A 142,842-nucleotide genomic window follows, 5' to 3' on the forward strand; every position below is an offset into this window, starting at 1 on the left:
ATTAGCTGCAAGAAAATTGAGAGCACAACAATGAAGCAATGGGTTCAGAATGGGGGGAAGCAAAGGTTAGATAATTTAATAATTCCAGGCATTGTCTCTTCAACAGCTTGTTTTTTTGTGATTAGAATCCCATTTGAAAGATGCCATGTCTGAAAAATGACCAACGTGGATTTCAAAGGAACAGGAATCCTGTTTCACTGTGTCCGCATCCCATGTGAAAAGAAACCGTGCCGCAGGAGTCTGTTTCCTTGGATGGAAGTAAACAGCAACTGTCCTCTGGTGATATCAGTTGCTGTGGGGGTTGCCCTTGGACTGTGGGAGGTAAGGTTTATTGTTTCCCAGCAACTATCCACACATTCATAATACTGAGGGTGAATCACAAAGGAGAGATCCAGCAGAGGAGGTGAGAGAACAGCCCCAGTCTGCAGGGTAAACTAGACCAAACAGCTCACATGTAGAACTAAATCACAACTTGATATGAGGCAAATCCAGAATTTTACACTATACACACAATGCTGACCAAGAAGGAAGAAAATCAATTTGTATAGATTGAAACAAGCTTGTCATCTTAAACACATCAAACCTGCACAACCATTCCATGTTTTGGTCATTTGTGAACTGGAATATTTCAGAGCCAAACGTCTGTTCAACGTGCAGATATGTGCCTGTGTGTTTAGTTTTATTTTGAATCTTCTATAACTTGATTAATACTCTGTTTACAAAGGTGCTATTTATTAAAGGACTTTTAAACTGGATTGTGTTTTATAATATTCTTGTTATGATTAAAGTCAAAATGTCTTATACAGGCTAAATGAACTTCTAGATAAGTACAGTTTCATTTCAGGGGAAAACTAGGGTTTTACTTTCATTTTCTGTTTTCCTTTTCCATGTAATTATTTATGTTTAGCTTTTTGTTGCATGTACTATGGCTTGGTTGTGTAACACTGAAATGTCACTGCAATATTAACAGAATACTCAGACTATTCCTTAAAATACACTCAGGTGTCCATGTGTTGTGCAGAAAACAGACACATGCATGATGCTGAGTGATGGAGAGAGTGAGCACCATCATGATTTGGCCTCCCTGCCTTTTGAGTCTTGAGGAGGGGGACATATGGGCTGAGTGTGACCAAAGCCTGCTTTTTTCATCTGGACCAATCAGAAGCAGCGTAAGAGCATTTGTCCTATGGCTAGTGCTGCTTTCACTTGCTCTTGGACATAGTGAAGTCACAATAGGAAGCATTTCTGGTTTCATGAGTTTTAGACATGGAAGATGCATCAGTGCTCGTTTTTTTATTAGTATTCTCTAGAACTGTTTCTTTTAGATGTTATTTTAAAAGTAAATCAAACTTAAACATAGATTGTCATTGTCATGGCCACACATAACACACACACATGACGTTAGGTGAAGTTTATTCATGTTGCGTTTGATGACAGTGCCGATTGTATTTGCTAATGTCTATTTATTCTTTTAATAATCAACTGAATTGTTAAGTCAAACAACTACCTAATCACAGCCAATCTTTATGGTGAATAAAGATAGGATTGTATTTAAACGAGGCACGTTTAACACGGGAGTGTTCGTTTTACGAGCAGCACTTAAAGGCAGCACAGTTCCCAAGGAGAAACCCGCAAAGGAAAGGGGTCGTGGATCCGGGATCCTCCGGTAAAATCCCTCAGTCAGAGACCAGCAGGAGGAGAAAGACAGAGAATAAACGAGCAGTGTGTGATTTTCTGTCGCTGTCTGCTCGGATCCCGGTCTGTAAGTCACAGCAGATCCATCTGAGGATCCATCCGAGTTCAACCTGCTGGATCTGAATCTGGATCCACGATGTGATGGAGCTGAAGGCGCATTGAGTAAGTCTGAGTAAGTAGCCCTCCCATGAACAAATCACATAGATTTAGTTGTAAAATCAACAGATTTGACTACACTCACCCTCACACAGCAGTCATCTAGTCACAGACCACAGAGGCTGATTCTCATACATCCTCACACCTTCACATTTCCACTGACATACAGTGGTTGTATGTTCTCTCATTCCAGCCTGTCACAGTTTATTTATTTATTTTTATAAATGTCTTTGCTGCTGCTGTTTGAAAAGAATCTGGGTGTTTGTGTGGACTTAATCAGAGCTACAAAGATAATTGATCCATAAAGCAATTCATTAATTAGGTATAAAATCTATGGGGAACGTAGGTGGTGTGTTCAGAACTCTCATCAGTACAAACAACAATCCACAGCCACATATATACGTATATATATATAGAGAGAGATATTAGTCACATATTAATATTTTTAGTATCCTTGAGGCTTTCTAATTAAATAACAAACCTATTTTACCTCAAGAATGACCTTTCAAACTCAACTCAGACGACATGAAAATAATTCCTTAAAGTGGTATTTGAACTTACAATTCCATAGTTAGATAAAAAATTTCATGTGAAACCATTAAAACCGCACAAGTGCCACTAAATTGAGTATTTTGCCAACCTCAAAGATCAGATTACAGAGATGTGAAACAGGAAAAAGGAGCAAATGATCTAATTAGAGAAACTTGGATTTGCAAATTGACTGATTAAAAACCACAGTTCTGGTTGGTTGGTTGTTTCTGAAGTGCAGATGACAGACTGACTCTCATGCTAAATAACTTAACTACATTACTTGGATCAAAGGAGGGAAACAGCTGCCAGGTTAAACTCTCCTCACCTTTGGGAAATGTCACTGTCCTTGTCGCCGAACAGTCCTAAAGACTGACATGCAGGATTCTGTGTGTAGGTTTACCCAAGATGGAAGTGTACAATCACACAGCAATAGAATTGGTCTTTATTTTTCCATTTTCTCTGTATGATGCCATTTAGTAAATTAAATAGTAAGGCAGCGTAGCCATCCCTCACTTCCCTGGTGGAGTCCCTGGAGCTGCTCAAACACTCCCGGGGCTCCTTAAGTGCAGCATTTTGGGGATGTTTGGGCTTCAGTAAGCAGGTGCATCCGAGCCTTGACTGGAAATGTCTCTAGGGCTGATGGGAAAGCTGGCTGCCTTCCAGGCTGCGATCAGTTAATGTTAATGAATACAGTAGAATTGTGTTATTTGCACTAGAAGCAATTTCTTTGTCTCCAAGTGGTGGAAAATACTGTATTATGGATCTTGGCTATGCTACACATTAATAGTTGATGAAAACCGACTTAGTCGGAGTGTTTTTTTTCCTAGATGAGAGTCACATGACTGGAAAACTATCTGAATTGTCAGGGGTGCTCTCACAAAGGCATTCCCCACCGGACGTCACTGCTTAGCTGGCATGATGATTGGCATGCATGGGTTAAAGCTGAGATTATTAGCTGCATTAAAGAAGAATTAAATTCATGACTTGTGGATTAGTCGGGCTAGCAAACACGTTCCATTTCCTCTCCATAATATGTGAAGAGGCATTTTCTTCTTGCCCACGTATTGTAAATCAATATATTGGGGAGCTCTATTCCTAGATCTCACCTATTTCTATCTATAAGATAGAAAAGATATAAGATGTATGTAAGATATATAAGATTTCCCTCCACAGAGTTGCTTTGTTGCTCCCTACCTGAGCTCTACAGTGAGATGACAAAAGGTCCAACAGTGGACCCGCAAACTCTTAAAGCTCTCTGCAACCTACCTACACACACACACACACACCCACACAGCTAAACAGTAGTCAATAAGACTAGATTTAACAAGACAGGTCGATCTGTCGGGCTAAGCCAGCAGAAAAGTGTGGCAGGGATAGTGGGACCCTGGGGCCCTCTAATGCTAACGTGTACACTTGTGACAGGCATCGTATTTTACTTGTGTTGTTTTGGAACAAGCTCAGCTCGGCCGGACAGAGTATAATTACCCTCCATTAACTTATTGGCTGAGTTCAGGTGTTTTTCATTTTAATTTTTTTATAGTCCATTGACTTTACAATTACTTTGATCCTAAGTAACAGTAATTACTGGGGTCATTAAAGGATTAATGTTGTATGAGTAATGTAACTGTGAATGATTATGGTGTAGACTTTAATATGATTACTGTTGCATGGGTTTCCTTGAGTACTTTTAATACTCTTCAGCTGTCATTGCTTGACAGACAAACAAACATATCATCAGACACGCAGACAGTAATAAACAAAATCTGTTTCTGATCAAATGAGTGATTTGAAATTTCATGTAACATGTAATTAATACAATTAGTCTTTCACATACATTATTTTTATCAAGCTCTGTTAAATATTATGACTGGACTTTCACACTCTCATTAATATTTTGAATTCAACCAGGCATGATGGTGAATCAGTGTTTGCTGGTTTAGTGGAGTGTGAACAGTTTCTGTGTCCGCCCCGTGAAAGACTGTCCTCCCACCCCGTGCAAGGCTGGATAGGCTCCAGTCCTATGACCTTCCAAAGGATAAGCGGGTACAGATGATAGGTGGATTCGGTCAATCACAGCTCTGTCATGTACAGAACAACCAGTTCCTGCAGATTTTAAATATCTGACAAGCTTTTGTCTTCAGAGGGCGAAAGCTCATGTTGAATTAGTCTCCCAGTGCAATGCTTTTCAAGCATTAAAATAGTTTTTTTTAAATATTAAAAGCTAGAATAAAATCTGGATGAATGTAGGTTAAAGCCTCTTCTTTGCTGCTCATGTCAGTCAGGAGACACTCAACCTTGATTAGAGGAATGCTACCTTGATTCAAGAGCACAGTGATTACGCCTTCATAAAAAATGGGGGAAATTTCAAGCGTCTGGCTCCAGTGTTGCACTAGGAAAGATGTCTCTTATGACGAGGTGGTTGGAATTCAAGGCAAAAAAACAAATGATGATGGGTGTGTGTTTAAAGTAGTCGAAACAGCACTGAACCTCATGCTCTGGACGCTCTTTTCCCCTGAGAACCTCTTTTGTTCTTGCGTCGTGCCTGCAGGATAAACTGTAACACAGCCCCTTGTGTCCTGTTAGAACATCAGTCACAGCTGTATGCACAGCCACATTCAAAGCAGAACCCATGGTGTGTATGAGTATCTGTGTGTGTATCATCCATTCTCCCACTTCTACACAACAAAGGGCATTGTGGGTGGAGGCCATCCTGGAGTCCCTATCCCAATTATGGACAACCACTAATTACCACTGGAGTAATTAAGAATCAGGCAGCTGGGGCAACAATAGACTGTTTCTGGGAGACCATTGAGAACTGTTCCTTTAGGCTGCATATCCACACCTTTAAAATATGACTCCATACACTTCAGAGCGAGAGTGATCCATCGCAGTTGAACAGTTCTGAGTGATTCAGTGCACAGAGTCGCACAGAGCTCCTTATTTTGTCTTCGCTGAGGGGAAAAGCAAAAGGCTTGAGTGAAAAAGAAAACAGTTTTAATAGGCAGACTGGAGAGCAGGAAGGTCACTTGATAAAATGCTAATACAAGCGCTTAGCGTCCATGCTCTGTCAGTTTGACAAGGCTGACTGTGCTGGTTGGCTGAGAGATCTCTTCAGAAACATGCACAGACACAAATACTTGACTACTGCACACACACACACACACACACACACACAGACACTCTGTAGCAGCTTAAAAACCGAGTGCTATGAAGGACACTGATAGTGTATCAGACGTCTTCTGCACAAACAAATACTGAATCTACCCATGACTGTCTCAGCCTTGGGTTTGATTCGCCTCATAGGGCTGTAGACAGATTTATGTGACTGATATAATTGGAATGTGTCCCAACCTGTTCCTGAAACTATATCAACTCTCCAGATTGTTCATTTAATACCGTCGTAATGCTGTGAAGCCAATTTGATTAGGTTTTGGTTCAGTTTATTGGTAGGCTGCTTTATGCTCAGTTGTGGAAAGGAAATAAATATATTTACTGAAGTTCTGCTTTGGCTCATATTAGGCAGCAAATCAATTCGTTTTTCAGTTGATGTTTTAAAGCAGGAAAAATGTTCAAGCATAATAATCAGTGCAACTTTGACAAGGCTCAAATTGTAATGTGTATAAATTGTAATCTCAAATCTAGTGGGCAATGCCTCCCACTGAATAATTACTGCACGGATGAGTAATTAATTCCAGGGCTTCATATACTTTTTCCACCAGCACTTTGAGGTTTTCATGGTTGTTTTTTGTGTTATTATATTTGTTAATGAAGGTTCCTGTATCCTTCGTAACTCTCGTATCACCTGGAGATGTGCTGTTGCCGTCGGGCATGTTAAGTGACTGTAAGACTTCTACTGCGTCAGGTGAAAGACTTGAGAGTTGAGTTGATGCTCGCCTCAGCGAGCAGCAGGAGGTTTCTGTCCGTAAAGTCATTTCTTAAAAAGCACCAGCTCACTGACAGCCTGTGGCAGGGTAAGAGCTCCCTCAATGCGTGACCCCTCCACCCATCATCTAGTGTAACCACGAGTAAAGCTGCAGCCAGAGCTCCAGCTGTGCTCACTCTCCGTTCACGTCAAACCTTTCTCCTCTTCTTCACTAACAGCCATTTGTAACCCTGCTCGCTTTCTGCACTACATGCTCTAATGTTCCTATCTGCTCTCCCTCTCTCCCATAGTTCTTTTCTTTTTTCACTATCTCTTTTGTCTGTTATTTCTCTGGCTAAAACCAAATATGACGTTAGCAGAATCACCATTTACACCAATTTGAAACATAACATATTTTTTCCAAGTCCAGCTTTAATGTACACTGCAGTTTACACATGATGCGACGCCAGAGATGGAGCCCATTATAGTTGTTGCAGTAGCAAATTACTGCATCCACATAGAGGAGTGGGAAGCCTTGTCACAGTAGTACTGGGGGAAATCATGGATAATGTAAAAAATAGATATTTGTTAACTAGTAGACACTTTATTATACAGTATATACAATAAACTTACTGTATCTTGCTTTAACATTTTTATTTGCATTAGAAAATTTTGCACAGTGTTGCAAATCAATAAGCAGGACTGCTCTCTGTTCCTTTATTTATCGCCTAACTGGTTCTATCCCTCTGTATATATAACTTTATATAACCTGTATCACCTTACAGTTACATCCCTCCATCAGTGAGTCAGTTTGCCGTCCACATGCTAATCACTTCACCTATGAGTCTGGGGGATTTGAAGAACGTCCCTCCAGGTGTTCCTGGTGTGAACCGTTCAAAAGAACTGGAAGAGCAACCTGAAAACATAATGCCTCTGGCTACGTTTGTTGCTGTCGCAGAGGGATAAAAGTAAAACAGACCATATTTAATCTTTCCCTGTTGAAGTCATAATGAGTTGGGTCTTGTTTCTATCGGGATGAATTTTAATTTTTTTTTAAATCACATAACCAGACTGAGACATTACAACAGTGCAAAATGACAACAGTAAATGAAATAAGTGTTTTTCTTTCCTTAGATCAACATTCAGGGCATCACCATGTTGCCATAGGACAGTGGAATCAGACTGATGGGTTGCAAACACCTTTAAGGTATGATTTTAATTTTAAATTGAACACATGTTCAAAGACACGGTCTTGTCTGAAACGAACAGGCTCTACTCCTGATGAGATATCTTGCTAATTTGATTATTAAATATAGTAAATATATTACATGTTGTTCTTTTAAACCATATATTTTAACTACTAGAGTAGTTAATGTTTCATGCTCTGACAGGCTTAGTGAAGGTTTTTCACAGCCTTAGTTGTGACATGATTAAATGTTATTACCAGATCTGTTCTTATCCTTATTCCACTGCTCTCAACCACAAATGACCAAATAATAAAAAAAATAAAAACAAGAAACACTGTGACAGAGTAGACAGAGTATTTCTCTTAAAGAACAGGAAATGAACACGCCCAGCAGTGAGGTATTGTTCAATCCGATTTTCCATCTTATACTGAAGGCAGTGGCATTTTAGCTGCAAAATCTATTTCTCTCAGAGGAGGTTGCTCCCTGTTCGCATTCCTGTGTGTGTGTGTGTTTGTGTGTTTGTGTGATGTGAAGCCAGATGCAGAATGTTAATGAGACTGAAAGCGTCCTTGCTGCTCTACCTGACAGCTTGAAGACGGCTCCTGCTTGTGTGTCCAGAACCTTCTTCTGGACTATAAGGATTCAGGTCACACCACATTTTACCAGTAGGAAGGATTATCCAGAAAGCAGCTGAATCGACAAGCCCATGTGTTCAGTAGAGAGGTTGGTTAGCGAACCAGCAGCGTCTCAAAAGAAAATGTCTGATTCAAGAAGCTGGCTGACGCCCTGTAATGACAAACACGAGCTTTATCTGCACATTCTTCTGTTTATATTTATTATCACCTTTATAAGCTTCATCTTAATGGCAGCTGCTTTCGCTGGTGCATTTTAATCCAAATATATTCCAATGCCTCCTCTAATGGCTTTTTTACTTACCGTTATTCAAAGAGGAGTGACCGTGTGTGCCCTCCTGGTCTTTCCTTGGACCTAAGGTTATGTCACTGTCATTGCATAATGTTTTACTCTTCATCACAGTTGCTTTTGATGCAGACATCGACCACACCCCTGCAGAATAATTGCCTCCAATAGTTGCACTGCTTGTTGCATTCACGGTGTCATTAAGATTCAAAAAGCCTCACCCACTGTCTGAATATTCTGCATTATAATACATCTCAGCCAGCCCCCTCCATTGATGTGTAAATGCTGATGTTTCTGAAGTGCACCCTAGCTTCCTGCCATTACTGTGAAGATTGCCGTGTTTGAATTTAGAGGGGCTGATGTGTTTTTATTTCTACCTCCCATGCAGCAGGTCTTCATGAGCTCATGGGAGACGAGGAATAACGTTGATCTCCGTGTATCAGAGGCTAATCTTCCCTTCATTGAAGATGGTCCGGCTAATGTTGCTTGTGGTTTCCTTTCAGTTCTGGTGATTCAGTACAGCACGGTTCATTTCAGTAAAACCAGTCAGCGGCACCATCTGCAGATATGATGCTATGATGCACAGAGGCACCAATACTGTTCCTACTGAGGCGATTAATTTAGGCTGACTATTAAGAGAGGTTCCCATTTAATAATGAAACTCAGCCATGTTTCTATGGTACTGCAGTTTTACTTGGCAGTTTCCCTTCTTGGCTGATGTTAGCATGCTGATGCCTCTTGGCACGCTGTTCTGTTATGTAGTACTATCAAATTAAGTGTTAAAGTGCATGGTTTATATTTCCCTGTGGAGATATTTCAGCCATGGAGCCAGTTTCATGTGTTTGTGGTGGAAATGATGATGAAAATGATATTAGCCACCAGCAGTACAATCCTGCAGTACATCAGTTACACTAACTAGATCTGTGGTCTGATCAGGAGACGAGCAATTGGAGCAGACTGATGAGGGAGGAAGGCTTGTAGATGGTGGTCCAGAGATCCAGCTTTAAGAGGAACTGTAGAGATGGATAATTTGCCAGGAAAAATTGGATTTCGAGGCTCCACATCAGGAGGTTTGGGTTCATTTAGTGTAATGTGCGGCTGTAAGCATGCTGATTATGATAGCAGGCTCCCCTCTGCACATGGGGATTCAGATCAGCCAAAACAGACCTCAGGAGGGAGCATGTGTACACACACACACTTTAGACTGGCATTCATTCACAAACACATCTGAAAATATAGGTCATAGAGATGTCTTTATATAACATCTGGCATGTAATGGCCACTTTAATGGAGTTGCTAAGTAGCCTCTCTTTCCTATGAGATCTACTAAAGAGTGGATGGAAAATAAGGTTAATAGGTTGTGATGGATACATGTGTCCCGTTTCCATCAGGTCACCTGTTCTAGTGGAAATCAATCAAAAGTCCACTGCCAGCATTTCTGACGCAACACAGCACCAAAGTACAAACCAGTGATGCTTTGGTATTAGCACGTTGACACATCCCCAGTCATGTTTATCAGCAGATTGGTAATTGAATGTCTTGAAGTCATTCATAAAAATGTTTTGGTTCCATCTTCTTAACATTTGGATGAATTAAAATTTAAAATTAAAATTAAAACAACCATCAGCTGCCACCCTGGCTGTTACCGTCTAGCCTACTCCAGGCCCAGTGATGTGGGTTGTGCACACTCAAATGTGAATGAATGAAGCAGCGGGTTTTGCTGAGGAATGTGGGCCACTTCCCCAGCCAGCTCACAATCTCTTCAGAGATGTGTGTGCACAAAATAATGGTGCTAAATACAGCGTTGTATTAACATAGTATTGGAAAAATTCTGGCTCAACCAAGAAGAAGCAGCTGACCCTGCCCTCCCAAAGCCATTCCATGCAACTCCACTCATAATTTGCAAGTTTGCAAACATCTGAACACCCAATTAATGGTTTAAATATAATTGAGGGTGTCAAGCCTGTGGCTACTTTACTATATGTGTGTCACTGTGTTCATTTGTGCATTGTGCCCTTCACCAACCTCCACCCAGTCGCCCATGGCTCTATTGATTGTCAGGCGTCCACGAACCACACCGTGGCCCATAATGCCCATGTCGTTGCCAAGCAATTAAGTGGCAGACAAACATGACATGACGTCTTTTATTACCGCACTCCTCCCCCTTCTAAATGTAAACATTTCTATCCCGTCAGGGGGGTCTGAAATGAAGCATTGTTCAGGAAAGCTAACAGTAACAACCATTGTGCAGCACTGAGCTGTGTATCATGTGCACACACTGTCTGCTCACACTCTATTAGGCTTCTCCTTTGTGTGTGTGATAACATGGACGGATGACATGACTGAAGCCCGGCTTGTTTTACCTTGTGTTGTTGGTCATTGGTTGCTCCGTGCCTTCGGGCTCCCAGGGTTACTTACTTGACAGTAAAAGCTGGTTCTCCCTCCCTCATCTCCTCGAGCGGCTCCTCCCCTGTGCCGTGGAAGCTGTGCTAAATTTAGCAGTCCTCGAAAAGTAATGGTGTGTGAAGTTCTTTTTGAGTTTGTACCCCACAGATGTATCTCTCTCTCTCTCTCGCTCTGTCTCGTTGTGTCTTGCCCCCTCTCTTCTTTTGTCAGTAAAAGGCTTGTCCGTGACTCACCCACAGTCGAACGAGGGATCTATGAATTATTGAACCAGTGGTGGAACCCTCATAAATTATCTAACCCTGTGTCGCTGGATGAAGCCGGGCAGCTCAGCGGATACATCACATCTTGACCCTCAGTGTCAGTACCACACAGACCTCTGTATGGGTCTGACAACAGGAAAGGGTCCAATGTGGACATACATTATACACTGTGTAGTAAAGACTTCCTATTAGCTTTCATGGAAACGTGACTGACTGGGTTTCAAACATGCAGAGGCTGAAGCATATTAAATGACTCTGAAGAGCATTTTAAATAAGTCCACACACATTAGATTTACTAACTATTAACAAGAATAATGTGCAAAGGTTCAGTCAATCCAGTGGCTGCTTGTGTGTCACTCATAAAACTCACATCTAGACACAGTTTCCACCATTTCTGCAGATCTCCATGGAGCCTTTTAACCTCTTCTAGCTCATTGTTTACACCCTGTAAGTTCTGCTTTCAGACGTGTTTCCTGTAGCATCCCGCAGCTGGTTTCAGCAAAGAGACTGAACATGAGAGCATATTGTAGTGACAGAGATACTTCCATCTTCTGATTAACACACGTCGTCGGCAGTTGTTGACTTGGAGAAATACTTAAGCAGCCTTTAATATTTTCATGCATTTTCTGCTGATGGCAGGAAGCCTCGAGAGGCAGGACAGCCGGTGCTTAGCGATCAGACCCCTTTGGTGAGTGGGCTGCATTGACTGCTGTTAATGGCTCCACTAACACTATCCACTCACTCACTTGATCTTGATTTCACGGTGGACAGTGGAGTTATGAGGAAAATGAGGAAAACAGTGTTTCACATTTCACAAAAACACATTTCTCTTTGTCTGTGCACACACACATCAAGAGCTGCCTGGCTGATGCCGACATGTTGCGTTTCGTGGCTGTTATTCCCACAGGAAGTTGTGGTTGTGAGCTGGCCCCTCGAGTCTTTACAACACACTGTAGCAACTGACAAATAACCACATAGCAAAGCCTCAGCACACACTTAATGCAGAGTTCACGTATTCGATGCTCTGCTCGTTACCATTGTTCACTCTTATGACACATGCTTCTCCAGCAGAGCAGAAGATTTGATTAGATTCTGAGCATCCTGCTGTGTAAATAAATGTGCATACTAATGAAGGTAATTGGATTTTGTCGAGAGAGTAATATGAGGGAGTCGTATTAGTCCTGTATGGTGATACATGAGCTAATCCATTTGTTTTTTTTATTATTTGTGATACGTGTAGAAATAAAATTGATTCCTGTCAATTATTTTCACCTTTTTATGAGATTCTTCCATGAGTCAAGGTGCGAGTGAGTCCCCCGTCACAGCAAATAACAGTCAAATCCTACATGTACATAAAGGGCTATGTTGCAATGTGGCATTTTTGATATTATATAAACGCTACTGATATGTCACTATATTATTTTGATATTTACAAGGAGATAAACAACAATTCATGTGTCCTAGCTCTCCAGCGCTGTGGTTTAGGGTGTGGGGAGGTACAGTAAGCACAAAATGCATAGGTCCTAGCCTGGGGTATACATAAATTGAATCAGCACATACAGTGACATTTAGATATCCAGGATCAAAGTCAGGTGTTTGACTCTGGACTGTGGTGGATTACTTTTATCCAGGACGCTGTGTGAACTTCTGTAACGGATCCAGGTCATTGGCCGAGAGAGTAACCGTCACTTTATTCTGACTAAAGAGAATGAGGATTAATCAAGTGCTGCAACGTGGCCAGGATGATGACACAGCAGCAGCACCTGCCTGCACTCTGCTCTGTGTCTGTGTTTGCGTCTGGAACAGAAAGCACCTCACAACTCGAGCACGACAGCCGCTTCCCGGTCTCCATGCCAACCACAAGGGCTGTTCATGTTGGAGCATGCTCGGTTTGGCTCCCTTCCCTCTAACAATAGCCAGTGAGAGGGCTCTCTCTCGCTCTCTCTCTCTCTCTCTCTCTCTCTCTCTCTCTGACACACACACTCTACTCCAGCTCGCAGTGGGAGCTAGACAGAGAAGAGAGGCTGCCTGCTGTGCTGTGGAGCTCATAACACACACACACAGACTAACAAACACACTCTTCGTCATTACAAAGGTGAGTACACAAAGCTGGAAATATTTCTCTCAATTTCCCTGCTTCTCTTTTCTTGTGCAACATCATCAGCATTGCCTCTCTGAAGGAAAGAGCTGCAGAGTGGACACAGTTGTTGCCGGTGCAAAAACTAGAGATACGCAGGGAGCATGTGCTCTGCTTTGTAAGTGACAGGGCTGCATGTATTGTGACTATTTTCAAATGTGTCTTTGTAAAACATCTTCATTATAGTGGAATTAATCCTGGATCCTGCCAGCATGCGTGCATCTTGTCATTTGATAAATGGTGAATTGAAGTTGGACATTTCTTCTGCTCAATTGGAGGTGCAGTAGTTGACAATGCGGGGATCGCTCAATAATTCATGTAGCCGTGTATGGAGTGAAGTCAGAAGATGACAGCAGGTGTAATGTGATGCTTTGCATGGACACCGATAGCTTTTCAGGCTCTTTTGACAGTGCGGTTCCGTTTTACGACCTCTCTTTTGCTTATTCAGATCCTCCAACTGGATATTAAGCAGTTTAAAGCTCATTCTTTGTAGGCTGACTCAAAATGTGGAAGTCTTGCCTGAAAGGAGAGGAAATAGTTCCAGCTTGGTCTGGATGCTCAGAGATATCTGAAGATGTTATATGATCTGCAGGTAGAGGGAATCTGATGAACCTCTCCTCATGCCTGGCTGACTCTTGTGTGTCTGCGTGCATGCACAAGTGTGCGTCAGGGGCGGTCAGCGCGAAAGAGATCTTCAATACAAACCTGTAGTCTCACCCCATTTCTCTCTTAGGGCTTCACACACACAGTCACTAACTGCCTCTTGCAGGATTAATTGTTGTGGCTGATAAATTCCTGGTTGGTCGATAGTGTATTCGTCTGCAGCCGGCAGCCCCCTGTGTTTGTGCTTGTGTGCATTGTTGGCTGTTCACAGAGTAGCAGGAATATCAGCTGGCCAGGTGTGTGACCTCATATCTAAACTATGAGTGTGTATAAGTGACAGCATCCAACTGAACCATTAATTTAAACATGTTACTTTAACTCTAATGTCGGATGGAAGCAGGACATGAACATAAGTGAGTGTTGGAACAACATATCATGATTTGTAAGCAGCTACTGGGACTCGACTTTGTTTACAGTATCTGTCAATAATTATAACTTGTACAGTGACAACATTTTATGTTATTATGACTGTGTCATTCATGATCTGTTTAGCCAACAGCGTTTAGGCACCACAGAAGGAGTTATAGTACTACATTATAGTGTGTGAGGAGCCATTTAAATATTTATACTTCTTACAATGGCTAAGCAGGGGGTTGTTAAAGTGAAGTGTTTCCCAATGACATAATGCATATTGTGGTGATAATACTGATGCACTACATGTCCATTAAAAGGCAATAAACAATCATTTTACCACAACTACTGCTCAAAGTATTTAGTATTGATTATTTTGTCTCTCCACAAATAAAAAAAAAATCCATAATTGATTGTTTGGTCCATTAGAGTTGAAGACATTTATGTTTTGTTTAAAGCTGTTTTGGCCGCTTTTAAGTTTAGTCATTTGATTTATTAATATAAAACTTTCCTGTCCATTGTGCAGGTATTTGAATAATTGTTTCAGCACTTAGATCAGCTGTCAATACGTCTGTGTGCTTCTTTAGGGTCAGCATGTGGTGCAGACGCTTCGTTAGCAGACAGACAAATAAGATACAAGAGGCGGGCGACACGTGAAAGGACGGAGAGAAAAGAGACGCAGAACAGAAAATAGAGAGTTGTCGAGAGATGGATGGGAGACTGGGAGAGAGAGTGAGAGGCACTCTTTCACCCTGCGGGAAATTGGAAAGTAAATTGAGTTGACACAGACAGGTTTGCATAGCGATATTAATGCTGGGGATTGAGAAGGGGAGAGGTTCAGACTTGCAGTTTAGGAGGTTCATGTGAGGCTAATCATGTCTGTAGCCACCGGTTAGGATGACCAAAAGGCTTCCTGGGGTTAGTAATTAGGAATTTCCATCTGCCATTGATAAAAAGATGCATTCCAGTGGCTGTTCAGTCGCGTCTGTTGGCCATGTTAATTAAATGGCTCTTTATTTTGTTCTTGTGAAGATTTTAGTCAAACTAAGGAGGAGGAAACCCAGGAAACCTGCCAGGAAACCCGGCAGAGGAAGGAGAAAGAGGAGGGGGCACCAAATTGTGTTTTTAGTGCAATTTACTCATATATGTAATTTAGATTTGACTGTTAAAAGAGAGAATACACAACAAGCCATCCATTTATTTTCTGCCAAATGCTTGCATCAAGTAAATAAAAGATTTAAACACTGAAGATTTACACCATCTCAAACCATAGTATATTATGTGTTCATGCACTCTTCACGGCTTGATGCTTGTTAGTCAGGTCCCTGTAAACTGTGGCGACAGCTGATCAATGGCTCTTCATCCTTCCTCACTCACCTATCCCTTCACCACTTTCCCTCCTCCTCATGCTGTTAATCACCACATCCCTCCGGGTCTACCCATTCATCACTCTCATCTCATCATCTGAAATCTCGTCTCCTCCTCTCCTCCTCTCCTCCTCTCCTCTCCTCTCCTCTCCTCTCTAAGCCAATTACAAGCATGTCCTTGGCTTCTGCTTTCCTCTTCCCTTTTCCTCTCCCTCCTCCTTCTCCCCATCACTTTAAAGAAGGAGTGAGTCATGCAAAGACATACCGAATGCCTTCAGCAGATACAGATCTTTATACGCATCTGTAGGAACCAGCCAGTCAATAATCAAGCCATGATGTGTCCCTGATGGATCACTGCTAAAGCTGTCAATGAGCTGATAAGAAAGTCTGGAAAACACTCACCCTCCCTCCTCAAGGTCAAGTGGCAGTATTGACCTGCAGGATGGAGCCACAGACACTGTATTTTTTTTTTATTTTTTGGATTTCATCTGCTTGGACGTCAGCTCTAAGTCTTGTTAGCGAAGGGTCTCTTAGTTTTGAAAGGAGGTTTTTCATCTTCTAGGATCAGCAGGTCATCAGCGAAATATTTCCCCTCCCCTTTTATTCAATATTATTTTATTTTTAGCCGAGACCTGGCAGGTAACTAAAACTCAGCTGAATCTTTTCTTTTCTTGAGTGACAGGCTGGTTAAACAGATGCAGAGGTGCCTTGATGGGAAACGTGAATAATTTTTCACTTTTTCTCTCTCTCTCTGCCTCACACACCCACACCCTCAACCTCTCTTATTCCCCCTGTCTTTCTTCATTCTTGGTGATAGAAGTGACTCACGTAGCCATCTGCTGCCCAGCAAATCCTCTCCTGCCTTATTAGCCTCCTTTTGTTTATTAACGCCACTCCTGGGACGTCAATGATACCTCTATCTACCCCATCTATCTCTCTCTCTCTAGCCCTCTCTCAAATCACCTAAGGATCTCCTTATCAGGTATTCATTCGAAACTCCCTTTTGCCTCCTCGTCTGAAACCGTTGTTTTCTTCATTTCACGTGATATTGTTTTTTCCTATCCTCATCTACTGCTTCCTTTTCCTCCCAGTAGACAGATTGTAGGAATGAGGTCAGCCTGTGTGTGTGTGCGTGTGTGTGTGTGTGTGTGTGTGATAGAGAGAGAGCATGAGAGAGCATATGGTTATGAATGTGAGTAGACTGTTGATGTTTTGTTGATGTAGGTGTTGCTATTGCTGAGGTCATTATGATCCCCTGCAGACAGGACAACAGACACAGGAAAACACCCTGGGGAAAGGTGTGTGTGTGTGTGTGTGTGTGTGTGTGGGCTGCACACAAAATGAGAGAGACATGAGTTCAGAGTGGTGATTGTGTTTTAGGTCTTATGGACCTTTCGTTACGGACCTTTCGTTGAACCTGAACCTGTCCTCTTGCGTCTCTATGGCGACTGCATCTTCCCATGATGATGGATGCCGTCTTGTTTTTTTCCTCTTTATATTGCTTTGTACCAGTTTTTGCACAAACACTGGTCTTGAGAAGCAATTAGAGGCGGATTTACAGCAGTGCAGTTGTTTGTGCTGCTGTGTTTTCCTGGGTCTTATTGTTTTGTAGATAATTTGAGCAGACGGTGGCTTGAACTGAAAGATAGGACGACCTCATGTCTGCAAGCAGCTTTAAGTTTGGGAGTTTGTCCACAGCTTGACGTACTAGACTAACAACATTTTTAAATATTACATATTTTTTTAATATCTGAATCACACAGGAATACAAAACACTGCTGTTTGGTTAACAATGCTAACTCTTTTTTTTTGTAGTGCAGTTGTACTGTGTGATACACAGAGATGTTTTTTGTTGTTTAGCCTACACTTAGTCAGATGAATGAGTTTAATTACATCAAAGTAGTTTGATGAGTGTGTTTTGGTGCTGGTACCTTGGCTGCTTCAGAACTGTTGTGTTGCAAATGTATTTTCTTGAGCATGAAACTCCCGTGGCTGAATCACAAATACAAAAAATTAACTACAACACTGGAAAAATTCAGCCCTTTAAAACACATGCAATTACAGAGCTGTCAGCTGTCAGCCCTCAACTGCTGAATAGTACACAGGCTGAATCTTAAGATAACAATTAGCAGAAATCCTATAAAGCATTTAGCAGATTAAATTGAATCACTTTCAGATTCTAGGTCAGTTTTGGGTAATTTTTTCAGTGCTGTGTTTTCTCCCAGTTTTAAAAGCATCACATTTTGAATTTCCTACTGTAATGTACATATGATAAACTTCTCACTGACTTCTTCTGCATTGCAATGTTGGCAGAGCCTCCTGAAGTCTTTTTGCTATAATGAAAACACAGAAAAATACAAGATTTCTCAGAAACAAGGTTGATCATAAAAAATAATGTTATATTATGGAAAATAAACATCACATAAAAGGCATAAATGAACCTTTTTCATGTGACATATGTAGATGCCAGCACTGCGCTCTGATTATTACACTAAGCTAAATGTAGAGCTGAACTTTAAACTGCACCATAGTTTTATCTGGCATCTGTAGGGTATGTTTATGTGTGTGTGTGTGTGTGTGTGTGTGTCTGAAGCCTGTATTTACCTGTCAACATAAAGGTTAGCTCTGTATAGCAGTTGTTATATACGCAGCCACCAAGCTGAGTGTGATCCATAACCCTCTGAGAGTCGATAGAAGAGGCTGGCTGTGGGGTGACAGAAAACCTGTCTGCTGATTGGTCGACGAAAACAGACCGAAACACACACACACACACACACAGATACACACTGTTATTGAGATTATGCCTATTTTTATCAAGGCTTGTTTTCCTATGTGATCACTGGGTAATTACATGGTTTGCTACTTCATCAATTAAACATGAGCCACTGACATGCAGACTTTGATTGCGTCTGATATTGACCACAGATGTGAGTGTGAGCGTGCATCTTTCTTTCTAATAACTTGACTGTGATATAACTAGGACTCACTTTGATTTGAAGTTGTTTAACACCTGAGTCAACGCAGTTTTGGTTCCAGCCCAAAAAACGGAGGGATGCATCTGATGACCAATATTCCTATGAACTCGTTGTCCATGGGGTGAACCATCTAATACTCAGAGTGGCTGAAATATTCACATGTGAGAAAGTCAAACTTGACACTTCTGCTCAAAACCTGACCGTAGTGATGAATGAAAATAGTGGTTTTCTATCAGAAGAGTCGAGAGTCAACGCAGACAAATGACTTTACTTCTATTAAAGACCAATTTAAATGTATAATTCTACATCAAATACATGTTTTTGCAAAAATAACTGCACAAAAACATTATAAAAATTACGGCAGATTGACATAAAAGCGTGTTTTTAAATCACAATAACAAAAAAGAAAAAAAACGGAGGTCAAGTGTGAACTAATAGGACATCCAGCGAGGTAAATTAATATTACAATAAACCTGGAAAAGGTTTAAAATAGCAACCACATCAAGCACAATAAACTGGATTTCTCAGCAGAGTATCAGACCCTCCTGGTATTACTTCAAAGGGCCAGTCTTTCCAGAGCATTTTATCTTTATTGCAGGGCCTCATATTATATGATAGCTTCGGTCATCATTTGCATAAACTGGCTCTTTTGAACTGTCCCTCCTCGGTGGAAAAGACTCCCTCTTTTGTCCTCTTTGAATATGAACAGATCTACTTTTCCGCTCATGGAAAATCTCATGCAAAAGAAGCAAGGTGTTTGCTCTCAGGTCATCTCCCGCCTGTATAATTCATCTGCAACATTTCCACCTCCCAACACATGAAATATGGATGAGACTTAGTTGACCTGGAACCGCAAAAGAATAATGACACAACAGTGCAGGCTGATTTGTAGGTGTTCCTCACGGCCACAGTATGAACGACTTGTTTTTAACCTTTTGTAATATTCTGAACTTGATTAGTGGAGTGCTAGAATACTTGATACTAGAGTATTTGAGTATTTGCTGGTATTTTCTTAACGAATGCAGCTTCAGAAACTGCATATAAGTGCACCTTTCAGGATTTCATTGGTGACTGTGGAAATATTTGATAATAAAGTATAATAGTACCCCATATAGAGACTAATATAAGCAATGAATTGCCTCTACTCACAGTTGATGTCTGACAGTGTCCAACCTGGATTATCCTAGGGGATAGTTCTCGTGCTGAGGTCGCTTTGCTTAATTCAAACATTGTAAAAGGTTTTTGGTGCATTTTAAAAACATCCAGGTCAGTATTCATACACTGCCTGGCCTAAAAGGTCACACGCTCTAATATTCCTTGGACTGGATTTTTTTTTAGTACTGCTACCAACAACAATTTTTATTTTGTCGTCTGAAAATAAACACATTCACAATCCTGCAGAGCTGAAATCTCTCTATCTGTAGTAAACCGTCTCTGTACAGCTCTATTCACCTCCCCAGAGACTTGTAGTTCAGACACATACTAAAGTCATTCTGCCTAATTAAATGCACTCTTCCACACTTGCACCTTTGATGTTTTCCGTGCTCAACGCAGGACCCCACCCATTTTCTTGCCTCCCCTCCCTCTGATGCGGCTGCTGGTGTAGGTGTTGCTGACAGTGCCCCCGGGTGGTGCCTCATTAACCCAAATTTCACTGGCTGATGGGAAACCCTGAGCGGTGGGGTTGGGTGTGTACATGAGTGTGTGGGAATGTGTCGGAGGAGAAAATGGAAATGTTGAATGTTGCCTTTGAAGAATGTGTTCAGCGAGGGCGGTAGAAGCTGAGAGCTGTTTTCCATTTTTCATTTTACAACCGTTTTTCTGAATATAGATCACACAGTTCACAGCGTCTTACGGGCACAGTCAGCGCTAATGCTGGATTCATCAATGGACTGTGATGACGGACATTTAAAGCTACAGAGAAAGTTTTACCATTAACTAAACTCAGATGTCTAACAGCAGGGTTCACTTTTCCGGTGTGACCATAAATAAATGCAGCGTCGCATAAACTTTTGCTGCACCATAAAAAAACTCCTCCACACCTCTGTGTCTGTTTTTCAGTTCTCTTGTCCTCGTCCCTCTTTAACTCCTCAGCCCTCTCTGATTCCACCCTCATCCCTCCTCATCTTCTTAATTTGCATTCTGTCTTAGCCATTAAGTAAACTGATCCTTCACTAGCAGTTGATGTACAGCTTCCACCGATCCTTCAATGCCCTCCCCTCTCCTTCTCCATCCTCATCCTGACAGGAGATCCACTTCACCTTATTAAGATGCTTGTCTATCGTTACTAAATATACAGCCAATTTACAAGCACTATATCATTATCACGGACCGATGATGGATCCACACAAACATTACATGTGAGGTAACAGTCTATTCATTTGACCTTGTACAGCATTTGATTTTCAGCTGCTGTGTGATGCTGTAAGAAGTCCTAATAGAAATTTCTAGTCAGTAGACGAGAGAATCTTTTGCGCCTCGCCATCAGTTCTCCATTTAAAACCTTTCTGTTGCAGGACTAACTTTCTTCATTATAGTTATTGATTCATTACAGTTTATCCTGACGATGTGTGTAGAAACGAGAATAGATCAGAAATATCCATGTGCAAGTTCACTGGATATAACAGAAAAAACTTTATGCAGGAATCTATAACGATAATGGCGGTCAGGTTTTCTTATGTAAGACACTGCGGATAAGCATCTCGATCAATAGGCTAACACTGAGCCCAGAATGAGCTGGAAGGAGTGATGCTTTATGGGAGCAGACTGTCACAGTTCTACAGATGCAGACTTCTGATTTAATAGATGACTGACGCAGAGAGACGCAGGTGAACAGGTAAGACAACAGATAGGCAGATTACACTCTGCAGGATACAGCACATAAGCTTATCTGAGGTGTGTGTGTGTGATATGTTTGGTATGTGCATTGCCATGCCAAATTTAGGTTATATGTGCACAACTATCCCTGAGAAGCAAACAACAACTGCATAACTTAATTTAAGACCAATCCCGAAGGAGCATGGGAACCTTGTACAACCCCTGTAGCAGAGATAACAGTTGGAGTATCTCTTGACACTGAAATGTTGAGACATGGATGAGTTCAATAACACGCTTGAACATGTCACAGTATTAGCTAAATGTTATGCAAACAGACCTGAGTGACATTTAAAGCAGACAGTGACAGTGAACAGTATGTTTTGCATTTGATAACTGTGACTTCGACCATGACATCATGACTTCAGAGTCGTTTTCTCAGCTGTTGAACCTTCTTACTGCACCTGGCTGCTTCACGTTCACACTTACTGTTGTTATCGTGGCTTCAGGGGTTCGGGTGTTTTAGTCTCTGCTGTAGTCTTGCTGCAGAGTGAAATATCTCTGCAGTCGGTGGGGTTTGAGTCCAGACTGCATGCCAGGACTCAGTTTGCAGACAGTCTGCCATTTTCTGCTGCCCCATGCTGAGTGGCAAACACAGCATGCCTGTACACTCAAGCACATGCACACACCCACACATTTGTAGTAGTTCAATGAGGCCTTCCTCTAATTCCGTTTGCAGTACATTAAAATAGACTTCTTAGACTGCTCCACTAATCATTAGACACATTTTTCAATTAGTATTTCAGTGTCCGTGTGTCCTACAGTCACTGTCAGTGTGTCCTCTCCTGTCTTGGCCTCGCAGTGAGCTCTGGCCAGCCTGTCGCACTCCAGCTGTGCCTTCCAGCTGTGCCTTCCAGCTGTGCTCACGTTAGCTTGCCTTTCATTCAAACACAGCATAGAGCCTCAGATTTAGACACCTGCTGAGACTCAGCACGCTTTGGCGGGAGGTGAACATATAAACGCCATGTCGGCTTTAAAGGTATTTAAATGTTGTTCAGCCAAACCACAGAAAAAGAACTGAGTGTATTCTATTTATTATACAGTGCAGGAAAACACAAGGAAAGGTATTACAATCCACGAAAACAACAGTTTAAAATACGCTACCAGTCCAAAAAAAAAGTCACCACCCGGATTTAACTAAGCAAATAAGTAAGAGCCTCCCACTGGATAATTACTGTATGGATGATTATGTTTCAGAAAGTTACTGAACCCAAACTAATGCAGTGAGCAGCTTCTCATTTCTTAAACAACCATGTCAGAAAACACATCCTATGGTGATGGAAAAGATGTTGATCTGTTTCAGAAGAGTCAAATTATGGGAATTAATCAAGCAAAAAAAACATCTAAGAAGAAACTACTAAAACCGGGTGTAAGAACTGTCCAATAGAAGAAGGTCATGTGGTCTGACGAGTCCAGATTTACCCTGTTTCAGAGTGATGGGGGCATCGGGGTAAGAAAAGAGAAGGGTGAAGTGCTACTGTACAAGCCTGTGGGGGCAGTGCTATGATCTGGGGTTGCTGCAGTTGGTCAGGTCTAGGTTCAGCAACATTATGAGGTCAGCTGACTACCTGAATATACTGACTGACCAGTTTATTCCATCAATGGATTTTTTCTTCCAGGATGACAATGCCAGGATTCATCAGGCTTAAACTGTGAAAGAGTGGTTCAGGGAGCATGACACATCATTTTCACCCATGGATTAACCACCACAGAGTCCAGACCTTAACCCCACAGAGAATCTTTGGGATGTGCTGGAGAAGACCAGTTCGACTCTCCCATCATCAATAAAGGACTAGATTTAACTTCAGTCTAGAAATGAACTTAATGAAGTGAAGACAATAGATATGAATATTAAGATGTGTTTGTATATGTGTGTGTGTGTGTGTGTGAACCAGACAGACACACAGATATATGCAACACAGCTGGACCAGATAGACGGAGGCATGAGTTTGCATATCTGTAAGAAACACTGGAGGTGTCAAAAACCATGGAGCGCATTTTATTACCACCTCTTCTACATCTAAGGTTTAAGGCAATCTGCAACACGTACACACAAACAGAGAGAGAGAGAGATGAGTAATAAGACAGTCCTACACAGTTTACTCAGAAACACCTCTGCATAGTTTAGGAGGTTCTGAAGTGCCCATGAGGAGAGGATGAATGAAACCGGCTTGAACAGCGGGGAATTGGCTCAATGATTTGAACGCTTTCCGGATAAAATAGGGAAAATAAAAAAATAAATAAATGGTTCACTTCAGTCATGACCAATTTCTCATTCCTTCTCTGAAAAGCCTATCAGTTTCAGTGGGATTGTGAAAGAGAGGTTATTCTGTGAGTGAGACGGCTGAAAGCCGGAGAGTCTCCCAGTGTGCAAAGTGGAGCTGCAAATACTGAACGTCCTAAAATTGGTTTTAAACTGACAGAGCTGGTGGCAATAAAATGTGAATGAAGTAAGTTGGATCATTTTTGCAGCGTAGGAGCAGGAGCCTGCATGGGGGGCAAAAAATCAAATAAAATAGGAGAATCCACTTGAAGCCCTGTCAATCATCACTCCTGGGATAAAGGAGGAGGCGGAGAGGGAGGGAGTTATGTGACAGCCACTTGTCAAAGCTTTTAGATGATGCAGCCACAGCACTCTGCATCCCGGCATCCCACGGGGGGAGGGGAGATGAGTGGGGGTGTCACGTCAGAAATCACGTGACCTGCAACTCTGAATGGCAGCACCCGTAGCTGCTTTTCTCATCATGTGGCTGAAGATGTTGAAGTGGAGGTTGCAGAGTGTGGTGGAGCAGCCAGATGTTGAGACGAGGTGGGGATGGTTGTGTTTGTGTATGTTTTTCTGTGTTAACTGATTATTCGCCGTGTTTCCCAGCCTGAGCGGCGTCTTTGACCCGAGCTGCTGCTGCTGTAACGCACAGTTCAGTGTCTTTTGTTTTATTTTAGGGCTGCTGTCCTACATTACATTCATGTCAACTGTGTAGTTATGTCTGGAATTTCTGCCCTTTTTATCTTGTTGTGCTTTTAAAGTCTGCAAAAGTTTTTAAAGTATGTTTGTGATAGTTTTCATCATTTTTTATTTGTTATATTGTTTATTTGAAAGGTGCCCAGCACACATTTACATAGTTTTATCTTGTAGAGATTGCAATATATTGATGCATTTTTATTTTTATTTAATTATTGTTTATTTGATAACTGAACATACAGTACAGCAGCTTTGTTTTTTTATTCATTTTATTCCCAATTTATTACTGTATTCACTAAATTATGTTATATAATAAGATAAAATTTTACTTCACTGCTCTATTAGACAAGGAAAAAGATTCTTGCACAACATTTATTCTATTTTGACACATTTTTATGTAGGTTCGGGCTGTTTTCAAGAAACAACACAGCCACATACTGTACACAAGCTCTTGCCGTGATGCTTCTAATCTGCGACTCTACTTCTCACAGAGAAACACTAATTATGTAATTGACTCAACATCTAATTCAATCTGCAAAAGGAGGACACGGTTTGTTTTACAGTATCAGGATACATCTGCTATTAAAGCCTCTAGTGTCTGTTGCACTGTCTCGCTCTCCCTTCTTATCTAGTAGAGGTAAAAACAGCTCTTGGCAGACCGATCTCCTCCACTGTGGTAGTTTATTATTATCTTTAGAAAAGGCAGCTCATTGACTGATATGCTTTTTCCTTTTTTTCTCTATTTGTAGCTCAAGGCCACGTCTGTCTGGCTCAGTGGATGCTCCAGACAGTTTGCTTTTCTGAAGAGAGACTGTGAAGAGGAAGTTGGGCGATTTGGGATCTGAGCCAATGACCTGCAGGAGGATAGAAGCAGCATAGAGTCTTGATTAAAATGGGGTAAGTTTAGAAGATCGGCCAGCACGCAGCCAGCAGCTGCAGGAACTGCTGGCTGCAACAGAAGGATTTGTTTCCAAACTTGATCCCTGCAACATGATGCTCACTGTTAGGTAACCTCTGTCCAGTGAGAGAGGAAGGGATATGTGCTGATAGCAAAACACAAATACACAAATACGCACACAGTACACACAGATGTGTCTGCAAATAGACAGAAATACACATTAACAGGATTCTCTCTACTACAAAGTGCTAAGAAAATGCGATAATAGCCTGTACATGGAACACATGAAGTTCAACAACAAATGCTTTTTAATAAACCTTGATCACAGCTACTGGCGTTTATCATGAACATTTAATGTTTATGCATTTTAGAGGCATGAAAAACAGATTGATCTGGGAGCTCTAGTGTTCAGAATCACTGTCCCATAGCCTGCTAATGACAGTCTTATCAGGCTGGTCATAAGAGTAATAAAGGCCTAATTAGTTACACCAGGCACTCTGTAAAGACTCCATAAAGAGGTTGCAGCAGAACCAAAATCAGAAAAAAAAAATTTGTGTTTACTTATTTGGATTAATTTGAGCTGTAATTTTATGTTTAAGGACCCAGCAATACCCAAACTGATTTCTTAAGAGGGAGATTTTGTCAGGATGTTTGCAGACACTCTGAGTGACTGGGGGACTGTGAATGCACTTTTCAATTTGATGCTGCCTCCTTCATGCACTGACTCATCATATCTGGAGGAACCGGTCCTTCTGCATGCTGTGATATAGTGGCTAATTTACCATCCTGCTGGCAGGGATGGGTTATTCCTCAGTTAGCTCTGGTGACAGAGAGAGCAGAGAGAGCAGAGAGAGCACGGACCTCCGGAGAGGCTTTACACTGGCAGTAATTCAACCAGAGAAAGGCAGAGAGAGGGAGATAGAGAGAGAGGCACAGGCATGCTGAGCAGCATGCTCCCTGCTATTTAGACACACGCTCATGCTAATTCAACCCAAATGCCACATATCAGCACTTTACCCTGTAATCTAAACTGTGCACATGCGTGTATTTGTGCCTGCTTAACAGATAACCAGGAAAACCTGTGAAAGAATGCAGAGGCCTCTGGTCTGTCAGTTTCATATACAGTAACCTTGAAGTGAAGGGAAAGAATGATCACAGCAATGAAAGCACTCCAGTCACTCTGACCCAGAGCAAAAGATGGGAAGATGGGTAAAAAGATGGTTTTAGCCTTACCCCAGATATGATATAAACGGCAGGATGACAGTGACAGATATTTGTGCAGACTTGTATGGTTCCAGAGTAGAAATGCTTCTGTCTTTGGTTATTGCCATCATGACGTTCATACTTTTGATTTGTAGTGATAAACTAGTATTTTAACAGCTACTGAATGGAGTAACGTGAAATGTGTTCACGTTGAATTTGAAAAACTCTGCACATTGGGTTTCTTTTCATTTGGCACAACCAACAGGGGAAAGTTTCAGTTTGCCAAATCTGCCAAACGACTAAATGTAAACTACGGAGTAATCAAATATAAACTGAATACGAAGCCAGTACTTGTTAAGCAGCAGTGATCAAGTCATTGTCGGTTTAGTTTTACTGGGACTTGAAAATATGTAAAATATTTGCAGCCTTTCCTGCAAGTTTGTTTAAAAAAAGAAGAAAAATCTTTGCCTCCTCTGAATGAATTTCCATTCCAGTCCTCCATGTTGAACTGATTCAGTTTATATTGGCAGATTTATGTGCTTGGTTTTTGCTTCGGTGCACTATTCACTTAATAAACATCCAACAAATGAGATTTGAGGGAAACCGCCTGTGCTTGTTATGTTGGAGGTTACTGGTTAACTGTCATCGCTGCCTTGCTTACATCTAGCATGTCAGGAATGGAGATTTATCTATTACTGCAAAGCCGCAGAGATGCGCACTGGCCTGTGCGTGCTGTGGCATTAGGGAGTATTTTAGTATAAAGATGATCTGGGTTTTATTATTCACCTAATGCATTGGAGATGAGCTCTCTGAGTCCCTGTTTCATAATCAAGTCATAATCACAGTCGTAACCCTGTGCTGCTGACTGTGATGTAGGCGGGATATAAAATACGGATGATGGGTGTTTGGGTTGGGTGGTTGATATGCTATTTGTACTCATTACAGAAGGAGAGAGAAAGCTGCAGTACACCCAGTACCATCTTGCCAGCTCTCTCGGCTCCTGGCTAATCTACAGCTGCTGTCTGATTAGTCAGAAGGAAAGAGCAGAGCCAGTGGACAGCCGAACAGTTATCTTCATTACTGTCCCCTCAGCTTACCTCTTTCTATTGGACTCATACTCATTTCCTCTGTCTCGTCTTTGTACCTCAGCCTTCTGTCTTTTTTTTCTGTCTGTCTCTCCGTATCTGTCTCTCAGTCTCATGTTTTAATAGCCTGACAAGCAGAGCAATAATCCCTCCATTATTATTCTTGCTGCAGAGAAAGAAAAAAGAAAAAGCCTGAGGGGTTAGACAGGGAGCCATTTATATAAAATTAATGTGATTATTCTGGTGAAGGAACCTCGCTTCAGCGACAGTGTCTCTGTGTCCAGATCTGTGACTATCCAGCCTTTTAAAAATATGTGTGTGCTGTTATACTCGTAGCTGAAGACCTCTGAGAAATCTCTGTTGCATGGCTAAGGCCAGAGTGTAGTCTGAAAACATACTGCCCGTATGGTGTAGGTGGTACTGTTCAAAAGAATATGACAATATTAATATGAATGTTGATAATGATCAATATCTTAATTAGCCTTATGTAGACAACGTTGCATTTACTTTTATCGTTTATCATATCTTGATTTTGTCTTCACCCCTGCAGGCTGCAGACCTTCATACCTGCTGACTGTGTGTCTGAGGGCCTCTCACTCAGCCCACAGCCATGCCAGACGTAAAGGCTCCACCACCATGTGACTACGCGTCCACCTCCTCTGCTGCAGCCTCTCCTGGTGGCTGTGCCTCGCCCCTCAACCTCGTCATAGACATGGAGCCCTGCATCGCCAACCTCCCCCTGTCCCCCAACCCCCTGTCGTCCTTCTCCCAACACAGACCAAGTGTCCCTCACTATCCGGGCCTCCAGGGGCCCTCCTACCCGCTCATGGCCAGGTGTAACAGCAGCACTCTGCTCACCAACATGGGCCTGAGATACTGCTCCAGCAGGCAGGCCCCTCTGGGAGTGGGGCTGGGCTCAGGCTCCTGCAACCACACAGGAAGTAACGGCAGCCGGCCTTATAGGAGCATGGAGAACCTCAGCTGGAACACTGTGGCAGATTCCGGCCTGTGTACATTCAGTGCTGCCCCCTACAGGAGCATGGACAGCGAGTTTATTTTACGCTATACATCCACTAGCCACTGGTATGATGGGCCCCCGGATGGATCTATGGTAGGGGCCCATGGACTGGTACCCAACCCAGACAGCCTGGCATTTTACCCTAGACATGGGCTGCCCAGGAAGGACCTACCGCTCTTTCCTCAGTTGCTGTTTCCAGTTGGCCTTGACGAACTGGACGCAAGGAAGGGCCTGAGGGAGAAACTCCGGCTTCAGAGTGCAAGGTCATCAGCTGAGCCTCTGAAGCCCCTCCCACTGCGCCCTCAGGTGACCCTAGGAGCTGCAAACATTGAACGAGAGGGTGGGTATTCAGGGGGTGGTGGGGCAAAGCCACTGTGCACGATGCGCATCACCAGCCCAGAGGAGATCAAACAGGAGGTTCTGAGGCGCTTACAGCTCCGGCGGCAAAACAGCAGCCCTAACTTGGCTGTACACAGCTCCCCATCCAGCCCCAAAGTGGTAAAGACATCCTACACAACAGACAACATTGCAAGTGACACGAGTGGATCACATTCCACATCTGAGCGCCGCCGACCTCCCGTGGGACGCCTACATATCCCTACATTCGAGGAGTTTAAGAGGATGAGGCAGAAGGAGGGAGGACAGAGCCAGGAGTCCACAGCAGGTTCTGTGGTATCTGGAAAACCTGAGAGTGACCTGCAGGATGCTGGGTCATCAAACAGTAACATACTCCTTTCTGTTCAGATTGGCCCCCAGTTGGGCTCTAGTGATGAAGACAGAGAGCAGGGAAGAGACAGTGAGGAGGTGGAGGAAGACAAGGCCACCAGTGAAAGGACAGTCAGCAGTGTTGAAGGCCTGCAGACCGTCACCTCCTCAGAGGAACTTCCTTCCACTGCAGACCTCACCTCCTCCTCCACCTCTTTTACCAGCACTCACTCTCCCATCCGCACAGGACCATCTCCACGTTCACCACTGCAGGCCCTGGCGAGCTCAGCACAGGTGAAATCCCCTGCTGCAAGGGGAGATGATGGGTGCAGCAGGCGTAGGAGGAGCAGTCTGGAACCAGCTGGGTCGATTCCTTTCCCGCCCAACAGGGAGAACTGGGAACGGCCCTCCAGCTGCTGCCCAGCACTCCTTTTAGAGGGGGCGGATCTGTCCAGCTATGGAGCCAAAATCTATAAGATGAAGGATGGTCTCATTGGTTCTGCATTGGATCTCATCAAGAAGAGGTTAGTCTGGAAGGGGGCAGGGGATGAATGTGGAGTGGGGTTATTATTGACTGTATTCAGATACTTTTACGTGTAATCGAGTAGTTCTACACTGTAGTATTACTGTCTGTTTGTTGTGCAGATAATCAGAATCTCCCAATTCCAAGATCAAAGTGGAGTTGTGAACGTCTTTTGTGTTTGATGCCACCTTTGAATAAAAACCAGCCCCACATAGATAAATGAGAACAAAGGATCTTTGATTATTTCTGATTTATCTCTGCGTTTGTACTGCACTTTGTACGGCACTGTATTTATAATGAGACCTGAATATTTTACCAGTAAGCGTATTGTTTTTAAATCCAGTTAATCTTTTTTGGTGGAGAAATTAGATCACACACCATCTCAGACTTGCAGCAGCAGAGGTGTGTGTGTTTTTATCAGAGCGCAAACACACCTCTGTGTGTCTGAGCTGTATCTATGTGTGTGAGTCCATCTGTTTAAACCCACGTGTGTTGTTGTGTTATCGATTTATCTCAGTTATTGTGATAACAGCTGTCGGAGCTAACAGGGTTGGCTCTGCAGACGAGACTGAGGGCGGGAGGCTGGCATGAAGCTTGACAGACTGGAAGACTGGCATCGTCCCCACAGACTCTCTGTTTCCCTGTCTCTCCTCTGTATGTCAGTGTCAGCTGTTTGCTAAATAAATGCAGGCTTCTCTCCACTGTGGTTCATTCTGATCATTCAAGGACAAACAAGAGGAGGGTGTGTTGCAAATGACTGTGGTGCCATTTGGGTGCAGGCCTTCATGCAAAGTGAATATAAGACCCTGAACACAGAGGAGCTACTTGATAAAGTCTGTAGAAGAATAGAAATTGCACCCCCCCCTGCAGCCTTTGATAGATGGGTGATAGTCGGTATCTTTCCCTGCCTGTCAGGACTCTCCACTGACTGTCGCTCCTTTGTTTGCAGTGTTAGAAAGCATGATGGATGTTTGTGACTGGGCTGTATGAAGGCAGTAGAGAAACAACTGCCATGTTTGTGTTTGTGTATACACATCATGTGTATATTATATGTGAGTGCAGAGCTGCAGGTTTGGGCTGCACCTAAAGGTTACATATATCACACACAGCACAGATGACACAGAAGACAATTTCATTACTTTTGCCCGTATTTGATCATCAACTAAATTAATATTGGTCCTACTGTAATTATTATTATTATTCAGTCTGAGGGGAACGTCACAGTAGTGAATCTTCAAGATGAAGGTTTTATTATTTCAATCAAAACTGCAAATGTAAACCTCATGGTGGCGCCAGGGGACACAAGGTATCACCAAAGTCATTAGGACTCATTTTCTGGATTTCATGAATGCATTAAAAATATTTCTTTGCATTTCACTTGAGCAACATTTCCATCCCTACAGCCACACCTTTATCATTAATGACTAGTTTGGAATGTTTTGCATGTGATTAATTATTTCAACAATTAAATAATTGTCCCTGTTAATAACTCCTCTCACTTACACCTTCAGCAGCTCAACTTTGTTTATCCCTAGTGGATTAACTTTCTCTGTTCAAAACCCATAATGCACTCTCTAGTTATTTAAATGTATCCTGAGGTTCTGTGAATGTTTTATTACTTTAAGATTTATTAATTAAACATGACTATATTTTCTGTGATCTCTGCACTCTGGGGTATTTGAATTCCACCAATAAGTCTCTTTGTTGAAGTGAATCATGCCGTGAGACTTGCATGCGGAGGATTATACAGCACCGCTGCATTATTACAGTAATATTCATATTATTATACCTGGGAGGGTTTTTTAAGACTAGAAATAGACTGAAGCATTAAAGCAGCACCTGGGTCAATTGCATCCTGCAGCATCAGCTTTGTATCGCATGCATAGGGAAGCGTGTATCTACCATATTTAATAGTTTCCATTTATTTGTCTCTATTAGATGCTCAAAGAGAAATGTATTTAATATATTGAAGTGATTTACGCATCAGTAAAAATGACAGACAGGCTAATTTCTGTGTCAGACCATGCTGTGTTGAGTGGTGATCTATCACACACAGTGGTATCCTGATGAATTAAGCTGCAGGTTATTACTTCTCATGCATCATCCAAGGTGTGACAGCCAATACTGTGAAGGAATGGCCTTTAACAACAGTCCGACTAAGTGAAAACCAATTGCACGCCTTAGAGTTGCATCCTCAAATGCATGCATTAATTATATCAGCCATTTTTCAAAAAGTGTATTAAACATTATTTACTTGTTTGGCATGTGCCTCACAAATGACCTAATCTATTACAAGTGAACGCCCTGTTTTAGAAACTCAAAATAATATCGAAATGAGCTGCGTGGTGGACATGGAAGAAGTAACAGTAGTCTTTATGCAAATTTCATTCAATATGCAAATAACGATATATAACAGGATTATAATTGTTAATGCAGCAGTGTTTAAATATCACTTCTGCTGCAGCTGGTAATTGTGGAGCTCTTGTTACATGCGCAACTTTAGTGTACAACGTCTTTGTTGAGGCTTTATTTTTATTTATTTATTTCTTTCCATGTGTGATATTAGTAATATTATATTTCACACTCATGTCTGCTGGACTGTGAAGCGCAAAAGTGATAAAAAAAGCTCAAAAGACATATATTGTTCCTGTAGCCTCTGTTTTTTTTTAGGTATGTGCATTTTATAAGGCTCAATTAATCAATACATGGTAGTAATGTAAAAAGGGTTGTTCACAATGAGGGAATGGTTGTTCACCACAGGGAATTATTATGTTTTGTAGCACGTGAATTGTTTTGTTCAGCTTCAGTAAATTCAGAAGCAGCAGTCAGCAGTTTTCCAAAGGAAAAAAAGCTCTGATAAATAAAGTTATAAAAGAAAGTTGAATATCTAGCTGTTAAAGAACCTAGATATTTGTTTTATCCAGAGACATGGCTGCAGATGATTGATCATACTGATTTTCTGTCTGCTGGATGTGTAAATAGAGTCTGTGTTTTCTAACTCGTGGTGTTCATCTTGCTAAATATTTACTCAGTGCAGGAAAAAAGTGAGACCCGCGTGCCGGAGCCCTGCTTAGACTTATTTTAAAAATAATTTCTGGGACGTTTTTGTGCCTGTATTGGACAGCTGACAGTAGAGATATGAACAGGAAAGGGGAGCGCTGGAATGAAATGCTATAAAGGCCCACAGCAAGATGTGAGTCAAGCACACTGTGGTCCATGATTGGTGTTGTAATCCCTAGGACACCCCCACTTTCTTGGACTTCTCGTCTCTGAAGTGTGCGTCTGTGGTGCACTCTTATAAATGCATGCATAAGATGCCACAGGCGTGTGTGTGTGTGTGTCAGTACAGTGTAATTTTAGTGCAGTAGCTGATGTGTCACTGTGTGTGTCTCCGATCACATGCTGGCTTTGTGCTGCAAGACTATATCCCCAGTTATCAGACAAAGGAATGAAGCACAAAATATGATGCCTGCATGTGTTTGTGTCTGTCTGTGCCCACAGTGTCCCAGTGGTCCAGTGGTTCAGGTGTTAATGTCCACTGATGCATCGAATTAACGTCCTCCCAAGGAGGGGTTGAGAAGAGTGTCAGGAGAGAAGAGAGGCATTGATTTGGGCATTTGGGGGATAGAAGAATGAAGGAAGAGGAGGAGAGTGGGCGGAGGGGGTTAGGAGTAGACACAGCACGAAGCACAGAGACATGTGGGCTTGCAGAGGGAAGAATGAGGTGGAGTGAATGACAGGGATGCTGGAAGGAGGCGAGAGGTTGCAGGAATTCTAATTTCAACCTTTCCGTTTTCTCTTTCTTCATTTTCGTGCTCTCCCCCACTTCTGTCCTGCTCCTTCTTATCCTACCATCCTTGCACTCTGCCTCTCCTTTCCTTCCATTCTCCCCCTTGTCCTTCCCTTTCACTTCCTCTCTTCTTTCCATCCATCTCTCTCCCCTTCTGTGCATCCGTCTCTTCCTCTCGCCACCAGCTGCAGTGCAGAGATCTCGGCCGAGGCCCCCGTCAGGCTGTCAGGTGACCAGGACGGAGGCTGTGACATCACCACCCCCTCGACTGACTGTCAGCCCTCCGCCGTTGCCATGGCAACGCCGGTAACGGCCTGCAGAACGGAGGCTGGCGACGAGACGCCTGCAGGAGGAGGAGGAAGAGAGGAAGAAGGAGAATGCGTAAGGAATATTTTTGTTTTCTACCTTCTATTGTTTGTCATAAATGTGCCGCCTGTGCGTGTGTCTGTGCTCGCCGCTTTTCATTGTTGCTTTGTGATTTGTGTATTGGCTCTTAAGGATCCAACAGGGAGAAGCAAGGGGACTGCGACACACACACACACACACACACACACATCCACATCACTCACATATACTGATGCAGAGGTATTTGTTGAGACACGAACGAGCATGCAGTGCTCTATCTTCCAGCAACAGCTCGACGTCTTAGGGTGCAGTAAAAAGAGGATTAAGCCCCCTCCGAAAGCAAGCTGCTGGTAACTCAGCAATTCATTCCTTCTGTCTGGCTGCAGCTTGACACCAGCCTCATCTGCAGCTAGCATTGTGCCTCTCTCTGTGCATCTTCAGAACAGAAGAGCGGGGCTAACATGGAGTTACATCTTGTGTGCATGCTACAAGGTTGTAGGTACTTTAGAGAACAGATGTTGAGGTGAGTTGGCATCTTGCTTTTATTTTTGGCTTCGACTCCACATCGGAGCCTGCAGCTGCATTCCCAAATAAAAGCTGCTGTTCGATAATTCAGCGGAACATGAATTATTCTCCTTCATTTTATATGATTGCTGCAAGCCGTATATCATGATGTCTTCTGGTGTAGAGCGATGAAAACCTTCTTGTGCCTTTTCAGTCCTGTGTAGCTGGTAGTTGTCAGGGAATTATCAACATGTAGGGTGATAATCACTGATGTAAAGTCAATATAATCATACCAAATGTGCGTGGATTCCTTTATGGGTTGCTGCGTGTCATAGCGATGACCTTTGAACTTCCCACCGGAGGTCAATTCTCAGGGGCTTGATAGACCCGAAAAGGATTTTAAAAGCCACATGAGGAGTGTTTGTCCATGCAGAATGCTGCAGTGTGTTGAGGAATTCCTTCAACTAAAAAAAAAAAAAAAACTAAACAAAGTCAGAAGATGCTTTGAATTGTTACTCAGGGGACGTTGCTCATCTTTAATGCTGGGTGGTTTTCAGTTGTGATAAGAGCAGATTTGTGGCTGTGTGGCCTTGTTGTGTTTAAAGTCTTTGACAAGACTTGGCAGACGATTAGCGCTGCATCGCAGTATGAAATTTGGATTCTTGTCAGTTCTGCAAGCTGGGATCAGAGAGATAACTGAAATTTGTTATGTAATGAAGTCATGACTGTGAACGCCGTGACATTGTACATGATAAGTCGTCACACAGGCACAAACACGTACATACACAAGCTGTGATATGTTGTTAAGCTCATCATTCTCACCTTATCTCCTTGGAGAGTCTTGCCCTTTTTCATCTGTTGCTGTAGCAACGTGACTATTTGATTGACACACGTGTCCTACCACATGGCAGCACACCGGTCTGGGTTGCCGGCGTTCCAGCTCGGACGCAGCCTATGAGCTGGCTGAGACGGTGAGGGCGCAGCGCGAGTGTCGCCTCCGGCCCCACTACAGCGACCCCATGCCAGCCGATGCTTCCAAGCGCAAACAGCTGGAGATGAAGATCGCTGCTGCCGCCAGACTCCACAGCCATCGCCGAGACAGAGACCACAACAGAGACAGAGACAGTGGTGAGTACAACGTGTGACAGCTCTGTCAGCTTGTACTCGTCACAGTGTTTGACGTATTACAATGTGTGAAACTATAAATAATTCTGTGTGAAAATAATTAAATGTATCTAATAATTTTTAAATTTTATTTAAAAAGTCCATCTGAATCTGAACAGTTGAGCATGATTTATTAAGCCTTCAGCAAGTCCTTAATCTTTCATTGTCTGTTATTACCGCCTCCACTATCACACACAATAAATGGGAAACTTTGTTGTTTGTTTGATGGCATCACTATGATTTTATCAGACTGTAAAAAAGTCACTTCAGAACCTCAAAAGACTCAACACAACTTTTTGTGATTAGACTGATACACCAGCTACTGTGTGTAGATGCTGTACCAGGTTATGTGGCTTTTAAGATGCACATTTACCAAACAGAAAAACAACAGCAAACACCCCAAAACCTTGACATCCTCAACAAAGGTAGTAATTGACTGTTGGCCTCAAACATAAAGACGTACAGATAGATCCTAAACAGAGTGATGACCGTCCTTAGTCCTATATTTATCAGGCTTCTCAAATAGTGAATAATCGGCTGTTCTCAGAGTGGTGCTTCTTTGTTAAGAACAGTAAAAGCAATTCATCATTTCTGACTTAGACAATAATTCTTATCTCCATGTAGAAGAGCTCCAGAAGTGTCCTAACTTGTTAGGATTTTCCAGGACATAATTAATGACGCTTAGCTCATAAAGCTCATTAAAAGAAACCATGTGGACAAAAATGGAACAGATTTAGTAAAAGGATGCAATTCCTTAATCTATAAGAATACACACTATCTCCCCAGAAACTCCTCATTACAAATTTACACGTCACTGTAATTTGTAGTTTGTGGTTCTCAGTGTAAAAAGAGGACCACACACTCTTTTACCATCACCCACCAAACAGTAAACCTGCTAATACTCTGCTTATTGTGCAGTCAACAGAAGATATCAGTCAATATGGAAAATATTAATGATGACCTTGTTGCTACTTTCCAGAGGATAACAGGGATGCTATTTTGAAATAGTCAATAGTTTTTCCACCGTACTGAAAATGTTTATCATCTGTTGTTGTTTTCATGGTGATTTATTATTAACACCTGTATAATGAACCAGGTGTTTTATTGGAAAGGTGAATGAATGAAGCTTTTGAAACCTTGTTTTTACAAACGCACAACGTCACTCTGTCTGAACACAAAGACACACAAGCAAATAATGAAATAATAATAATAATGAAATAATATCCATGATGAAGTCCTGAGATGGTTAGAAATCGAATTACTAAAGAAAGATCTATAAGGTCTGTAAAAGTTTTGACATAGGCTGTAAAATGGCTGCTATTAATGCAATATATGTGTGTATATGTGCATGTATGGCTATATTTGTGAGAATCAGTTTGAGTGTTGTACTGGGTTTTAGTTTTAAGGCTAGACCAGAGTTTAGATGAGGCTCACCTTAGAGTAGGGAAAGACTCCTCAGCATCATGGCACTAGTGAAACTGACCATCTCACCGTCTTCTATCCAGCTCCTGCAGCAATTCGTGGTCGCTCTGAGCCCCCTGGAGAGGAGCGTCAGGCCGGTCTGGGTGTGACTCGGTCTGGGCAGCATCGCTGGAGCACCATCAGCAGTCTGAGTGCTGACAGTGGTGTGGTGGGTCTCAGTGATGAGAGGGAGGAAGAGGACAGCGAGCCTCGCCAATATCGCAGGAGCCGGGGAGCCGAGGTTGAACGGGTAGATAGTGGCATCGGTCCGGGACTGTCCCGCACCTGGAAAAGACCATCGGCCTCCCTCAGAGCCTGGGAGGCCCAGAGACCCTGTCCAGACTGTGGACTGAGGGACGGCGCCTCCAAAGAGCGAGGAGAGCGCATGTGTGAACGTTGCTCCAAGCTGCGCACCGAGCGCAAAGAAGCCATCCTGGAGTTTCTGAATACAGAGTCCAGCTATGGCGAGGACCTACGGATCATCAAGGAGGAATTTTACTGCCCCATGCAGAGCGCCGGGCTGCTGACAGCTGAGCAGCTCACCGTTGTGTTTAGTAACGTTCAGGAGCTGATAGACGTTAACGACCGCTTCACTGAACACCTGCAGGACAGCATTGACCAGGCCTTTGACCAGGTGACCCTCTCTCTCTCTCTTTCACCTCTTACCTTTCTCTTTCAGTTTCAAACATGGTGCATGGTGACGTGGCAATTTTCATCTTCAAATCAAGATACCAACACTATCTTCTTAGAGAAGGTTAAAACTCTAAGTGAAAATATCAGTCACTTTCCAATCATTGCAAAGTGGCAAGGTCAGACCCAAATGTGCACATATTCTGCATTGACATATGTTTGGTGGCTGAATGAATAATACGTTTACACTAAATAATAATCATAATCTACAACAATGATTTGCTGAGACACATGGTGCAATGGTGCAACACTGACCGTGTGGTTTGATCTCAGGGTGATGAGGATCTGCTAACAGTGTACATAGGAGAGATCTTTCTGGAGTTCGTCAACATGTTGCCAGCCTTCCAGACCTACTGCCTGCAGCAGTCCACCTCTGTCAACATGCTCAATACGCTGGAGAAGGAGAAAGAACTGCTCAGGTACACACAAAGTACAAGGATTCTTCTTCAAGTTGGTCTGTGTGATGGGAGAGTTACTCTGGGAGCTTTCTGTAGTTCCTGCCACGTCTGTTCTGTGTAATTCTTAATGAAAAAGACAGCGGGGTTATCATTTATTCAGGAGAAGACCTATTTTAAGAGTCGAGCTACAATGAATCATATTTTTAGACAGACCCACAGCTCACCCATGAGTCAGGCTGTCCTGTGATTCCCATTAATCAACTTTTAAAGAGTTCTCAGAGGACACGCACACAGGCTGCAAGAAACTTTTTACTCATTTTAATCTTCTCTGATTTTTCTTTGCAGAATCTTTCTGGATGTTTCCCAGAATGACAACACAGCACTGCGTCGAATGAACTTGCGCTCCTTCCTCATGGCGCCCCTCCAGCGGGTGACTAAATACCCACTTCTACTGAGTCGCATAATCAAGGTCACTCCTGAATGTCACCCCGACTATGCGCGTCTCCGTGAGGCCAAGAGTCGGGTGGAATCCCACCTGGAGCACATCAACATGAAGACCAAGCAGGAAGGAAATGGCGTCACCTGGTCTTTGCGCTCGTTCCGCCGAGATAGCCGCAAGAACCGGGAGGTCATCAACATCGAGATGAGAGAGGTCTCGATGAAGACAGTGGGCTGGGCAAGAGAAAACACACGCTTCGTCATGGAAGGACCACTCCAGCTGTCCCAGCCAGCAGATGGTCAATGGGTGAAGAAGGGCAGCAAGGCCCTCAAGTTCCAAAATGTCCAGAGTCTCTTGATGGTGAGGACACAGCGGGCGAGTGAAGTCCCAGGACAGGGTACGGGTACTGATGTGGGGGCGCGGGGGGATCAGGGGGAGGAAATTGGTGAGAGCATTCGAGATGGAGTGCTGGTTCTAATCAAGGACAAGAGCAGTGGGAAGTTCACAGTGCTGAGAGAGCCCATACGTCTGGGAAACTGTGTGGTGTCGACAGAGCCGGACTGCGAGGACACATTCGAGGTGCTCGATATCCGACGGGAGTCTTTTGTTTTCCGTGCCTCGGACAAATCTCGCACCCAGCAGTGGTTCCATCAGATAAGGAGATATGCTCGAGACTTGGGCACCTGGAGGAAAAGACGCAATGCTCTGCCCAACATCATGATCAACACGAACCAGGGCCGCTCCTGAGAATAGACATTCCTCACCTTTGTTACACTGTAAATAACTTGAATCCTTCAACTGCAAAAATCAACTGACAAGAAGCATTTATGAGTGACACTACTGTTAGAGCAGATTTCAGTAAGAAAAAATTAAACGTTCTCAAAGCCTCGTAAAAGGTAAGAGAAGGATATAGCACTTTCTCCTTAAAAAGCTATAAGTGCGCCGTTCTGTCATGAAATAATGTATGAAGATTTAATTTTAAGTCTTTACACACAAAAAAATCTGATTCTTGGACAACCAAAAAAAATTGGGCTGTGTTTTGCTTTTCAGCCTTGATTGTAAAGACTGTTTGCTCTTAGGGAAAGAGAGCTGTGTTTTCAGTAAATAGGGTATGTCTGTGGAAAAGCATGACTGAATGACCGACTGCAAAAAGAAAAAAATGCTGTATTTTTTTTGTACGAGTGGGGTTGAAAACTTTTTGATATGAGGTAGGGTAGAGGTGGAGATGTGGTCGAGAACACTGTGCAGTGGCTTCTGTTTGTCACTGCCCTCTCCTATCTGTGTGCTGCCCTCTACTTTACATTGGCGGTAAAGCAACTTTCACTGCCAGAGATGCAGTTGAGCAGAGCCTCTCTAAAAGGCCGAACAGACCTCCTGTGTCACTGTGTTTAAATGAGAACTCACCTAACAGCAATAATCTCTGCCAGTTTCAAAACACGTAGCTACTTTATATGCATTGCATTTCCCAAGATTTCCTTTGGTTGTTTTCAGTACACACCGTGTTTCTGAGTTTCACGTGGCAGATTCAATTTCTCATATCCGATAGCTTGTTGTGCATCAATACAGCTTCTCATCATCAACTCACACTAAGGAAGTGTCATTGGAATTATGACAACTTGCCAAAGAGGTAAAGTCAAACACACCCTCACAGTGTGCTTAGTTTTTCCAAACTTGACTTTGGGATCTTGAGCTGTTGCACAGACCGTTTGTTTGGTTTACTGAATGCCTGAAAATAGTATTAGCAGAGCCTGAGAGCAGTGTCCGATCCGTCCCTTTGTCCCACCAACAGTCCAACACAGAAAAGGAAAAGCAATTACTTTGAATAATCATTTAAAATGTTGACTTTGAGTTACTCAACTGTTTTACAATCACAGCTCCAAACATAAGAGTTTGATATTTATGACTGTTTTTATATAATCCCACGGCCTTGAAAGTTAAATTAAAAAAACACTGTATTTTTAAATTGTCATAACAAACAAGCTCTCTCTCACTTTCAGTGGTGACAATGTTATTTGATGAGCTCTCCCAACCATCTCATCACGACATGCTTTTAAGTGTTTTATGTGACCTAGCAATGAGCTGTTGTGCCTTGGTACTTGATTACTCTTAAGCTAAAAACTGAGCTGTCACAGTAGCATTTATCTCTGAGCTAGACTGCCCTCCGTCGGCACTAACTGAAATCAACTTGAAGGCAATATAATTATTCCACTGACAGTCCCTGGCTGCTGATGCTATTTAATCACCCGATCTTCATTATCTCCGTGTGTTTTTACTATCCTTAGTGTATTTTATTTATGAAGGCTTTATTTTGTTAATGCACTTTATCTCATTTGATCACTTCATGTAAGAAGGAACCTCGTCGACCATAACTGACTCCAGCAGGTCGAGACAATTTTGCGGATTCTTTCATCAAACCAAAACCACTGTTTTAAGACCGATGCTGTTTTATGTTTGCTATGAAGTAGCACTGAAAGAGGTAGCAATTCACTGATTTGGAGGGCAGGGCTGCTCCACGCAAATAGTCCTGTACTGTCAGAGGATGTTGTTTCAGATAAACCCTTTCAAAATGTAAAAAAAAAAAAAAGAAGCCTGCTGAGTTGCATACCATTTCCTTTCTTTCCATTTGAAAGACCTGATGTATTATTTCCCTATTGTAATATATTGTGAATTATATTAAAAGATTTTAAAGATAACCTAGCTTGTAGTTATTTTCTGTGCAGTGTGCTCATTTGGATTCTGACGACAGATCAAAATGTGGGATGTAGAAATATATTTACAGTGATTTCAAGCATCTTTAGGACAACTGATGCAAAGACAGGAGGACACACGTTACAGGATGCAAGGGAGTGAAAGTGGATTATTTCTATAAAACACAATACAGCTCTAACACAGTTTAGAAGCCAACAGAAGCACAGACAAACCTTCAACAGATTTCCATAAGTGGAAAAAAACTAAACAAAAATCAAGTGAAACTGAACATATCACATGCATGTATATGACATTCAGGCTATTTTATACTCGCTTGTTGATTTCCAGGGAGAAACTTTATCCAACAACCAAAACATAAAAACGGCTCAAGAGACATATTCATTGGCACTGTTCTGCAAGGGTTCCTTGCCACTGGGAAAATATTACAAATAACACAGGGTAGCTTTATCTCACATCAAGTGCATCTTTGATTTCTTTGGCTCCACCGCTCCCGGGGCCTCAGATATAAAAATTAGATTTGTGCAGATTAGGTGCTGTAGATCAAAGGTTTTAGGAAAATCTAGTAAGAACACTGTAAAATGTAGTGATGTACTGTCTTTCGGGTCCCAGATTTACTTATTTATCGTTGCATACAACATGGCTCCTGGATATCTGTTTGGATGCATCCTTTTTTTTTTTTTTTTTTTTAAAGAATAATTCTGATTTCTAAGTACTGCCACCAGGCCTTTTTTTTTTTTTACCAATAAACACAAAACATGAACTCAGCGTGACATGAACATCAATGTACTATCATTAGATAAAAAATAAAAAAAAAAACTGCTGACTTTTGCAAACTAGAAGAAAATTGTTGAAAAACCAACCTAGTAAAACAGTAACGGATGAATCAGATGACAGTGAGAACACCAGCAATGAACCGAAGCTTCAATCTGAAGCCTCTGAATGAGGATGTTAAACTGCCAACGTCTCTGCCACCTTTCTGACAGACGGTCATTCATCTAAAGCCTTTCTCATGCATGCATTTGCACAAACACACTCTCATATGCACACTCTCACACACACACACACACTCACACTCTCACACACACACACACACACACACACACACACACACACACACACACACACACACACACACACACACACACACACACACACACACACACACACACACACACACACACACACACACAGTCTGTCCTAGGCTGCTGGGGCCTCAAGCAGATCCCTGGGTCTTGCCTTCCAGGTGGGGTAAGGTCTCTGATCTGCAGCAGCCATAGAGAGGTCCAAGCCAGGGTTAGCTGCCCGCCCTCTTCCATCTCCCACAGCCAATCACCATCTCCAAGCTCTACTTGTCTGCACCTGACTCTGACTCTTTTGCCAGGCCGCGAATGGACAGGTCATACACCACCTCCTCGATCTTCTTCACATCATACTTGAGACCATCATAGCGCTTCCGCAGTGGGTCGTTCTTCAGGTTAAGCAGACGAAAGCCCGAGTCCAGCTCGTTGATGAAGTTGGAGATCCGTAGTGGCCGGTTGTAGTCCCCCGCTGTGACACTGTTTACCGCCAACCGTGACTGAAGGAAGAAGGAACAGCACAGATTAAATATAAGGTTACTCAACATAGACGACGATTAAAAGGTTCTGGATATTTAAATATGTTTAACTGCTCAAAACTATCCGTCTCCTACTTTGCAATGATGTACAGTCTTATGTTACACGTCTGGAAGTTATACATCTGCACATTACACCTCTTTAATTTGCTTACGATCCTTCAGTATAATCAAAAAACAAATTATAACCTTAATAAAGATGAATAAACAGCAGACTCACCAGTTCACTAGCCATGATGAGCACACCTGCCAGGTAATCTTCTACATCCAGGTGAAAGCCCTTCTCTCGCACCACCTCAACTGCAGGGCGAAAAGAGTAGAGGGAAACAAAAAGTAAGGGCGTATCCCTCACTGATAGTACGGCAACACATGAACTGGTACCTACTGCCGAGTATCTGAGCCACCTCCTCCCGAGTCACAAGACTTTCACTCTCCAGGTAAACAACAAAGGCTGCTAAGAAAGCCAAGCGCTGCAGAACAAACCGCCAGTGTTCATGGAACCTAAAGTAAAAGCAAACAGATGAGAAAAAGGGAGGTACAAATTATTTTACCAGGGCATTCAATGGACTATCAATTCTGTTTTCTAGTGAATAAAGAGTGCATACTTAAAAACATACAGTCATGAAAGAACAAATCATTTAATAAATTTCTAAACAGTCTCTTTAGAGAGTTCTGAGCCATGATTATTGAAAGTAGTTTGATTAGGGGGGACTTGTGGTTAGTGTCTGATGATAACTTAATATAAAAGGCTCCACTCCAGCCATTCGGCCAATAGTTTAAATCAGAGTCACTGCTTCCTAAAAAGACGAAACTATTGTATTAAGAATTCAAACTTAAAAAAATTAGAAGCTGATGAATGGTTTGACAAAGTAGGTGTAAGAGGTAAGAGTTACTTTACTTTGAGAGCTAAGCACACAAAGCCATTATTTGTGTATTTTTACAGATTACCCCTCCAGTAAGATCTCAAGGGTTGTATTAAATCATTGCAGCAGCTGCAAACTGCAACTATTGCAAAATGTAGCTCATACCTGTAATACTGCTCCACAGGAAACTTAGTTTTAAGGTCGGCAATTTGTGTCCTAACTGTGCAGAACAACTCCCGTGCTTTTGCACATTTACTGGGAACTAAAGAGACAAAGGAAAAGATGGAGTCAGAACTGAAAGAGACAACACTACGAAGTATAAGACAGTCTGAGTCAAATACTCACTTTCTTTGAATCCAGATGGTTGGTGGACGCTCTGAAGAACTGTCAGCATTTCTCTGGCAGTCTGCTCCAAGATCTGGACCACCTTACGAATGTCCTGCAAAAAAGTATTATGCTCATCGTTACTTAATTGGATATTTGACTACACAGAATTATGTATGTGCAGAATTTTGCTCATTCAACTGCTGAAGGAGTCGAGTTTAAGGCAGGTACGTACATAATGTGCGGGGGGGGGAAGATTTTCTCCAGATTGTGATACTGTGTCTAACTTTCAATAAAAATTTGATTTGAAGACATACATGTTGTAGGATTTATTATGTCCTGCAGTTAAACTTTTAAAATGAACAGCAGTGGTATGTTGGTGCATTACAAAGATGTTATTTAAATAAAATCAAATACAAAAGTGAACTTTTATATAGGAAAACATATCAGAGACAAATCATTGCAAAGTAATTTTTTACAGTTATTAAGACCTGTCTGAGAATCTTTACAGATGGTGTTTGTGTAACGATGGGACCAATTAAAGTGAGGACTAATTAACAGTGAGTAATTAAGCTACACGAGTAGTCAAATTTACAAGACAGCGTTAAATAAGCAAAATTTTATATGAAGTTTGGTTTACCTCAACGAGACAGACTAATTACTACTTTAGTGAAGTGACACTACTTAACAACCTAAACACAATGGCAGTAAACAGCTAGTTAACGTTACACCAGTGTGGCTGCTCGATAATAATCAGGACTTCAGTCATTTCTTTAGTATTTCTATTAAAAATGTTTGCCCAGTTTTCGGTTCTGATTAGCAGCTAGCTAACTAGCTAACCTGCCTCTGGGAGCCAGTAATTGTCTGGACATTAATAATCTCCCTCTTACCTCCCTAACGTCCTGGTCGGCGCTGAGAAATCCCTGGATATAAGTGAACATCTCGGTGACAGACATTTCTAATCGGAGTCAAACTGTCCGGACGATGATGAAGCGTCTGCAGCTAATTCATAAAAACATCAACGTGCACGAGAAGCGTTGGTCCCTTCCAGGCGCGTAGAGATGACGTCATCGCTCTAGCGTCACATGGTCGCTAAATGAATTATTATTAATAATAATAATAATAATAATAATAATAATAAAACACTTTTAATGGACTTTTAACAATAAAACTTTCTTATTGGTACAAAAATGACGCCATACAGGTATTAAGGACACAGATGAACAGTAACCTGGTAATGTTTGAATCATACAAATATAATATCCTCAATATAATTTAAACAAAACAATATATAAAAGGGACGAGTGTGCATAAATGTATGCAATCCATTATAATTGATAGATAATGTCTTGGTACAGATAAAGAAGTTGCATGAACTCTATGCTATAATATATAATTTATGTAACATATACATAAATATATAAAAATTCAAAAGGTATAGTAAAACTTACACAAACTGTAATGTTTAACAGAATAAAACGTACAGTATTTCATGACATTATGAGAATAGTAATAATGTTTTCCTAATAAATCTGGAACTGATGTACAGGTTACGGCTACTCTCAAAAGTTATTTGATATAAGCCAGTGATTGGAAACCACAGTTTTTAACAATGCTGGTCTTTTAGCAGCTCTGTGGTTTGATTCAGAATGAACAGAAACAGCTTTGTTTGCTGTCAGAAATTTGATAACCCTTCTTTGACCTGTTTGGGTCATGGACACACATCTTGCATTACCTCACTCACCCTGTTGACGGAGCCCTAGCAGCTCACTTGTTCATGTTACCTTCAGGTTCGGCTCGTAAACACTCTTTCATCCCCATTTCATGGGTCGTTTTTGTGGGACATTGGACAGAGAAACAACTGAGATCATCCAGTAAAACATTAAATAGCCAACTGTTTGATAAAAATAAAAAAATAGCATTTGTGATATAACTAATTACCAATTAAGTAGTGTAGATTTTAATGAGCTGTTTTAATGTTTTACATTTTAATAAACCTTAATATAGAGCTCTACTGTACAGTTTATATTGTTAATAAGCAGATTTTGGCTCTGCAGCCATTTTTCAGAAGACATTTGGTCAAAATGCTGGAGGGGTTGATGGTAAAAAGTAGAAATATTTCCTTCTGAAATGTGGTGCAGTAGAACAGGAGCCTAACAGAACACAAGAAAAGAAAGTAGAGTAGAAGTTCCTCTAAATTATACTTAAATGTTTGCTTGATTAATCGTACTCAGCTTCTCATAACTAATGCACATTGTTCAGATTTTATTCTCGCTCATGTCCACTTACACTTGCAGTTGTCAGATTTCCGACAGCCACAGAAGGCATCATCTCAGACCTGGATCTGGGATCCTGTTGCTCCAACCAACCTGAGACCCACTCGCTCAGACTCTGTTTGATCGTGTCCGTGTTTCTACTGTAAATGCGCCGTTATAAGCGTTTGATGTGGACTTTGAAATAATGCAGGTTACTGCTGTTCAGACGAATCTCTGAGATGGAGAAAACCTCAGCAGAAGATGACTGTGTGGATTCAGGAGCCGAGACTGGAGGGTGAGTGAACCAGAACTCGTACTGAGATGTAAAAGATCCTGAATGTTTTTACCTGAGGTAGTGTTTTCTAAAGAGAGCAGCAGTATATACCATAAAATCATCCGTTATTACAATGATTGATATTCATAAGGATGATTAGATATTTAATAATGCAGCCTACATATTATTATTATTATTATTATTATTATTATGGAAAACCATGAACAGTCAGGCATTTACATTTAAAAGCTATGCTCATGTAATGATATGCAGAATTAAAACAAATACATATATAATATAACATAAACATAAACATATAAGCAAAGCAGCATTAAATCAACAGATAATTAAATGGTGTTTGGTTTTGCACTGATTGTAAGTGAATGCTTAAACCTGAACAGACAGCACAGCTTAATATAATTTGTATTTACAATAGAAAGTGACACGACTATAATTGTGTTGTGTCTGGTAAGTTAATGGGTATTTACTCCTTTCCATGCAACTTTATTATTGTTATTATTATTTATTTTTTAAAATGTATTTATTGAAATATGCTGTCACTTAGTATGTTCCGTAAATATTATCGAATCGAGGACATATGGAGGAGGTTTAAGTCTAATTCTTCAGTGGAAAGTTAAGTCTTAATCACCAACTCATTTGTTAATGAGGCTACAGCCACACTGTGGATGGAGCTTAATTCAACAGCGCTTTGACAAAAGAGAATTAAGTAAAATTGTTGTTTTGTTCACTCTGTTTTCAGCCATTAAGTAAAGATGTGCCACAGTTTCTCCTGCGGTATGTCACTGCTGAATGTGTTTCTGTTGTAGTGAAGGTTGTGCATTCGTGTTTATGTGTAATTTACTGGGAGACCCTGCATGACCCACAACCCCTTAAAAGACCTTATCATTAACGTCTCCAATACATTTGGAAAAAAAAAGTGTCACACTACATTTTATCCAAATGCATTAGGACAAAAAAATCTTATATGGTTGTTTATTTCTTTCTTTCTGTGTCGATATTCCTCATTGAGGGATCATCATAGAATAAACAACTGTATTCAATTCTAAATGTCCCAGACCTGTTAATCTTAATTATAAGTGAAGAAAAAGTCAAATCCACCCAAATCCTCCTTCCTCTAGCTGTTAGATATTTACAGATCTAGTGCAAAACACTGCACAGTCAAGAGGGAGAGATGGCCGAGAAATATTCAATTTGCCTCTAATATTTGCTCTTTGCTATTATTGTGACGTTTGTTATAACAGCTTTAGATTGTAGTGAGAGTGAAGTGGATTCTGGAGCTAGTTTGCACAACTAACCTTAGTTATTTTGTGTTCTGTTGTGAAATGTTGTGAATGAAATTTGAGGGTCGTGGTTTCCAAAGGAGTGCTGAAAGGGAGGAGTGTAGCTGTTGAAGTTAAAATGTCGGTAGTCTTTCATCAGAATTAAGCTCTAAGAAGATACTGAGCACGTTATTAGGTACAACTACATAGCTGAATGTCACCCAATACATGTATAGATCATTATGATCCTTGTATTAATGAGGTCGTAGTTAACGCTGTTCTACCAGACTGATTAGGCACATCTCTGATTATAATACTGCACACATGTGTTATATAAGACTATTTCAACATGTGGAAACACTGGTTTACCGTCCTTTTCCTCTGCCATCAATCCACATCGGTTTCATTTAAGCTCGACGTTCTTTTTGCGAACATACATGTAAGTGAATCTCGACTGTAGAGGTGGCAGGTCACAAAATGCTCATGAGTCACTGTTTGGAACAAAAAGTCAAAAGTTTGAGAATTTATTGCTTAATATTTAGGTTCTTTCCATCTTCATCTGTTCTTCATCCCCGTGTCTAATCCCCTGAATCAGTTCAGCTCTCCATGTCAAACGAGCCCGATAGACTCACTTCAGAGCCCATCAGGTCACTCGGCAGTCAAACGTTATGAGCATGACCCGAGCTGCTGCCTGTCTTCGCTTCACTTTGTGTTTATTGTCTTTGGATGGAGATGAAACAAGGCAGCAAAGCCAGACTGGGGACTCGATGCGAGATACTAACCAGCATAGCTGAGGGAATCCTGCCAAACGCTCACACCCAAGAGATTCATCAGAACAGACCTGCAACTGCACATGTGCACAACTCCAAGTCTACTCCAAAGAGTCATAAACCTTGAAAAGAAAAATTTTAAAACTTTTTTTTCCCCACATTTTGTCATTTTTCTGAGTCTCAGTGTGTCATTTTCCTGGAACCTTCCTGTCACTTATAATCTGCTCTGTTTGCCTTTTCTTTTACTACTCACGCCAACATTTCCCTCTCTGCAGCACACCATCATCTTTGCATCCACCTTTTTTCTGCTCACCTCTGCTTCGTCCCACACTCCCATCCATTCCTCTCTCTAACCACTAATGCCCATTAGTTAGATTGATAACCTCCTGCTGCAGGAAACAGACCCGTTCCTCTGTTTCCTGCTGCTGTCCTGCAGCTCCAGAGGCCTTATTAGTTTAGAGACAGCATCACAGGGAGGGTGTCTGTGGAGCTGCAGTGTTCTCTGGCTGTCATCTGACTCCTGTGGGACTAATAATCTCAGATTGCGCGGTGCACATGTGAGCTGAGGTTTCACAGATGATTTGGGGATTATAAATACATGAACTGTATGACAAAAGCTAGCTCCTCAATCTTATTTCATGAGGGCATATGCATCTTCTGTAGCTGTTCCCAAAATCCCAAGCTGACTCGATTCTTCCTACAGTTTGTACTGCTACTCATATTTCATAAAAAAGAAATGCTTACATTTATAAAAAAATGCCATTTTTAGCATTAGGTCCTGTATATTGTTGGATTATTTCTACTTAAATGTGTAAACTGGACTTTATTATAGTAGCTGGGTTGAAATAGGCAGTTTAGATTTCCTTAGATGTTTGGTAAATCTTCTAATTTAATTAGTAACTAGTCAAATAAAAGGTGAAAATAAAAAAATAAACACATTTTAATGTACAGTAGAATAACGTAGCACAACACAGGAATACTCAAGTACAAAAACACTACAGTGGAAGTAGTAGCATTACCAATAGTAGTTGAGTAAATGTCCCTGTGTTTTGTCCCTTCAGACAGAAACCACTGCATTTTTGGTGACCTTTCCATTTGGACCTCTCCTTCTGTTTAGCCAGATGTCAGCACTTTATTTGAAATACTGTAGGACTGTGTCATCCTGTAAATCATGTTGATTGCACTTCATGCTGTAATATAAACTCCTGTCTCTTCTCTGTTTCTCGTCTTCCCTTTCTCTGTCCCCCTCCTCGCCCCCTCCGTGTCCACGCCGCCTGTCTCATCTCTGTTTTTCTCTTTTCTCTCGTCCACTGCAGGTCTGATTACAGTCCCTTGTCCTCAACGAGCAGTAAGTAAAAAATTGGCGACATCAAGCTTTTCTAACAGTGACTCAGAGCCACGACTTTATCTCCCTAATACACACTGACAAAATAAATCCACTCACAGCAGAGGATTGTGTGTGTTTAGAGGTCTGCAAGGCCTGCAGCAGATTTTAAGGAGGATTCCTTGTATGCTAATAACAAGCTGCTTAACTGATTATTTTCTCCTTCCACTTTGTGCACCTTCACTGCGCTAATACTTAACATTTAGCATATTAGATTTAAACTCTGACAGAAAATTGTATCACCTGGACAAAAATGCCACGAAAGGCTCTTAAATATGATGTTATTAATATAAATTAATATTTGTGTGTGGTGTTCAGGAACCGCACAGAGCAAACATTGTTCGTTTTTAACTAAACACACATTTTTTAGCTACTTCATATTGTTTTTGTGGTCATATGGACCAATAGTGTGTTTCCACTTGCTGCTAAATTACTCATCATGTGCTTCTTTATATAAGCCATCTGTGTGTCTGTGTAGTTTTGCGTGAATGTGTGGGTGATTGTGAATATCCGTGTTTGCAGAGGTCATGCTCTCTACTGGGTCTGGTTGCCAGGTCTCCAGGCCCTTCACAATGGGAGGATTATATCCAATATTAGCCCATTAATCTGGTCTACAGGAAGCTGCAATGTCCCACCCGTACCACACCCATCAGTCAGGAAGTGTAGGACCAGACGCGCATTGAGGGATTCAACAGTTGTTGTTTTGGTTTTTCACCTTTGTTTCCTGCGTCACTGCTGTATCAGATGAGCTTCTACCCACTATTGTCATTACTGGAGGTCAGAGTGAGAACAAAATGTGCACATTGTTAGAAATCATGGTGTCTGTGTGTGTGTGTGTGTAAAAGAGATAATGAATGTCAATGCAATATGTCTTAAATACAGGACCATACATTAAGGATTCCAATACTGAGACTCACTAGTCTATGAAAACACACACAACCTATAGACAGACGGATAAAGTGAAAGAAGCCGCATCGAGCCATTAGTCAAACTGAGGCTTAGACTAATGATCACAGCTGAAAGAACTGGACAGATGGATGCAAATTGCTGTGGTGACAGATTTCCCAAAGATGTGAAGGGAGAAAATCCTCATCTGTCTCAGCTCGGTGTGTGGCTGCTTGTCTCTGTCCTCAGTGTGTGTGTGTGTGTGTGTGTGTGTGTGTGTGTGTGTGTGTGTGTGTGTGCAATGACGTGTTCATATTCAAAGGTGCACAAACCATCAGTCTCCCACCTCACAGTATATTTAGGTTCTGGTACAGGGCGTTCTCATGCTTTTACAAGTGGTCTTACTCCCTGACCTTTGACATCAGCCCAGACCAGCTATAAGCCCCTTGGAGACAGACCGATATTATGCTAAACCACCAACAGTCTGTCTGTGTCTTCAAGTGAAATCTAAAAAAAGGTATTTGAGTCTAAATTTAACAAGCATTGAAATGTCAGTTGTTTAATCTACAGCACTGAGCAAATCCTTGGATTGAAATGTAGCTTAAGAAACAACAGTTTGTCATTTTCATGAAGCTTTTGTAACTCTGTACTGTTAAAAATGATTTCAATCATTTACAGACAATGTCCTCCTTGTCGTTTTGACTTGAAAAGAAAAGCTGCAGTCTGTCCAGTCACCTCGTTAAGGAATTACATCCCTCAATCAGACGAAATTCATACAGACAAACAGCACAGTGCCGACTAAAAAGGACCTGCCAACGGTCTTTAAAAAGAAATGATTTAGCGTTAAATGTAGTTTAAAGATTATTTCACCTTGGTGTCATTGTAGATTTAGTTGCAGTATTGAAGGAAAGCCAGTCAAGTGATTACTAATGTAATCCTTCCACTTCTGCACTCTGAATTTATGAGCGGTCACAAATTCAAAGACTCAGTTCTAAAGTTAAGAAGTGGAAATTACAGTCGTAGCAATTCCATACGACTGTGATGTGATGTGTTTTGAAAATGAAATGCTAATTGCAGTCTGTCTTTTACACGGCACGCAGCTGCTGCTGGTGTGTGCAGCGTCTTTTACACATAAATAGGTTTTGATTGAAGAGGTCTGAGCTCTCTGAAGAGTCCCCCTCTAAACACTTAATGGCTTTCCATTGGTCACAGCAGATGAGTGACCTGTGACCCTGCCCTCAGGGGATTTCCTGATATACAGCTACATATACAGTGTGTAAGACAGAGGGTGTCAGCGTAATGAATGGGGGAACTTTAAAACCTCACAAAGGCCTGTCTCTAACAACACAAAGATATAGAGCACAGACTCAGTCGTATGTTCTAACAGAGATGTAAACAGACTTGAGAAGGACATGCAGGATTTGTCACGCATACCTAAAAAAAATATACTGTCAATGTATTTATTATGAGCAGATGTAGAGCCATGAAAATTTACACCACAGGGAGCATCCAAAGAGGAAAAACTTGGATGAGAGATGAAAAGAAAACACGAGACGGATTCAAGATATCCAAGTTTTGCAGGTAGCGCTAAGCAAAACACGGGCTATGGAAACATTTCTTGCATATAGGAAAAACAGGAATAAAAGGAAGATTTCAAAACAGCTTCAGCGCACTGAACAGTTCAGTGAGTGTTTTACACCACAGAGTTCGAGATGGGAATAATAGCAGTGTAATGAAAGCAAGGCATTGACCATCAGACGTTCACTCACGAGTGCGAGTGCGTAACTTAACATTTAAAGGTATGTATACATGCAGTATGTGCTGTACTGTGTGTTTAGAAGCACTGACCAGGACATTGAACCTAAATATTCATATTATATATCATATTCAACACAGATTCATCATAGTGTTTTCATGTCAGTAGTAACATGATAAGTTTCTCCCTCAAAATAAAACACTTGGCTCGTCAGTGTATCCAGTGATGCCTGAGGCCCTGCTCTTGTTATTACGGCTGAGACAGGCGGCAGATTAGCAGAACCAGGAACATATGTACGTGCAACTTATTCCACTCTCCAACATTTGTACATGACCCACACTTTTGTATTTCAGCCAATGCACTCATTAGTTCCTGGTGAAAGTGCAGGAAACTGTAAAAAATGTACTTCCTTTCCTAAAATAAATCAGGGTCTGCTGGTGTTTGATGAAAATGCTGAACATCATGCAGACGTGTTAAACTTATATGAGCAGACTGACAGACATAAAGGTGCATTTTTAGAATTTCATCTTATATTTTTTCCATTTCCTAATTTTAGTTTACAAATATCAATGGAGACTAGTAACTGCGTCCTGCTTTTACTATGTTCCCCACAGTCACTGTGTTTCTAGTCTTTTATTCAGTTCAGTAAATCATGGTTCTCATATAACTGGGGTTACATCCAGTACAGGTATCCAGTAACTTCTGTTTCTGCTTGTCTCATTACAGAGTTGGAGACTTGTGTATTTACATTGTTTCCTTCACTGTAATAGAGAGCAGGGCTCGCAGAGTAGAAAACGCTGCTAGATGTGTGTTGCTGAAAAGAAAAGAGGATTACAGACCTTTCTTCAACCTCCCTGTCGTTGTCTTTACTCTGAGCTATTTTAACTGATGTTGGAAACTTGTAGGAGAAAACACAAGCAGACAGTTATTGGGGTTGACGTGATGTCTTTGTAGAGACCTCGTATCTCAGAAAGTGTCCAGACCTCTTCAATGTTTGCACATTTTACTGCATTGTAAAGTTGTTCTGAGATATAAAAAATTGCTAATTTGTCTTATCAATCTTAACCATCATTACAACATCACACCCCTGTTTCAGTGCTGTGTTCAAGCCTCTTTGGTTACAGCTTAAAGTATTCCAGGGTTAAGTCTCTACAAGCTTCTCAGACCTGTAAAATCACAGTTTATTCCCATTTAAAAATATATTTGCAGTCCAGTAAAATGTGCAAAACGTTAAGGGATGTGGATACTTTATGAAGCAATCATTTGATGTCAGCCACAGCTGCACGGACCGGCTGAGGAGCGAGGCTCAAAAGCTACGCTGTCACCCCTCAGCACTCAGCTGTAAATTCAGATTTACTATGTTTCATCAACCGTATCAGTGTTTGTTCTTTCACTTTTAAATTTTTACATTTACTTGAGTCTGAGCTCACAATTTATTTGTGCACGTTTTTCTTTGGAGCAGAGCGTGTGGTGTAAATCACACCTGTATCTGGATCTCAGTGTTCTCTATCTCTCTGCCTTTCATCAGCACAGACTTGTACTCACACTCAGACACTGGGGGACGTGACGCACTTGTCTGTGTTAGAAGGACAGTATCCTTTTCCATGCCAAACCATTCACAGTGATGTCTGCCAAGGCACTTTCAGCACAGTCAATTTAAATAGCACCTGATGGACCAAGGACCACCCGGAACAGCTCACTGCACATATACTCTTGAAGCTTTGTCCCTAGTTGAACGTGGTGGATGACATCCGGACTCAGCTATAAGGCAGCTTGGATTAAGTGTTACCAAATGTGCATCCTCCAAAATAAGATTTGCACCGCGAAGCCAAGCTCGCAGCTAAATATGCTGCAGTCAGCCGTTTGCTAACGATTTATTTGAAGCAGCTCTGTCTGTCAGCCTTGTTGTGGGCCCTTCAGGATAATGATTTGGTGAGTGTGTAGTCACCGAGTGCACATTCAGGGCAGCCTGTAAGTCGTTGCACAGTGAAATATGTTTTGTTGTTTTGGCTCAACACCACAGCACAATGAAACAATAACTGTGAGGTAGAAGTAGAGGTTAGAGGCCCAGGTTCGATTTATATTCAGTCTAATGAGGTCTGAGATACTGTAAGTATTGTGTTGCGTTACTGCCGACTCCAGGTCTGTGTGCGGGTGTGAGTGTCATTAGAGGAATAAATTTAGGGGATCAACAGTACTTGGGATCTTCACTGACAATGAAGGCATCCTCAACTCTGACTTTTACTTTAAGACCGAGCTTCTCAGGAATACTACAGCTGAACCCTAAATGTGCTGTATAATCATTTTCACTTCATAGTCGTGATGAATGTACAGAGCAAGTAAGTGAAGTAGACAAATAGGATCATGGCATCATCAGCTCTTTTTGTCCCTCTACTAAGCCAAGCTGCTTTGTCCCAGCGAATGACAGCGAACGTCAAATGACAACATCTTGGACTGGCTGTGTTGATTTGCTTTGGTCCGCTCCTCCTCCTCCTCCGCTTCTAATCTTTTCCCCAACAACAATCTGTCGTTATCGATGTAATCTATCTAATTCGTAAGTTTAAAACTAACAGCGCTTTCAAGCCAGGAGCAGTGACTCCACATTATGCTCTGATTGCTTTTATCTTCTGTGAAACTTGAGGCTTGGCAGCATTCACATTCGGAGACCTTTGTATGTTCTGCTCTGGGAAAGGAAGTCAGCAATTCCCTTTATTTTCAGGTCCTGCTTATGTTGCAAAAAACACCAAGCCGTGTCCTGTTGTGTCTCCAGTACGACAGAGTAAACAAGTTTGCCGACTTTTACTGCATCAACAAACGTAGTGTGATTTAAAGGAGGTAATTAATGTGCAGAAGTGCAGACTTGCAGTTCTCCTCACATACAGTGTAAGTTAAATAACAACAACCACATCAACTTTCAGTTTTAGCTCTTATCACAGAAGAAAAAAACTTCAATTAGTCAATCATAGCTTAAACGTCTCAGTGTCCTGTCATATGACAAATGTATAAGAAAAAGGATCAGTGTTCAGCATAAGATAAATGTATTTATCTACATGAGTCTGTCAATACTGTCAGATTTTTCTGTCTATGGGATACGGCCCCAATCTTATGTGTACCTACCTACAATTCTCAAACAGAGCACTATTGTTGGGGACTATTTTCTGCTGCGGATTAATATACATTTGGTGCTCAAGTCACCTTACAGTCTGAGGTTTAAGATGTTACAAAATATAACTGTATACAGAATTATTTAGAAAATCCAACGTCCCCACTTGAGCAGCACTACGCGACAGTGGAGATGAAACACTCCCTTTAACGCAAGAAACCTCCAGCAGAACCAGACTCAGGGTGGGCGGCCATCTGCCACGCTTGTGGTGGGGTGAGTGGAAACAGGAGAGAGATTTTTTTTTTGACTCTCAGCACTGGTATGTGGATCAAAAGTTGAGAAAGTGGTCTTTTCCAACATGATCAAGTTGTATCGGGTTTTGGATTCACAGACTTTAGTGAAACCAAACAGTTTCAGTCTTTCCATTGAATTTTTCAATAGAAAAAATATCAAGCACCGTATCCCAGATATCACCATAGGTTGCTTTATTTGACTTACACAACTTTACTTAAATTATACTGAAGACTTGTCACCAGTCAAACTAATGACTTAGAAACTCTTTTTTTATTTACTAGATGACAAAAAGAGCCCAGCATCTTGAACTTCGCGCCTCAGTTTTGTTGACTTGCACTAAAGCTGTGACTCTAGTACTTACACAGTCACACACTCTCCCAAAAACACTGAGGCCTTCATTGAGTTTTCAGCGCTAATCACTCTCATATGTGCAGGGGCCATAGCAAGGCGTGTTGTTTTATCTCACATCATCATCTGCACATATAGCTGCGAGCATGTGTTAACACTTAAACATAGAGCAAAGGTAAAAGTCGCTGTGAATTGGAGAAGACAGGCTTGTCTACAAATGACTGAATTGATTTCAAATTGTGTGTGTGTGCACATGCATGAGTGTTTATGTCGTCTGCCAAGTCAGAACATCAGCTTCAGCTCTAAGATTCAAGTGGATTAACAGCTTAGAGACACACTCCTTCAGAGCTTTACCCCCTTCTTCCCTTCACTGTACTGGGGTGACTTCTCAATACAAGATGTGCATGTTATTGAGTCGTATCCAAAAAATACAACTAGTTTGGCTGCTGGATTTGGGGCAGACAGTGACACAGCAACACATTAGTTTAACTAGGGCTCAGTGATACAGACAAAACTACAGTATATCATAAAACAGTATAATGATATGAAAGATCTGACATAAATAAATATAAAACAAACAAAAAATATAAATGATGCATTTTTATTTATAAAAACACAATTTAAAAAAAATGATGCCTGCAACACATTCAAAAATGGGACTAAAATGTTTATAATATATCATGTAACACCATTCTGGGTGATTCCAAAGAATTGTCAGTCTGTTCAAAAATACATATGTCAATGCCAGATTGCCATCTGTAACGCATAATATTGTGAAATGATTCAGGGACTCTGGCAAAATGTCAGTGAGTAAAGGCCAATGACGGAAACTACTGTTGAATGTTGGTGACCTTCACTGTGTGACATGCTGAGTGATGAATAAAGACACGGGATCAGGAACGCATCGGAAAAACGATGTCACTTAACACGGTCTGTCGCTGCATGAAGAAATGCAACGTGAAACTATATTATGCAAAGAGGACGCCATAGATCAATTCTGTACATAAATGCAGCCCGATCTCATGTCAGATGAACCGAAAGACAGTGAAAACGTGTTCTGTGGTCAGATGAGTCCATGTTTTAACTTGCTTTTAGGAATAATGGACATCAAGACCAAAAAGACACGACTATGTACAGAATTGAAGCTCACTCACAGTATAAGGAGTAATAAGAAAACAAACAGTATCGAACAATAAATCCTAGACAAATACAGTAGTCCATAAAGTCTAATAATTCTAATTCTAACATTTTTGTAGAACATATTAGACAATTAACAGCTCTGTTGACATCCTAAAAGGATGTAACATAAAAAATTCAAAGTGAGCTTCATTGGTGGGCTCGTACTCAGAGTGCATTGTGTAGCAGCTGTAGTTGGATGTTGGAAATATGGAGAGAGAAGGATGATGTTGGTTCAGCTTCAAGTGTCTGTCTAGAAATTTAAATATCCAGCTGGATCCCTGTCTTCCACGTGTTTCAAACAGTAGTTTGAAGTATTAGATATCAGATTCCACAGAGACAGATGTTGATTCTAATGAGATCAGGCAGAAGTAAACGGGAGTGTGGCTCTCGGTGTGTGTGGGAACTGGTCTGTGGCTTCGATCCAGACCCAAACTGGGATTCCTATTTAATCCCTGGGACATTTTAGTTACCAACTCCCAAGAACCTTGGATAGATAAGGAGAAATAAAGGAAAAATCAGGGAAGGAGAGTGTGGAATAAAAGACGTGGAATGGAAAGAGCAAGAGACTGAGTTGTTTTGATAGAAATAAAGAGCTGGGATGAAAGATTTTATTTAACCAAAGAGTTATTATAGTATTTCTTTTTCTTCTTGACTCCTGAAAAATGTGAGAACTGTGAGTTTCTTGGAGAAATCAAGCCGTCACAGTACAATGTGCTGTGCAGTAAATACCCTTCAAGATCCTTATCATCCCTGTGTTTGGTGTCTTGATGCCAGATACATGTCAGGAAGACAGAGAGTGATTCTAATGGGATCAGGCAGACCTTGAATAGTGCAGTGCTTAGTGTGTGTCTGTGTGTGTGTGTGTGTGTGTGTGGCAGGACATATGTGCCCTGGCATCCTGCTTAAACCTGCAGTGGATCGTTCTTGATCCTGCTGTCATTGTATCTTCTGACGTACTGAACCACAAACTCAACACTCAACAGTAACAGGTGTAAATAAAGTCAATTCAGGCCACTTCACTGGGAAAAACACAGTCAGTGCATGTCCATTTATTGAATAAAAGTGATTCTGCCTGTCTTAGAATTAAAATTGAGGATAATGTAAGGACTATTTCTACTGTTCTGTTTTTATTTACACTGATAAAAAGACTAAAGTGAATTAAACACACACATATATAAACAGCCTGAACATTTTTAAATGTTTCATTTAAGTCATTGTCAAAATTGACTTAGCTATCACTTAAACCTTGTTGTAAATAACAAATAGGTTTACTGACCTGTGAACCCAGTCTCGTGTGAAACTCTGGACCCTCACTGTGTTGTTAATGGCCACCTTTCACCTATGTTTTCTTGTAACCTGATGCTAACATTTACAAAATGTCACCTCTTTGGTCAAGTAGAACCTGTTCTTTTGCAAAGGCCAGCGGGACTCATGAGACAGAACCTGTCCCTGTTTGGCCTTTCTGTTTCCTGGAGCGATCCTGGCAACAGTCAAACAATCTGCTGTGCCAGAGACAAGAAGACTGTCTGTCCTTTTCCCAAACAGCACAAACGAAATGGGACAAGTCCCCGGAGAAGTCAGATAAAGACCGTAGGAAAAGTGCTGGCAAAAGGAATGAATGTGTGAACATGAAGATAAGAGGAGAAACTGTGACTGTGTACATGTAACATGCAAAAGTGACAACACATGTAAACCTATCTGTGGCTGCATTTGAAACATGTCAGCAGTAGTTGTGCAGTATCTTTGTACTTAGCTTTTCCTGGTCTGGGGAAGCTACACCTGAATGCACCGCTCATGCTGTGGTCTGAAACATTCCTCTGTGCCTCGGTAATGACCTCCCTATGGCACTAATGAGCCTCCACAGGGGTCTGGTGGTGAGGAGGGAGGGAGGGTGAGAGGAGAGAGAAAGCTAAACACTGAAATTGGAAGAAAGATGGAGTAAGAAGGGGATGAGTGAAATGGAGAAGGACAGAAGTGAGAGATCTGTGGGAAGAGTAAAAGAGGGAGAGAAAGGAGGAGAAACGCAAAGGGTAAACAAAGGGAGAAGAAGATAAAGACAGAGGGAAAGAGAAAATGTTGTGGGAAAAACGTACCAGTAGGAATTATGTGGTGTACGATTTACGTCTAGTGTCACTTTCAGTGTCAATAAAGGAAAAGTAGTGTCCGTCAAGTAGAAAGGAGCAAAGTAAGAAGATGGAGGTTCAGGTTCTGGATGTTCTTCTAGCATGTGTGACTTTCATGTGGGAAAATAAAGTTTGCAGCCCCCTCATAGACCAAATTAATGTTTGATGTGGCAGTATCTACTTTGTTTTCTTAAGTTTTATAAGCTGGTTATAATTTTATCTCTCCTGTTATGTCCCTTCTACTTTTCCTCACTCTTTATCTCTTGTTGTATGTGGAGGTGAGTTATCCATGGGCGAGCTCCAGGATCCCTTCCTCGTCAGCGTCCACCTCATCGCTGACCCCGGCCAGGGCAAGTTCCTGCAGCGTGCTGCTGATGCTGTGCTGGCATGGGTGCACCCGGAGCTGCAGCTCTTCAGAGTGTCAGAGCGGGCCTCCATCTCCCAGCGGTCTAGGCCCAAGCGTCATCACAATAGTAGCCCGGCAGCTGGCTGCCAGCCGGCCCTGGCGGTCATCCTCTTTCTCCAGGAGGCATATGGTGGCGAGGAGCAGATACTGATGCTGCACCGCACACTACAGAGGCCACCTTGGCGATACCACCACACTGAAAAAGTCAGCAATGGCCAGCGGATGCTACCCCTGACACCATGCAGCCAGGACTTTTTCACTCTGTCCCCCGGCACCCCACTCTGGGCAGTGCGGCAGGTCCACTACGGGAAAGAAATCGTACGATTTACTGTTTATTGCCGCCATGAAAATTATGTCGACATGGTGCGGCTGTACAAACTGCTGCTTCAGCGGAGGGTGGCACAGAAGAAGGAGGACTTTTGCTTCTTTGTGGTGTATTCCAACCCAGACATGGAGATTCAGTTGTCGTTTAAGAGGCTCCCGCGAGGTCAGTTTCCAGTGGTGTTGGACTCAGCAGTGATGGAGGTGAGGGTGCGGGACGTTGGAGCACTGGTGCCCCTGCTGCCACACCCTTGCAGCCCAATCAGTGAGGTTCGCTGGCAGACAGAGGACTATGATGGAAATAAGATCCTGCTGCAGGTGAGAATGTGTTTTCCATTGGTGCCAGATGTAGCTGACCCACAATAGATAATAGTAGTTAAAATGTAAAACTTTGAAATCGCGGCTAGGATTTGTCAGCTGATCTCAGTAAATGTTGAGGTAAAGTTTGCCCATGGGCTAATTACCAGTTGACAAATTTCTGGTACAGGTAGCTGTACTATACATGGAGTTTTATAAAACATCAATTCTAATTGCAGAATTTTTTTCCCCTGGATTTCTGAGATCAAAACAAATCTGTCACTATGCACTGTTTTCTATTATTAAAATAACAAAGTGCTCTGATTAGGCCTAATTGCACTGCAGCCCCTGCAGATAGCAATCTTAAGCTGAACGTTAGATACCCTATATGCTTTGCTTTCTCTGTCTGCAGGCTGTATGTATAATTGTGTACAAGAAGAGCAGAACAAAGGCAGTTTTATGCATGGAGGGAAAAGAGAACCAAAGAGAGAGAAACAAAGAAAGACCCAAAAGTTCAGAAAGTCCAAACAGACTCTGCAGCCAAAAATAAACTCATGCTGCACACAAAGCAGCATTGAGTTGTTTTACTTTAGTTTAGTTTTTAACTATAGCAGCCTTTAATCCATCCATCCAATCATGGGTTTAGCCATCTTCATCTTCACTAACTATTTCACAACAATCACACAAATATATGTTTAGTTAGAAACTGTGAATGAATGAAGGCACACACATACACACACACACACAATAACTGGTCCTTGTTTGGAGGGTATCGGTTTCAAAGGGGATATGTGTCCAGGCGGTGGGAGATAAGTAGTTTGAAAGTTCAATCCGATTAGTCTGCAGTCCATTACTGGGATTGAAATACGTTAGGGAAACAAAAAGATAATCCATCGTGACAATGGACCATATGCATGATGCTTAGCTGCCACCTGGTCTAAGGTCATGTGGTGCTCCACAGTGTAAAAGTCTGCAATGAGAAATCAGCCTTTAAAGTCTGTATCAACTGTAGAGATGTGAAATGAGAGCTTTACTGGACGCCTCTGCAGCTGGGATCAGCGTTTTTGGCTCAGGTCAGATCTTCAGTTGACCTGGTTTATCCTGAGATAACTAAAGTTTACATCAGTAAGGGTCTGATCATCACATCAACAACCTCATTAGTCAGCACCCCCTACCAGCTTTGCAGCATGTTGTCCTCAAAAGAAAAACTGGACCGATCCTGTCATGTCGTATTAGCAGACGGCGGTGCAGACGCTTTCACCCAAACACACACTGAAAGAGTTCTAGTAAATAACAAATGTGTGCACTCAACACGCAGCATCAGTGTGATAACAACACACTCGAACTCGTCCTACTGTGGCCTCCTTCTAGTGTCATTAAGTTTTAAATCACAGGCTCAGCGGGGGATGACAACACTCACTGCCTCCTTCATTACTACGTGGGAGAGATAAGTATACAGCAGTACAAGTGGTTCATGGCTCAGAGGGAAGGAAAGCGACAGAGGACGACAGACAAACTGAAGAGTGAGTGATATAAACAGGAGATAGTGGTTTATAAAAGAACCAGCTCAGAGACATAAAGCAGAGAAAGAACAACACTGTCTTTGTTACACCTTTTTAAGCACAGGCACCTAAATAATTTACCACTTAACTACATATCAATTTAACATTTCCCTTAATGTTGTTTCTCACTCATATAGACCAAAATAAACTGCATTCTTCATTGGATTTTCCTTATTTTATTCCAGTACTACTGTTTCTAAGCTTTAGAAAACTGTAAAGAAAACTTTGAAATGGAACATTTTTAACAGTTTAGTTATACTGAGCCTTTAACCCTACGTTACATCGAGCCAATTAACTCTCTAAATGAGGAGGAACCAAACACATTGACTTAGTTTTCCAAAAAGGACTGAAACTACCTAAGTAAAACTAAAACATGGTGTAAACTGGCAACTTACTGTACCTGATATTAAAACCCATCATGTTACTGTACATGTATGTTTGTGCAGTATATTTGTGGTATGTGTCTTCTACATTTCCAGCCTGGGTTTATTTTTAATCGTGAAACATAGCTCTTATATCTTCATATCAAACTAGTACATGTTTAAATGCTTTATGGATAAATTCATTAAATAATGAATCAGTACTCTGTTTCTGTCCAGTGGTAAATTACCTGCTTGTGTCAGCACTATTCAGAGTAATCCATTTGCAGTCAGTTTAGTTCTCAGGAAACTTTGAAAAGATGATATTTATTGTTGTCATATCTGAAAAAATGAAAAATCGCAAACTCCCCTCGATCCCTAAGCACTTGAAATTGTCCTGGGGCTGCCGCGTGGAAAGTTATTGCTTCTGCTTGTATTGAGCAGACATTAGAACAGAAACATGGAGAAGCTATCAGCGCCGAGAGCAGGAGGAAAACTGAACTGACAAAGTAATGAAATGAAAACTGCTACAGCTGCCCTACATGTTAAAAACAAGAACATTTCCACATTTATGTCAGAGCAGGGGAATGTTGGTTCATACAAATCCAGAGCTATTACTTTGTGGATGATAATCACATTGTGGATTCAAAATACACACCGAAAAGGAGGCTGTGCGTTTGGTCCATAAGTGAAGGTGTGATACACATGAGGCTCCTCTAGATGCTGATGACTTCTCCAGCTGCTGGTGTGATTCATAAAGTGGTCGGTCTGAGAACAGGAGGCGCACGGGGGCTTTAATATACCACAGTTCCCCCTATACATACCTCCTTCTCCTTCACTTTTCTGTCTGTACATTGCGTGCAGAGCCCTCCGTTGCATGAGAGCCCTAAAGAGGGAGGTTAATAATCTCGAACATGCACCTCCTTCCTTTGTTTCCCCGATGACCTCATATTTCATTAAATCGACAGAACATACAAAGTGGGAGAATTTGTGTACTCTACCCACTGAAACACACTACAAACAAGAAAAGCTGATACTTCCAAGATCAACACTGAAAATGATCTGAATGGAATCAAGAAGGAATCTTCTAAAGTTACAGTTATTTAGTGCACATTTAGATGTGTGTGCCTCCTAGGACACTATTCTCTGCTGCATTGGTAACAACATAAGGAGTGTGGAAGCTCCCCATTGTTATTTGGGAGACGTTATGGTAGAGCAGGTCATCCATTGCACAGTCAGTGGTTCAGACCCCAACATCTCAGGTAGTACTGAAGTAATACTACTTAGCAAGTACATGTGCAGTGGAAGAACATGCAAATATGTAGGGATCTCTATTATTGAGGTTCTGACTTTAATTAATTACCTTTTTTGTCATAAACCAGTGGTAAAAGTGCACATTCCACAGAACATATTGTCATTGGTTTCCTTTTTTCTCCCTCCCCAGGTCCAAAGTGCTCACTTCAAACCCAGTCAAGATCCCTGCCACATATCATCCACCATAACTGAATCAGCATCGGCTCCATCCACCTTCACCCGCAGTTCTGCCTCTTACAGAAACCGTCGGTACCATCACAGGTTGGCGTCCCGCTCTAAAGTTCACCAGACCTCCTACAGCTCCCTCCCTGTGGCCTGCGAGGAGCCAGACGAGCAGGTGCAGTGGCTTGAGCGGCACAATCCAGATAGTTGGAGGGCCCAGTGGAGGGGCCACCGGTCCGGCTCCCTCTTCTCTCTACCCAACATGGGTTCAGCCAGCTCCCACTCCACCTGCTCCTCGCCTGGACCTTCTCCTAGTCCCCACCACAGAAGTCACTCCCTTAACAGGAGCTCATCCCTCATCCCGCCTTTCCGGCTCAACGTGGACGCTCTGATCGGGGCCGAGGAGACCGATGTGGACACAGGAAATAGAGTGAATTCAGGCAGCAGCGTGGACCTTACAGTGGTGTCTGCATACATCAAATCCAGTCTGCCACAGACTTCTCGGCCATTATCTGCGCCTCCAGAAGACGTCGGATCCTCCCGCTTTCCTGGCCTACCAGAGAACACCTACAAAGCAGCGACGCTGGGCCGGACTCCAAACCACTTCTGCACCAACACCACACCCTCTACCTTTGTGGGATCACATACCCGAAGCACCAGCATGAACACAAGTGCTGCTCCATCCCTGAGCGACATCTCCATAAACCAGTCGGACAGTTGCAGCATAATAAGTGTACCCCTTGAGGAGGCGGACAAGACGGAAGAAGAAGAAGTCCAAGAGTTCTACATTTGATCACTTGTTGTAAACTGAGATGACTCAATCTCAACATAATGACAAACTTATGAGCTGAGACAGTAGAAACAGCTCATCTCTGCCCACTGGTGTTTCACAGTAAAACTACAGGCCAGTGACAGTATGAACAGGAGCATAGTTCAAACTGTATTTAATGTCCTCATGTGTTTGTGAATTGTGCTGTTTTGCAAGTAGATTTAAGCTCAGTAAATGTCAGGTCATATAAGTAAATGTAAATAGTCATTTAAAGGACCAATCACGTAATTGTGTACAGATTTACTATCCAATAAAATGATTGATTCAGCATTTTATTTACTTTGAGGTGCATGAACATGAGCATAACATAACTTAATTTATACACTCAGTTGCCTTTTCATTAGTTTCTTCTTGATAAAACTAATGCAGTCTAACATATTGTTCAAGTCCTGCAGGTGACGAAGGTAATAATGTTCGGTTTATGTTTGGACTTTAAACATCTGACTGGTGTTGATTCAACTGTCCGATCATTTTGTACTTGATGCATTTCTGTTATTTAGCCTCAGTTATTTAGAAACACCTGAGTTTTTGTACCTGTAATTCTCTAAAACAGTTTCCGGATTTTCTCAGCTTCATAAAGGGAGAATTCATTGCTGAATAGAATAATTTCCATACCACAGAGTCTGTGAAAGCAAGTTACAGCCTGTCAGGTGTGCACAATAAACAAGCATTATATTAAAGGCAATTTTACACTGTAGGTCTGTTTCTTACAAAACTGAAGCATCTGAGAGCAGACATCAGCCGATAGCGTCACAGTGTTGACTAATTGGCACCAAACAATCCAAAGGTTTAGCAGCTGAGCTACAGAGCAGAGGTGAACAGCTTGAGCTTGTTACTGTGACAAACACTGACCTGAAGAGGATGACTTGTAACGCTGTGAACCTCTGACTTGTGGAACAGTCTGGAGTGATGGATTATCTTTATCTCCAGAACTGCTGTGCCTTGGAAAACACACAGGTACACAGGTGGAGAACAGTGAGTGTCGCCACCAGCTGCCATCTAGTGGTCTGGAGTGCAACAGGTTATAAACTAGTTTACCTCAAAAATCAAACACAATCAAGCAGCCTACTCTCACTATTCACTATTCACTCTCATTTTAGCTCTAGTTTGGTCTCCACCAGCTGTGGAGAACTAATATCTGTGCTTCTTTACCAGCTGTTATAGGTCTGTGTGCTGTTCAGTGCGGTGCTGGTAGTGTACAGTGAATATCAGATCAGTTTTCCTCTACAATCAGCTTCCTGTTTCTGCTGGAAAGAAGAATGAGACTCATGTTATTATTGTTAAAATCAAGTTGTTTTACACCTTTAAAATAACTGTGTCCCTGTTTCATCTTAAGGTGATGATGAAAAGGTCAAACAGTGCATAGTGACACGTCTCCAAAAAAGAAGTTGAATTAGAAACAACGAAAATGCAAAATACACAACAGGCATTAGATGTGCAGAAAACTACACAATATTATGAATATTACAGTATCTGTGTGTAAAGTATTTTGAGATGCACTGCTGCCCTCTTGTGTTGAAATCTGAAGTCAAACGTGATTAGGATTAGATTCCACATCCAGTGATTTTATTATCATCAGAAAGCTGCATTTTAATTCCAAACTGCTCCCTGAATAAATAAATGGAGGAAATCCCTCCTAAAGTGTTTCAGGACTCGTTGAAATCCTATGAATGTGTGTCTGAACTGTTTCGCTGAAGGCTGATCTGTGTCTGTGGGGAAATCCTTGACGGCTTCAGTTCTCCACAGCTTGAGCACTTAAACAGGTGTGAGTCTGCCTGTGTGTGGTCCACTTACAGTCTTGACGAGGGAGGGGCATCCCATAATAGTGCATTCTGGTTGTCATAGTGAAGCCTCCTTGCTGTCCTGCAGAGGTGATGTCATCGTCGACCAATCGGCACACAGAGTGGTGTGAATTGCTTCTACAGTGCAGAGGTTAGAGGAAGCCTGAAAAACAAATCAGCCTGAAAGTCGAGATCGTTTAAACAGTTTTACACACTTTATACAGACATTTTAAATTTATACCTGTAATTTTAGGATTTCCGTAGATGAATTAACATCTTCTGATGCAGTTGACAGTCAGTCAATAAAAAGTCTAAGTTACAACAGTTACAACTATTGAGGATAAAGCTCTGGTTATTGTTAATTGTTTCCTGATGAATGTTAACTTAAACAGCAAATTACACAAGAGCTAAAAAATAAATTATTTCCTCTAATGTGTTTAAAATTGATGCCAATAGCCATGTTTCAAGTTTATATTTGGTATCACTGATACAGATGTGCAGATTTACTGTTTGGTAATCTTTCTGAACGACCTAATGGTTTTGTAATTTATGGACAGGTCACTTCTAAGTGTTTACCAACGAAGTAGTCTGCATAGTGGATAGGATAATATTTCTGAACAGCCTTTTGAGCTCTTGTGCTGCTCTTTGGATGTCCACTGATGTTCCCAGATACCCTCTATGACTGCTCAGAGACCACAGCTGTGCATTGATGGCAGAAGACAGTTTGTCACTTCACTATTGAATAACAGCAGATGGTGCTATAGTGCAACAGAAACATTTTTTCTTTGTTGCATTTAAGATATTTGTTGGATATTTTTAGGTATTTGTGCTTTTAAATGCCTTCATAATCTGTTGTGTTGTCACTCCCCTTCATCCTCTTGTGTTCCCATGTTTCTCCAGATCCATGCTCCTGTTCCAGTGAGGTGAACCCTGTGAGGTGAACCCTGCATGGGACGCGTCCCCTCACGTCGCCCCTCTCCCAGTGCCAGCACTAGTGGCTCTAATCCACCGTGGCGTACCTGGCAGATCACTCTGGCGACACCGGCGTTGTTGCAGCCTGGCCCGACTCCGCACACCAGCATCCCCTCTAATCCCTCCCAGCCTGAACGGCCCGAAGGCCCAGGAGCACTGAAGGGAAATAGGGCACCGGAGGTGAAGCACAGTGAATCAATCACAGAGAACTGTGCTCTAATAATAAACCACTGCTCAATTAGAGAATTTTTAATCATAATAGTGTTTACTTACGTAAAAGTACCATTACCATAGCATAATACTCTGTTACAAGTAAAAGTCCTAACTTTACAATAGTACCTGAGTAAAATCCAAAATATTACCTTTTAAAATACATAAAGTAAATGATATTATTTGTTTATAATTAACAGTGCATTCATGTGTTCATCACTTTGACGTTGCAGCTTCTCAAGATTTTACTTCTCGTTTTTGTCTTTGTGTTGTTTTTCACCCTTTTCTCCTTTGTGTCTGTTCAGGATTCCTTCATCTTGGGTGGAGGAACTCCAGCTCAGGAAAGCTCCTCCTCCTTTTCCTTCTCCATTCATTACAACTTTCACAACAGTCAAAGGTCATGAAGTGGCGAGGGCACTGGGGTGAGGGGTCTGAAACAGAGGGGACAGTCTCCACCAGTTAGGGATTAAGTTGCTTGCCTTGTGGAGAAAGGCAGAGGCATCGCAGAGTCAAACAGACACTCATCAGGGAACAAATTGGGTGAAGAAAGGGGGAATTCTCATGGTGCACTAATAAGCTTCTGGAAACACAGACTTATGCTGCGTTCAGCGCCACGCTGAAGCTCGGATATTTCCATGTTCCTACTTGATACTTGCGTTTGAAACTTGAGCCAACATCACAATCCTCGACTTCACTGATTCAATATGGCTGCACCCACAGAAACAAGTAAAGACTCAGATTATACTAGTAAGTAACACATAAAATCAGTTCCTTATCCACTGTTTGTGTCTCATGGTCAATTTTTCACATTTGGCTTGTGAGCGAAGGTCAAACCAGTTAGTATCATGGTTAAGAACATTTTCATTACTTGATTACCTCTGAAACCCAACTAATAACACTGAAAAATTAATTATCACTGTATTTTCTTGTTAAATCCAACAGGGCAGGACAGCTCCTGTCCTGTAGAGGGGCAGTTTGGGCTGTAGCCTGGAACAAACTGGTTGGCCTGTCAGCTTGGCCGGACTGCAACCAAGTGGCAGCTGACCAAACTGTCAGCTCAGAGAGCAGGGTGGATCACTATGATGTTAATATTAGCATTTTGTAATTACATACTGCAGTGCACATAATGATTTCTTGTAAAGAGAAGTAAATAATTATTATCTTTAGTATGCAGCTCCTGTTCAGAGCAGAGTGACAGTGTAGGGTCAGTTAGGCTCCATCCTGACCCTTAGAGCAGCGGTACTTTGCTTTGCTGTTAGTCCAGGGTTCACAAACAGAGAGCACAAATCATTACTTCTACAAATGTGAACCTCTAACACAATGTTCCCCCAAAGGCCTCACAACAGCTAAGATAAAAGCGGTTGTTTATGGTTGCATCGTTTCGAACTATTGTCTTTGGTCAGTTACCGTGAACATCAAAGCCCTTAAAATACCAAATTCCTACGTCCGACACTGGGGCGTTGGGTTTTAAAGGAATGTGGCGATTGCATTTAACGAAGCCAAGCCTTGGCTCCACTAATTAGTCAAGTCCAATAATGGCTGGAATCTGCTGTTAGACAATGCAGCAAAATACCTGATGGCTACCAATCATGCTCTTTCCTTCATGGGAAAAAATGTCCACAGTTTATTTTGCTGACTGTCAAGTTCCCAATTAAGAGGGACAGTGGAGGGAATACAACTCGTCAGAAGCCTGATTTTAGGTGAAATACAGTACACTGTCTGTGTATATATTTAATTAAGTGAATATTGAGCTTTAATAGCTGCATCTTTACGTCTGTAGGGGAGTTGTGCATGCTTTGTGCCGCTAATATTAAAAGAAAGGCTTCATGCTTCTTCCTGAACCTTCACTGTTCCTTTTGGAAGATGTTGACCATGTGTGACTTCAGCAGTTAACATTTTAGCTTCTTCTTCTCTCTTCTTAAAAGAGTTTGTTTGATAATGGAGATGCCGCTTCTCATCACATGATGGGATGTGATGATGTTCATGATGAGTGAGTTCACATTCTGCAGAGTGAGACCAATTAGAGACACTGACGCAGCAGGATGACGCTCAGAGCAGCTCATCAACAGAGAAGCCAAATGACTTGTATAACACTGTGTGTGTGTGTGTGTGTGTGTGTGTGTGTGTGTGTGTGTGTGTGTGTGTGTGTGTGTGTGTGTGTGTGTGTGTGTGTGTGTGTGTGTGTTCATCAATTATAAGCTAAAATTAAAAAACAATTTAGGTTGCCAGGTTTGGGGAAATTATTTAGCATAAACCTTTTTCCTTTAAAAATAACTTATAAAATAAAAAAAGGCATCTGGCCCAAATTATTATTACAACTGATCTGTAACATGCACTGTGAGAGTTTAATTAAAGTTTAATTATCACTATCTAATAACTTTTGTCATGTCTTCATTTTTACACACTGTTTAAGTCATCACTTTACATCTTAATGATGATTTTTAAAGTGTTGAATCTGATAATCTGAATATTATTCTTAGTAAATTGCCCCTTCAATCTTCAGATAACGCGTGAACGCGTGCCGTGCCGTGCCGTGCCGCGCCGTGCGCGCCTGTGTGGGTGGTTCCCCCCCTCTGCCCGGTTTGGGATTTGCTGGTCGGTGACATGCCTCCCTCCGCCTGACTCCATATAGCCCCGGGGAGGCAGAAATCCCGGACGAGTGGTACGGACATCGCCGACGGAGACCGCAAACACGGAGACGAGCGTTTCCCTTTAAACACGGTCTTGTGACTGCAGACTGCTTCAGAGACGGACGACCGGAGGACGGGGGACCAGAGACTGACAAGGACCCGGTGACTGTGAGGCTGAATGTTTGACAGTCTGGAGTTAAAGAGTTATCACCTCACCTGTCCACAGGTAGGACTGCAGCTGCACTTTGGATATGAATGAACCACGGTCTTCACCTGAGTAGATTAAACACAGTCACCACCATTCAGTTCATCATAAGGAAAACCCAAAGGGATCCATCACATCCTAGGACTGTGGTGACAGTATCATAGGTGATATCTTTAAGTAGTGGTGGAAGAAGTAGGATTATTTACTTTAGTCAATTATAAGTAGAAATTAAACAACTTTAAAGTAGGAAATTAAGTCTATGGCAGTAAAAGGTGTAATTTACTGTGCAGGAAAATACAGTGTTGCTGTAACATATCGAAACAGATGCTTTAAGGCATAAGCAACATTTCAATGTACTGCTAGATAATTAAATCTATAACATTATGCATATCTTCCCAAATTCAGGTCACTGTAGTGCAGCATACATCACCCTGAGAAGTTTAAATACCAATCGCCCTCTCATTAAACCAGAATACTTTTCCAGTTTGAGAAGCAGCATCAAAATATTCAGATGCAGCTCTGCACACTGCAAATAATGTAGCTCTGAACCTAGTTACCTGACGTTTTCTCTTTTATTTAATTGATTTATTTTGGTCTTACAGGATTTAGTTTTCCTGATCACCTGTTGCACCCTGTGGACGTTTCCTCTCCTGCAGCACTGAGGACATGAGTCGCCTGCCAGTGGCTTCACTCTTCATTTGCTTCTGGTTGGTGGAGAGAAGTCACTGCAACAGCAGCCTTCAGGAGAGCATGGAAGAGCTGCACACCAGGTTCGCCATCAGCCTCTACCAGAGTCTCTCTGAGACGGAGAACAACTCCAACCTGATTGTGTCTCCAGTGAGCATCTCCTTGTCTCTGGGGCTGCTGCAGCTCGGTGCCAGAGGCAACACGCTGGCTCAGCTGGAGGGAACTCTAGGATACAATGTGAACGGTAGGATTCACCTCAGTTTACATCAGGCTGTGTGAAGAACTCTGCAGCTTCAGCAGATTCTTCCACAAGATTGAACCTGTAAAAAAAAGTCTGTTGGATGTAGCATTGAATAAAATGGACAGGATTTGTAATTACTTATAGTGCAGTGCTATTGAGCAGGTCTGTGTTCAGTTCTGTTATGTACTCTTGCTAGAGATGTGAGGGGAACGCTTGTTTGGCAATTGTCGCTCCTCGTGCTGTGAGGCTGTTAGTGGCCCTCGATGCTGTTGGTACCAGGTGGTGTGGAGCGGTGCTGCTGCTGCACAGTGGTGTCTGGAGCCATAATACCTGCCTACACACCAACTGTAATCTCATTAACCACTCCTGCAGCTTGGCCTCCGGGTCGAGAGGTCAACGTGTTTAACTACAAACAAAATGAGAGTTTATAACTCTAAATGTTGGCCGTGTTAAAATTGAGCTCCGAGCTCAAGTTGATACCTTCAAATTTCTTGTTTTGTTGAACCAGCAGTAAAATAAAAACTCAAGGATAATTAAATTACATTGATATTAAACAGTTAAAAGCACTTTTGTTTGGCACTTTTGCTGAATTACGATTATCAGGATAGTCGTTGATTCATTTTCCGATGTTATAGTCACATAAAACACCAGCATTGGATTTTATAATCTTCAAAATAAAATATTATATTACTTCATAATGTTATTTGTGCTGGAGAATTAGAATAAGAAAGAAAAATGAAATAGACCATACCAGCAAGAAGAAAGGAAAACAAAGCCAAGCACAATATGGGACGAGCCTCCAACCACTGCCTCTGCCTACTCATAAAACGACTGTGCACTCTGGCAAATGTTGCAGTCCTGAGTGAATCTGAGTTTAATTTCAATCTGGATCATTACATTGACAAATGCTTTGAGTTTATTAGTTGAGGAGATCCCTGCGGCCCACAGCGCTCACTAGACTGAGAGACTGTGACGTGGAAAAGGCTCAAATTAAGTCCAATCAGCATATGTTTGTTCACAGTCGTGCAGGGACGTGAAGTGAAATTATAGTTATTGATTATTGTTGAAGGGATTTCAGAATAATGTTTTTGAACACGGTGTCAATTATATCTCAGTAACAGAACTCATAATAGGTGTTAAATTAGAGCAAATAGCTCACAGACATACTTTATACAGATGAACAGAAAATCATTCATGTGCATAAACTGCACTCACTCATTCTTTGTCCTCACATCTTGCAGACGCCCCGGTACAGGACTTCCTGTTGCACTCACAGGCTGACTTGAGCAACACCAGTCAGGGGATGCGGCTGCAGCAGACTTGCACATTATTCATCCAGAGCGGTGTCCAGCTCCTGACTGAGTTTACACAACATGCGGCACATTGGGCCAACACCAGTGTGGTCCGAGCCAACTTCAGCCAACCCAATCACACTCGCAGCCAGCTGGAGAGATTGGGGCACAATCATGGTAAGCAGTGTTAAAACAGGGAAGCTCCACTAGTCAATATTTCTGTATCAGAAATTGACTGAATCGGTACATGTGTAACATGCATGGAGCTAAATGTTTCTATTTCCAACCTCTGAAAAACCAAAGTTAGGAATCACCCAAACAGAAAAGCAGAACACATAGCAGCTTAAACGGGAGATATATTTCTCAGTAGAAGATGGAGACCAAACTGGAGCTAAAAAGAGAATAGAAACCTAAGAATCAAGGGATGATAATGTGCTTGTTGTGGAGTTTTTTGCCCTCCAGTGGCTAAAACATTAATTGGATGCCTGAAGTTTAAGTGTTTTAGACCACATGAGCCAATAGTCTGGAGACTGATGACTTCTAAGAGATGTGATGCAGACCACATGTCCTTTACATTAAACTTTGACCTTTCCTCGTTAACTCCCAGATGAGTCATGGTCCTTTCAGGCAGGAAGCAGCAGTGGGGAGTTGTCGGGCTCAGGCGAGGCCCAAGCAGAGGCCCTGTGGTGGGGCCACCGACTACAGATGGTCCTGGTCAACACGGTGAACTTTAGGGGCGTCTGGCAGAAACAGTTCCTCTTCACCAACACCCAGAACCTGCCCTTCATCCTTTCTGATGGGAGTGCTATCAAGGTGCCCATGATGTATCAGTCTACAGAGGTCAGCTTTGGTGAGAGACGTGTTTATTTCTATCCCTTTGTTAAACATTATACATCACTCTATACCACAAAGCAGATAGTACTACAGAAGAAGTCAAGTGCAGCTCATCCCACTTTTTAAAAGCTACATGATTCATTCTTCAGATATTACAAACTGTATCAGTCATAAATTGTACACTGGACTTTGTGGCTGTCCTTGGCAGGCCAGTTCAGGACAGCATCAGACCAGCGTTTCACTGTGTTGGAGCTGCCGTATCTAGGCCGCTCTCTGAGCCTGCAGGTGGTCCTGCCCAGCGAACGGAAGATGCCCCTGTCCTCCCTGGAGTCTCAGCTCACTGCTCGCCAGCTGGCATCCTGGGACACCGGCCTACGCAGAACCAGGATGGACATTTTCCTACCAAGGTGATCATGCACCTGGATAATATGTAGATGTTTTTTACACTCAGACATTTTTATTTTCAGGTGTTTTTTAACATCAATGGAGGTGATGTACAAATAATTCTGTCTGCTGTTCACAGATTCCGAATGCAAAACAAGTTTAACCTGAGATCAGTACTCCCTGCTACAGGCATCAGTGATGCCTTCAACCCAACAGCAGCTGATTTCAGTGGGATATCAGGTTAATAGGAATTTAGTTTAATAGCAAATTGTTTTAAAAATGCTGGTGCAGTTCCAAATCACTGTAACTCACTGATGACTGTGGCTCTGCTGTTAGCTGACCGTTTGTTTTTTTGTTTGTTCTTAAAGTGGAGGAGGGTCTTTATGTGTCTGATGCCTTCCATGAAGTCAGGATAGAAGTGACAGAAGATGGGACGAAGGCAGCTGCTGCTACAGGTGAATCAAACTGTGTAACCAATAGATTTTAATAGAACATAAATGCATGATACGAGGTTGTTAAAAAAGAGTTCTTACCTTTTGCAGCTATGGTGCTTCTCAAACGATCTCGGGCTCCTGTGTTCAAGGCGGACCGGCCGTTTTTATTTTTACTACGACAGATTAAAACAGGTATATTTTTCTACAACAGTGCCTCAGACTGTTTCACACTCCAGGCTGCTTAAACATTCATACCTGATATTAAGAAACATAATTTTTCAAATGACGCTATGTTTTCATATTTTCCATACAACCACATCCGATAGGGAAATCAATAGCCCCCTGACACTTCTGATTGAAGTCACTCCATCACCATGTCTACTTAAATTTTTGTCACTGTTTGAAGTGTGGATTGCACTTTGTAATCAAATGATTCATTATTTTCTATAAACACAAAACAAAATCTCTACGTATCTAAACAAAGTTTAACAAAACATTGTGGTTTTGACCTATTTGTGGGACTTTGGTGAAATCCTCTTAGATTTGTCAAACATTTATGCAAAACTTTGTTGTGCTGGATTACATGCATTCAAAAATGGTCAGCTATAATGAAAGTATGCATGATTTGTAGCTGAAAGTAAGATTTTAAATGTGTTTTTATTTTTTGCCTCCCTCACTTCAGGATCCATCTTGTTCATGGGGCGAGTGATGAACCCCACAGCACAAGGACCCTAAGACTGACACGCCATCACATCTCTACCCTGCCCCTTATTCTTATTTCACTACCTGTATTTATTTATGGACCAACCGGAGGGTCCACAGACACTTCAGGAAGAGGGACAATTTTTTTGTACATATCTGTAAATAAAATTTTAATACATGTTTTTACACTGCTTGTTTTGGTCCTTTATTCTATTACACAGTGATAATACCACCGTGATTAAAATTACCAACAAACATGGAGAAAAACAGAGTCACATCTTTACAGAACACTTTATTTACATGGCCCTTCACAGTGTAAAATAGAAACTTTATTAATGGAAATACTTACAAAAAGGCCATTTTCCACTGAACATTCCTTTTAAATAGTACTCTAGGGTTATTTACATCTTTACAGTGTATTCAAAATACTCTTTTGGTAGCGGCCTCTTCACAAACAAAGACAAGTATGGCAGATTTTGGTCCCTGTCCAACGAGGGAGGGAGCGGAAGAGGGCTGTCCTCTGAATCAGAAATCAACTCCTGACCTCTAGACCTTAATTCAGATTATTTGTGTATATTTGAGAAAGCTGAACAGCCCTGACCATAATAAAAGAAATTCTGCAACAGACTTTTTTCCTTTTAAATTATATTAAATAAACATTCTCAAATTTACACAAGTGCATTCACGGTTAAGTGACAAGAAGTTGGTTTGAGATTCACGGCAGAGAGTCTGGGGGGATGGTGGGGGGGGGGGTGGGGCTGGTTAAGTCATTTGGCAGCGACCAGCGTGTTGGGACAAGCTGGCTTCCAAGACCTCAGTTCATCAACACTCCAGAGGACAACAGCGTGTGTTGCATATCAGCTGTTTCAGGCTCAAATAAAGATAAAAATGGGCGGTGGGGGTAAAAGCAGCTCCAATGTTATTGCTGACTGTTATGTATTAGTATCAGTTCCTGAGCTTTTTCTTGTCCCTGTATTTAACCATTTGTAACCAATGATGTTGCATCTTTCAAACTGTGTGTGGCTCTCTGTCAGAACCTGCACAGTAAAAGTCAGACTTTAAAAGTTTACCGACTCTAAGACGTAATAAAAAGCACAGATCATTTTTTATTCCGCAGGGGAAACAAAACGGTTCACCCTTAAGTTACGACTCAATTGTCATTTAGGTGAGTAATTCAAGTTAAATTCAACATTTGAATTGGAAGTTGACAATTTCAAATTCATACCCTTTACGAGCACAGCCGTGGAGTGCTTCAGTTAGTGGAGTGTATAAAGAAAACAGACAGGCTCCCATCCTCCCACAAAACAAAATGCCTATTATGAAAGAATACTAAATATTAAAAGTGACTTGAATGAAAGCGCACAAGGGGAGAAAAGCATTTCACGAGTGCCTCCACTGTTTCCCGTTTGACCCTGAGTTGGCTGAAAATGCGCACACGAGCGCACACGAGCGCACACGAGCTGAACCCTCCATACACTTTCACATCTTCACAGATAAAACATGACCGAACATCATAATCAGGCGCAGACTGCCATCCGTTTCTCGACGGAAATGTCCTGCACTCCCTCTTTCACTGCACCTCCCCGCTTGAGAGGTCGTTCACCCTCGTTTGCCACTTAAATACAACGAAATTAAATCTCGGGAGGAGAATAATCAAGAACAGTTCAGGACAGATTCACAGATCTGAAAGCAACCTCGAATAAATAGTCTACAGCCCAAATCTCTCGTTCCATAGGCAAATGATTCACCTGCAGCAAACAAATGCTTCCTCACTTGCCCCTTATGGAATCATCATACAGGGTCAACACTGCCTTTAGTCTGTACTGTGTGTGAACCAACACGACCATCACTAATCTTGATCAGATGGAGAGAGTCCACTAAAGCTGTGATGAGGTTTGGATGCTGCCTCGTCTCGTCTCTGCAGGGGCCCCCCCGGTCCAGGAGAAGGGTTTTTAGAAGGATGTGGAGGGTGTTTGGGTTCATCATCAGTAAGTTCAGTTTGGGAATGAACCAGTCTCAGTGCGTGTCCACGTGATTCATGTTATTTGATCTGTTGTGGATCTCTTCCAGGAAGTTTTCCAGCTGCTCAATGAGAACGCGCTTCTTGAACCTTCACAGATGAGAAATGATAACAGAATTTTATATAAACAAACATTTAACTTTTATACCCACTTCTTCTTAAGTAGATTTTACTAGTAACCACAACTTAAGTACATAGAATACAGTGGCCAGAAGAAAGCAAGTGGGTCTAGTGAAATACCTTCTTTATAAAATAGTATTAAATATGGTCTGAACTACACCCAAGTAACAAATGTGAACAAACACAATCTCTATTCTAACTAATAAGACACTAATAATTGTATTGTTGTTGTGCATATTAAATGCGTCATCCAAACCCAGGCTGTGTAGGTTGGAAAAAGTACTGTACGTGAATCCCTAGGGTATCAGTCCAATTAATGGAACCGTATTTGAGTGCAGACTGTGGATATCAACATGAAAACATGTTGTAAGTAAATCTGAAAATATTAAACTAAGAAATTAGACCAAACTGATGTAGGAAACTGAAAAACCTTCTTCCCACTACAGCTATTTACTAAAAAGAGCCGAGGAATCAGTTGAGACTTAAAGCTAATGCAGTGTTTAGGATTTCAGAGAGCGTTGAACTCTGTACCTGGCCGCCTCTTTGATGATGTTTTGGAGGAAGATGAGCCGAGTGTCCAGAGTGCCCTGTATCTGCTTCAGCAGGAGGAAGATCTTCTCATAGTCTGAAAAGGAAAGAACAAGTGAATGATCATTAACAGCTGCGTTTCTTGGAAATGTGAATTTCCATAATCATTTCTCTATTCAAGTTATTGAATATATTGGAAATAAGGCATGGTAAAAGTAGAGCTTGGGTAGTGACACTGAATAATCAGTATTTGACCATGTTTTTGTTGTACATACGTCTGCCAGGTTTCCTGATCTCCTTAGTGATGAGCGCCCTCAGCTCGCCGTTGATCTTCATCGTCTCGTTGTGAATGTGCTTCTTCAGAGCTGCTGGTGACAGGTAGCGAGGAGGCTGGTCATCCACCAGCACCACCTCCATTCCTCCCTCGCTGCCCAGCGGCTGCTCGCCCACCTGTGGCCGCCCGTTCTCCTCCTCATCCCTGTGCTCGAGCTCCTGGGGTTCTGAGCCTGTGTGGTTCTCATGGTGGTCTGCGGGTCCCGATGGATGGTCTGACTCACAGTCTGAGCCCCTATCTGAGATGTAGTGATTCTGATTCAGGTGGTTGATGATTAAGTCCGGTTCAGGAGCTCCGTTGTTCATGTCCAAGTCTGCAAAAACATTTTGTTGATTTGTTAGGTGACATTTTTATTTAGATGAGGTTTGATTCACATCTGAAATAGTTCTGTGTGGATCATATACACATCAGTCTCACCTGCTGTTGGTCGAGGGCTTGCAGGGGGTGTTACAGGAGGGGTGTAGGCCCTGCCCAGACGCAGTAGGGGTGACATGCACCGGCGTCTCTTGGGACCTCCACCCTGCATGTTGTTGTTGTCGCCTGGTCTCTTGCCCTTGTTCTGAGGACCAGTCACAAACTCGTCCGCTTCATCGATCATCATGCCCTGAGAGGAAGGTGAAAAACACAATTGGTTGGTTAGCCGTTTCTCAATTAACATCTTTTTTTGTCTGCTACTCAGTCAGTGCAATCTACCTTCTTATCCAGTTTGAAGGGGTTGCCGAAAGTGTGCAGGCGTTTGGGCTGCTCAGGGTCTGCGTCTCGAAGAGGCTGAGGAGCAGCTTTGAGGAAGTCCTGATAGTTGCCCATTTGGGCAATTGGCACGCTGTGGAGCTGGTCTGAGCAGGAGAAAAGGAAAGTCAACGACAAAACAAAACCTAGCAGTGGAAATGGGAGCAGACCTGCACAGTGACTTACCTGAGTCCTGCCCTCTCAGACTACAGACATTGGTGTTGAGCAGGTTCCTCCTCATTCGGCTCAGCTGGTCTAACAGGTGGCTGCGAGGGATGTCGTAGGCATTCCTTAAGCTCTGAGGTTTCAAGCCCTGATCAGGACACAATTGTATAAAGAGGGATGTGCATTTAAATTCAGTCGCCCAGCGAGTCAGGTAAACTGTTGTTCCTGGTGTATTCGTATCATTCTTTGGCTGTAACAGAGTGGATATATACCGGTATTGCTAGCCTAAGAGAGCCAACAATTTAACAATTTATCAAATGCCACAGCTACAAATGTTGAGATGTTGCACTAAAACAAACGATATAAAAGATTTCAGGAGAATTGCTGAAGGAAAAACCAGGCAGCAGAACATGAAAGAGTCAGTAGAAAACAATAAAAGACAATGTTGATGTCCATAATCATGACTGAATAACTCTCTTATTAAAAATGTATTATTAATAATCCATCATTACCTTGTTAAGCAGTGCCAGATGAAATCCTTGAAACTCTTTGGGGTTGAGCTCCATGGGTAACGTTGGAGCCTCTCCTGTGAGACTCTGCAGCTGCTGGATGAAGTCCCTGCGCTGGGCTAGAGATATACCTCCACCCCTCCAGCGCACCTTGATGCCGGCCTCTGGTGGTGGCTTCTTACCAATTGAGGCAATAAGGCGGTCATACTCAATTTTTGACTGGGAATGTGAGAAAATTAGATGTTACTGAATGGAACAAGACTAAAAATCTAAGCAGCTCTTTGATCTGTTTTTTTACAGATCGATACTGACTCAGAGAGTGCTTTTCTTTTGAACATATATGAATAATAGATTTGATGTGATCAGTTCAACAACAAACCTGTTGGCTGAGCTTCTTCAAATATGAGACCACGCTGTAGCTCAGGCCGTACTCCATGTTGTCAGCCAGCAGGTTGGGTGCTCCCATGATTCTCAGAGCTTTCCTCAAAGACTGTGTGAAGAACAGAGAAATAAGATCAAGATTTACACGTTATTCAAAACAAGTCAAACACTGAGATGAAGAAGTCTACTGACCCCATAGTAATAGGGAGGCATGGTCTTCAGGTAGTTCTCAAAGGACTGCCGCCATTTGAGGGTTGGCTTGAACTTGTGCACTTTGATCAAGTCATCTGCAATAACCAGAATATAGCAAAAGGTAACTGACAAAAGTTTGGAGCACTAGGAGAAAAGACGGCACAGAGAGAGAGACTGGACATGTGCATCTTACCCAGAAGTGGTAGAAGTACAGGATAGTTATAGGGCATCACAAACAGGTTGACACAGTTCAGGGCTGTGCTGGCCTTCAAGTAGCCAAAGGGTTGGCCCAGGTCACTGTACTTGGCACTGTTACACACAAACACCTGAAAGACAGAAAAAAAAATTGTGGTGGCATAAAAACTGTGAGCAGCCAACAAAGATGTGACCTGTAGAAACTGGGTTAAATAGTTAAAGAAGTATGGATTTCAGCTTTATGCTGAAGCAGTACCTGCCAGCAGGTGTGTGGGGACTTCCTCTCCAAAATGTACTGCGTTAGTGGCGAAGGCTCCAGTTCATACTTGTCAAACGGCACCTTGTCTATAACCATGGGCTCGGCGTCGAGGCAGGAGAAACGTACGTGGGGATGGGCTGAACGTGGGGGCTGGGAGGGACACATGGGGAGAGGCAGACACTGTTATAGTGAATGTTGAAGCACATATGTTACAATAAAACTGCACTGACAATGAACAAATGTAAACTAACCCTGTACCTATAATTCTGAAAGGCCCTTTTTGGATTTGATATAACTTCTTCCTTTTTAACCTTTCCTGGCTCACTTTATGCACCTTAACCACATCATACAGACTTTCAAGGAGATAATATAGATTCTATTCTTTTGGAAAATAAAAACAAAATAGAAATAGAAGAAATATTAATGGAAAAAATCTAAGTAAGGCTTTGGAGGGTGTGAACGACACAGTAAACCGCATAAACATTCTACTGTGATTTAGTTTGTTATTCCCTTCCCCAAGTTTCTCACCAGTGTGGGGGAGTTCTGGTCCGGCCAGAAGGCCTCAGGGATGGGCCAGTGTCCAATGGGGACACCGGTCTTAGGGTTGGGCCGTACATAGATCAACTTGTGACAGCAATGCCAGGGCTGCGGACCGCTCTTCATCACCTCGGGTGGAGCATCTGTTAAGGAGCATACAGAAGAGAATGAGGATTCACAAACTGTAAACTGTGTGTAGTTAGTTACAATATGAGGGTGGGGGTTCAAACGGTGACATCCACCAGCTGTTTATTAACGGTAAAGAAAGCTCAGACACGCTCACAGAAGATTGAAAACAGTGAGTGGGAAAGAGAAAAGAGCCTGTCTACTCATTAAACAGATGCAGAGCAGCTGTTGTTAACTAGACCTGTATTAGAAAGTCAGGAAAACATTTCATTAGGACAAACTTACCCTCTAGTGGCGGTGGGTCAGGTCCTGTCTTCTCAAAGTTTATCACCACTCCGCTCTGAATTTTCTGCACCAGAGACTCCAGGCACTGGTTCAACATACGCTGAGAAAACACACTGTAGGAACGTCCTGCAACACACACGCATACAAGTATGAATACTGTGTTCTTCATCATACATCATTGCATAGCTACTGAATCTGTATCCTTTGGAATTTATTAAAGTTTAGCATCCAACAGTTTTAAAGGTGCATTAATTTATTGCTTTGGCCACTTGAGGGCAGCAGAAACAAGCTGCAAATGATATGTGACACGTTTTCATCTTACCATCACCTTAATCAGCTGCCATGCTACCATGTAAGCAAATAGTCTATTTACACATCCTGCAGTCCTGGAGACACATCATCATCCGACAGAATCTGAGCTTCTGTCCACCAAATGAATGTTAATCCAACAGCTGACAGTTTTTAGGCTAGATTTCCAGCTCCTTAGAAATATCTGAGTATAGCTGGAAGTTTCACTTTCTTAATCAGCTGGTATCTTCTTTGTGTGTCCTGTATCTGGTGCAGGGCAGGTAGTGTACAGTCAGCGTATTCAAGTTTATTTGCTAAGCAGGTGCTGCTGGAACAATATTAGGTAAACAAGCTGTAAAAATAAAATACTGGTCTAAAAGAGGCTGAAAGGCTCAAATCAGCAGAGAGGGACTACAGAGATAATGATTCTATGGGTTTGTCACAACGAGCAAACAATTTTTTCACACAGAGTAAATTACACATAGTTTTATCCACATTTAGCACAGAACATATTCATTGGGGCAGATTTAGGTAACGCAAAGATGCAAATGACAAAATATGACAAATAAATAAGAACTAAGACTGCGAATGTGCATACAATAATCAAATTGGCTGAAAAATTATTCTTTATGATAATCATCGTTATGTCCAGCTCTTTTTTAGATAAATTAACTACGTGAATGACTAATTTTAATCAATCCCAGTATTCTGAAACGTTTTTAAAAATATTTTTTTAAAGTGAAATATGTTCCATGACTTATCTCCAGTGTGGAGGAGCTGTTACAGGCTAACAGAACAGCCTGGCAGCAGTTCAGAAATATTTGTTTCTAAACATTTTTAAGCAGGGTTCTCCTTTCTAGCCACTCAGAGAACATCAAGAATTTGTCATGCTGATATTAGCTCAAGTTTTATATTGTAGCTTTAAGTCCAGATCAAACATGCTGCCAGCAGAAGAACAATTTTCTCCTCCATTCTGAAAATATTCCTGAGCGAATACACGATATTATTCAAATGTAGAGTGGTCTTCGTTTCATTTAAAACACTGCAGTGTCTGACTATATATACGCAAGTCAAGTGCCCTCTGCTTAACATTGTGCTAATCTTTATGGGGTTGAATCAGTCTTTTACGAGATCGATGCAAAAAAGGTATATTTGCATGAAAAGCAGCTCTAAAGCCCTGAATTTGCTGTAGTTTATTTGTCACAGTGCGAGTCACAGTACAGTAAAGGTCACACAAGTACAGACCGTGAATGAGGCACAAAGCTACAACTGATTAGTTTAATTCAGCCTTCTCACCATTTACTGCCTCAAACTTCACCTCTAGTGACCTTGCTATGCACTCATTCACTCGCACATTTCAAAAGGCAGCGGCTTTGTGTCAGGTCTGCCATCAGCAGTAATAGACGGGCAGCATGTACTGTAGACTGTCAGTGACAATGGGGCTGTGTCATGTTCTGCATTCAGCACCAATGACTGCTACAGAGCTTCGGCGTGCTCTGTTCTATATGTGTGTGTGTTTTAATCGTAACCTGCCATCAGCATCATTCTGGTTTGTTCCTCCTGCCAGCTGTTTCCACAATCATGAGGATGGATGCTCTTAAAAAGTGGTAGATAGGCAGCCAGGGTGGATCACAGATCAAAAAAGTATCCTAACATGTGTCTGAGCTGGACAAAGACGGTTCCAATCTCTGCAGAAGAGCACTTGAGCAAAGCACTTAACCCCTCTACAACAGCTCCTGCAGAGTTGCTCAGTGGTTAAAAGAAGAACATGCTGCGTTTGTACCGGCTTATTCAGTTTTCTCTGCCAAACCTGTAAACTCTTGAACGTTGGGAAAGACATTGCTAAGACAGAGCTCCGGGCAGTCCCTCACCGAAGAGAAAAATAGCTGCCAAGGCAATCTTCTATCACCATGTTTATTTCTTAAAAATAACAGACCCATTATTCTACCGTTTCTCTGTAGTAGCAGTGATGATTCATCGGCCATGCTATGGAATTTAATAAATAGCTATTTTGATCGGCTGTAATAAATACTCAGAGCTTGCCCCAGCATGTTCCACAGGGCTGTGTTGAAGAAATTAGGGCTGTGTCAGTCCCAAGAGAAATAAGTCCATATGGGATCTTCCAAAATAAGATTATTATGGTATCGCTTTACAAATCATTACCAGGACAAAATAAAATATACTATAGTTCTCTGCACAAACAAGTAAACACAGAATTTGAATATGGTTTAATGTTTGCCAACTGTCTGTTATGCCTGAAAACACAGCATGTCAGCATGACTATGCAGTCTTAATTATGGGTTACAGTTACACATTGTCAATAATTTATATATATGCTTCAAACAAACATCTGCAGCATCTAGTTATGTAAATGAAGTTAATGGGTTTGATTATTTTGTTTTTACTGAATAAGTACAAGCTGTTTGTGTGTTTAATCTGGTTTGTTGTGTCTTGTATGTCTACAGTGTGTGACTTAATTATCATCAGTAACTGAAAGTGAAATACTTAAAACAATGTCAAAATATTCCTCTTAATTTGGAGGTTGTTTCAGTAGCAGGGAGTTACTATTACACCGCTTCTATAAAACGTGTATAAGAAAGATTAAAGAAAGAGAGGTCAAAATCGAGGCAGCACTCCCTACTCTTACTTTCCTACAGTTCCTACACAGCAACTCTAATTAATCTTCCATTAAACGGGAACTCGACTATGTTAATGTCACTTAGCGTCAGAGTAAACATCTAAGCTCACATTTATCTGTAAAATCTGTCAAGTGTCCCTTTAGGCAAAACACATATACATTAACCAAACACCAGCTTGTGTTCAGAGTACCTACCTCCAGTGACCTCACACATTGGGGTGATGGGGGAATCATCAGGCGGGACTCCTCCGAGGGGTTCAGGCTCTACTGACGCGTTACCGGGGATCCGCAGCACCAGAGCAAATAGACGCTGGTCCCAGCGGAAAGGCTCCTTGGTCAGCTCACTACCAGGCAGCGGGGTGGTCAGAGGCAGGTGTAGCTGGATGGTAAAAGAGGAAATGAAGCACAATGAGCATAAATGAGACAATATGTGATGAGCTGTGTTTGTGTATGTGTTTTAGATGGTTCTTACTAAATAGCTTAATTTAATTCACTGCATAAATTAAAAAAATATATTCTCTTTTTGCTTATCTGTAGATTGTTTGATAATTCAGCATGCAGAAGTGTTACTACATTCATACTGCTATTTCAATATTTAATAACACAGGGTACGTAAAAGTATTGAAGCATCATCCCTTCACAATAAATTACTTCTCTCCTTTATACAGATTGTGATTTTTCCCCCCATTCATTTTCCTTTCTTGGCACACTCTTCTTAGATAGCCCAGACCTTTAAATATCTGTCAGAAGAGCTGCAATTAAAGTCAAACATCCACCAATCGTCACTCGCTAACTTGCCCAGTTTGAACAGGCACAAGCCTGGAATTATCGAAAAAGCCAGAAAATAGACAGTGGCTCCAGAATCAAGTATTTAATTGTATGTGTTTGACCTGCTCAGGTTTTGCTCCTCAGGCTAAACACTGACTTTATCTCAAACAGAGTAGCAGCAAAACTATTTAACATGAATGATAAATGCAGAGGAGACATTTTTAGTTGCACCTCAATTCATGCTGTGATTCAAAAGCTACAAGAGGCCAGCATGACAGTTTGTCTATGGTATAAAATATTAACTTTAAATTACAGAGGTGGCAGTGGATCTATGAATTACACTTTAACCCAAATAGTGACTTATAATCAGAAAATGTTTAAGTGAACACTGTGCGACTACACAGGCTCTTGAGTTGTCATCTAAACAACATTCTTGACTAGCAGAGACCCCTCACTTGGAAGGAGTCTGGAAAACAGACCTCGTCTTGGACTCCACTGCTGCTTGTCAACTTGTTGCTATCAGTGATGGCGATTATGATGGCTGGTTCAAGAAAAAACGGATTCCTTCCCTGAAAAGAGAAGAAAATAATATCCATAAATCATTGAGACTAAACCAAAACGGCAGATAAAAGCAACGTGTCAAATTAACAACAGTCAAGAGCATTTAGAGAAGCCAGGAGCAGAATTCAAATTGGAATTTAGTACCTTTGTATGATCAATATAAAAATCACTAGGGACTTAAGTGAGTGGGGTGTGTGGAAAGAGAGAACCTTAACTTAAGGGAATTATAAATAGAAACAGGAAGAAACAGTCCTTAGTGTAGCTAGACTAAAGCTTTACATTCGAGACAAGTGCTAGCGTCCATCTGCAGCACATGTTCACTCCATCCACGACAGCAGAGTGCATTACCTGAGACTGTATATGAAACCTTTTTTCTGCTAGACCTCACAATATTTCCTGACATCAGCACTCCACACTGATAAAATGAAACTGGAGCAGCGCTGTAGTTATCACTATGCATCAACCCTGTGGGACTTCGCAGAGGCCACAGAATAACTTGGGAGAGTTACTGGTACAAAACCTCAATGCAGGCCGACAAGTCCTGTCAGCACGCTGGACCTCACTACAGAGTAATACAGACTTCATAAGAGCTTTCCTGTTGTGACAGTGGTGTGATTATTAATGGATGTCGACCCACTCGGTTTGGACTCAATCTGTAGGCTTTGGTTTCTGCCTGAATGATGGATCTGTCCAGTCCTACAAACAGCCCAAAGTAAACAAAGGCAAGATACTACCAAGAACCAATCGAGTGTAGGTATCCATGACAACCTGTCTTTTTTTTTTTTAATTCTCCTTCCCCAAAATCCTTTAATTATTTCAGGAATTTTCTCAGCATGCTAATGAGCAGGAGATGAGGCTAACGTGTCAGACGCGTGATGGTTTCACCCATGTCACATCAGCTATATAATTAAGTGCTGTTCACAAAAGGCTAATGATACATCTTCTACCATTAGATTCTGAGACACTGCATCAGTCCATATTGACAATACAGAGCCAGCCAGCTCCGGCCCTGTAATCTTGTCTACCACAGCAGGGCAAGTCAGTGTATTATCATGTGTCGAGCTGACACAATATGTTCATTAGCCAGTTAAAAGGAAACCATCAAATATTTTTTAAGGGATTTGATGACATCATGTTGGGATTTTGGAAACGACGTTGAGCATTTTCCATCATTTCCTGACATATTACAAAACAGTTTAACCGAGATTAATCAAGAAAATGAATGAAACAATCGGCAGTGATCATAATCATTAACTGCAGCCCTGATCATGTGTACATTTGCCTATGCAGTCAGCTACTGCCAAGTCCATCTGAAGCAGCAGGATCTCTGGTCTGCTAACACAATGCCAGACTGATGGAGATTCATTACAGCTCTGATTATCACCCCTGCTGACATGTTAACTTATGAGCAAACATCACCAGTCATGTCATTTCCTCTCTCTGTCCCTTCTTTCTTGCATCTTTTCATTGCTCTCTTGATGAAACTGATCAGTGTCAGGAATACCCGCTGGCCTGCTCCCTCTCTACCTCCATACCCCTCTTCATCTCCCTGGGGAGAGTCATCTCAGATGCCTGGCAACCTGGAGGGCTCTTTGTTACTGTAGAGAGGAGCACTCCAGGGCAAAATTAACTCCCACACAGGCTTACTCCTTTGTGTACTCCCCTTTAGCTCTCTACCCCACTGAGCATCTTATACGTTCAGCACTTTGGAGCATAAAGATAAAAATAATCATCAACTTTGGACAATACCAAGTCATTATAGGGGGCACTTCAGATATAATACCAGTGAAACACAAACTCATACAGCACTTTGGTTCGTCTTTGATTTGCAACTGTTAAAGTAACCCGAGCTTGAAACACACATACGGCATAAAGTGTGCGTATTCAACAGAGCATTAATGAAACCTGAAGAGTGTGTTTTGACTGTTCAAAGAAAGAGCTGTGCATTAAAATGTTAAACCTGACTGTTTTCCTGCTTGTGAAGTTGAAAAGACAGAGTTTTAGACAATTCTGTCCAGAAAGAAGTCAGAGAATCCCATCTCCTGCCTGTCTTAACTGATTCTAGGCACCAAATATCATTATACACAATTAGTGTAAATACAGTGAGTTAACGACACAATTTGTTCATCAACAAATTCAGAAGTGCACTTGTTCCACTTCCCTTGAAAAGTCCTCTAGAAAACTGATTAGTCACGTAAGGAAAACAAAAGCTCAAAGCAGATGTGATGCATCACTCTAATGCTAAAAAAAAAAAAAAAAAAACTCAGTCAAGAGCATAAATGTTCTTTGACAAAAATTAATAAAGTGATCAAGAATAAAGGACAAAGATCGGTTTCAGCTCAAATGGGAGGATTGCTGTCTTTCTGTCTTTCTGCTAAGAATTAAACAGCAATAGGAAGACGTCAATAAGGCTAAAGCAAACATAATTCAAAATGAATCTGTTTTTTAAATAATGGCTACAAATATGAATATTTATTACTTGCAGCCTTAATGGGGGCATTAAACACTTCTTTTGTAAAATATGCAAGTTACTAGTAAGTACGACATTAATTATAATACCAAAGGGATACAGAGGCAGGCCTCGAGTCTGTGACTGATCTTCGAGTTATGAAAAAGGCACAAGAACAGAAATTCTTAGTGTCAGTCATTAAAGATCATTGGTGACTGGTGCAGGACACTGTAACCACGACCTCTGCTTGTGCTGTCTGTGGTCATGGACACGTGTCTGTGACCATATCTTATCTCCCAGCCTCACAACAGGGTTGGTATTTGACATTCAAACTCCCAGAGAGTGTCTGACATGCATTATGTATGCTGTATGTATGCATTACCCTGAATGATAGAGATCTTCCATTTGTTACTCAGGAAGTACTAGCTAAACATTAATTATTGCTCCCATCCTCCTGACCTACCTCTATACTGGAAAATGGACATGCAGATCCTATATCAACCACAAGCATGCAGACTCACCTAGTTGGCTATGAACTAACATTTAAACCTATATTAACAAAGACCATTTTGCTCCTGTGACGTAAAAGTGCACTTCAAAACGTAAGAGAGAAGACTAGAAGTTATTTTAGATTGTTCATATCCTGCAAGCATTTTTCAAATCAAGCCACTTTGGTCACGTCATGATACACTACTAGGTATGTATCATGATAAAAAAAGGCTTTGTCACATGTTCCAGATAAGTTATTAGGCTGCCACGTGAGGGGCACACTGACACTGCAAACACTAACTCAGTTTCTAACTATCACACAGCTTTACTCTCAATATCCCTAAACTAGAAATCTGACCACAGACGCTAAACGGATGACATCACTAGACAGCAGTTTTTGAAACCAGACCAGTAAAGCTGAATTACTAACATACTCTGTGGCCTCAACAAATATTTCTTTGCCATGTGCGGCCCCAACGTGTTTTATGTCAGTGTAGGTTTCCAGCTGCGAGTCAGGCTTATCCTGTTGGTCATCTCTTCACAAATTAAAACCGAGCAACGCAATACAGTAAAAACAACACTTGTAAATTCAAGTTTGAAGCACATTTTTCCTTTAACTTCCCCTGCTGGCATATTATATACTGACATTTCTGATGTTTTTAACAAAATAGAAAAGAAAAACAACCGACATTCCAGTAAAGTGTAAAATATGCGTTTCACAAAAAGATGAAGAATGTATTTATCATGGCACAGATGGCCAGGAACTTGAAACTTAATAGAATAAATGTCCTCTGGGAAGCTAAAATCTACACAAGTACCAGTTTATGAGATCGATTGGGTTTAAAGTAAAAATATTTGATTCAGTCCTGAAATAAATTCTACCCTCATGAAGGTTATTATGTTCAGTTTTGTCTTTTATAGGGAACAGCTAATTCACCTTTATAGTTAAAAGCAGGAGCTGTTTGAAATACTTTGTCTCCAACATTCATGTTAATGGCAGTAAACTAAATATTTGATAATTATTTAATAAACTAAACATTACAAAACCTTTTTTCCTCTGTTGTAAAATGCAATAAAACTCAACGGCACGTCAAACTGACCATGACATTGAAACATCTTTTTATAACAGTTTGTGCAAACCTGAACATTATAACCTTTATAAAGGTTAAGATGTTGCTTCGGAGTGCATTGGTTTATCTACTATTGCATATTGGTGCAGTTGAGCCCTCAAATATACAGTATCATGAATTTCTGGGCCTTAATATTAATATTTCAAATCCAATATACTAATTCCAACCTCTATAAAGCTAGAAATGCTAGCACGACAATATGCACCATTTAACTAAAGTGAGTAATTTAGCAGTGCAATAGATAATGGTTACTTAAAATAAGCTGTGCCTGATTTCTTTTTTTTTTTTTTACTTGTTGCTGTTATGTTTGTGACATGAGCACATGACTGTAAGTGTGTGGTGTCACATTATGCAGGTGGTTGATGCTTGTAAGACTGGGGATAGGTGAAGGGGAATGTGGGGTAGGTGGAAGGGGCTCTGTGAGGGTGTACAGCACCACGTCATAGCACTTTATAACCTGGATTGCCTTTTTCCTGTCTCCTCAGTGCTACGTACCTGTCCATAGTTGTCTATCCCAGTCACTAATCTATTGAGATTGAGTAAATCAAAAGCGGTCCTCAAGGACTGGCCAATAGTTGTGAGTCCAGTTGCTTGGAGGTTCCTCAGCTCTGTCATGAAAGTGGCATGGCTCTCTTTCCATCCAGCCTTCAAAACAAACCCAAAACATAAACCTGTTGTTAATAGCATGCAAAAAGCCAACGAGCCACCACACTGTTGTGAGCACTAGACAACTTCTGCACCACTCTACTTGTTTTTTATTATTATTATGATGATGATGATGATGATTTTCTATTTGTGGCCGCCTTCTCTCTCTAGTGCAATGATTTCACAGCACGGGAGAAACAACCTCGTTGCATTACATGACCGGTCTGGGATCATAAAGTGCAAAGTGGATAAAGTCGCCGTAACTAAAGTGGCAATTTGGTGTAAACTAGTAAAGTAGGCTAGCCTGACACCCCCTCCACCTCCTCCACCTCCCCCCCCACATATCACCCCGCTGTATAAATAACACCCAGAGTTCCTTGCTGCTCACATTGAAACAAAATGTCGGCCATGTTTTAAAAGGGGTATGAAAGCTCCTCCTGAAGATTTTCCTCTACACAATTGATGTAGTGATCACAACGTGGTGGAGGCGATGGAAGGACAGTCAATCTGGGCAATGTAAAGCCGGACATGACCCGAAAACAAACTCTACCTTTATCCCGAACGGAACGTCTTCAAAATTTACCAACATATACCGGTCCCCTCGGCTCGCAGGATCTCTCCCTCTGAGCTGTGGAAATAGTAGAGAATGATTTACGGTTATCGAGAGATCGGCTTTTTGACAGGCGAGACTGCAACAGCACAATGATGATCTGAGCCGCAATCCCCGCTCGGGATCTCCCAATATCAATGTGTCCCGTGGTTACAGTACCTTCATAAAAGTCTCAACAGCGCCTTTTGCTATGTCCAGATAGGTAGTGCCCAGATGGGTGCGCTGGTTCATTGAAGCGGACGTGTCTATCAGAAAAAGTAAAACGGGCATTGTGATGGTAATGACACGTTCTGCATGGACTTGGTGTCAGTACAACCGGCCAAAACGCAAAAAAAATCTTTTGTTCTCCTGCCGCCTGTATCACCTCTCAGCTAGCTAGCTAGCTGGCTAACTGTCTGTCTCACTCATTCTTTCAAAAAAAGTGTAAGAATAGTGAGTGTAGAGGCCCTTTCCGGGCAAACTAGACTAAAAACCTCAAACCCTAGGGGCAGGTTATGGATTCACGAGGGATTTTGATAATTTTTACAATATTTTGTAAATATTCCTAAGTTTCATAGTAACAAAGTTCCCCCTCACAGTGCGTCCCTGCTTCTCCCTACACTGAACGCGATGTGTCGCGTCCACTGCTTTTAACCTCAGCTCCGCGCCTGACCCCGCCTCCCAAGCGCTCTCTCGGCGTCACGTGCGCGCACGCTCGCCCCCTCATTGGCCGCCGGCGTCGCCTCATTAACATATCCAAATAAGGCGAAAGCTGAGCCCCCAGTGCGCATGCTCGCTCGCCCGACAAGCAGGAATGTCAGGGGAAATATTCAGTACATGCGTTATGTGCTAAAAAAACACAACAAATGTGGCGACGCACTGTTTTTCGGACCATCACCGCAGTTTCCCGATCACATATTATGCAGGAATAAGCCTGTGTTTGCCCTTGGGGCTGATTACATAATCAACATTTACTTCATCTTATGCACGGGCGTGGGCTACTGTGAAAGACAGCCCTTGCAGACTATAAAGAGAAAACAATTAAATGATAGACAATATCGAACAAAAGCAGTGAAATATTAACCCTGTAATGCAATCAGGGGACACATAAAGTACTCGTTGGCACCGAGGCACTTGGTTTTCATGTGATGACCAAATAAAGACAGCCTTTTCTGCGAAAGGATCTGAGGGAAAACTGGTTTAGCTGAAGTCGCTGCAAGGGATTGACACACACTGCACCTCGAAGATGGCTATACTACTTTGGCTTTCTTCTCCACATGTACACTAAGCTATGGACTTCACAGAAAAAAAAACTATTATAACAAGAGATGTGATAAGTGGTTGGACTTTTATTTGTTAGTATCACTTTTGGCTTTACAAAAGCATAATCTATAGTTATGTGAGATAATATGTCTCAACTACACACTGAGAATTTTAATTATGTCATTTATCTCCAACAGGCTAAACATCAACCAGACTGTTTTGGGTCCACTCTTACTGGCACATGACACTCAACAGACATGCACGATTGTGCAATACAATTTACATAATGTAGCTCCATGGAAAATATAATCACTTCCGCAAAATAAGAAACCATCCGGTGGCAGGCGATAGCAGAGAGGAGGAAGGTCTATTGCTTCTTCTTTGACTGAGTTCTCTGGGGCCAGACACATCCAGCAGCTCATTTTCCGGTTTGTCACTGACCCGTTTTTCAGAATAAAGTTGTTTATGTGGATGGTGTAATAAGATCTAGCAAAGAAAGTTATGCACCAGTCTTTGTGATAGGTGTTGCCAGCGTGAACTAATTGATTTTATGGTATGCTTTGAAGGTAAATAAGTAGGCCACATGTTTTGGCTGCTAGGCACAATACCAACTTTGATTAATTGCCAGATTATTTCAAAATCTTGTTTTAACCTAGGGACAATCCAAAACCCAAGAGATATTCAGTATATTATGCTGTTTAAATTTGACAGCATGGAGCCATTAATTATATACATTTTTGCTTTACAAATGGCCTCAACAATAATCAGAATTGTTTTTTAGAATTATTCTGATAGTTTTGATGAAAGTGGTTGTGTCAGACGTTCTCTGCCTAAGCAAGGTAAGCTTTTGCATCTAAAATTTAAGATTTCTTTAGCATTGGAATTTAGCGATCCTTTATTATTCAGACATAATTATGTATGCATCTCTCATGTTGAATTTGTAATTTTTATTACCACTTGTTCTGTGTTTAAAATCCTGTCTCGATGTATTACAACTGTAAAATAAATAAAGAAATAAAAAAAGAAACACTTTTATTCTGCATTATATTATTTTTCCTTAAAGGTTATGGACTTTAAGTAATATAAATTGAATTCATAGTTTGTTCTGCCGCACATTAATGGACTTTTATTCTGAAGTGCAAACAAAATGTCACGGGAAATGATTTTGCTTGGTTTCACAACTTTTGGTAAATAACGTGTTAAATCTACTTTGTTACAAACTTATGTGAACATACAACATCACCTTCACACATACTATGTGTTAACCATAATTTGTCAAGAACAATAAACGTTACAAGAATTGCCTTAAAGAGTCAAGCGTGCATTATTTTACTCTGAAAGTCAAAACAGGAAGTTTGAGGCTTGTTATTAAATGTCCTTGATGATTGTCTTCAGTGTTTCCGTGAAATCTGTGAAGTTACCTTAGAAAACCAAACAGAGACCGCAGGTTGTCTGTCTTCAAAATAAACGCATTTCATAACAGCATGTGTCGTATGCATTACCATATTTATTAGCCTACGGTAAGATGGAAACTGTTGTCAGTCATTGATGCGTCCCCAAAATATAGATATGAGTATAATATAATATATAATATAAATAAGAGTCTGACTACCTCTAAATTAGGCATCAACATTTGAAACATTTGAAATAATAAAAATATAGACAGAAGCATGTGGTAGATGTAAAGAATTGTTTATATTTTCAAGTCACGCACTTTTCACAAATTCATCAGTAACGTTTCCTTATTGAAAATAATACCACCAAAATTTAATATTTTAGTTAATATTTAGCTTTTTTTACTTCATAGTATCCTACATTTTGTATTTGGGCTACTATTCATTTTGCATTTATTCAATGTCATCATGGTAAATATGCTCTTACATGCAGATAGCTGCACTATACTAAAAAATTACATGTACATGTAATCAGATTTTATCCTTGCATGTTTAATTAAATCGCTTTTACTCAGTCCAATGTTGTATATTAAAATTAGCACCTAGAAATCTGTAAACTATTATCATTTAGACTGTAATTTTTTCCACGATACTACTAGTCACAAAATTTCCCCTGTACGCTGCTAGAATAGTTTTAATAAATTACCCTTTAATAAAGCCATTAACTGCATATTATAAACTTTTAATAAACAGCACCAACATTAATAATGATAATAACCTTTAATGAAGAATATCTTCTTGTATTACTTAGTATTACTATAATAATTATTAACAAACTGTCTCTAATTTCATAGTTAATTTACAGTTATACTATTTGCATCATAAAACTTTCTCCTACACCAAACCCTATATTGTATGCCGAAAGTTAAACTAGAAACAAAATAAAGATTTGTTTACACGGGCTTTTATTGTGAAATTACAACAGCAACCCATTGACCGGATGTCTTATTTTGTTACAGGAAGTGCTCAGCTGCAGGTGGGAGCGTGTTTGTGTTCTCACCTGACCGGCGGCGTCTCTCCCAGCACCGTGTGCTCCCTGCTCGGCAGCTCGCTGGCAGCCCCTGGCCGAGGCTCTGCTGTTGCACCGGGGTGGGTTATGTTTCCCACCACCGCACACGGAGGCTTGAACACCAGGGAACCATGGCGGCCGAAATCCAGCCCCAGCCGCAGGCTCGGAAGCCATGTCTGCTGAGCAAAATCGAGGCTTTGCAAGATGTTGTGAGCTCCGCGGTCATCATCCCCAAGGAAGACGGTGTGATCAGCGTGTCCGAAGACAGGTAAGAGAGAGCCTAAATGAACCTATGTAACTTATTTTGTCCATGGTAATCTCTTTATTTATTTTTATTAGGCTCAGGATTAATCGCTTGACCATTTGTGTCCAACACTTCATGAAAGCATCGCCCCACATTTCCATAAAAGTGTCACCTGACAGGGTGATTTGAGCGCATTACAGGCTGGTTAACGACTATAGGCTCTCATTACATTATTTTATTAGTGAGGTTTCATTTAAGAGGTGTTTGTGGTCATTTAAACAGTGGATAATGTAATCTAGCTATTTAAAATGAAGCAGAAAATATGTAAAAGATATTCTCTGGTCAGGTTGGTGCTCAGATCATTTAGCAAAGTAAAAGAAAGAAATACTCTATTACTATAACAGTATTATTAGCTCAAAGAAGTCCTCAAATCAAAGGTAAACATGCAAAATGGCTAATTTTACATAAATGAATATGATATTTTTGAGTTAAAATGACAGATTTTAATATATGCTGATGGGCTACCTGAGAATTTCCCACCCTAGCTCAGTAAAATATAATAATTCTTATACAATATTTTTTTATTACAAATTCAATACTGAAAAGTAACTACAGTTATCAAAAAGTGCATCAAAATTAAACTAAAAGAAATGTACTTAGTTACTTTCCACCTCTGTTCTTGCATTTTTTCTTTTTTTAGTTTTTCTCACTCACCCAGTTTTTCACCTGCCTCAGTGTGTGTGTGTGTGTGTGTGTGTGTGTGTGTGTGTGTGTGTGTGTGTGTGTGTGTGTATGTGTGTGTGTTTCTCTTTGGTTGCCAAAAGTGTGTATCCAGTCTGACAGGCTGTGTGTCCTGTAATTCCTGTGTAGCCTCAGCTAGTAGCCCCTTCACATCTATGTTTTCTTTTATTGCATATTTGATCTTTAGTGTTGTGTAACTAAGGTGTATGATCCTTAACCTGATCCACGACACCTGTATCTCCAGGAACATTTAAATGAGAGAATCGGCACATAAAATTTATTATTGTTGCCTTGTAATGTATTAACCCCACCCTAAGGACTTGTGCTGTACACTTAAGTAAGATGATTTTTAACTGTCTTTTGTAGTGAACATTTGAAGTACATCACAGAGGTGAAAGATTAGGCCTCAGTGTGCTTTTGTTCTGTATCACAAGAAATAATATCTGCTCAAATATGTAGACGCAGAGCCAAATAAACCAAGCATGTGTTATGGTTTCACTCCACAGGACGATTCGGGTATGGTTGAAGAGAGACAGTGGTCAGTACTGGCCCAGTGTCTACCAGACACTGTCTTGTAAGTATTTTTTCCTACTTCTCTGCGTTTTATTCATTGCTTTTGTTCTCAGAGCAGACACACTGTGCAGCTCTGTGTGCTTTTTCTTTTAGGCCACAAATATGTATGAGAATGTAACAAAGCCGTCAGATAACACAGGTACTGCTTGGAACAGACCTGCTGTTCTCCTGCTTTTGTTCACTTTTCCCGTGTTTACTTTCATTCTGTGTGTTTCTCCCCATCACGCCAAACACAGTGAATCACACAGACGGCACTTCTCCGAATGACACGGAGGGGTGAAGTTTACATGAAAACAGTCAGTGTCCGAGCTCCTGTAGGATCACTCCCTCTTTTAGTCCAGTTGGGCAACGGAAGGAAATCCTATGCTGCCATCAGCAAGATCTGCAGCTTACATTAGCAGTAGCAAATTCAGCTGGTTTAACATTTAGATTTACTGATAGAAAGAAGAACGACACAGCAGTCACAGTTTTCAGGATGTATACAGATACTGCAGTTAAAATGTATTTTTAGCTGATTTGCAGCCTGATAAAATGCAGATGTTGAACACTATGTGTGGCGTATTTAACAGTATTATTACATCTTTCAGTTTTGTGGACACTTTTTAAACCGCAGGAAACACATGCAGGAAGTAGTGATAGTGCCCTGTTATCCAAAATGGACAACATACAGGAAATGTCTAAATAATGTACGGTAATTCCTTCTTGGGTTTTTTTTTTTATGACATAAAATTAGCCAAATGGAGAGACAGCATAAGGTTTGTGCCCGTTCACACCTTCAAAACACATTGAAACAATTTTTTATTTTAGTATTATGTAATATTAAAAGTTAGTATAGACATAATTGCAAGTGTTTAAGTTTTTGGAGAGCATTGTCATTCAGAAAGTGACGTGAAATGTGAATGAACTCTGTTGTACCTGGATCTTGGAGCTCAGCTTGTACCTGTTCCTCCTTGGTTTTTTTTTCCACCATCTGAACAATCTCTCTGTTCAATCTTGGCTCTATTTCAGTAGACAGAGTAGCTGGAATTCAGGTCTTTCTACAGCTTCTTTGTTTTATCCCATATCACACCAAAGAAATACTGCTATATATCTCAAAGGAGCGTTGAATTTCCACATAGCATGGTTTCAGTGAGATGCACCAGCACTTTTAGCCACATATTTGTTATGTTTGTTGTATTTTATTCTTAACCTGGGGTCCACTCAGTAGCTTTTATAGAGCCTTCATGGTCTTTGTCAGTTGTTGGAGTTTGCTCAGGTGTAATCATGTGATCCAAGTACGGCATTTTGATCATCTCAGCAAACTCTATCCACTGCGGAGGACTGAAATGCTGTTGAAACCTCATTTAAATGTTTATTTCTTTCGCAAATGACTCTGCAATGACAAGAATGTACTTGAAACGCTCAAGTATCGTAATGTATTATTTATTGTTACTTTCACTGCCAAAAGTCGTACATTTGCAGTTCTTGACCTGAAAAGATTCATATTCTGAGACGTGAATTGTAGAAGGACAGAAACCACAGTGACAGTGAAATTACGATGGCAATAAATCTTTACTGTGTACTGTGTAATAACATGCACACACACATATACTGGCAGGAATGTCCATTATCATTCTTGTGTGTTTTTGTGTCTACAGCGTCCTGCTCTTGTATGGCCTTTAACCCAGAGACCAGGAGACTGTCAATGGGGATGGATACTGGAAGTGTCTGTGTAAGTGCAGCCAGCAGCCTGTTTCCCCTACAATAACAACCCTCTGGCCCTGAGTGTTTGGTTTTCATGCTGTTTTGGGATTCATGTGGGTTGTATTTTTGACTAGTGATAATTGTCATCTGTCTTTTGACACATACAACAGAACGCAGTGAGCACTGTGTTCATTTTGTTGAAAGTGTTGGCAGCCCGTGAGTCGAGTGGGAGGTTTCTGGTCAGTTGTTTATTCATTTGCAATGAGAGTTTTTTCAGGTCACGGTGAGCCGAGAAAGGGAAATCTATGAACTATGAAGCTTTGTAGAGGTCATCAGGAACCTTGATAATTAACCATAAATATTTTTAACCACAACAAGCATGGCTAGTAAAATTCAGATTAAATTACAAACTTACTCTGCTCTGATAAGATTTGAGAAGCATTGAACAGCAGTAGGAGGGAGGATGAAGAACTCATACTGAAACAAATATTTACAGTAGTTGACCACAGTCATTCTGATCACAGTGTTGGGTGACCAACGTACAACGTCCAGTATGTCATGACCATTACTGTGAATGTATGGTTGCCTGAGGATAAACTCTAGAGACTCTATGACCCTTCTTGTAGTGGCACCAACACGTCTAAATTCCGGCTTTACCAACACTTTGCACTGTGACAGAACATCTTGTGGATATTCAAGTTATCCAAAGGGCATCTATTCTTATCTAACCTATCTTCTGACCTTCAATTCTATGTCAAACTTTGTAATGAAACTGTACAAACCTGTCTCTCCATAATGAAGTTCTACTTTCCAGTTTGTGTTGTTTGAGAATTTCACATTGGAAGTGGTTTGTTTTTGGAACAACATCATCTGATACAACAAAAGACAGTAACAAAACTTATGTTTCATCTCAGGACAACCTTAAGACTTCCTGGTTGTAGTTTGTAGTGATATTTTATTATTTTGCTTTTAGAGGAATTCACACCGTCTGATCAAGAGCTGTTCTTCTTTTTACTGGCCTACACACAGACCTCTTGTATTTTTTTTACTTCCATCATTTGCATGTACAGTTTTAGACATCGAGAGCAGACAGTATTTCTCTTTTGACAGGAGGAAGGCCTATACTTCTAATTTAATCACATGAAGCACACTGTATTCTCCACATACGGTATATTGTACATGATATGTACAATGTGGAACACCACATACAACTAAGAAAAATAAAGCTAAGTTTTAATAGTTTAGCTGTAAAACAGATTAATACTAGACATTTGCACAACACGAGAGTCAGCAAAAGACATGAAGGTCATTTCATGTGCTTTTAACAGGTTGTATAGAAATATTGAAGTATTACTGTGTTAGCAGAATTAACAACATACAAGATGGGTCCTTCTACCATACGTGAATTTACTTGGAAGGTGACCTCAGTCATTGTAGACATCTTTCTCCACTTCCTGTGTTTCAGGAGTTCATCCTGTCTGAAGACTACAATAAGATGACCCCAGCACGCACCTACCAGGGTGAGAGCAGACGTGTGTGTGAGCATGTGTCTGTGAGGTGTGAGAATTAGTTAAGAAAGAATTATCAAGAAACCACTTTTGAGTATTTTGTTTTTTAATTAGCCTCATCAGTTTGAGTCACCTTAACTTGAATTATTCATTTACACACGAGTAACTGAGGAACCAGAGTAGATGTGTCTTTAAGTGTGTGTGAGATTTGAAAATGTCCTGTTTTGGTGACTCCTAGTGGTGGTGCCAAAAAAGAGAATGAGACAAACTGGGAATATGTCGTAGAATCATTTTAAAGGAGCCATAATCCAAAAAACAAAACAAAACAAACACATAAAATCCCACATAATGCTAAATACTAATGTTATTATACTGAAAGTTATTTTAAATACAAACTCTGAGACCTGTGGAAACATAGTAATGCAGTAATGAGATCCACTGTTTCATACCTTCATGTGCAACATTTAATTTATCTTTAAAATATGTGACAGTAAATTTGCTATTACTTATTACTTACCCTGCATAATTATTATTATGTTTGTATTATTACCCAGGCAGTTTCAGGACAATTCACTGCTAACAAAGTCAACACAGCCTTGTTTACGTCGTGTGTATTACTCTGCAGCCTGAGGATAGTTTGCTCTCTGGTGGTTTCATAAATTATTTCTTTATGTTGTCACTCTAATAACTAGAGCACAGCACCACTGATCAACTAATGTACTACATTAGATTCTTTGTGTGGTATAAGTGCACGTAAAACATAGATTCCTAAATTTGTTGCACTTTGGTTTTAAAGATTTCTCTGATCTTTAGTGATGATTTGTACAACACGTCCTTGTGTCCCGTTTGGCTGTGTACTGTGAAATGGTAAAATCTTTAAATAGACTTGCATCAGTGTCAAGCCCCGTCCTTAAATAAAAGCAGCACTACTAGCCCATTATTCTCGACTGTGTATCTTCTCTTGGAATAAGATGCCCAGCAAACTAAATATGTTAATTATACACTGCTTAGAAATCGTTGGCACCGTCCTACCCAAGATTTTCTGGCAGACCCCAATGATTGTGAAATGGATCTACTGTATTTATGTGTGTTTTTTGTACCTTGCAGCCCACCAGGGTAGAGTGACAGTGGTGCTATTTGTGTTGGAGATGGAGTGGCTGCTGAGCACTGGCCAGGACAAAAACTTCACCTGGCACTGCTCAGAGAGCGGCCAGCAGCTGGGGACGTATCGCACCTCCACCTGGGTTTCTGGACTGCAGTATCCTCCCCTGTTTGTTTTCTGTGTGCAGGTTACTTAGCCCTGAGGGTGCTTAATGAACCTGACACGCTCCCTGCTAAATGGAGTGGAGTGGATGTGACCGAGTGAGAAGTGACAAGCCATCTGTGGTGCACTAGACTCTGAAAACCCTCTTCCTTGTATTATGACAATACAGTCTATTTTAAGCCTGCAGTAAGATTAGATAGGGAAATTTAGATTAGATCAATTTAGTTTGTACTAATAGGAAGAACTAACAATAGGCATCAGTCCTGCTGTTGTCAAGGAAACGGACTGAGTAGGTTTCTGTAATGGCCAGATGAAAGCCTGTGAGTGCTCAGCAGCGACACTGATCCATACCAATGAGGCTGCCATGAGGCGTCAGACTGCTGGTATCTGCTAGCCTCGACATGCTAACATGTCTTGTTAGTGTGGTAAGAAAGTCGTGTAGATACTGAAAGTTCAGTATCTCTCAGTATATAGTGAACGGTGTCAGTTCTGTTTCTGTTTCTACATGATAATGACAGCTGTCCTATCTGTTCTGACAGCCACACTGGATAAAACGTAACTGCTGTGTTGTTTGTGATAAGCAGGTATAAAGACATTATTGAATGTTTAATGTCCAAAGTGTTTTATTCAGGCAGTTATAGTTGTTTTATCATTACTTTGTTGACTACTGGAGAAACGCTTTTGAAGAACTGCTGCTGTTATAGATGTTGTATCCCTTTTAAAGTAAATCTGGTTTGATGTTAGACAGGGCCAGTGGCAGGCCCTCCTGCAGGGTGTAGAGAAACTGAACACAGATACACTTGACTAGTGGGAAAATTGCAGAACAATTGGTTGAATGAAACTGAATCATATGGAAACAAAAACAAACCCAACGACTGTAATGCTATTAATGCAGCCAAATGACAAATATAAGAGAATAGAAGGCTGTTCCTCTCTTGCTCTCAGGTTATTGTAGTGACAGAGCCTTTAGTTTCTGTATCTAAACATTTTAGCTACTTGGGAAAAGTAAATTTGAACATTTCTTATTTGCGCTACAGCATTTTGTGGGAAGGTGCAAGGAAACATACTGTTTAAACAATGTTCAGTTTTATAGCCTTTGTAACTCAGTTTCAAAATATTGAAGGGAATAAGAATTTAATTGGTTTCAAGAGAGGAACTTCTGACTTGAACAAATTATATATGAAGTCTCAGCTTATTTCAGGTATCCAAAAAGAGAAAGAAAATGGAAACTTCTTGTATTGCTGTGTTTAGATTTGTATTGTTTTGTTAGACGGGGGGGGGGGCCTCAGCATTATCAGGTTATTCCTATTCTTCTACAATGTGGTCAGTGTTGCAATGAGTTTGCTCTGTAGTGACTTAACCAGGTCACAGGAGGACTCTGACTCAGAGTCACTGAGACACTGCACTTCTTCTTCTGCCACTACAGATGGCTGTGACACAAATCTCTCATTTCATAGTTAATATTTTTCTTCCTTTTTGTGAATGGTTGTTTGCAGAATATGTATCTCAATGAACTTGCATTGAGTACTGTGTTTGTTTAGCCTGTGGTTTTGATCCAGCTACTAAAATAAATTTAAATTACGTTTTTTAGCAGGAGACTGTTTCTTCTTCCTTGACCTTAATCTTAACCCAGGTTCGACGTGGAGACCAGACACGCCTTTGTTGGGGACCAGTCTGGTCAGGTGACCATCCTGAAGCTGGAGCAGGACAACTGCAGCCTGGTCACCACCTTCAAAGGACACACTGGTACCATCACTATGCTGGCTTTCTCAGTTTCTTATAGTAGTGTCACTAAACATCTTGTTTATTGGACAAAACAAGCCATTTAATGTTTTTATATAGACTGAAGAAACATTAATAGCAATAACTAATTAATACATATATAAAGGACTAATCCATAATGAAAAGGATTGCTAGTTGTAAGGCTGGTACACTGTCAGGAGAAGCTGAATACCTGCAGCTACACAGCCTGCAACATTGTTGAATAAAACTGGAATAGATTTTTCTTGTGCAATATTTATTTAAATGTTGTCTGTGCAGATAGAAATAATTGGTTACCTGAATTGCCTTGCAGCTGCATGTCAGATAATTTCTGCATCCTGCTCTGCTTTCAGTAGCTCGGGACTTAATATTAGTATTAATTTGAAGAAGGGTCTTCTCCTTGTGTGCCTCATGGGCTGCTTGTTTTTGGCTAATACGAAAGAGTCAAATTATAACTGAGTGCAAATCTCATAAACCTTTTGAGGTTTTTTTTTTTTTTTTTCAAACTGCTATAAAATAAGCAAACAATACAAAATAAAACACCTATTAGACCTTCTTACAGAAATATGTCAGCTGTGAGAAGCTCTTCCCAGGAGGCAAAGGGAATAAAAGTAGAGGAAAATGAAGTGTATATGCTTAAATTATTTCTTTTATATTGAGCGAACCATCAAATCAGAAACGTTGAGGTTAGATTGCTTCTGTCAACCTCTGTTGTCCTCAGGCAGTTTGCAGATTTATTGAGCTTGTTATGAAGTATTTTTAAAAGCTCAAAAGTCTCTGATGGTCTATTCAGGAAAGTCTTTCACTGTGGAATCTGCTTCAACAAAGAGGCAGTGAAAATGTCTTTCACAGCGAGGATAAAGAGACTTAACCTAATTTCTTTAAGGTCACTGACAAAGCTATTAAATATAGCAAGAGGACTTTTGTCACATTTAGGTATTAATTTACTAAATATCTGATAGTTTATTGTAGTAAAAATATGACATGCAAGCATATATTGATGGTGTAATTGCAGCAGATCATAGGCCTAACCTGGAACATAAGTAACAGAACAACTTTAGTTTTTAAACTACAAATTTACTCATTGGCCTTGTTGTCACAAACTCCTGTCCTTGTCCTTGTTGCTTGACCTTTGTGTGGGACTGTGACTGTGTTAGTTTCACTCACTTAATTTGCCTATGTGTGTGTGTGTGTGTGTGTGTGTGTGTGTGTGTGTGTGTGTGTGTGTGTGTGTGTGTGTGTGTGTGTGTGTGTGTGTGTGTGTGTGTGTGTGTTGTGCTCTGCCTTAGGTAATGTGACAGCACTGTGTTGGGACCCGGTCCAGAGGGTGCTGTTCTCCGGCAGCTCAGACCACTCTATCATCATGTGGGACATCGGAGGACGCAAAGGCACCGCCATCGAACTACAAGGACACAAGTAAAAGTCACAAACACCTTTTTCTTTTACAGTCATTCAGCTGCACAGACAGCACTTTTTATTTGTAATTATTATTTGCTGGTCTGTTTTGTGTTAATGGATTATGGTCTGTTTCTTTCTGACCTGCAGCTATACTGTTCATACTGTTTTAATGTTTTATGCTGGTTATGATTAATGTTTTGTAGTTTTTTCGCCGACAGTTTTCTGATTGATTACATATAAAAGACAGTCTTATTAGGTTAGACACAGTCGTCGACTGAATGTCAGTCAGATTACATAAACCCCAACATAAACAGGAAGAGGATTTAAATATTCAGTGTGTATATATTCTGACCACTTTAAAAACACATAATGAGCATTTTTCATAGTTTTCTGTTTTATAGATCAAACTATTGACATAGAAAAATCAGTAGATTCACTGATAATGAAAATAATAATATTAAATTTAGTTCAGGTGTCCAAAAGTGTGACTTAGATTTTTATTTAAGAATGAATCAGTTTTTTATGATTTATGTGACAAGGTGCCAAACTAATCTAATCCTCTAGCTGTCATAAAAAGAAATCTGTATTTTTAAAACTTGATTGACTAAGGCAGCAAAACCTCCATTTGTGTTTATGCTAACATGCTGGGCCCCCACTCTCTCTGCTGTGCAGTGTTTATTCAATTCGTTGGTTGTGTAGTATTTGTGTGTGTGTGTGTGTGTGTGTTCTCTCTTCAGTGACAAAGTCCAGGGCTTGTGCTACGCCTCACACACTCGTCAGCTCATCTCCGGCAGCTCTGATGGAGGCATTGTGATCTGGAATATGGACGTAACACGACAAGAGGTGAGGGAGGAGGAAGAAGAGGCAGTAGGCTGATGGATTCTAGCATCAACCTGACACTTTTATTCTGTGAGCTGTACCACGCTGTGAGGAAACTATACCAGAATATGGAAATGAGTCGTGCGTGCTGTGTGTTTTTGTGTCCCACAGCTGTGGAATAAATTCTCCCAAGAAATCAGAGAAAGGTCACCAGATTAGCAGAATGCGCTTCATTTTCTATCTTACACAGACACACTAACTTTAACCTTGTGTCATTTCCTCCCCCTCTGCGCTATGTCGGTCTCCACGCAGTCAGTTAGCACTTGATTGCTTCTTTATTTACCCAGAGTCACTCTCATTCAGCCTCAGCATCATTCTGTTCTGTTGTGCACTAGTGTCTGTTACTTGTCCCAAATTCTCATCTCGGTTTTGTTTTCTGAGTCATTGGTTTTGTGGAAGCTGACGTCCCTCAAGGCGAGCTATAAAATAACATCAGTAGATTGCCCCAAACAGTCACTCATAGCTATTATATCAAACACTGTTCTGTGCAGCAGGTTTCTCTGCGAAAAATGCTCACTGGCAAATTCTTCAGAGCAGTGGGATTTAAAGAAAGACAAAATAGAACAAGGCAACACTGATTCAGGAGTTTCTTATTGAATTTCCTATGATGACTGTAGTGTCATAAAGCAAATCTATAAGTCACAAAAGGGCAACACACACATTGTCATAGGCACTGTCCCTTTTTATTCATGTTTCATTCATGTGAAGCCACTTGTTTTATAAAATTTTAAGTAGTAGCAGTAGTTAGTCATGGCTAAATATATTTTTCTCACACTTCCGGTTTCTTTATATTGGAATGTCAAAAGAAAAATTGGAAAACAAGACTTAAATAATTAAAAAAATGTGTGTTTGCACAGACACCAGAGTGGCTGGACAGTGACTCCTGTCAGAAGTGTGAGCAGCCATTCTTCTGGAACTTCAAACAGATGTGGGACAGTAAGAAGATCGGCCTTCGGCAGGTACTGTGCAGTACAGTCCCATTTCTAACCTTCTGGTATTGATTTCACTTCTATTTAAAAATCTCAATCATCAAACACAATAACTAACATCACAGTTCCATCCACCACACCCAGAACTCGCTTCAAACAACTTTCCATCTTCACTTGAGCTACATTCATGGTGAACAAACATCCCGTGGCTGTTTTATTGTCTGGTCTTCAGGAACAACTTCATGTTGCGGTTACTCTGTCGAAGTGTTTGCGTGGTATTCACAATTCATGGATACAGTAACAGACGTAAAGTGACGGCCCAGCAATTATCTGGGAAACTCTGCAGCAGGAACAAAATGCACTGTAATGCTGGTGCATCTGAAGTGAAGGTCCACAGTTCTGTTTGTGGAAAAAAAAATCTTGATTGCAAAAAAGTTCAAATATTAACAGGTGATAATGTGCAGCTTCTATTTAGAGAACATAGTATGAAAATGAAGGCGGCTGATGCCATCATGTGATCACTTGAACTTTTGTACTTTTGAATACACATTAAAAAATAAAGGGAAGTAGATTAGGTGAAGGTGCACAATGACGTGTTAAGGACTTAAAATGCTCCTACGGCTTTTTCTAACTGGAATGACCTGATATGGTTTCTAATCAGAGCTGTCCTGTGTTCCTCAGCACCACTGTAGAAAGTGTGGCCAAGCAGTGTGCGGCAAATGTTCGTCCAAACGCTCCACTATCCCCCTCATGGGCTTCGAGTTTGAGGTGAGGGTGTGTGACAGCTGCTATGAGTCCATCACTGACGAGGAGTGAGTAACAATCAGCCTCTATTGTTGTTCTATACTGACCCTTTGTGCTCTCAGCTTTCTCTGTGCTGACACTGTGCGGTAACCAGCGTTCCCTTTGTGTCTTCCAGTCGAGCACCCACGGCCACCTTCCACGACAGCAAGCACAGCATTGTTTACATGCACTATGAGCCCACCACTGGAAATCTGCTCACCTCTGGCACCGACAAAGTTGTCAAGGTCTGAAACAGACAGTATCATTGTTGAGTCTTGGATAAAAAACAGCAAGTGAACACAGTAATACTTAACAGGTTCACTCCATAATAGAGTGAACAGAGGCTTTTCTACCAAGAAGAGTAGGCTGTGGTCCCTTTCCACGTAGAAATATAATGGCAAGTTAGGCCATGGGCCAAGAAACAAATAACTGGTTTGGGCCAGCTCTGGGAATCTTAAAAGGATTTGTCAACATTGCAACTACAGGGTTCTGTGAACATCTAGTTTAGATGTTTTAATGAACATCTGCAAATACAGTAACTGGACAACATATCCACTCATTTTCTTTGACATTTGGATTCAGATGCAGGTTTAAAGTACAATAAAATCTACATTAAGAAACACTGTAAATATTATTATTGTCTTATCATTACAAGTAACTTGCTGAACCTGTTAACATCCATCTCTGCAGCTCTGGATACGCTGGCTCTGTGATTGAGCAAGGTTAATTTGCTGATGTAATTTATTTAGTTGTTGTTGTTGTCGGACCCAAATAAAACCCACGCGTCTTACTCACAGAGCGCATAAGGAATCTGCAGCTGTTGACCATGTTTCATCTCTGAACTCTGTCTGAACTTTAGAGTCAGCAGAAAGTTGTTTTTTTTTGACAGCCAGTTCTTAACTGATGTATTCTGTTTATCTGCAGCTATGGGACATGACTCCTGTGGTGTCCTGAGGTGTGAGGACGACCGGCAGTCAACAGTCAACAGTAACCTCTGTTCGCCAGACTGTGAGGGTTTAAAGGCAGCAGTCGCAGTTGGAAGGGAAAACAAGAGGCATATCCAACAATATCGATGTAATCGGGGTAATATTTAACAGTTATTCAACAACAAGCAGTGGCTGTTGCACGATCACAGTGAGGAGATTGCAGGCCAGTGAAACCTGGGAACAGGACGGGCTTCGGTTGACACAAGGTTACAGGCGGTTGTGGGTGTTTGTGTGAAAAGTGCTGGTAGATGGGAATCTCTCTCTGTGTGTGAATGTGTGTGTACTGTATATAATGTGTGGGAGGACTTGTGACGTTTGACTTTGTAAACAGTCGACAGACTTTATTTACTTGATTTTCATGTATTTCTGTCCACATTTCATACTGGAAACTCACTTAACAGTAACAGTCCTGTGGTCAGGACACTGCTCGGCTGTAGATTTTTCTCAAGATGGAGCTAAACCTGCCTCACTTCATCAAAAGCAAAGTAACAAGCAGCAGCAGCAGCAGCAGCAGCAGTTCAGTCCTTCTGATTTAGTCGTGTTTATATTGCCCTCCACAGACAGAGAAATTAGTAGTAGACATTTGCACCACCTACAGGGTTTATAATGTTGTTACACTGATCTCCAGTTGATATTAATTACTCTGACTAAAATGCATTTTAGCTTCTGTCATAGCATCCTCACATCATCCAATGGGCATAATATTTTAATTGTACGGCAGTGAGGAAATGCGCATACACTAAATTAGTAAGTAAAGCCTTTACTCGAGGTTGCCCTTTACTTTATTTAGATTGCTGGATCTCACATCAACCACTAGACGGGACACCGCTTGTCTAGACAACTAAGGGAAGTATTTTTAGTGTCCTATATATTGTGTTTATCTGAAATTAGAAGCAGAGCGTTGTGGAGACTGGTCCATGTGATTTTGAAACTACTTGTTTTTCCACAGTAGGCCAATTGTGTATGCATGAAGGCCTCCAAACTGCACGGTATCAGAATATCCCCATATGTTTTTTTTGTAAAAAATAATCTCTCCACTAAGCTTTGTTCCATGATTACAAATTAATGACCTGCTATCAGACATCATTAAGAGTCTCAGAAGATCATTTTAAATGCTGGTAGGTATCATGAAGATACAAACTAGTGTGTGACATTAACATTTGTTAGAAATAAATCCACAATTATGCAAAGGACAACTAAAGTAATTATAATATGATGTAACTTCATAGGCATAAGAGACAGAAAGCTGCAGTATCCGTTTGGGAAAGGCAGATAAAGCATGTCCTATATCTGCAATATGAAATTAAGCAGAAACTAAAACAAGCATAGTGATAGGCTGGTAAACACTTGTCATGATCGTGTTTCCCTAAATCCATTCGAGTGCAGAGTGCCGCTGTCAGGTTTTGTGAACTGCAGACTGATCGCTGATCTGTGAAAACAATCCATGTATGTTCTGTCCCGTCACCAGTGGATCTGCTCGGAAATTATTTATTAAAGTGAGGTCTAAATGTTTCGCACATGCAAACACACTTATCATCAACCTTTAATAAGTGGCACTACATACGTGTTGCATGTTCCACCTGTGAAAGGGACCTGTTGAACATCTATTCGTTGTTACTGTTTTAAGTCATAATACTGTATACGGACCTTTTCTGTCATTGCACTGGAATCAACAAGCAAACATTATGTCACAAACTGCTGCTGTGAAGACGAATTGTGACTTTTTTTGTGTAATTATCATGTTTCTGATTGAGTTCTTCAAATTTGACTCTGAATTATCCAAAGATGTTTGATATTTAGTTTGAAAATAAGATTATGTTTAAGAGTTAATCTTATCCTAAGAGTTGTTTGTCACAGCCACTCTTACAGGTACATATACAGCAGCTGTTTCCTCATGAATGTGAACCTGGGGGTACTAAGATTTTAATGGACCAAACTCTTATCAGCTCTTTAAATACAAGTTATGTTTTTTTGCTTTTTTGCATATTTTTGACGTTTAAAAGTCGTGGCAGGCAGTTTTAGGATTGGTTTTCCAGCTAATAGATTGTCACTCAGTACTGAAATCGATGCAGAACGATGGCTGTCTGGAACAGTAGAAACCTGGGATCATTCAAAATGTGATTTTAAATTGGGAAATATTACAGAACTCACTGGTGTCATCTTTTAAACATCCCAGACTTCACAGGAGATTAAAAAATGCTAATTGCTAAACCGTTTGTTCATCAGTGTCAGACTAATTTAATCTGAGGCCAGTGGTTTATTTTTCTGTACCAGATGAGTGTCTTAAATGTAACCGTGTTTGTTAATGATATTAAACAAGCAGGTTTTTACCTACTTGACCACATTTGGATAAAACTGTCGTTTTTAAGCCGAGTTAACATACAGTATATTTTTATTGAAAACCAGATTGTGGAGCACTTTTCATCTTACTCTGCAGGTATCAGTTGGCTGCTGCACATTTTATTTGTGACTATTAAACCTTCATGTGAGGCTGTTGCATAGTTTTTATGTTTCTTGTGGCATTTAATGCCCTCGAAACAGAATTTAAGATAAGATTTGGTGACTTTTCTAGTACATATATACCATAACAGGAAGAGAATCTCTATACATCAGTAAAACATGAATATGAAAACAAGCATTTCTGACAAGAGTTTAATGACATTAAACAATTTATATTATCAAAATTAATGGAATTAATTGAATACAAAACATTCTTCCTGGAAAATGAGCTTTTCCATGAAGTCTGTTAATTGAGGTATGCCCTGTTTAGTACATTGAAGAAAACATTTTATGTAAACATTAATAATTTTAGTGAGGAGTGCTTTTTAAAAATACATTATAGAGGTTTTAAGGTTTGAACTTCAGGGCTAATTCCTCCAGCGCTGCCAGAAGCTTCTCCTCCTCCTGTGGCGTGGACCTGGAGGACGCCAGAGGCAGGTGTGTTGGAACCGCTTTACGATCTGGAAAAAACATTATGTAAATATGAGACAGAAACAGAAAAGACAGCAAACCGCAAATGTGTGGTTTTACATGTGATGATGAGAATCAGTGAATTGATAACGGACGCTAGAATCAACTGATCTGACAGCTATAGTTAAGATTTAATAACATATGATACACAGATTAAACTACTCATAATAGTATATAATATAGAATAGTGTAAAAGGTTATTTTAGATCCCTTTAACAGCAGCATTTTTATTTGTCATAGCAAAAAAAGGTGTATTCTGTAATTTGTAATTTGTCTCTAACCCTGGAAGAAGAGGCCGCTTGGCTGTTTTGTGGCAGCTGGAGACACAGCGAGCCACACTGTGGTGTCGGCTCCCATGGCCTCCGTCCTCAGTCTCGACTGCATCTTAGCGTGAAATGAAGGCATGGACGTCTTCACGGCTATAGAGAGACAGAAAAACAACAACTGCAAATCAGGTGTCTCTGTGGTGTCAAGTAAATATAAAGAGAAGCTGCTTGATCTACAGCTCACACAACAAACAATGAGCATGTCAGTGATCTGTTCTTTTCTTTTACCTGGTGTGTCCGCCCAGCCGGGGTGCATGGACGAGAAGTGGATGTCTTTGTGTTGAGAGGCCCATCTCTCCGTCAGAATCACCTGCTGTCTCTGTCACATTAGAAACATAAAAACAGTTCAACAAACCTGCCAGTTCAGCTCTGTGCTGCACAGCTGTGGTAAAACGGTGTATTTTACTTTGTTTTGAGCGTAGGCCATTGTGCCATCGAATGTCCCCTTCTCAAACTGGAGGTCGTCCACGTTCAGCTTCTGTGTGAGCATGCCCCCAGACGACACGGTGATCTGAAGCAAGACAGCAGCATTTAATGATTTTTACTTACAGTTCAATAAAGGATGGAAATAAACATTATACATCAGTGCAGCGTTAGTCAGAGATGTTAAGCAACTAAGTGCATTTACTGTACTGTACCTACGGGAGTATTGAGTTTAGTAGTTTTTATACCTTCACAGATCTAACGGTAAAAGTACAAAACTAATACTCATTCTTTTTAACATGAAGGGTTTTTTTCTGCTGAAGTTCAACCCACCACTCTTGGATCTTCAACCTTCTTCAGGGCGGGTATCAGTGCGGTGGTGAGAATATATGTACCTGGAAATATACATAAGAACAGAGGCTAGTTCAGGAAAATTTACCTGCACAAATATTCTATATTCTAATGTCAAATATTCTTATCTCATATGATCTAATCTTATAGTGCTTGGTTTAAATAAATGTCTAAATAAAGATTTAATTTGTTAAAATATATATTTTTGGAGAAATGTTAAAGTTCATATTTTCTATTTTGGAATAAACTCATAGAAACAAGTCTTTAAAATACTTTTCTTCTCCTCACCAAGTGTATTTGTGGCAAAGTTCTTCTCCAAGCCCTCTTCAGTTAACTCTCTCTGGTTGACCATGCAGCCTGCATTGTTGATCTGGTAAACAGACAAGTGATTAAAACTAACTAAATAAAAATAAAAAACACTAAGTTTGTATTAAAGTATAAAGATACTTACCAACACATGTACAGTGTTGCTTTGTACAAAGTTCTGCGCAAACTCCCACACTTGTCTCGCACTGGACATATCAACGATATGGATGTGAACATTCTGGGAAAATAACAAAAGTCAAACCTGTTTTTAAAGAAACTAAAGGGTTATGGTAGTTTTTAATTTCAGTTATACATGTTTTATATAAATTTAAAAGTAATCTGATGGTATATTAATTTACAAGCTGTATTAGTTATTTTTGATTTGCTCAAAAAGAGCCACACACATGGCACATCAACATATTTGACATATTCCTCACCTGATTTTCACTCTGTTGCACAATTTCATCTCTGGCTGCTTCTGCTCGCCCCTTGTTTCGACAGACCAGGTGAACAGTTCCCCCTGCAGGCTCAACAATACAACATGTCAGTGGCAGCATAACCACGCCTTGTAATCAGACAAACTTCGGGCTACATTCAAACACTCACCTCTGTTGGCGATCTCCTGTGCTGTGGCTTTTCCAATCCCGCTGTTGGCGCCTGTGATCATGAAGGATCTCCCAGTCAGGTTTACATCAAGGTCTGCTGGAGCGAAATGCTTTGCAGCAGCTTCATAACCACTTCTGATGGGAGCAAAAAGCAGTAAAATGAATAATCCCCACATGCTCTGATGTAACAATGATGTACCAATATCTCCTTTCTTTTCCTACAGATATTCTGACTCTATTCTGCTTTTTGATGGTTTAAAGAAGCTGCAACAATTATTTAAATAATCATTTAAAAAAAAAGAAAAACAGACAAACTTTTGCTCATTGCTGATTGAAAAATATGAAGACATGGCTTGTTATTCAATCTCCGCACTGATTGAATAACAAGCAACACCATATCTCAGAAAAGTGGTGTTTTCAGTTTAATAACCCTTAAAAAACATTATTTTATTTCCTAAATTGATTATCTAATCATAGACACCAAATTCTGCCACTAACAGCCAACAGATGGATTAATATTTAGTTAAATTAAAATGAAGGTCATGATAATGATTAGGTAAAACTTGCATAAGCACTAACAACACAACACTACTTCCCTGCGTCTCAGTAGAAATTATATTCTCCACTTACTTTGTATATTCCTGCAGCCCTTTGACAAACCAAACCGCATTTCTGTAAAATGACATTTTCCACACAAACGTTTCGTCTCAGATCGTCTGCAGAAGTTGATCTGTTCAACACAGCCCGATATTTACGTTTCATAAGAGCGACTGGAGGCGCTTATGCAGGAACATGGGAAGTCACGTGTGTGGACCCCGGAAGTGAATGTTGAGCAACAATGTGGCGCAGCTGCACGTGCGTGACGGTAAATACCGAGCGCACGAAGTAGTTTCTGATGAAAGACTTCAAAGGAAATAAAGAAGTAAATATCCATAAATAAAACACACTTCAAACAGTATGTTCAATACTTAAATGTCTGCGTGGAGGGCTGGTGTTCAGCTGTCAGGATGGCCGAGTGGTCTAAGGCGCCAGACTCAAGGTGTGAACCTTCCTGAACCGGGACTTCTGGTCTCCGAATGGAGGCGTGGGTTCGAATCCCACTTCTGACACAACCTTTTGACGACCAGGTCCACTTTGTGCCACCTGTAAATCAACATTAAACACGATGACACATCCTGTAGAGCTGTAGAGCGACAGTGTTTAAGTTTCTATTGGTTTGAAGTTGTATTAAATATGAGTTATTACATGTGAATATATAATAATATATAATCTATAATCTATAATCGGCCCAAATCAGAATAATATACCCTAATTTATTTAATCTGGATTATAGATGTGTGTGACACTGGGATTATGTGAATTACTTTCCAGTCTACTGTGAATTAGAGATCAATTAAGTTTTAATCTACATTTTCCTTTTAATTATATTTTATGGAAATCATTAAACTCTAACGATAATAAATAAATGAGGTTCAACAGGATTAATGTTAGATACACTAGTGTACAGGGACTGGAAAAAAAGTGATTATCACCATTTAAATCCACCTGTCCTGGTGCTGAGGAGCAGCGTCCTCTGCTGATCAAAGCCGGGGAGTCGAACCCCGACACCCGGTGTCCCGTCCGGACACCAGGTGGACCGACCGTGTTCACTGTGGGACGGTGGGATGGTGGGACACCCACATCTGCACACACCTTTTTCTTTTTTTGTTACATATTGGAACCCATGCTGCAGTTTGGTGGTACCCATGTGTTTTTACATCCGCTCCCTTTAAACAGTGAAACTGCTGACACAGCATTTGTGTGACTGTAAAATGGACCTCACGGTTCTGATCCTGCAGCAGCAGCAGCAGTCAAACAGCCTCCTCTCCGGGACCTGAGCACAGTTGTCAGGATGGCCGAGCGGTCTAAGGCGCCAGACTCAAGGTGTGAACCTTCCTGAACCGGGACTTCTGGTCTCCGAATGGAGGCGTGGGTTCGAATCCCACTTCTGACAATACGTTTTTATTTAAATGGACTTCTACCTGAAACACATCCACCAGGATCAGAATGTGCTGTAACAATTTAAACAGCGTTTGTGCACATGGTTCACCCTGTGGTGCAGGTGGGAGTGTTCAGCTTCCTTTGCAACGAGTAAATCAATGTGTAAATACAAACAAAATATGTATAAAACGATTTAGTAAATAGAAAAATAATTAAAAGTTGTTAATTAAATAGTCACCTCTCAACTGTAGTGTCATAATTTAATGAATAACAGCAGACATTAAAGAAAAGCTCATTGGCTGCACTTTATTTATTTGCTTTGTTTCGCTTTCATAAGTACAAAATATGATAAATTATCCATAAACACGACTGTTATAATTTTATGTTTCTGTCAGTTTAACGTTCACTAAATAAAATACTTTATTTAGACCAAATTAATGTTATATTTCAACATTTATTTATTTGTTGATTATTTTCGCAGCCGCCACATTATTTTTGAACATGTCATCTATCTAAGAAGCTACACCCTCTGCTGGTGAAAAGATGGCAACACGAAGCTTAGAAAATTATTATAGTAGTATTATAAAAGTATTATGAAAACACTAATATGAATGTAGGCCTATTGTAATTAAAAATAAAAATATAAAACAATAAATAACTAATGGGACACCATGGATGACTTGCCTAGGACACTGAAACAAGCCTGCTGCTCAGTAATTAACCAGTTATAAATGAAGAATTAATGAAGTTGAAATCTACTTCAATACACTGTTTATCATCTTTCTAGACACAGTAGCTAACAGGATAAGTTCATGTTAAAACCTGCTCTTTGCTAAATATTGCTCAGCCATATTTCACTTTCTTGGTTGTTGTTGTATTTTCCACTATAAGTTCGACTCAGTCCCATTTTCTTTGTCCCGTCCCTCAGTCAAACCACAGTGTAACCAGCAGACAGATGCTTGATCGAGTGCAGAATTAAGTCACAATTTTATCAACGTGGCTTAAAAAGCGTGATCTCATTTTCCGACCAGAACACATTAGTTCTGTTCCCATGAGCTGTGCTCTTTGCAGGGAGGATTCCCGGCTGTCCTCGAGCCCTCTCCAGCCGGCCAGCAGAGCTATACAAACAAGACCTGGGGTCTAGACAATTTGTCTGGACAAATGTGGGGATTTGGGGCCACAGCAAGCTACGCAGAGACGAGTGCTAATTGTTTGTGTGCCAAGCAACTCCCTTCAATCCCCTGGTCTCTCAAGTCACTCCATTCACCCCGGCTTTTGTCTTGTAAAACTTGAACCTGACAGATCAGATCAGGGAAAGTGGACATGTTCTTTACCCTAATTCACAAAAACAGTTTTTATTGTTATTACTGAAGGATCGGTCCAGTGTCCAGCTATAAAATGTAAGAACATATTATTTTTCTTTTTATAATTCCCAGCTGTTTCTCCTTCTTAATTATGTTGGGGAGCAGACGGATTGGCGTGGGGCTCGGTGGTCCTCTTAAACCTCAGCCTCTTGGTCAACAATAAGCTCAGACCAAGCTGCATCAGTACAAGTGCCTGAGACAATCTGAGCAAGTGGCTTGAGCCATGCGTCACCTCAGGCCCCTGTCTTCCACTAGTCCGGTCCTGCCTCCCTGTGCTCTCCTGGCATGCTGATCAGAGGATTAGGCCCAGGGGCAGCGTCGAGTCAAGAGCCCGCTGGAGAAAGGGAAAGGCACGCAGGGAAGATGAGGTACATGCTGGTTTCACATGTTCCCACACTCGCACAAGAAGGTGAGCACATGTGTGTCATGAGAACCACGCGCTCGCCTGCACCAGTAGCATCTCATCAGTAGAGGGTACCAGAGCTTCACCAGTGTTGGGACAAGGAACTCATGCATGAACAGAAGGAATAGAGGCTATGCTGGTCCTTGTACAGTCCTTTAAGTATATGAGAAAAAAGGAGACCATAAAAAAGAACAGAACAATATAACTTAGATATATATATATAAAAAGAAAATCATTCATTTATAAGAATATGCACCAAACGTTTTCTCTTAAGCATGAACTGAATTCAGTTCAGTTCACCCCCACACTAAATATTTGTGTATTTTGGTATTTGATGAAGATGAATCGGACTCAGAACAATTGTATAAGAAAATCACATGGATTTTTCTTAAATTACTTTTAAAATTAAATTTTATTAAATCAAATTACAACAGGAAATAAGATGCTCAGTCACAGAAGCAACGTAATGAGTTCTTTTGACTGTGAAAAGCTGTTTTCAGCCAGCAAACACACTGTTATTTTACAACCATCCACCATTTTCTCCTAACCTTTCTATTTGAAGAGGAACCACTGTTGGCACCGTGCACTGTGTGGCTGAATTCCAAAATGTTTTCCTCCCTGTACATCCACCACCCTTTTGGCCTCATTGTGACATTAACGTTATTTGCTAAAGTGGCAGAGCACAGAATTCAGATGGTGAATAAAACAGCAAGCAAACATGACGGTTGTTAGTTCGGTTTTATCTGCTTCAAACCTAAAAACAAACGGATCTAGATCTAGAAACGTCCTCAGATGTGTTGACATTATCAAGATGAAACATACAAACGCAAAATTACTTAATAAGTCAGTAAGTGAAGTATTCACTTAAAAAAATGGAAACTGTTCTTTATAACTACAAGAGCGTAAAATGAATGAATAAAATAATAAAATAAAATGAATAAAATAAAATTCACATTTTATGCACAAACATACTAAATGACTTTACAACGTGTCTCCACTTAATTTAAATTCCATCACAAAGTCCACACTTTCTAAATGTCTTCTTGTTTTATGGAATTATTCACTTTCCATAAATCTACTCTGCACTTTTCAAAGTTGACCTGAATTGCAGGGTAAAAATTAAAGAGCCCCCCCCACTTCTTAAATCTCAAAAAAGTCCTTAGATTTGTAGAAATACAGGAACACACAGACACAATTTTTTCACAGGGCTCTTTAAAAATGCTTCGCCCCACAAATTGCAGCCCATTCAAGCCTCTTGTGTTTTGTGTGTTTGGTTCTGCCCACAGATCCGGAGGCAGGTGGTCAGCAGAGCTCAAACTGTTCTTCCTTAACGTCAAGCAGAGCAAGTGTGGCCTCTTCCTTGGTGTACCCGAGCAGTGACCCCTCCTGTGATCATCCTCAGCCTTCAAACACACACACACATGCACGCACACACTAATTGAAGACCTTGTTAAACTCAGCAAGGGGCTGCTGCCTCTTCTAGTGCTGGTTGCAGGGGGTCTTCTATGTGAGTAAAAAGGGAAGCAGCACGACAATAACACATAAAACAGAGTCTGTGTTGTTGTCATCGGCATCCTCCTCACCCAGAAGGCAAGTCCACGTCCAGACTGATGTGGATAGAAATCAAAACTTTTGTTCTTTCCTCTGCATTAATCCAGTCTTTCCAAATCCAAAAACTAAATTTTATTACATCTCAATATTTAATTTACTTGGACGTGACCAAACACAAGCGTAAGGTGGTCTAGTGATTGTGTAGCATCGTGTGTGTGTGTGTGTGTGTGTGTGTGTCTGTTTGCAGATCCACGTACATGGGGTCCTGCTGTGGGAGTCACCGGTTGGGCATGCGTGGCACAATATGGGCTTTAATTCAGACCAGTAGCCTCTCTGTCAAAAAAATAAAAAAGGCGGAGACGGAGCAATTAGCCCTGTGGTGGAGAGAGAAAGAAAGAGGGAAGAACGAAGGGAATTGTGAATTTGACACATTAAATGGTGGCCGTCATTAGCATGTGGCTGTGTAGAGGTGGGGAGTATTCATTGGATCCTTGAATGCATATTGCTTTGCTAGCACAGCCATACCCCCACCTCTCTTCTTCTCAGTCTGTCCATCATCCCCATGGCCACCTTTCACTATAATCACCCTATTCTGCCTCCTTTTACACTCGGTTTCTACAGCTTTTCTGTCGCCTTCATCTTTTTTATGCCATCAGTCGGAGTTGAATAAAATCTCTGGAATCCCTAAATCAAAACAAATTAAGCTGGTAATTAGATGTAGGAACAAATGAAATGTCAGATACGAGTTGGTAAACTCAGCACCAATGACAGCGTGAGCACACCTTTCCAGTATTAGAACCAAATATACATATGTTTATTGGAATGAATATGGTAGTCAGCAGTTCCTGTTACACCTCTGTAGCTCTCATTAAAAACTCATTTTTACAATTAGTCTTTCATTTTGCTGAAGACCCGACACAGCTTCTGTTCGAGCTTGTTGTCTCTGCTATTCGAGCCTGGAAAAGAGCAAAGTAGCAGGCCCAGTGTGGTGCCTTTCCCTGCACTGTGAGATCACCTCATGCCAGCTTTCCCCTGTCACATTAGCGCACGTTAACACACTGAGCAACGCACAATCTGCACAGAAAGAAAGAGGTTTGTCCTCTTGGTTCACTCTCTTTGTTCAGAATAGACAGGTACTTTAGTGAAGTATGGTAAAAACCATCATTAATTATATTACAATCTGAAATTAATCGACTGCTTTAAGTACAAATACTTAATACAAATACTTAATACAAATACTTGAGGCAAAGACTCTGTTCTTTACTACATTATTAGGTTTACAATACGGTATCTACTTGTAGTCATTATAACTTCTAATTTTAACCTTAGTTGAGGTTAGGGAGCGGTCATTTGGTTTAGTAGAGAAGTCCATAGTAAGAATTTGAGTAGTTACTTATATTTAAAATTGAACCAAAAATGTTTATTGCCTGGAAACTGCACTGATTTCTAGTTGGAAAAACAGTTTAGTTGTATCAACGTCATTTGCAGGAGACACCGATTTGGCACAACTTAGTCCTCACAGACGACTGGAAGTCTTAAATCTTCCCAAGTTAATCAACTTAATTTACTCATGTGACATAAAGGTTTGTCAGTGAGAATGGACCTTTGAAATTAATGTGATATAGATATATATTTGTGTTATGCGTGCTGCAATCTTTGACAGAGAGGAAGCACACAAACCTGACAGCTGAGTTTCTGTTGGCCAGTTACGTCAAGCGCCGAGACAAAGATCCCCCATGTGAAAGACCCATAATGCCTCTTACATGTGAGCAGGACACACATTCAGTATCTGTGCTGTTCTGCGGCTCTTTTTAGAGATTAGTTTTTTTGCAACTCTTTTCAGACGGGGATAGTTCATGGCAATACAGAGACAGTGTGTGTGAGTGAGAGTCAGAAAGTAGGTTAAACGTTTGAATCATACAGGGATATGGATAACTAGGTTATGTTCTCAGCATGTTTTAAACCAGGATTAATCATACCGGGGACTAATGTTCATGTAAACAGAGATTATGTAGATCAGATGATGGAAGACATATGTATGGAATGATATTAAAAAATTAAATGTGAGAAAACGTAATAGCCAACATGAGAATAATGCTTTTCCTAAAAAAAAATTAAAATTAAAAATTAAAAAAAGAAAAAACTTTGTTGTGGAGCATCAAGGTGCAGTTTGACTAATTTCACACATTAATTCTCCACAAAACCATCCAGCCATAATTTGAGTATAGTAGGTCTGTGCATACAGATGATGTCCAGCTTTACAGATGCCTTCTCACCTGTAGTTGCTACTCTGTAGTAATACTAAATAGTAGTATTTGCTATCTATCTATCTATCTATCTATCTATCTATCTATCTATCTATCTATCTATCTATCTATCTATCTATCTATCTATCTATCTATCGCTCTTTGAATATCTAAGGTTTTAGAGATTACTTTGTAAAGCCTGTGCACCTCAGATTCTTTATTCTGACACAAACTGAATTGAAAGAGAAACAATCCAGCTTGTTGAAGTTCATCAGTCTGACAGTGGACGGATGGAAGCAGAAAAATTCTTTAGTTACAGTACCTGTATCATTCAGCTGCCTGTTTGCAGGTTGCATAATTTCAACTTTGTCATATTTTAAGATAGATTCAAACAAAAATTCAAATGTCTCCAAAGAGCACATTTATCTTTTTTTTTACTACTGCATATCACAGATTACATGACCACAGTATTTGTTTGTAGAATCAGTTCATTGTTGGTTATATTTGCTAAATATATATTAAAGTGGTCAAAGCTGAATTCCATGCTCCTCTTTTACTTTTTCTCTTCTCTTTCCTGATCTCTGGAACTCCCTCTCTTCCAGTGTGGCCTTAAGTCCCCTTTTTCCTACTTGGCCTCCCTCTCCTCAGTGCCTGTTAAGGCTGTGCAGCCCGAGCTGTCAGAGCAGCAACAATCCCAGTCCATTAGTATGGTAATGAGGCTGCAGACCGACAGGTGGCCTTGCTAGACAGCTCAATTAAACTGCTCATTAAAGAGGAAAGTTAACGAAGCTGCAGCCTGGTGCCAGTACGGCTTTAACACACAATGTGATGTCACAAGGAACAAATTGCTAGTGAGTAGGGGAGTGTGTCAGTCTGCATGTGTACCAGTGTGTGAGTGTGGTTCCCTGTCTGAGTCCGTCTGTGGTCGCCGGTCCTGCCGTGTGTGTGTATGTAAGCAGTGAGTTTGTCTGTGTGTGGCCAGAGATTGGATTAACAGGTCAGAGAAAGTTAGATGGACATTTCTAATAAGGCTGAGATGTGACACCGTGTTCAGAAAAGATGAGAGACAGGGAGGAGACGGGACAGAGAATAAATAAGTCACTCAAACTTGGCCTTTTATTGTCCCATCAGGCTGCCAGCGGCCAAGATCATTAACTGGACAAGACCATAGCCATACTCTAATCACTCTAAAACATCCAAAATACACAAAGACGCCAGTTACTGTGCATCATTTAAATACTCTGCATTTCACAGCCAAGTGTGTTAAGTGGGGAAAATAGTATTATTGTCAAATTTGTAATACAAAATAATCCATGTCTAGTTGTAGTTTTGTCCTGAATGCTCTGACCTCAATGTTTGATGATAAACTAAAATTAATCCTCTATATCTAATATTACTACTTTAAACAGTGGGTGTTTTTAGGCCCTATTTATACTTTTAAAAACACTTTATGATACACATACACATATTTATACAAAGATGGCCAAGCTGCCTGAACCACCAGGAGCAACCTGCACACAGGACGGGGGCCATGGATTTAACTACAGCTACCACAGTTGGTGGATGACCAACTATCCTGGTAGCCACGTGCATTGCTGGTGTTCATGAAAGCCAAATCTTTCATAATTTGTATTTCTCTGCTGCGACTGCTGTTTGTGGAAACACAAAGAGAGAAGGAGCAGAGTACCCTGAGCAGACGTCTAATCAGTCACAATAGCAAACGCCTGTATGAGTGTGCAAAAATTACCAAGCGTAGACGGCAGCTTGAAGGTAAACTAGTGAGAAACACACAGAACAGTATTTACAGTATTTACTTTGTAGTTTATGGCTAACATACAGTATTACAACATTACTCAAACTATCAAAATGCTCTGTGCATTTTGTTGACTTTAGCATTTAAAGAGTTTAAAAGTTTAGGTGTCACTTCTCCAAAGTTTGGATAAAGTTAAAATGTAAAAATAGATTTCAAGTCAATCCACTAAAATATGACAACTGTCATTTATTTGGACATTAAATGTTTTATTACTATTACTGAGAATCCTGACATACTTGACAAGAAAGTGAGTTGCAGTGAAATCAGAAATAAATATTCAGAACTCAATTAAGATGCCAGACAGGATCAGGTATCAGAAAAGAGTTTTATTATACAAGGTAGTGTGTTCAGATGGCAGGATACTATGGGAGCTGTTAAACAGATTAGTTCAGGAGGGAAAAATTAAGCCAGAGGCAAGTTACAAACTAAATCAGAAACACAAGGCAAGCTGTGAAAACTGACAATCTGTCATGGACAAAGAGAACAGCAACATTTTATAAAGCAGATAACTAGACACAGGTAAAAACAATCAGGGTAATGAGTGAAGCTGGAAACATGAAAACCCTGGTGAACAGGAAGGTGAACAAAATAAAAGCATGGGACAGGAAACAGAGCAAGGATCATGACAGTGATTTCACATATATGTCTAAAAACACAAGACCACAAAGTGGATTTTAAGATTTAACATGGTAAAGATGCAAATAATGAAAAATATTTTCTGTGTTCACTGTGTTTAAGAATAAATTACAGCATGTTATTGTTTTTAATTCAGCTTTCATTTTAATTTGATTAGTCTGGTCTGGACACAGCTGGGGGGTGGGTGGTTGGGGGGGGGGGCATTGAGTGCAACATGTTTTAATAGTCGCTGATTGTTTATTGTGTATGAGAATAAAGATGCAACACGACATGGTAATCAGTTGTAACCCTGACCAATTTAGTCTGTAATCCAGGGCATGTGCTCTCTCAAGTGTGAAAATGGGGCCATATGTGGCCTCTCTCTCTCCTGCGCGCGTTTCGATCTGTGCATCGATGACATGGAGGATCATGGGTGTTAATGGGGTAGGACTCTGGTCAACAAACAGGGTTATGTATGGGCACAAACATGAACACAGTGAGAAAACAGACCCGCCAGATTCATTCAAAGCTGTCTGAAAGATGTCTGCCCTTATGAATATGCTAATCCCAGTTTAGCATGAAAAAAAAAAAGCTCATTAATTAATCAGCAACAATGGCTCCTTTAATGACACACTAGCTGCCGTTGGAGGATACTGTAAGTGTGAGCAAGTGTGTAAAACAACATTAATTATTGATTATAAACAGTGGTGGATCCAGTTTTCATGAAAAGAAAACAATTTATAGTTATTTAGCATGAAAACGTTTAAAATATGTGATGGTACATGCAGATTTAATATAAAAAAAGACACATAGTAGAAGATTATTCAATCATTTTTATTATTTACTGCAACATGCAGACAGACACACAATGACAGGTGTGTTTGGTCTGAATGAGCTCTCACTGCATTGGGTATTAACCTACATTACACAGATCTTCTCAGCTTAGAGATGATGTGAACAATAGTGAATGTATACAGGTCAAACCAATCCCAACCATAAACTAGAGCAGACCTTCTCAGAGTTAAAAGTATGCACTGAGGCGATAATTAAATGAGTTACAAAGCATAGAGTCAAGTGCCCACTGCACAAGCATCATACCTTTTCCTAAACATACATCATGGGTTGACTGTGTTGGAGCCGTTCACAGTCACGGCCAATCATATCAGCACATTTATCCTTATTTCATTTTATTTTAGCTCAGCTTTTTGAAATGCAACAGGTCTGAGTACTAGAGGTGGTACGATCACCTGAAGAGAAAGATTGGTTCATTTGGCTGCACCTGCGCATTGTGTAAACAATTCTCCATTACAATCAAGGTAATTTTTGTGTAATCTCAAGCTATCGAACCCCTATTTCAATTATTTAGATACACTGGATATAAGCAAAGTTACCTTGTTTCATAGCCCACATACTGTATCATTACTAGACAATGTAAAATACGAAGTGCTGTTCTACCCACTGACAAATGATGTATAGACCACAACCGGTCGAGGCAGATGGCCACTCACTCTGAGTCTGAGCCTGGTTCTTGCTCATGGGTAATCGTTTAGTTTCTCCCTCTATAACTCTGTTCGGGCTTAACCTTATATGTGAAGTGCCTTAAGATGATTCTGTTGCAAATGAATTTAACAAGCAAATAATTTGCCACTGTAGCATATTAATATTCTCTTCACACAAGGTTTGCTCTAGAAAATCCTTAATTTCTCTTACCTGACTTTGTTCCTAACTTGAATAAAATTGGTGGCACAAGGACATTTTTGACCACACCTTCACTTTTCCTCCGTTGCTGTCTTATCAACTACTTCATGACACCTCTCTCTTGCCTTCGCAAGTGCAGCAGTGCATCAGTGAGGTCCAGGCAGTCAGCAGGCAGCACCGTGCTGGTCTATTATGTCACTAATTGGTGGCATGGCTGAAATGGCAACAATATCAAAAGGCAGGAAGCAAAGGTTGGAAGGACTGGGGGTGTGGAGATGGAGAGAATGAAGGGGGGGGCAAGGGAAAGTGAGAGACAGAGGGAGAAAGAGAGAGATTTGTTCTCATTAGAGGAGGGCGTGTCCATTCTTCATGTTGGAAGGAAATTAGGTTGACTGGGAGTGACAAGTTTTGTGCATGTGTGTGTGTTCAAGTGCATGTGTATGGGCATGTCAGTCAGAGGGTTTCTGGTAAGAAGCCTTGTATATGGGTCAGACAATGGAATTACCAGGTTTGGGTATGAGGCTTCCTGATAAGCTGCTCTCATAATACTGGCTCTATTGGTGGGAAACAGAAAATGGAACTGTGGGAACTCAGGAGTGAAGCACAGATGGAGAAAGAAAGCTTAAATCAGTAAAGGGAAGGTTTTTTTTGGGTACTTTGGTGAGTAAGTGTTAATTTGAAGAAGTAGAGGTGCAACTTTGCAACACTAGGAATAAGGCCGTGCCAGTCTGAACCACAAGATATTTTTATTGGTTGATTCTCAAAACAACCTTTCGCACTCCATCAAATGAGCAGAAGACTGATAGACAGTCACTTATGAACAGGTGGAGCTTTACAAAGTCTGAAAAGAAGTCTAATGTTGAATGATTCAAAAAATCTCCAGTTGCATTGGAAAAAGTGTAAGACGCAATAATTTCTAAAATTCTGGAGCTTGACTCATACAAAGGGCAACGCTGGCTACACACCTCATAATACTAATACTGCTCTGATTCCACAGTTCACCACAATTTGCTGCTCCGAACCAGTGCAGCAGTTGGTGGTGACGAGTCCACAAACTGGTTTTAGGCCTCACGTTACAGAAACACAGTTTGTGACTGTGATGTGATTTGGTATCATGTAATGATAATACACTGCCCGACCAAACAAAAAGTCACACACTCTAATATTTGGCTAGACCACCTTCAGCTATGATTACGGCACACATTCAGCGTGGCATAGTTTCAATAAGCTTATATTTAGGTAGTCAGCTGACCTCTTTCTTTGGCTACATAATGTTACTGAACCTAGACCCGACTGGTGCAGCAACCCCAGATCATAGCACTGCCCCCACAGGCTTGTACACTATGCACTAGGCTCTTACTTATTTGCTTAGTAAAATCCAGCTGGAGACTTTTCACGTTATTATTCACAATTACAGACATTTGATTGATTTTCCACCAATCCTGGGGTGATTCAGTTCCTTCTTTCAAATGTCATAGTGTTCTCATGTGATTGTTTAGTCAACTGTTGTTTCCAAAGTCAAGAATAAACCCTCTTCTTCTCTTAAAATATTCTAATTAGGTATTTTTTTCCAGTAACACTGTTTAAACTAGTGCTTTAACAACAATCAGCAGCAGGTGAGATCATTGCATCGTTCTTTGTGTTGTTGGAAACACAACACTAACACCATTGTGCCCCAACATCCCCTCTAGTCTTACTCTCCTCTGGCCTTGGGGCATTTTCTGCAGGCTCATATGTCCTAATCGTCCCCCTCTCCCTGTCACTTCCACTGACCCCCTGTTGTGTAGGGAGAGAGCAACATTACATCTTAATCTCACCCGCTTGATGGAGAATGCAGGTTCCTGAAAGGCGGCATTTTCTGGTTACATGAGCCCATTGGGGGTGGATCAACCATATGCCAATTGACATGGCTGGGGCTGAATGGCCTTCGTTGATTGTAACAGTGGTCGGTGGACAAAAAGCCCCCTGTGGCCTCCCACACCTCCACCAGAACTGAACAGACGTTCAGGCTGCTGCTGACACCAGGCAAGACCCCCCTTCCTATATACACTGATACCCACACGCAGCATTGGTCCCCCACCGCTCTCTGATGTGTGTCGTTTCTTTTCTGATTTGATAATAACAATAAACCACAGTAAAAAACAGAATCACTTTCTTTGATGAAGCGTGGTTTAGATGGAAGCTGAAAAACAAAAAAAAACAAGAAATAAATAAAACATTAATATAAATAAGTGTTCTTGTAGGTGAAAACACAGAATGACAAAACTGTTTCCATGTGTTTATTTTATTAACGCGTCTTGTCAGGACACCCAGACAATCTGAAATACTTAAGAAGGAATCAGACTTTCTCTTGTCACCATGTTGACTGTTAGGAAAGTGCTAATATGGACAAGCAGTATAGAAGTGAGCGTCCATCTCTACAACAAACTAACAAAACAACACCGGTCTTTCTTACACCAGTGATCCCACATGAGAGCACGAGACAGTGAGCTTTAGAAAAAATACACCCTGATTGGAGAGGCAAGCTGTCCCTGCCACTCCACTGACTGTACCACTGGAGAAGCCAGTGCGTTCACCATATGGGACAGGGATGGTCAATAGGATTACGTCCTGCACGTCTCCTTCTCCCTCTTCTCTCCATCACACATAATCAACCAGGGGATGAAGTCCTGGCCCACCAAGCCTCTGCTGAAGTGTCCCAGATCCCCTTTCCCCTACTTGGGTAGGGAGAGTGGGGCAGTGGGGGTCTCGTGGATAGAGAGAAAAAGCAGGGGGACCAACAGATGGATTAACATATTCAACAGAGGCAGAGATCAAGTCTTTATAGAGTGAGGACAGAGGGAGGCTTTCTCTCACACATGCAGAGTCTGAGAGAAAACAGAAATGAGTGTAAGCTGGATTTGTTTTCATTGTCATGGTAAAATACCGATGGGATAAGTGATAACTCAACATGTAGCCAAACTTTTCTCTCTCTCACAAACACACGGACACGTTCACAAGCACTAGAGGTGGAAAGTAACTAAATACATCAGCTCAAGTAATTTGCACTTTACTGCAGCATTTGATCCCCGTATATGGCGCTCTATAGAAATATTGTAACTTTACCACTTCATTATTCAGTCTGACATCATGTTGGCTGTTTCTGTTTGAAAGGGAGTGTTTCACCAGTATTATTGCAAAAGAGAAGCTGCAGCAGCAGCAGCACCAGTAGGATCTGCCTCCTGTAAATAAGAAATCAAAGACACTTAAAGACTTTTATGTGATTACAATATTGCAACCAGTTAATAAAAAAATGTGCAACTTCCAGCCTATAAAACAGAGGAGTTCATGCTAAATGACAAAATTTTTACAGTTTGATATTAAAGTATAGTATTGATATGAAAGCCTCAGAATACTTCTTTCCCCTGACAAACACACACAAAGCTTTACTGCTGTGCTATGAACGAACTCATGGCCCTGTCCCAGCATGGGCACCAGATTAGAAGCCCTGTTTTTTGCTGGTTTGTTGTTCTCATGACTTGTGAATGGCCAGTGAGATAGTGGACCAGCGTTATGCTACACTCTCATCTCCACATCAAAGCTGAGCCCCAACACTGGAGGGATACCACCCTGAAAGAGACCAAAGACCCTTCGACTGATGCTGGAGCAGAAATGCAAAAGCAGAAAGTAGCTGGTGAAGTGAATGTTGTGAATGTTGACACTGTTTACCTGTTGTCTGCCTTCCCTTCACCGTCATAGCGAAACTTTTAACTCATACTTGTCAGATAAAAGCAGCCATGAGCATATCACATTAAATCCGCCTCTTTGTACTCATTTAACCTCACTTAGTTTCAGCATAAATAAACACATTACACGGGTCAGTGACATAGATTATGGATAAAAGTATGTGAGACAGTACATGTGTAGAACAAGCTGTGTAAAAACCATAATCTTATTTTGCTGGTTCACACCTGACGTCTAAATATCGTAGAAGGAATTTGCTACCGTTCATAGTAACGGTCAAAGTTTAAAGCACATTATGTCCACCTATCTAATAAAATCAATATACAAGCATATGTAGACAATTGTGGCCTTGCATCTTGACAACAAATATAGATAAGTAAATGACAGCTCTGATCCATCCCGGCCACAGTGATCATTGACGGTGTTTTATCAGGGCAGAGAAGACGACAGAAAGAAAACAATGCAGCACCAGTCGAAGTAAGAGGGTGAACCTGCTCCCCGGCTGCTGGTGTTGTGATGGATGAGGTCACTGAGAGGGCTTCCTCAAAATGCAGTGTCTTCAGGGGGTAAGTCAGAGGTTGGGTAGAGGTCAAAGTGCAACCAAAGGGGAGACGCAAAGTCTGAAAGTCGCACAACAAATCTGAGTAAAAATTTCTGGCGCAGGTACAGAGAGAAGCATAGGTTCGTACATCGTGTCTGTGGACTAATTGTGCCAGAGAGGTGTGAACGTGATCACTAACAAAATGATTAAAGTTAGCTCCCTGCCATGACCTTTAGCAGAACATATAAGGTAAATTATTATGATTAAGCTTGAATGAAGCCAGAGCTGTATAAATATTAACCCAAAGACAAGACATGACATAATGTGCATAAGACAATGAGAAAATAAGTATTGTGGTGTCTAAAGACGTTTTAGTCCTATCTCAGGTCTTATTATATAACACTAACTAAATGATTATTGTTGTATCTTGCAGCATGTTGTCTGGACATGCATGGGTGCAGCACTAACATGTTTCCGCCGTGTAACAACCTGAGGAAATACATTAACTCACAGTTGGAGCAGAGAGGTGTAAAATGCTATTTCTCCTCTGCCCCCAGCACCAGTGTTCATGCTAATTCCAGCACACAAAAAGCACTTCCTGGTGTTGTCACTTACTGTCCCTAGGTGGGCGGGCCAGCATTGGAGTAGCTATGTGTGAAGGTAACCTTTTTCAACTGTGTTGGAGCCACTTGGTAAACACACACTATAATTACTGCTTATTAGAGGCTATAGGGGCCCATTAGTGGCTCTGGCCCTACCCCACAGTGCCTGCCTCACCTCATTATAGAAGCCAATACAGCACAGTCTGCCTCATTACCACCTGCCTGATAAATTCACACACATGCAACCATGCACGGTCTCTCTCTCTCTGTCACACACACACACACATGCACTTGCGAGCACATGAATGCACACTGCAGGTGCTTCCAGATTGAAGTCAGGTGTAGACTTGTTAAGTGTTGGACAGCTGATAGATAGTAGCTGTGTGTATGTGCTTGTGTGCATAAGCATGTTCATAACATCATGTGAAATTAGCCACTCGTTTGAGATGGGAATTGTTTCAAGTGTTGATTTTCCTAATTTGTATTGAGTTGTTTTATTATATGTGTCCATATTTATGTCAAGAAAACATCCCGGAGGTGGTGAAATAGAACAAAGTGACAAGTTTAGAGAAAAATCCTGGTTGGTGTTGACTTTAGACACAGTTTAAATCAAAAAGCGTAAAATTATGACTATTGATAGGCCGGCAGTGGCTACATGCATTTTAAATGCACATAAAAACAAAGATCTTTCTTAATTGCCCCCTCAGTGTGTCTCATTCGACCCAATCTCTATATAGAAAATACACAATAATGTCACATTCCAGACCATGCCACCCTATGTTGTTCACTGTGCCGCCTGTGCTGCAAACAAAAGCCTCCTCTCTGTCAGCAGGCACTAAACTGGGTGCAGCTGCCACTGCCGTTTCTTCACTTTACTGGCAAGGCCCAAGCTTTTCAACAACACTGATTTACTGGAGTATACAGACACTATTTTCTCCCCCATGAGACCGTGCCCGTTCCAGTTCCACCATCCCTCTCTGCCCTCCCTGTGCCCCCTGTTAGGGTTATACTTTCTGAGCGGAGTCTGTTTGACTCTGCCACAGAGCAGAGGAAGAGTGAAGCTGCCAACACACTCTCCTTCTCTTTGAGTCTCGTTTCTTTTTCTCATTCTTTCACTCTCGGTCCTGTGTAGAGCAGCAGCACCATGGCAGCACTGGCAGTGAAAGTCCTGTATCTGTCTCAGCTGCATGCTGTCGCTTTGTTGTCCGGTTTTCTCTTCCTCTAGGTGAGTGTCATGCAGGCAGCGAAACAGATGGCGTCAGGGAAGAGAAGGAAGGCAAAATAGTGGGGGGACAAATTGTGAAGGGACTCTGCTACGTCCATGGTTAAGTTTAAGAGTACTTATTATTGCAATTTATTACAATATTATTTCTTTTATTATTATTATTATTATTATTATTATTATTATTATATTCATAGCTTTGGTTATTGTTTCTGTCCATAACAAAAACAGTGTTCTGACAAACACTGTCTGCAGAAACCTGGGAATGCAGTTTATTTTCCTCTATTGAGACATATTTGTTATTTGGAAATCTGGATTTTTCTCTAACAGTTCATGATTCTTGTGGTTCACAGAACTTTTGACACCTAAAAAAAATCCAAGTTGTGAGAAACATTTAGATAGTAGATAGAAAAGGAGAGTAGGCTGCAGCTGTAGTTATTTTTACTGCACCGTAACGCATTGTGGCTTTGCTCTGAAAGCAAACACAATGAATCCTCCTTGCTCCATATAGAAAATTCCCCAGTTTGTTTTTTTTTATATTGTACACTGCATTTATGCAACATAATGTTTATTTTGACAAAAACAAATAATTTGTATTATAAAATTTATGCTAAATTATTGATGAAATACATAATATATAAACATTCAAATGTATAAAAACATCATGTAATTCGAGTCTCAGTGATGAGAAATATAAAGAAAATACAAATGAAAAATAAGAGATGAAAGAGTCGCCTTCTTTCAACTCTGACCCAGAATTAGGAATCATCAACCTGAAGTACCTGTTAGTCTTAACTTTAATTAGGAAAGAAAGGAGTTAGCTCTCTTTGGCTGCACTGAACAACAGGTCACTCCCAAGACGATCTCTCAGGTTCTTGCCATGTGGATAGTTGTTGTAAGGTGGCTGATAAAGGAGCATGTGTGGCATTCAACATATAAGCATATGTGTGTGTGTAAGTCTATGTGTGTGTGTGCATCCACTCCAGGGTGCTCCAAACTTTGAGGACAGCCCCTCCAGAAAACACAGGCCTGGCTCTCCAAACTCAAAGGACAAGCTCCATTCACCACCTGGCAACAGTGCTGAGAAATGGAGAAGAGATGGGCAGAGCGGAATGGGTGGGCAGTAAATTATCAGCTTTTAGAGGAGAAGACACGATATTTATTTATAGCATTCAGCGAGGGTGTGAGGGGAGGTTTGAAATGCAATGGGGGTGCACATCTTTTCCAAGGGGCATCTTAGGTGGTCAGCATTGACCCGCACTAACCCCTTGTATCCTGTCTCATTCTCCCACCCTTCACACTTGTCTTGTACCCAGAGCTCCCGAGACCTCCCTGGTAATTAGGGAACGAGTCACACCCACTCCCTGCCCCCAAAGGCAGTAAATTTTCCTCCTTCTCCTGGCCTTGTGACACGCACACTCACACATCCTCAGAATTGAGGCTTCAAGACACAATTCAGCCTGATCCCTGCTTGCTCTATCCCCCACTCTACATTTTATCACCACCCCTTGTTTTGTTTTGCTGACTCAATCCATCAATCTTACCATTAGCCTTCCATATTACAGAAACCGTGGGGAACGCCCCCTTTACACCAGCCCTTCAAATCTGTCTTCCCCTCTGCACCTCCCTCAGGCTCCTCCACTTGCTGTTGACTCCCTCTGCCCCTGCATCATGGAGTCTTGTCCAGTTAGTGCTACCTGTTGCTTCCAAATGATCACATCTCTTCTCGAGCCCGTCTCCTCCAGCTTTCTGCTGGTTCATCTCCCATCTCTCGAGGCGGGAACGGAAGTGATGCAGATAGATGGAGAGGGAGCAGGATTGGGGATGCTGTCGGAGAAAGGTAGTGGGGGTAGCAGCAGTTTGGGTGGTATGTTTCCTGCGAGGGTGGGACACAATGCCCACAGTGTTCAGGCAGGCCCACAGGAGCTTGTTTTACAACAGGGGAGGGGTAGCCATCAATGGCCAGATGATGTGAACCACCCTGAGCCGATTCACAGTGACAAACAGCCCCCTCCAAGCACACCCCCGCCTCTCCTCCTCCTCCTCTTTTCTGCTTTCTCCCATAGCCGCCCTCCTTCCCTCCACACATTCTGTTCTGTTGGACCAAAACCAGGGCAGCAGAGAGCATGCAACAGCACAGTAGCTCAATGGACTGGAAGTGAGGGGACACACGCCCACACACACACACACACACATACTCAAAATTTCTCACATACATAATGGGCATACATGCATACACTCACGTGCACAGACAAACAGAGGAACAGACCCTTTCTGTCCTAATTCTCCTAATGACGCCTCAAGCATCTTGCTGGAACATGAATTGGTATTAGTTTAATTAAACCAGTGTGGCCCTTATTTGTGTCCCTCTCTTCATTCTCAAAAAAGGCAAAATGGCTTGATGACAGCATAATTGCTGAAGAATTGAAGGAGAGCTAGTGTGTCGAGTTGCCAAGTGGGCCCAAAAATCCTCCCTCTTCTCTTCTGTGGCCCCTGTGGCCCTGCTCTGGAAGCTTGTCCATTCTCCCGGCCCCTCAGTCCGTTAACGATGACTGTTTTCTGGCTGCTAAAAGCTCCTCTTACCTAAAGCATGAAAAGGGTTGTGATGACTCATATGCTGATTTCTGATGAGCAACATCTATAGTTAAAGTTTAGGCAACTAAAATTATTTTCAAAGTTTCCCCCATTTTGTGCACTCTTATCCATCCTTACATCCTGTCTGCAAGGTGTAGCATAAGCAGCCACATACTGTACAGTAAGAGGCATTCAGGTACAGTACAGGGAAAAAGTTATGTGCAGGTTTAGGAAACACCTCTCGACTTCACCATAACTGCTCTAGACTCTAATGCAGAGTGCACGTCTGTGTGTTTGTATGTATGTGAGTGTTCTGGGAGGTGACAGCTGGTTAGCAGTGGGATGGTAGTAAAGTAGTTAAGGGAGTCCGCCCCCTTGTTAGCGATGATGAGCTTTTATGTGTGTGATGGGATCAGGAGGCTGGTGAGAGTAAAGGAATGTAACCCAGCCTCTCAGTCGCTCCATATGACGCTAATTGCAGCAGAACGGGGATGGTCTGGGCTGCTTGTGTACACCATTGTTATTCCACAGCCTATTGTCTCTGGCCTTCTGACAATCGCCATCTGAATGAAAGCCTGTTAAGCCTGGCAGATCCCCATCATTAGACCCCTTTACACCCATTGTGATGCATCACTGAGGATACTGTAGGGCCATCCGTGACTTTCAGCAGGACTCAGGCCACAACCACACAGATAAATTTTCTTTTTGTTTAGGCTGTCCGTCCGCACAAAGCGAGCATGTTCCACTTTAGGAAACCTTTTTAAAACGCTCTTTTGCGTGAATACGTTGTAAAATGGCAGACATTAATTTTATTAAGGATGGTACAAAGAGAGATTTTTTAGCTTTTAATCACCCACATGAGACACTGTAATAAGAACTGGAGCGACGTTGCAGCGTGATATTCTGTAGGTATCCGTGAACTCATCTTTTTAGTCATTGTAATGATAAAGAAAATGCATCAAAATAAGGTGTTTTTCAAATTCAACTGTTTCACAAGAAAACAGAATCAGCGATTACAGACGTCCAGAGGAGATGTGTGTGACATGTAGCTAGCACCTGTGCAGGCGTAGATATACCCGGGGTAGTATGAGCAGTGAAGTGGTGCAATAAAATAATTAATATAAAATTAAATATCTTTGGTTGAATGTTTTGAGGCTCCAGTTTATGCTGCTGTTAAATTGTATTGCATTACACTGAGATGAGTCTGTTCACATTATTTATTGCAACAGATTTCTACTTATGATCAATTGGAAGTTGGCAAAAAAGTATGTGTAGATTAAAATGTGGTTTTGCATAAAATATTTCAGAACTTTCTTAATATATCTTTTTTTAATAATTAAAAAATAATTTCTCCTGTTGACAATTGACAGCATCTCTCCAGTGAAGTGATGCTTTTTTTTGTCCCCACAAGTTTGGTCATGGACAAACTATGGACACAAACAGCCAGCTGGCTTTCTTTGGGCAAAGTGCAGCTCATTCTAGTCTCTGTCTCCCTAAAACAAGCATCTGGAGTGAATACAAGTGTGAATATATTCATCCCCATGCTGCTTTGTTAAATCTCTGGGTGTAAAGCTGTTGTACCCCCGTGCCCTCCTGGGTGACCCCCGAGGATCAGAGACCAGGTTGTCGAAACATTTGTAACATTTGGCCAAAGCAAATCTCAAGCTGCCTGTTGAATGAAGCTCAGACCAAAGAGGAGGAAAAAAAAATCCCCCTGGAACCCTCAAAACACTCCCTACGCTGGACCAGGACCCCCCTCTCATTCCTTATCCTTCACACACTCACACACCAAGCACAGAGGCTCAACCCCTCACAACCTCCAGCAAATCCCCTTTATCTTTTCCCAGCCAGATGGGGCCGCTGGAATAATAGCTGAAGCCCAATGAGTTCCATTCAATTTGTCATGCTGTCTAAAGGAGCTTGTAAGCTTCCCATTTGCAGTTATGTTATAGTAACCATGGGAGGCTCTGCAGTGTTAGGACTTAATTACCTCCTAATAGCTGTTGTAGAGATAAAGCCCCTGGCCAGCAAAACCCAACACTGTCCAGCCCCTGAGACACAGGGGCTTGGAGACTCTCCCAGGCAGCCAGGATCCACATGGTTCATCAAGTGTTAGATAACCTGCACCTACGTTAGTGACCTCCTTACCGCACACGGCGCTCTAAGTTGTTCACCGGGTCAATGTATGATCGGGTTGATATGTAATTAAAGCTGCATTTATTTTTATTCTCTACCTAGGTGCCACCACTTTGAGAACGATACAGCATTCTAACATTTTTCTGTAGCCCCACCCTCAGGTTCAAAGTGGTTATTTTGATTTAAAGCTGCAAATAGGGTGGTACCATGTCGCACTTTCCATGATATATTGTGGTAATTCCTCAGGATGTTAAGATACTGTCAAACTCTTATGTCTACCAACAATTATTGGAATAAATGAGAATAATCCTCACCCTGGCTTCCTGGTTTTACTGTCCTTGTTTCTCAGTTCACTGCTTCTGTTTTGGTTCAGCCCACACTTTGGTTTATTCCAGCCTGATTGATTGATTGCACCTGTTCTCATGTCTATTAAACCTGTTCTTTTGCACCAGGTCGGGTTGCTTGCTTGCTTGCTTGTGACTACTGCACCTGTTCTTCTACATTGCGAATCAGTGTTTTGTTTCCTGAGCTCCTGCCCCTTCAGCTTCTGTAAGTTCACTCTCTTTTACTCTGTGTGTTCGACCTGGTACATTTCTGGTATATGTTATATGGTATATTCTGGTTAGGTTAGAAGCGACCTCCACATATTTGTATTTTTGATGCGTGTGAACTGTGGAAAAATACTTTGATCATAGATTTTGGATCTATGAGGAGGATTTTCTAACTTTTGTGTGTGAGACCTTGGAAGTGGACTTGGTCTGTGAACTTTTGGATTTGCATTCTTATTGCGATCCTTATTGTTATGCTTGTGCCACATGGTCAGCCCGAGTTTGCTGCGAAGTGAGTTTTATCCTTTTAGACCTCTGCAGCGTTTTCTCTCTCCTCACCTACTGGCTTTGGCCATCTCCTACTCACCTGTGCTGGCAACTCCACTTTACTCCACCTGTGAAACGCAAATCAAATTTATTCTGCTGTTTACGGGGACGATATGACCTCTCTATCTGATCAGCGATATTTTTTTTGCCACAGGGAGAGTACATGGATTTTTATAAACCATTAAGCTTCATATTCCTGTAGACATTTTAATTTACTTTCAGTACTTCATTGTTTTAGAGTTTTCTTTTATGGTTTAATGGTGATAAACACAACCTCTTGATGTGATTGTGGTAATTATTGCTTTGCATCATGTTTGGCCGTGGTCCTACGGTGACTGTTCTTTGCCTATTATGACAGATGATGTTTGTTGGGTACATATTTGCTCTCTAACATCTAGGTCCTTTGTGTCTTCTCCTGTTTAAACCTTGAATCCCAAAGCACCAGCATAGTCTGAACTTGTGGAGTTTTGAAAAGCTGGCACTTGTCAGTACAAACACAAACTGCACCTCCCAAAAAATCTGATTATTCAGCAAGTTTGTGAAGCAAAATCTGTTTTTGTGGAAAGATTGTGTCCTTCATAATGTGTTATTGCTTCAACTAATAATTGTGTGTTATTCTGATATCTTGAAAGACAGGAAACAAAATCAGTGGTGCAATAGGAGGATTTTCAGACTATCAATCCACTCTCTGTATCTGCACTTTAACTTTCCCATTAAATGTACAGTACAATTGCTAATGCAAGAGAGCTATATGTGAATTTAACTGGTACACAAGGCTACACACACACACACACACACACACACCGACACAGTAACAGCAGTGGTGGTGGCAGGCGGCATCTCACGTTCCTCGCTACAGATTTCAACAAAAGCGAGAATTTTGCTTCATTTCGTTCCAAGATTTCACAGAGAATGGGATCGAGGGAGAGAGCCAGGACATTATTCATGTCTTTCAGTTCATTTGGCCTCAGCCGGTCAGCTCCCCAGTCAGAAAGAGAAACCTTCTCTCATGTTTTACACCCTCCTCTTTTCTGGCTTTTTTTTTTTTTTTTTTTGTTCCTTTTCTTTTTTTATTTTGGAGAAAGATTAGCAGGATTAAGTATGGCTCACATATGCTCCTCCTCACTATTGGTATTCACCACGGCACCAGGCCTAATGCCACCCAGACTGATAGACCGAACATGGAGATAATGGTGGTGGTGGAGTGGTGAGAGTCAAGGTTGGAAGGAAATGTTAAAGCATCCGTCATGTTTGCAGCTTTGGTTTAGACCTTTTGGTTCCAATCAGCAGAAATTTGAAATCAGATTTCCATATAGAAATAACTTTTTCCAGTTCGGTGTAGAACATGCCGAGTGTCCGGCGCAGACCTCTGACCTCAAAGCCATCCAGTGACTTTGGGATGAAGTGGTACGGTGGCTGAGAGCCGGGCCCTATCGCCTGCCATCAGTGTGGGGATTCACTAATGCTCTTGTGGATGAATGGGGAGGGGGAAATCCCTGCAGCTCCATTCAGGAACCCTGAAACCACAAGAGTGGGGGGGGGTGTTACTGCAGCAATAACTTAAATATATATATATATATTTTCTTCTTGAGAAAGTTATGACATGTCCTAGAAAATAATGGTATGAATAATTCAGAAATGTGTTAAGTTTAAATGCTGAGTACATTGTTTAAATTAAGGATCTCTGCACTTTCAGGTTGTTTGATGCTTTTTAAAATTATATTATTTATAGATTGTGTCCATTGCAGCATTGTTGTAACTATTTTGGAAAGAAGCTGAACAAAAGTGAAGCAACTTGTCTGCAAACTGCTGGATGGAGGGAATTCACTACTACAATCTACTGTAGCAGGCTTTTGAAACAGACACACAAAAACTGTATTGACAATTTATTTATCTGTGAAAGCAGGAGAAAATATAAATAAAGTAGAAAAAGTAAAATTAGAAATCAACTAATTCATGTTACTTCAGTTGAATAAGAGTGTGTCTTTGACAGCTGGACCTGACTTTTTAATAATTAGCCAATGAAACAGGTTGAGAGGGGTCACACTAGAAAACTCTTGTTACTGCTGATACCAGTTTTTATTTCTAATTGTTCTAACTAATGTTAAAATAATGATGGATAAAATGGGAAAGAAAGCGGTGGAAGAGGAAGGTCTGCCTGTGCGCCTCAGTGCTGAATCCAGAGCAACAGACTATGGGAATGTCTAATGAAGCAAGAGGTGGCACAGACACAGACCTCCTGATTTAAAATGCCACTTTAACCGCCTTCATTACCATAATCACGGGAGTAAACACGCAAACACAACGGACGGAAAGAGGGAGGACGCAAGGCAAAACCGACGAGGAGGGAAAGTGTGTGTGTGTGTGTGTGTGTGTGTGTGTCTGTGTTCATGCCGTGAAACGACCTTGATTTTGTGACCGCTGTGACACCTGGAGTGCGTTTCAGTGCGCAGGTGATTTTAAATGAACCACGGAATTAACGAAATATAGCACTGAATTAAATAATTGATCATTCAACGCGTTTGATTTGACCTGATTTCTCTTTATTAATTATATAAAAGCGTTTTCATTTGTTAAATAAAACACCGAACATTAACATCAATCGGTAATTAATGGGATTTAACATTAAATTAAAATAAATCCTGAGCTCTTAGAATGAACAGTTTACTTCAACAGTTCCCTCAATAGACCTGTTTCATTTTACGAGTAACACGCAGAGAGGATGTTCCTGTTGCTCAGTTTCATCAAAATAAGTCTAGAAGGTAATTAGCGCTGATTGCGTCTGACTGCACTTCACCACTCGTCATATTTCGGGACAATGCTGCTGTCAGTTTCACTTAGGTCCCGGAGCCAATCACCGCTTTGGGCCCTTATGTTGGTCGGAGGCCGTCTGAGCGCCAGCAGCAGGCCACACTGATCGCTGGCTGCAGACTAATTGAAATGTTACGGATCATAACCGTTAAAAACAATTTTACACACTTCATTAATTAACGCTAAAGACGCACTTTAACGGCAGCTGCTGGCCGACAGCGGGGAAAACGGAAAACACCATATTAACTCCATAACTGCGAGCTGGAAACATATTGAGCTGCTTATTAGGCTTCGACCCGTCGTTGGGCTCCTGCTCATTTGATGCAAATGGTCGAAAAGATTAAAGCACGGAGGGTTTTATAATATAAATAACTGGAAAAAATAACAAATGAGGGACGATCAAAATAAATAAAAAGAATATTTTAAGATATTGGAGTTAAAAGTATTTAGATGTTTGATTAAAATACTTTTAGGAAACAGAGTTTTAACACAGTGAATTGTTTAGGTTTTTAATATGTGTGTAAAAATGAAAATGATTTATTTATTTAGTGTTTTTTAGCTTCTATTCGTTTCTATTCTGTGTCTTATAATAAAATCCATCCACGCGCGGGCCAACATTTTCCCAAGAAGGGGCCATATGTAGGAGGGAGTGTGTCTGATTTCACTTAATAGTGATGCTGTGTGTTGGTAATTACATCAGGCTGGAGGACCCTCCGTCCTCCCCTCCCGTCGTCCCCCCTCTCCTCCTCTCACCCTCCCTCCCTCCTCATGCGCGGAGCTGATTGGTCGCAGGGACGCAGCCCGGACAGAAACTGCGTTGTCCTGGTGACCCGGCCTCTGTGCGCTCCAGCCCGCTATAAAACCCTGCGGTCTCACGCTGCCGTGCCAAGTGGGCTGTCAGATACGATTTGGAGTAACAAGTGGATTTGACGTTTGGGTTTTCTTCTTCTCATCGCGTTTGGAAACACTCTCGGTGAGTTTTAGACATGATTCATTTTAAGACGTTGAGATTTTGAAGTATTTTACGACACTACGCATCTTAACTAACATTTTAATCCTCGTCAATACGAACAAAGTAAATAAAGACTACCTGTGTATGTTTAAATTGAACATATTGTAGTATTCAGTATACATTTACCTCTTGTTAAAGTCATGTCTGTGTACAGGCCTCCTTTATTAGCCTATTTGGGTAAATCCTGTGCGTAAAGTCACTCTGGCCTCTGGAATAGGGTGGATAAACCTACATGTTTTGTCGATTGTGTGACATGTGGGTTTCGAGGTCCATTCATCTAACTTTAAACTTTCTTCACCTCAGAGACCCTCCTAGACCAGGACCATGGACTCTGATACGAGCCGCGTGTCGAGCAGACCGTCCTCTCCCGAGGTGGACGACATCTTCATGTCCACCCTGAAGAAATCTGTGCACGGTTTCACCGGCGCTGTGTCCTCGACGCAGAGCGATTCTCCGTCAGAGATCCCGGGTCTGCGCGGCCTCTCCGCCGCCGACGAGGACGCGCTCGCGCTCCGGATGGCATCCAAGAAAGACCGCAAACTCCTGTCCGAGAACGAGCTGCAGTCGATCCGCCTCAAGATCAACAGTCGCGAGAGGAAACGGATGCACGACCTCAACGTGGCCATGGACGGGCTGCGGGAGGTCATGCCCTACGCACACGGACCATCGGTGCGCAAACTCTCCAAAATCGCCACCCTGCTGCTGGCTAGAAACTACATCCTGATGCTGAGCAACTCGCTGGAGGAGATGAAGCGGCTGGTCAGCGAAATCTACGGCAGCAGCGGACATCACGGCGGCTTCCACCCGTCAGCTTGTGGGACTATGACACACGCTGGGCCCGTGCCGGGACACCCGGCGGCTTCCCACGCCCCACACCCAGCAGTGCACCACCCGCTCCTCCCGCCGGCGGCCGTGTCCACCGCCTCTCTGTCTGCGCCCGGCATCTCCGCCGTCACCTCCGTCAGACCACACCACGGACTCCTCAAAGCGCCCGCTGCCGGCGCAGGGCCGTTGGGCAGCAGTTTCCAGCACTGGGGCGTTGGCACCGGGATGCCTTGTCCGTGCAGTATGTGCCAAGTCCCGCCTCCGCATGTGTCCAGCATGAGCACCGTCACCATGCCCAGACTGGCCACCGACTCCAAGTGACTCCAAACTAAATGGAAACGAACTTTTGGGGTTGTTACAGACTCTCTCCCCACATTGTTAAACTTTTTTATTTATCTCTTTTGCTGAATCCGTTGCAACCAGAGACTGATCTAGTGCAGGTCAAGGCGTTCATTTTCCCCACTGGGACTTTTGCAACTAACGTAGTGTTTTAAGGCAGTTAACCTCAATTGTAACGGGTGTTTCTCCACGGAGCTCCTAAAGCACAACAACACTTCAGCTTAAACTGGAAATCTATGTGACCAGACATCTGTGTGTGTGTCTACATTTATTTAATCGCTGGTGATTCGTTGTTTTCCGTTCTGTGGGCCTGCAGGACGGAAAAGGTCCAAACGTGGATCAAACCACAAATAGGCTATAGGATGTAAATATGTAGATGGATTATTCTGTTTAAATAGTCGGAGATATATATTAGAGTCTTGTTAATGTGTGGGACGACTCCCCCACCCCTCACATGTTGCACCTGCTTTATTCTATTTGTCTCATTCAGTGCTGATTTTCTGATTCTGTCCTATGTAGACTGTCATCCACTGCCCGACGCAAACAATAACCACTTCTTTATTTTTTTAATTAAAAATAAAAATGATATTTATTTACTTATTTTGGACTGGAATTTCAGATCAATCTCTGATTATGTTGGGGTTGGAAATGTCAAATAAAGATGATCAATTGAAAAGGAAAATGCGTTGACGCTGGTTTTTATGCTTTTCATCCTCAAACCTTGCAACGAACACGTTCAGATTTAAAGTGGCACTAAAAGGTCACGTAACACGAGAACACATGAAATGAAACGTCAACAGTAGCTTTTTCTATTTTTTATTTTATTAGTTTCGCATTTTAGCCTCAATAAAGTGAAACATGCAACCAAGGTTCCTGCCGCATTAACTCAACCAGTGCGCGTAACACAGACATTTCTAATATAGAATAATTTAACACATTTAGAAAATACAAACGCTAACCTGAAAAGTGAGAAACATTAACCACCAAAATATTTAATTTAATTTGAAGGCACCATAAAGCCTCCCCTTCGTTGAACTACATTTTACTGCTCTGTGAGACGGTGTTTGTCATTTTGTGCTTTATAAATAAAACTGGCAGCACTGCAGGTTCAGAAATCATTTTCTTTGCTTTTCACTTTACTCCTAATATGATCAGTCACTTAAGAAGGACTTCAGCTTGGTGACATGTCTCAAACACAAACCCAAAGATGTCACCAAACGGTGATGACTTCTGCAGTCACCTGTGCGTCCGGCAGGACTTTTGATCCTGCGGTTTGTATTAGCTCTAACGAGCTTTATCTCTCTATTGCTTAATTTGCGTCACAAGAACACAGAACAAACAAAAAAAATAAAACAAATACAATAAAAACTAGAATTAGAGTCGCAGTCTTTGCAAAATGTGCCGAGAACAGCCGCTAAAGACGCGCACACGAAACTGTGCTGGCAGAGAGAAGCCAGTGATGAGTAAAGGCCGGTAAAGGTAGCAGCTGCACAGCAGATTGTGCATGCTGTTGCAATGTTTTCCAAAGGCTTTTGAAGCTGGAACGATATGAACTAAATCTCTGAATATTCATGCAAGCATTTGTTTATTCGTCTCATGACTGGAATTGAATTATTCAAAGTATCCTTCAGCGTTTTGTAGGACGTTTCAGAGTGGAAGAGGTCGTCTGGTGCAACAAATAGACGGTGCACTTAGTCTGCAGGTAACACATCCATCAGTCGTTATTTAAAAAGTGCGTGGACTTAAATATTAGACCACAATAAAAGATAAA

General features: G+C 41.2%; 8 protein-coding genes and 2 non-coding genes across 15 annotated transcripts; 7 read left to right on the top strand and 3 right to left on the bottom strand.

Moving 5' to 3' along the window:
• Window positions 1-1,715: 1,715 nt before the first annotated feature.
• si:dkey-91i10.2 (uncharacterized protein LOC555224 homolog) lies at window positions 1,716-41,319 on the top strand. Its single transcript, XM_026377232.1, has 9 exons — window positions 1,716-1,867; window positions 7,379-7,451; window positions 25,094-25,241; window positions 28,081-29,777; window positions 33,752-33,947; window positions 35,327-35,543; window positions 37,085-37,674; window positions 38,004-38,149; window positions 38,474-41,319. Exons 4-9 carry the CDS (start codon window positions 28,141-28,143, stop codon window positions 39,312-39,314), a joined length of 3,627 nt encoding a protein of 1,208 aa, XP_026233017.1. The 5' UTR covers window positions 1,716-1,867; window positions 7,379-7,451; window positions 25,094-25,241; window positions 28,081-28,140; the 3' UTR covers window positions 39,315-41,319.
• Window positions 41,320-41,322: 3 nt separating this feature from the next.
• tsn (translin) lies at window positions 41,323-45,130 on the bottom strand. The gene is made up of 6 exons (XM_026377233.1): window positions 44,966-45,130; window positions 44,097-44,190; window positions 43,917-44,013; window positions 43,274-43,389; window positions 43,109-43,188; window positions 41,323-42,852 (listed from the first exon to the last, which is right to left on the bottom strand). Exons 1-6 carry the CDS (start codon window positions 45,029-45,031, stop codon window positions 42,622-42,624), a joined length of 684 nt encoding a protein of 227 aa, XP_026233018.1. The 5' UTR covers window positions 45,032-45,130; the 3' UTR covers window positions 41,323-42,621.
• Window positions 45,131-46,425: 1,295 nt separating this feature from the next.
• On the top strand, window positions 46,426-66,520 carry LOC113173495 (protein FAM124A). 3 transcript variants are annotated; one of them, XM_026376913.1, is made up of 4 exons: window positions 46,426-46,625; window positions 49,971-50,002; window positions 59,996-60,771; window positions 64,116-66,520. In XM_026376913.1, the coding sequence occupies exons 1-4, from the start codon at window positions 46,570-46,572 to the stop codon at window positions 64,938-64,940; spliced, it is 1,689 nt and encodes a 562-aa protein (XP_026232698.1). In that variant the 5' UTR covers window positions 46,426-46,569; the 3' UTR covers window positions 64,941-66,520. The 3 variants fall into 3 exon arrangements, with proteins under 3 accessions (XP_026232698.1, XP_026232699.1, XP_026232700.1); XM_026376914.1 differs by having other exon boundaries at window positions 60,005-60,771; XM_026376915.1 differs by lacking the exon at window positions 49,971-50,002 and having other exon boundaries at window positions 60,005-60,771.
• Window positions 66,521-71,394: 4,874 nt separating this feature from the next.
• On the top strand, window positions 71,395-75,477 carry serpine3 (serpin peptidase inhibitor, clade E (nexin, plasminogen activator inhibitor type 1), member 3). The gene is made up of 8 exons (XM_026376606.1): window positions 71,395-71,705; window positions 72,944-73,171; window positions 73,602-73,844; window positions 74,037-74,235; window positions 74,352-74,452; window positions 74,581-74,667; window positions 74,755-74,838; window positions 75,329-75,477. The coding sequence occupies exons 1-8, from the start codon at window positions 71,441-71,443 to the stop codon at window positions 75,379-75,381; spliced, it is 1,260 nt and encodes a 419-aa protein (XP_026232391.1). The 5' UTR covers window positions 71,395-71,440; the 3' UTR covers window positions 75,382-75,477.
• Window positions 75,478-75,623: 146 nt separating this feature from the next.
• Window positions 75,624-91,892, bottom strand: ints6 (integrator complex subunit 6). The gene is made up of 18 exons (XM_026376605.1): window positions 91,466-91,892; window positions 91,247-91,324; window positions 90,547-90,696; window positions 85,902-85,991; window positions 84,850-85,033; window positions 81,729-81,854; window positions 81,309-81,460; window positions 80,778-80,930; window positions 80,520-80,652; window positions 80,327-80,421; window positions 80,133-80,243; window positions 79,757-79,972; window positions 79,266-79,392; window positions 79,044-79,186; window positions 78,768-78,954; window positions 78,292-78,663; window positions 78,020-78,113; window positions 75,624-77,458 (listed from the first exon to the last, which is right to left on the bottom strand). The coding sequence occupies exons 1-18, from the start codon at window positions 91,574-91,576 to the stop codon at window positions 77,365-77,367; spliced, it is 2,616 nt and encodes an 871-aa protein (XP_026232390.1). The 5' UTR covers window positions 91,577-91,892; the 3' UTR covers window positions 75,624-77,364.
• Window positions 91,893-94,973: 3,081 nt separating this feature from the next.
• On the top strand, window positions 94,974-110,104 carry wdfy2 (WD repeat and FYVE domain containing 2). 2 transcript variants are annotated; one of them, XM_026376183.1, is made up of 12 exons: window positions 94,974-95,279; window positions 96,503-96,570; window positions 98,207-98,280; window positions 99,718-99,772; window positions 100,868-101,018; window positions 102,658-102,770; window positions 104,075-104,201; window positions 104,921-105,026; window positions 105,920-106,021; window positions 106,673-106,759; window positions 106,911-107,019; window positions 107,699-110,104. In XM_026376183.1, exons 1-11 carry the CDS (start codon window positions 95,143-95,145, stop codon window positions 106,968-106,970), a joined length of 1,080 nt encoding a protein of 359 aa, XP_026231968.1. In that variant the 5' UTR covers window positions 94,974-95,142; the 3' UTR covers window positions 106,971-107,019; window positions 107,699-110,104. The 2 variants fall into 2 exon arrangements, with proteins under 2 accessions (XP_026231968.1, XP_026231967.1); XM_026376182.1 differs by having other exon boundaries at window positions 94,975-95,279; window positions 106,673-106,803.
• An 86-nt stretch (window positions 110,105-110,190) lies between these two features.
• dhrs12 (dehydrogenase/reductase (SDR family) member 12) lies at window positions 110,191-113,546 on the bottom strand. The gene is made up of 10 exons (XM_026376184.1): window positions 113,372-113,546; window positions 112,743-112,876; window positions 112,574-112,656; window positions 112,282-112,374; window positions 112,119-112,200; window positions 111,813-111,874; window positions 111,463-111,567; window positions 111,285-111,375; window positions 111,012-111,149; window positions 110,191-110,720 (listed from the first exon to the last, which is right to left on the bottom strand). The coding sequence occupies exons 1-10, from the start codon at window positions 113,425-113,427 to the stop codon at window positions 110,608-110,610; spliced, it is 957 nt and encodes a 318-aa protein (XP_026231969.1). The 5' UTR covers window positions 113,428-113,546; the 3' UTR covers window positions 110,191-110,607.
• A 196-nt stretch (window positions 113,547-113,742) lies between these two features.
• On the top strand, window positions 113,743-113,850 carry trnal-caa. The gene is made up of 2 exons: window positions 113,743-113,780; window positions 113,805-113,850. It is a non-coding gene; the product is annotated as a tRNA-Leu (tRNA).
• A 776-nt stretch (window positions 113,851-114,626) lies between these two features.
• Window positions 114,627-114,734, top strand: trnal-caa. The gene is made up of 2 exons: window positions 114,627-114,664; window positions 114,689-114,734. It is a non-coding gene; the product is annotated as a tRNA-Leu (tRNA).
• Window positions 114,735-135,695: 20,961 nt separating this feature from the next.
• Window positions 135,696-141,743, top strand: olig2 (oligodendrocyte lineage transcription factor 2). 3 transcript variants are annotated; one of them, XR_003299822.1, is made up of 2 exons: window positions 135,696-135,758; window positions 139,596-139,633. XR_003299822.1 is itself a non-coding variant. In XM_026376855.1 (2 exons), exon 2 carries the CDS (start codon window positions 140,232-140,234, stop codon window positions 141,051-141,053), a length of 822 nt encoding a protein of 273 aa, XP_026232640.1. In that variant the 5' UTR covers window positions 135,696-135,758; window positions 140,211-140,231; the 3' UTR covers window positions 141,054-141,743. The 3 variants fall into 3 exon arrangements, 2 of the variants coding, with proteins under 2 accessions (XP_026232640.1, XP_026232639.1); XM_026376855.1 differs by lacking the exon at window positions 139,596-139,633 and adding an exon at window positions 140,211-141,743; XM_026376854.1 differs by lacking the exons at window positions 135,696-135,758; window positions 139,596-139,633 and adding exons at window positions 139,655-139,868; window positions 140,211-141,743.
• Window positions 141,744-142,842: the final 1,099 nt, after the last annotated feature.

Source organism: Anabas testudineus, chromosome 21 (assembly GCF_900324465.2).
Source record: "Anabas testudineus chromosome 21, fAnaTes1.2, whole genome shotgun sequence".
Lineage (NCBI taxonomy): Eukaryota > Metazoa > Chordata > Actinopteri > Anabantiformes > Anabantidae > Anabas > Anabas testudineus.

Coding starts and splice junctions, on each gene's coding strand:
- LOC113173495 (XM_026376913.1), top strand. CDS start 46,570: ATGGAGAAAACCTCAGCAGAAGATGACTGTGTGGATTCAGGAGCCGAG. Junction 50,003..59,995: donor TCCCTTGTCCTCAACGAGCA/GTAAGTAAAAAA, acceptor TATCTCTTGTTG/TATGTGGAGGTGAGTTATCC. Junction 60,772..64,115: donor GAAATAAGATCCTGCTGCAG/GTGAGAATGTGT, acceptor CTCCCTCCCCAG/GTCCAAAGTGCTCACTTCAA.
- olig2 (XM_026376855.1), top strand. CDS start 140,232: ATGGACTCTGATACGAGCCGCGTGTCGAGCAGACCGTCCTCTCCCGAG.
- ints6 (XM_026376605.1), bottom strand. CDS start 91,576: ATGCCCGTTTTACTTTTTCTGATAGACACGTCCGCTTCAATGAACCAG. Junction 80,422..80,519: donor TGTACTTCTACCACTTCTGG/GTAAGATGCACA, acceptor TGGTTATTGCAG/ATGACTTGATCAAAGTGCAC. Junction 79,187..79,265: donor TCTGAGAGGGCAGGACTCAG/GTAAGTCACTGT, acceptor TCTCCTGCTCAG/ACCAGCTCCACAGCGTGCCA.
- dhrs12 (XM_026376184.1), bottom strand. CDS start 113,427: ATGTCATTTTACAGAAATGCGGTTTGGTTTGTCAAAGGGCTGCAGGAA. Junction 112,657..112,742: donor ACAGGAGATCGCCAACAGAG/GTGAGTGTTTGA, acceptor TTGAGCCTGCAG/GGGGAACTGTTCACCTGGTC. Junction 111,150..111,284: donor CGGCTGGGCGGACACACCAG/GTAAAAGAAAAG, acceptor GTCTCTCTATAG/CCGTGAAGACGTCCATGCCT.
- wdfy2 (XM_026376182.1), top strand. CDS start 95,143: ATGGCGGCCGAAATCCAGCCCCAGCCGCAGGCTCGGAAGCCATGTCTG. Junction 96,571..98,206: donor TGTCTACCAGACACTGTCTT/GTAAGTATTTTT, acceptor TTGTGTCTACAG/CGTCCTGCTCTTGTATGGCC. Junction 99,773..100,867: donor CCCAGCACGCACCTACCAGG/GTGAGAGCAGAC, acceptor TGTACCTTGCAG/CCCACCAGGGTAGAGTGACA.
- serpine3 (XM_026376606.1), top strand. CDS start 71,441: ATGAGTCGCCTGCCAGTGGCTTCACTCTTCATTTGCTTCTGGTTGGTG. Junction 74,236..74,351: donor ATGGACATTTTCCTACCAAG/GTGATCATGCAC, acceptor TGCTGTTCACAG/ATTCCGAATGCAAAACAAGT. Junction 74,668..74,754: donor GAAGGCAGCTGCTGCTACAG/GTGAATCAAACT, acceptor TACCTTTTGCAG/CTATGGTGCTTCTCAAACGA.
- tsn (XM_026377233.1), bottom strand. CDS start 45,031: ATGTCTGTCACCGAGATGTTCACTTATATCCAGGGATTTCTCAGCGCC. Junction 44,191..44,965: donor CCGACCAGGACGTTAGGGAG/GTAAGAGGGAGA, acceptor ACTTTTTTGCAG/GACATTCGTAAGGTGGTCCA. Junction 43,189..43,273: donor GGTGGCTCAGATACTCGGCA/GTAGGTACCAGT, acceptor TTCGCCCTGCAG/TTGAGGTGGTGCGAGAGAAG.
- si:dkey-91i10.2 (XM_026377232.1), top strand. CDS start 28,141: ATGCCAGACGTAAAGGCTCCACCACCATGTGACTACGCGTCCACCTCC. Junction 33,948..35,326: donor GAGAGGAAGAAGGAGAATGC/GTAAGGAATATT, acceptor ACCACATGGCAG/CACACCGGTCTGGGTTGCCG. Junction 35,544..37,084: donor CAACAGAGACAGAGACAGTG/GTGAGTACAACG, acceptor TCTTCTATCCAG/CTCCTGCAGCAATTCGTGGT.